Source organism: Carassius gibelio, chromosome A7 (genome assembly GCF_023724105.1).
Source record: "Carassius gibelio isolate Cgi1373 ecotype wild population from Czech Republic chromosome A7, carGib1.2-hapl.c, whole genome shotgun sequence".
Classification (NCBI taxonomy): Eukaryota; Metazoa; Chordata; class Actinopteri; order Cypriniformes; family Cyprinidae; genus Carassius; species Carassius gibelio.
In genome coordinates this window covers 15505517-15619586 of record NC_068377.1, presented here as the reverse complement: position 1 = coordinate 15619586, position 114070 = coordinate 15505517, and the positions used below count along the sequence as shown (strand labels likewise).

Below are 114070 nucleotides of genomic sequence, written 5' to 3'. Positions count from 1 at the left end.
TATTTATATAGTGCTTTAAACAAAATACATTGCGCCAAAGCACTGAACAACATTCATTTGGAAAACAGTGTCTCAATAATGCAAAATGATAGTTAAAGGCAGTTCATCATTGAATTCATTGATGTCATCTCTGTTCAGTTGAAATAGTGTCTGTTTTAATTTGCAATCAAGTCAACGATATCGCTGTAGATGAAGTGACCCCAACTAAGCAAGCCAGAGGCGACAGCGGCAAGGAACCGAAACTCCATCGGTGACAGAATGGAGAAAAAAACCTTGGGAGAAACCAGGCTCAGTTGGGGGGCCAGTTCTCCTCTGACCAGACGAAACCAGTAGTTCAATTCCAGGCTGCAGCAAAGTCAGATTGTGCAGAAGAATCATCTGTTTCCTGTGGTCTTGTCCTGGTGCTCCTCTGAGACAAGGTCTTTACAGGGGATCTGTATCTGGGGCTCTAGTTGTCCTGGTCTCCGCTGTCTTTCAGGTCAGTAGAGGTCCTTTCTAGGTGCTGATCCACCATCTGGTCTGGATACGTACTGGATCCGGGTGACTGCAGTGACCCTCTGATCTGGACACAGACTGGATCTGGTGGCCACGGTGACCTCGGAACAAGAGAGAAACAGACAAATATTAGCGTAGATGCCATTCTTCTAATGATGTAGAAAGTACGGTGTTATGTGAAGTGTTCCGGTTCCAGTTTACCTAATTAATGCAGCCTAAAAATCCTTTAACGGATTTGGATATTAAAAGCATATTAGTATGTTATGTGTATGCCAGGTTAAAGAGATGGGTCTTTAATCTAGATTTAAACTGCAAGAGTGTGTCTGCCTCCCGAACAATGTTAGGTAGGTTATTCCAGAGTTTAGGCGCCAAATAGGAAAAGGATCTGCCGCCCGCAGTTGATTTTGATATTCTAGGTATTATCAAATTGCCTGAGTTTTGAGAACGTAGCGGACGTAGAGGAGTATAATGTAAAAGGAGCTCATTCAAATACTGAGGTGCTAAACCATTCAGGGCTTTATAAGTAATAAGCAATATTTTAAAATCTATACGATGTTTGATAGGGAGCCAGTGCAGTGTGGACAGGACCGGGCTAATATGGTCATACTTCCTGGTTCTAGTAAGAACTCTTGCTGCTGCATTTTGGACTAGCTGTAGTTTGTTTACCAAGCGTGCAGAACAACCACCCAATAAAGCATTACAGTAGTCTAACCTTGAAGTCATAAATGCATGGATTAACATTTCTGCATTTGACATTGAGAGCATAGGCCGTAATTTAGATATATTTTTGAGATGGAAAAATGCAGTTTTACAAATGCTAGAAACGTGGCTTTCTAAAGAAAGATTGCGATCAAGTAGCACACCTAGGTTCCTAACTGATGACGAAGAATTGACAGAGCAACCATCAAGTCTTAGACAGTGTTCTAGGTTATTACAAGTAGAGTTTTTAGGCCCTATGATTAACACCTCTGTTTTTTCTGAATTTAGCAGTAAGAAATTACTCGTCATCCAATTTTTTATATCGACTATGCATTCCATTAGTTTTTCAAATTGGTGTGTTTCACCGGGCTGCGAGGAAATATAGAGCTGCGTATCATCAGCATAACAGTGAAAGCTAACACCATGTTTCCTGATGATATCTCCCAAGGGTAACATATAAAGCGTGAAGAGTAGCGGCCCTAGAACTGAGCCTTGAGGTACTCCATACTGCACTTGTGATCGATATGATACATCTTCATTCACTGCTACGAACTGATGGCGGTCATATAAGTACGATTTAAACCATGCTAATGCACTTCCACTGATGCCAACAAAGTGTTCAAGTCTATGCAAAAGAATGTTGTGGTCAATTGTGTCAAACGCAGCACTAAGATCCAATAAAACTAATAGAGAGATACACCCACGATCAGATGATAAGAGCAGATCATTTGTAACTCTAAGGAGAGCAGTTTCAGTACTATGATACGGTCTAAATCCTGACTGGAAATCCTCACATATACCATTTTTCTCTAAAAAGGAATATAATTGTGAGGATACCACCTTTTCTAGTATCTTGGACAGAAAAGGGAGATTCGAGATTGGTCTATAATTAACTAGTTCTCTGGGGTCAAGTTGTGGCTTTTTTATGAGAGGCTTAATAACAGCCAGTTTGAAGGTTTTGGGGACATGTCCTAATAACAATGAGGAATTAATAATAGTCAGAAGAGGACCTATGACTTCTGGAAGCACCTCTTTTAAGAACTTAGATGGTATAGGGTCTAACATACATGTTGTAAGTTTAGATGATTTAACAAGTTTATACAATTCTTCCTCTCCTATAGTAGAGAATGAGTGGAACTGTTCCTCAGGGGGTCTATAGTGCACTGTCTGATGCGAAACTGTAGCTGACGGCTGAATGGTTGCAATTTTATCTCTAATAGTATCGATTTTAGAAGTAAAGTAGTTCATAAAGTCATTACTGCTGTGGTGTTGGGAAATGTCAACACTTGTTGAGGCTTTATTTTTCGTTAATTTAGCCACTGTATTGAATAAATACCTGGGGTTATGTTTGTTTTCTTCTAAAAGAGAAGAAAAGTAATCAGATCTAGCAGTTTTTAATGCTTTTCGGTAGGATATGCTACTTTCCCGCCAAGCAATACGAAATACCTCTAGTTTTGTTTTCCTCCAGCTGCGCTCCATTTTTCGGGCTGCTCTCTTTAGGGTGCGAGTATGCTCATTATACCATGGTGTCAAACTGTTTTCCTTAACCTTTCTTAAGCGTAAAGGAGCAACTGTATTTAAAGTGCTAGAAAAGAGAGAGTCCATAGTTTCTGTTACATCATCAAGTTGTTCTGAGGTTTTGGATATGCTAAGGAATTCGGATACATCAGGAAGATAACTTAAAAAGCTGTCTTTTGTGGTAGAAGTGATGGTTCTTCGATACTTGTAACAAGAAGTAGAATTTACAATTTTGGCTATATGAAGTTTACACAGAACTAAATAATGATCTGAGATATCATCACTTGGCTGAATAATTTCAACACTATCAACATCAATTCCATGTGACAGTATTAAATCTAGAGTATGATTTCGACAATGAGTAGGTCCTGAAACGTGTTGTCTAACACCAATAGAGTTCAGAATGTCTATAAATGCTGATCCCAATACATCTTTTTCATTATCGACATGGATATTAAAATCACCAACTATTAAGACTTTATCTGCAGCCAGAACTAACTCGGATGTAAAATCACCAAACTCTTTAATAAAGTCTGTATGGTGCCCTGGTGGCCTGTATACAGTAGCCAGTACAAACATAACAGGGGATTTATCATTAACATTGGTTTCTCTGGATAATGTTATATGAAGCACCATTACTTCAAACGAGTTATACTTGAAGCCTGCCCTCTGAGAAATCCTGAAAACGTTATTATAAATTGAAGCAACACCTCCCCCTTTGCCTTTTAGACGCGGCTCGTGTTTATAACAATAATCTTGGGGGGTGGACTCATTTAAAATAATGTAATCATCAGGTTTTAGCCAGGTTTCTGTCAAGCAGAGCACATCTATATTATGATCAGTTATCATATTATTTACAAAAAGTGTTTTCGTAGAAATGGATCTGATATTCAATAAGCCAATCTTTATCATTTGTTTATCCATATTGCATTTGTTTTTTATTTGTTGAACCTCAATTAAATTGTTAACCTTAACTTGGTTTGGACGTTTTTTGTATTTTCTAGTTCGTGGAACAGACACAGTCTCTATAGTGTGATATCTAGGTGAAAGAGTCTCTATGTGCTGAGAATTAACTGACCTCTGTGACGGGAGGCAGCTAGCAGACGGTCGGTTTAGCCAGTCTGTCTGCTTCCTGACCTGGGCCCCAGTTAGTCAAGTATAAACACTAAGACTATTTGCCATATTTCTAGACAGAAGAGTGGCGCCACCCCAGGAGGGATGAAGACCATCTCTTTTAAACAGGTCAGGTCTGCCCCAAAAGCTCGTCCAATTGTCTATATAACCTATGTTATTCTGTGGGCACCACTTAGACATCCAGCCATTGAGTGATGACAATCTGCTATGATGCAGTTGATCAAATAATAATTGCCAAACCCACTGGAGTACCACCACAGACCCCTTATGGGTCACAAACCCCCTTAAGCCCGAATAAAAGGTATTTAATATTCAGTTCATGACACATTAATGATGTGAACAGTTTGCCCAATATATCATTCCATCCTGTCAACCAACTGCCCCGGGTCTCACCTGGTTGTCTGGTTTCCATGTTTCCCTTAATCTGCAGCTTCCCCGAGCAGTAGCTCTCTAGAAAAGTCAGGCCTCTCCATGTGGGTCGAGCAGTGAGCCAGAATGGGGCATTTCCGAGTCGATCTACAATCTACTGCAAAAACTGGCTTTCTACTCAGTATTTCTGTCTTGTTTTCCCAATACAAAACATTCTTAAATCGGGACAAATTTACTTGAAAAGAAAAATGACACAAATATTACTATTTGTTTTCTGAAAAAATTCATTAAAATGACATGAGTTTTAATTTGTCGTTATGCTTATGTTTGCAGATCAATCAATCACCTTTATTTATATAGTGCTTTAAACAAAATACATTGCGTCAAAGCACTGAACAGAATTCATTTGGAAAACAGTGTCTCAATAATGCAAAATGATAGTTAAAGGCAGTTCATCATTGAATTCAGTTATGTCATCTCTGTTCAGTTGAAATAGTGTCTGTTTTTATTTGCAATCAAGTCAATGATATCGCTGTAGATGAAGTGACCCCAACTAAGCAAGCCAGAGGCGACAGCGGCAAGGAACCAAAACTCCATCGGTGACAGAATGGAGAAAAAAACCTTGGGAGAAACCAGGCTCAGTTGGGGGGCCAGTTCTCCTCTGACCAGACGGAACCAGTAGTTCAATTCCAGGCTGCAGCAAAGTCAGATTGTGCAGAAGAATCATCTGTCTTCTGTGGTCTTGTCCTGGTGCTCCTCTGAGACAAGGTCTTTACAGGGGATCTGTATCTGGGGCTCTAGTTGTCCTGGTCTCCGCTGTCTTTCAGGGCAGTAGAGGTCCTTTCTAGGTGCTGATCCACCATCTGGTCTGGATACGTACTGGATCCGGGCGACTGCAGTGACCCTCTGATCTGGACACAGACTGGATCTCGTGGCCACGGTGACCTCGGAACAAGAGAGAAACAGACAAATATTAGCGTAGATGCCATTCTTCTAATGATGTAGAAAGTACGGTGTTATGTGAAGTGTTTCCGGTTCCGGTTTACCTAATTAATGCAGCCTAAAAATCCTTTAACGGATTTGGATATTAAAAGCATATTAGTATGTTATGTGTATGCCAGGTTAAAGAGATGGGTCTTTAATCTAGATTTAAACTGCAAGAGTGTGTCTGCCTCCCGAACAATGTTAGGTAGGTTATTCCAGAGTTTAGACGCCAAATAGGAAAAGGATCTGCCGCCCGCAGTTGATTTTGATATTCTAGGTATTATCAAATTGAGATTCAAGAGTTTTGAGAAAGTAGCGGACGTAGAGGAGTATAATGTAAAAGGAGCTCATTCAAATACTGAGGTGCTAAACCATTCAGGGCTTTATAAGTAATAACCAATATTTTAAAATCTATACGATGTTTGATAGGGAGCCAGTGCAGTGTGGACAGGACCGGGCTAATATGGTCATACTTCCTGGTTCTAGTAAGAACTCTTGCTGCTGCATTTTGGACTAGCTGTAGTTTGTTTACCAAGCGTGCAGAACAACCACCCAATAAAGCATTACAATAGTCTAACCTTGGAGTCATAAATGCATGGATTAACATTTCTGCATTTGACATTGAGAGCATAGGCCGTAATTTAGATATATTTTTGAGATGGAAAAATGCAGTTTTACAAATGCTAGAGACGTGGCTTTCTAAGGAAAGATTGCGATCAAGTAGCACACCTAGGTTCCTAACTGATGACGAAGAATTGACAGAGCAACCATCAAGTCTTAGACAGTGTTCTAGGTTATTACAAGCAGAGTTTTTAGGCCCTATGATTAACACCTCTGTTTTTTCTGAATTTAGCAGTAAGAAATTACTCGTCATCCAATTTTTTATATCGACTATGCATTCCATTAGTTTTTCAAATTGGTGTGTTTCACCAGGCTGCGAGGAAATATAGAGCTGCGTATCATCAGCATAACAGTGAAAGCTAACACCATGTTTCCTGATGATATCTCCCAAGGGTAACATATAAAGCGTGAAGAGTAGTGGCCCTAGTACTGAGCCTTGAGGTACTCCATACTGCACTTGTGATCGATATGATACATCTTCATTCACTGCTACGAACTGATGGCGGTCATATAAGTACGATTTAAACCATGCTAATGCACTTCCACTGATGCCAACAAAGTGTTCAAGTCTATGCAAAAGAATGTTGTGGTCAATTGTGTCAAACGCAGCACTAAGATCCAATAAAACTAATAGAGAGATACACCCACGATCAGATGATAAGAGCAGATCATTTGTAACTCTAAGGAGAGCAGTCTCAGTACTATGATACGGTCTAAATCCTGACTGGAAATCCTCACATATACCATTATTCTCTAAGAAGGAATATAATTGTGAGGATACCACCTTTTCTAGTATCTTGGACAGAAAAGGGAGATTCGAGATTGGTCTATAATTAACAAGTTCTCTGGGGTCAAGTTGTGGCTTTTTAATGAGAGGCTTAATAACAGCCAGTTTGAAGGTTTTGGGGACATATCCTAATGACAATGAGGAATTAATAATAGTCAGAAGAGGACCTATGACTTCTGGAAGCACCTCTTTTAAGAGCTTAGATGGTATAGGGTCTAACATACATGTTGTTGGTTTAGATGATTTAACAAGATTATACAATTCTTCCTCTCCTATAGTAGAGAATGAGTGGAACTGTTCCTCAGGGGGTCTCTGTCTGATGTGATACGGTAGCTGACGGCTGAATGGTTGCAATTTTATCTCTAATAGTATCGATTTTAGAAGTAAAGTAGTTCAGATATTTAGGGTCAAAGCACGCGGTGCGAGCACCCTACTAGAATTGCTCGGTTTATTATTATTATTATTATTATTAGGGCATAAGCCACTAGGGCACAGTGTTTTGAGGCACTTATGCTTAGAATTTCATGAAACTCGACACACACACATCAGAGTTATCGACTGTTAAAAATTGGCAAAAGCTCAGTAATGTGTGTGGATGGCATTTCACATATGGAAAACAAGTCATTCTGAGAAAATATGCTTAGTTTCATAAATATATAATGCTCTACGGTCTATCAGTAAAGTTTTTTTTTAAAATGCAAGTATAAACGAGAATAACTTCAACATTTCAATATAACAATGGAGGACATCATAATGAAGGAAGACAATAAGAAGTATAAGGGGAGGGAAAGCAACCATAAAACAAGAAAAAAAAAGAAAGGAAGAAAAAATACAGAGGTAATAAAGCAATTTACGTTACATGCATCAGATCATTATACAGATTCACAAATTTGACACTTTTGTCTGTTGTTAATCTTTTTTAGTGTCTTGATTAAATAGTTAAGGTCACAAAGAAAATGGTTTCATTTGGGTTATGTTGAGGAAATATATTTGAAATATAATATTTTGCCAATAAAATAACTGCATTTCCTATATATTCTAGATTTTATTGAGAAAAATAACAGAATATGTCACACATAGTTAATTAAATGAATGACCAAATTGGATTTCGAAAAAGAGATAAGAAATAATCTCATTAGTGGGGTATATTATGATTATTTATTTATTGTGATGGGTATTGAAGAGAGGGGACTCAAATGCGAGGGCAAAATGACAGTCTTTAATCCAACAAAGGAAAGCCACAGGAAAATCCAACAAAGGAGTACAAAGATGAAAACTAAGGAAGACCCGAAGGCTGGGTTAAACTAACACAGGAAACCTCCGTGGCTGGAACTACCAGAAGGCTGGCGAGGTGGAGGCTTTGACTGGGCTCAGGGGAGAGCCGGGGATCGGTGCTCGCAGTGCGGGGCGGTAGCGGCGTAGAACAGCAGGTAAGGTTCTGTGGGGTATAAAGGGTGAGCACAGAGAGGTACAGGTAGCGATAGTAGACAACTAACTTCACCCCGACTAGACAGGACAGGACAGGACCATGACAAACTGCTAACAAGGACGCCAAAGGCAACGGCTTCATTCGGAAGTAACAATCTGACAATGAGACACGGGAACGAGAGGGTAGAAGTAGCCCAAATAACAAGGCAAGATGAGAACCAGGTGGAGGGGGAATTATCTTAATGAGAAGTGAAGACAGCTGTGACACATAAGCGAAGAGCGAGGGAGACAGGAGGGGAAAAACCAGCAGGGGGAGACAGAGGGAGAAGAAGAGAGAGATAGAGACAGGATCATGACAAGACCATGACATTTATTTATTTATTTATATTTTTTACTTTAACTTTATCAGGGACACAACAATCATAAGGTAAGAACCAGGCTTTTTCCACTTAATCTAATCTATTAAAGGATCCCAGAATTCCCCTCAGAGTAATTCTTTTTATTTATTATATATATATATATATATATATATATATATATATATATATATATATATATATATATATATATATATATATATATATATATAACACATTTCTTTTAATTTTGTTACTACATTTTGGGTCATAAATACTTTTATCTTCAACCAAAAAAATTCTGTTCACTTTTTAAAATCTCTTTAAATAATGAGTGACATCTCATTAATTAAATGAACAAGACCATTAGCTATAGCTTTTACCATTGTAAGTAATTCCTCACGGACAACCGGGGAATTATGTTTAGACATGAAATCATAAAAAGAATAAAAATTTCCATGTGGATCTAGCATATCACAAAGGTAATAAATTCCTTTCTCATGCCAGATATTTCACATTATCTTTAACCAGGTATATTATTTACAGAAGTTTCAAGGCTATCATATAGACAAAGAATTTCACATTTGGGGATATTTAATTTTAGACCAGAAGCCTGTGAAAAGGTATTAATAGTTTCAAGGGCCTTTGCAACCTGATTTGTGTTTTCTAAAAACAGGGTTGTGTCATCAGTAAGTTGTAAAATTCTAATCTCACCGTCGAAAATTGACAACCCTTTAATATCAGGATTATTTAGAATATTCAAAGAAAGTAATTCCACAAGTAACAAGAACAAAAAAGGGGAAACTCCCCTGTAAATATGAAATCTCTTAGATGTACCGAACTGTAAGAGAACTGAACTATTAATATCTTTATATATCATTTTAACCATCTTTATAAATTACTCTCCAAAAACAAACAATTCTAGAGTTGTGAACATCAGTTTATGTTAATATGTTAATATGGAGTTAATATGGGGTGCATAATCTATAAGATCTAAAATGAACCTAATATTACAACTTATGCCATTTAGGCATAAAAACGGTTTGAGTTTCATTATGTCAGATAAACCAGGTTTGACTCTTTTTGCAAAAAAATAAGAGTTTTATCATCTAAATTTAGTAATTTTAAAGGGAGAGAAGATCTTTGCCTGGTTTTGGCATCGGGATAACAAGGCCTTGTTTCATAGATAGAGGTGCATACTTCTTCATTAATAAAGCAGTCATTATACATTCTAAGTAATGGTCTCTTGATTATAAGAAAAAAAGTCTCTTGGTATAAAATACAAAACGCAACAACTGAGCCATTTTTTGTGCAGTTTTTGCCACTTTCATATCTCGTACTTTAACAAACTCTTCCTACACTTTTAATCGGATCATCTTTAAATTTGGTGAGTGTTATTAAGGCCTTGGCATTGCTAAATAGGAAAGATCTTGAGTTTTTATTCCGTGGCAGCCTGACAAAGTATACACTGCCCAATCCACCAAAAATGTAACAAGTCTGAGGTCTGTTGGCAACTGGTAAATTGCATGTTTTACACAAACTCAAACGAACAATGTCAAACCTGCCCCAACTTTCACATATTTTATAACAGTTCATGCTAATAACGCCATGAAAAAAGTTGTAATTCAAACCTACAATGTTCATGCTGCCTCAAGCATCAAACAAAATGTTGATATTGTTCAGAAAACAAGACTAAATTAGTCATTTTGCTTCTCAAATAAATGTTTCTTGATTAATGAATTGCTTTACTATTTTCTATTTTCGCTTTCCTTGGGCACAGTGAGCAGCAGACAGGCTCTTCCAGCGGACAGTCCTCAGACCAGCTGACCTTTGTTGGCCATCAGTAAACTGATTACACCAGCGGTTCTCAATTCCAGTCCTTGTGACCCCCTGGTCTGCACATTTTGTATCTCTTTGTTAACATACCTGATTCAGATAATCAGCTAATTGTTAGAAGTGAGCTCCGTGCATGAGTTCCCACTGACATGGTCCCTTCCTACACGGTGTTCATTGCTCCCTACACCCTGAGCAGGGGAAATCTGCTGAAGTTTACTTCACTTCGGAACATTCACTCACGGATTTGTTCTGTGCATCGTCTTCACACATGGACAAGTGTGACAGCATATACCTCTGTAAATAAATGCAATTCATATTCACGTCTAGCACACTTCAATGCACTTTGAATGGAACAGATACGTTCGCTTCGAACTGGAATCATGGCGTAATATACCTTGATGTCCACTTTGCAGGGAACTTGTGTTTGAATAGCACAAACGACTGAAACAATAAGAGAGACATACAAAACGTGCAGAGCAGGGGGGAACTGGAATTGAGAACTGCTGGACGGATTACACACCTTTGTAGTAAAGAGAGCTGTAGTTGCCGAAGGAGTCTGGTTCCTTCTTTGGTTGTGGAATGTGATTATGTGTGAAATATGTTCATTAGCCTACCTGTGGTCTCTCCAACCATCACACAAAAACAATTACATGGTGGATAATACGATTCTAACACTTGATGTCCTATAAAGATCGAAAGAAACACATTATTTTATTAAGAAAGGATGCTTTAAATTGAGCAAATATGAAGGTAAGTATATAAAAAATGTTACAGAAGATTCCTATTTCAAATAAATGTGGTTCTTGTGAACTTTATATTCATCAAAGAATTATGAAAAAAAAGGTTTCCACAAAAATATAAAGCGGCAGATAATAATAAGCAGATAATAATTATTGATAATAATCAGAAATGTTTCTTGAGCACCAAATCAGCATATGAGAATGATTTGTGAAGCATCACCCAACACTGAAGACTGGAGTAGCTAATGCTGCTGAATTACAGCTTTGCCATCACAGCAATAAACACAATTTGAAAACATATTCAAATAGAAAACTGTTATATTATGCTGTAATAATATTTTACAATAATACAGTTTTTTATTTTTACTGTATTTTCGCCAAATTAATGCAGCCTTGCATTCAATAGCCACACATTTTAAATGGACAAAATGCTTATGTGATTAATAAAGGAAAGGGGAAAATAAGTGCCAAAGGTTGTTTAAATTTAAGGGCTGATGGACGGCTTTGGTAAAGTTAAGGGGTTGAGGGAAAACCAGCATGGTAGGAATCATTTTTGGAATCATACATTCTTTATTTAGGCATTTTATCGTGATGAATATGTTTGACTGTAGTTGCTTGCACAACCAGAAAGTTCTGAACTGCAAGAATCTTATGAAAATGGTAGAGAAAGTGAAAAGGTTTCATTGCAATACATTGCTAAATCTTAATATCCAGCAATCTCAGTGAGCACTTTATTCTTTTGGTAGAACAGTTCTGCTCAATTTGTAAAGAAATGAAGGATGTATGTGCTTCAAGCAGACAGAACACACAGACTCCTCCTCTTTATATCTCAAAACTAATATTTGTTTGAAAAATTGTTTTTTTGAAAATCAATTCAGATTTTTCTGATCTTAACTTGAGCGACAAGTGGTACGGCAAAGGATCCAGGCCATTAGTCCAGGCATATCCTGGAGTCCACACTGAGTTTAAGACTAAGGACTGTGAAACTCTCCATCCTCAAATGGGACAGAACTGCAAACACACCCAAAGAGTATCCCATCCACACCACTGCAAATGAACCCTGTGGAAAACACACAATAAAATACATAATTTTCAGCAGTTATTACTCCTAATCATTCACTGATTTGGTTGTGCTGCCAAAAAGTTTTTGTAGAAACCAAAGAAAAAAAATTTTCAGGATTTTTTTTGAAGATTTATTTATTTATTTATTTTTTACAAATTGTTTTAAAATAGAAATCTCTTGTAACAATGTAAAGGTATTTTGAACAATTTAATGCATCCTGCAGAATGTAATTCATTTCTTTAACAAGAATAAACACAAAACAACTTACTGATCCCAAACTTTTGACAGTTGTGTGTAAATTGTAAAGCTAGTAAATCAGAGCCCCTGTGATTTATTATTATTATTTTATTTTTACCTTTCAAATTTTTTTTATTTAGACTATTTTATACACGGCGTAAGTATATAATGCTTTGGCAGTACTCTGTCACAGTCATTCCAAACAAAGCTTTGAGACAAAGAAAGACACAAACACAGAGTTGAAAAAAAGTCTCCTCGACCTACACAGATCCCAAGCCTCTCATGTAGCACTTGGACACATCAGCTGTTCTCTGTTGAGACTCTTGAGTGGATGGGAGAGTTTTTGCCAAATTAGAGTACATCCTACCATCGGTGAGTTAGTTTGCTGCACCGCAAAGAACCTCTCTCAGCATGCAAGCTCACTAAATTTCCCGAGGACCTGGGAAACCTTGTGTGATGTCCAGTGAATCTCTGTGGTCATTAGAGGATTGCCCAGGTCCTGTTTCTTCTCTTCCTTATACTGGTTGTTAAACTCTCAGTTCCTCAGTGTTTTCTTGTAGATCATTCTCATGTGAGAGTATTAGCTGCCTGGCTGAATCTACCATACATTCAAGTGTATTCATTAAGAGCCTTGGAGCATAAACGGAGGATTTGATTATTAGAGAAACAGCAGGTGATACACAATAGCTTCTCTCTGTCTCTCCTTCTCTGCCTGATAAACCCAGTATTTACCAGTCCAGGCCAGTCAAATACAGTCGTCATGGCAACAGTTGTGTCTGGACACAAAAGTGTCCCCTAGAGATGAGCAATTCTACATCTGCGATTGTGTATTTAAAATGGAATTTATTCCTTGTGATAGCAAACCTGGATTTTAACCAAGCAATTATTAAGTCTTCAGTGTCACATAATCCTTCTTTTTTCTTCATGAAACTTTCACGACCTCACAGTTCAGAGCAGGCTTCAAACATTGATTAAAATCATTTTATGTTCTTGAAAACTACTGCAGCAAATTAAATAATGTAATTAAGACCCAATGCCAGTGTTAACAAAAATTAACAAAATAAAATGTTTTGCATATGATTTCTGAAAAGGCTTTAAATAAGCCAGCTGACATTTTAGATGACTAAATGCAATGAAAGCTCAGAATAGCTTTCTACTTTCTCTAGATTCTACATCTCTACTTCTGAGATTGAAAACACCGGGCATATTGGGCATTCCTGGAACTACTGCAGACAACCACTGTAAATATTCAGACAGCAGACGCGGACCATTAAGAATACTGCACACAAAAATGGCAAAGGCTAGTTTAGTCACTTTTTTTTTTTTTTTATAGTGCTTTATACAATACTGATTGTTTCAGTAATAACAAGAGGACAATAAAGAAATAGTAATTTTTTCAGCTAAAGTCAGTTCATTGATGATTCAGTGATGATCAGTCATCATCCAGTTCAGCTCTCTTTCATTAGTGTCTGTGCAATCAGTCAGACAGACTCTTGTAGGCCTAGTTTCAATTATGATCTAGAAGCTACATTTTTTTGGTGCTAAATATATGTTAATTATACAATTCTATATTGTTTGTATATTTAAGACTTCAAAACATAGGGGAAATAAATTGTTGGAATTTGGCGCCATCATGTGTTCAATGTATTGAATTACACATATAACAAGGATACTTTAGGTGGTGAGAAAGCTGCTTATGACAGAAATTATGAGTCAAGCTTGTTCTTTAATAGTTTTACATGACATCTTTTATATCTCAGCCATGCATGTACATGAATGTGTTTTTTTCAACTTAAGACACTTTTATATTTGAGTTGATGTTTATTAATGCAGAATAAACATAATTTTAATATTTTGTAATATATTAAACATAATTTTAAGATATTACAGCTATCCCTAAATTGCCTCAAGTTCTTTCCATTACAACCAACACATTTTTACTACAAAAGTTAGTACAGGCCTACTTTATTTTTCTTTTACCAAAGAGACAACAGTGAGATAAAATAAGATGGGATGTATGAAGAAAATAGATTTATAGAAGAACAAGTTTGGACAAAATATTTTGTGCATAATGTCAGATATTTAAAATGTAATTTACACCACTGTGATCTCAACCACAAAATACGGTTTAACACAATAAAAATTTGCATTTTGGTGGAAATGTTAATATTTGCCAAAAAAGTGTCAAAAGTATAGGAAAGCATACTGTGATGTATGTCCACTAGTTGTCAGAATAGCCCATGCCAACAGGGCCAAAACTGCCCATAGTTAAATAGACACACACACACACACACACACACACACACACACACACACACACACACAAAGAGTGCAAGCTCATCACGTAATATGACATAAAGATTCTGGTTTGACACATATCATACCCATTGCCGGACTTACCATTGGGCTTGAGTGGGCTGGAGCCCATGGGCCCCGTTTATGTTTGATTGTTTTGTTCGTTATATGCCAGTCAGAATTCAGAAATTATTAGCTGTATCACCACTGTACACGCAAGATCTAAAAGGGCTGGCCGGGGCTACAGCTTACAACTATGACCTTCGAGGCCACAATCAAACAGCATAAACTGGTATTTATGATTATATCACAGAAGAATGACACATGTATTGAATCGCATCACTGCTGATTGGCTTGTTATCACATGGCTACTTTAAACAGCTCCATTAAGCCTTTAGCCCCAAAGAGCGCACATTTAGAAAGATAATGATAAATTCTCAATTGTTCACAACTCATTTTTTTTTTTACAGAGGATGATTCTATATTACTATATTAATGTTCCACTAAATTATGCGATCATATGATGATTTTAATAAGTTTCTGTTTTTATAAAATAGCTATGCCTATGATATAGGACTTAGCCTATCAAACAAGAGTATAAACAAGAGTTTTTTTTTCTTTGAATATCTGTACGATCGCAAATATAAGATCTCTTCCATCTTTATTTGACCCTCTAACTTTAACACTCACTATTCTTCTATTCTTTAAAAAAAATCTTACTACCTTTCTAATCTTTTTGTATTCTATTTTCTTTTCATTTATTATGAAATTGTGTGTGTGTGTGTGCGTGCGTGTGTATGTGTAAAGACCTCTAACACTAGTTTGCTCTATTCTTTTTTTATTTATTATTATTATATCTGTTTTCTTTTTATTTATTATATTATTTAAAATCCCATGCCACGTGCACTGTGTTAACCTAACTGAGACTTGTTATAGCACTTATATATCATTGCTCTTTTTATTGTTTTTGATTGCTTTCACTGTCTTCATCTGTAAGTCACTTTGGATTAAAGCGTCTGCTAAATGAATAAATGTAATGTAAATGTAAATATACAATAAGCAACAACTTTGCAGAGAAACTTTCAGTCACAAAATTCTGTTTTGCTCCATCAGAAAGAAAATAGAACAAGCAGCAGAACCGCTGCGTCTCTGAACAACAGTGTTTTGTTCCTCAGCGTCACACCAGACCAGCAAATGATTCATTCAGTCTATAAGTAAAGTCATTTGCAAAGTTAAATGAATCATATTTTTTAGCGAATCGGTTGATTCAATCATATAATATTTCTACATTAAAATTTCATATTGAAACTTAACATTTATGCACAATCCATTTATGAATTTTGTTGACTGTGATTTCATTTTATTTTTTTTAATAGCCAGCATGTTTTTTTTTTTTTTTTTTTGCTCAAAGTTACTACAAGGTTTTATTATATTATATTTTATTTATATATATTTAAATCAGGTTTATTATATTATAATGAATATTTAATATTACACTTAAACTCTGACTTTAGCCGTTAGACATGTTGCATATTAATTACACTATTTATGAACATTTTGTGCTACTCCATGATGGGCATTAGTAGTGTAGGTATAGGGCCCAAACATAACCCAGAGCCCAAGGGCCCCAGTTCTCCAAAGTCCTGCCCTGTTACATACCACACAATTCTGAATCCTCTCTTCTCTTAGTATTCTCATATATTGCTCCCAGTTAGCCTATATAATCTATGCAAAGAAATGTCATGCTTAAGAAATTAGTTATCTGATAAACAGAATTGTACATGTATTTGAACATCCCAGCCGTTGTGTTTTTGTGAGCTGTGGTCGGGTTGACCTGACATGAATTCCTGCAGAATCCGTCGCTGGAGGCGCATCAAGCTGAAACATGCAGAAGAGAAAAGAGCAGAGAGACGGCGTTTAACTGATTCAAAGTGAGAAAGAGACATTTCTGCAGACTGATCTAATTAGCGACATTATTATATTGCCATGTTATCTGAATTGTATCTGAATCTATCTGATGTCTGGAGTCATGTTTTGAGCGGTATAGTAGCGAGGCGCGGTTGGTTGGCATGGCACGAGGTGCGTCAGCGTCGCCTGCGCGGCGCAAGGAGGCGTGGAGAGTCGCGCGCCTGGACTCGAAATCCGGAACGACATGATGAAGACAAGCATTTCAAAACTTAGCAGATAGTGACAACTTCTCATCAGAAAGTTACAGCGACAGTTTGACAGCAAGAACGGTTCGAGGTACGTTTCGAGAAAATACCTGCTTATATATTACCTAACAACGTGTTGCTGTGAGATTTCGCTTTGAGCGCGTCACTTTCGTTACTGGCTTTATGGAATTGTGTTATTTTACTTAAGTGGGCATACATCAGATTATTTAGACAAATTTACTAACTGGGATACAATATTTTGTTTTGTAGTCTGTTTTAATCAGCTTGCGCAATGTTGTGCTCATTGACCTGGGCCATCAAAACCAAAAGTGCCAATAGTTAAAGAAACACCCGCATACAATAAGTGCAAAGTTCTCACGGATCCTGTACAGAGTATTCATGCAAAATAAATGGTTTATATATATATATATATATATATATATATATATATATATATATATATATATATATATATATATATATAATATATAACAAATAATAAGCCGCTGTATGCTAATTCTTGTGTGCCATGCTGAACATTTGATTACACTGTGGTGGTATTGTCATGTATTTATGCTGTGAAACATTTCTAGCTGGACTTTGCTCTTTAGTGCTGGATTTTTATGGGAGAGAAATGTCTGGTATGCATAATTCGAGTAAAATAGGAACAGCAGAGTAGCCAAGTAGTCTTAAAGTTCTTAAAGTTATGTTCCTGTGGCTCAAGTGGTAGAGCACTGCGTTAGCAGGGCAAGGTTGTGGGTTTGATTCCCAGGGAACACGTTAGGTAAAAAATGTTAGCCTGAATGAACTGTAAGTCGCTTTAAAGCGTCTGCTAAATGCATACATTTATTTAATTTATTTAATTTTAATGTCCACCCGTAATGAAACTTCCATCATTATTTACTCCCTCACATTAATGAATTTCTTCTGAGGAACAGAAAAGGAGATGTTAGGCAGATTGACAGTCTCAGTCACCATTCACTTTCACAGACTGTCATTCGGCCTTACATCCCTATTTGGGTTTCACAGAATGACATGAGGGTGAGTAGATAACACTTTTTTTTTGTTGAACTGTTCCTTTAAGCACATTCTTTGTGTACATTCTTTACACTATAAGTGCTGTGGTTTACAGTGGAAGTCAGACACAGGCCTACATGCTTGTGCTTGTTATGAAGATGGGAAAATGGCATTGTAAACATTTTTTGCAGGTGAATGTGGGTCATATGTGTAGTGAAATATAACCACATCCAAATGAATCCAGTTTACAACAATGTTTACAAAAAGTCCATCTGACAGATTAGCTTCATGTTTTTTTTCCTACTGTGGAAGTCAATGGTGTCCATCAACTGTTCGCATACCAACATTTTTCAAAATACCTTATTTTGTGTTCAACAGAAGATAGAAACTTTTGTTTGGAACAAGTGGAGGATGAGTAAATGATGACGGAATTTTCATTCTGGAAATGAACTACTCCTTTATTATGAGCAGTTGATTAACCTGTTTGTACAGGTAGAATGAGGTTACAATGTGCAGTATTTTATTATTATTCTTTGAGCTTTTGAGAAAATACAACATACATTTTGTTGCATTTGTTATAAGTTGTCTCAGTTGGTTTGTTTGCTAACACAAACAAACACATTAATAGACCTGTTTATCAAGTAGACTGTAAAAAAAGAAAAAAAAGAAAACAAACACAGGCTTTTAAATGATTATGATCATTGAATTGCATGGGACCGGCAATATGCAAAATAAAATTCCTGATTAGAAATTGATCATTTGGTGAATGCATAAATAAGAGAAAGTGTGATTTATGGTATTGTGTTGATTTGCTGTGATGCTTTGAAACATTATTACTTTTTTTTTGTGGAAAAAGGTTTCTAAATGTCTCTTGAGAGTGGATGGATTCATGCTCTCATTGGACAATGATTCACTGGACTGAACATAAACATTTTATCCTTGCTGTAAGTGAAACCATATATAATGTTTCCAATGTTCTTTTATTTTGGATTGTTATTTTTTTCCCGTGGTTTTCAGGGATGAGAGCATGTCATGCAACCTGAATAATCTGAATAACTTGCCTGGTTCTACCAACTGACAGATGAATTTGCATCCAAAACAAATATTGAAAGTATTTTTCTCCTCCATTTAAGAAAAGTTTAGAAAGTTTTTACTGTGCAAACTTTTGCCAATTATATGGTTAGTTAGATTTTATTATTTGAATATAATTTTTTCCCCCCTGCTATCTGTGACTGTCATAATGGAACAGATCTGCAACTGATTTTAGGGAGGAAAGCAGTGAATTCCTGCATTGGCAGCATAAGCTGTGCTACTCTGTAAATCATGAAATGTACCGTACGTGCCCCTGTCCTAACTGGTAAAACTCTGCTGCATGTCTGTGCAAGTTAAGAGGTTGTGAAAGCATTGGTTTGTGGCAAAGCTGTGATGTTTTAGCCAGTTGCTCTGAGTTACTGTAAATGGTACGGAACAGATTAGCCTAGTTGTATTTAGTAAAACCTAACCTAATCTAATGAATTAGACTTCTGTTCTTTACTGACAAGATGCACATTAAATATTGGTTGATATTTATCATGCATCCCTAACAACAACAATAATAAAATTTATAAAACAATATAATTTTTTGTTTTAATTTAAACGGTAAATTTTTCTGTTGTACAGCACTTTGTTTGACAAAAAATACAATACAAGGCTTAACACAAAGATTTTTTTGTACAATAAATCCTCTATTGTGTGATGCCATTGTGATTATTTAACGTAACTGTAATGTGATACTTGCGATAGCCAATGTGTGCAGGTGTCACCTACTGGATGTTGCATGCTTTGATTCAGCTGAAACTTGGCAGTTGTAAACATGCCATGAAAGTGGAGGATTGAGAATAATCACTCATATTTTCTTATACTACTTGCGCTGACAAAATTGATTATTCTCCATAAATTTTTTTTTTCAAGCCACGTTTGATTTTTGCGAGTCTCCGTGAGGTCTCGTGTCACTGTGATCGTTTCAACCATAGATATGTATAGGTAGATTCTTCATTATTCCTGTTTCTATGGGCCGCTATACGTAAGCCATCTGCCATATTGAAATGTATGCATCTGCGCTGTGACTGTAGTTATACACATGTATGGATAATATCTATTTAGAGGACTTCAGAAGATGCTTATGCTAAAATAACACAATACAATGTGAGGGAAACAGGTCAGTTTAGCTCAAAGGGAACCATTTAAGATTTTATTGGGAATTTGGTCAGAATCACTGTTTTACGGCTGATCACTGAGACGGCCATTGGTTTACTGAAGCGAATAACATCAACTCTGTAATGGATATTAAAATCCAAAATATAGGGAAAACACTATTAATTAGCACAGTAATAAGATTGGCATTTTAAGACATTAACTTATAAGCACAAAACACAAGATACTTCTCTTTTCAAATATAAATAAGGCTTTATTGGATAAATCTAAGACATATATACTAATGTAACACATGAACACACGCATTCACACATTCATACAAGTTGCAGGGAGAAAGTGAGGAAAGAATGATTTTAAAGGGGGGGTGAAATGCTATTTCATGCATACTGAGTTTTTTACACTGTTAAAGAGTTGGATTCCCATGCTAAACAAGGACAAGGTTTCAAAAATTAAGTTGTACGTTTGAAGGAGTATTTCTGTTCCGAAATCACTCCTTCCGGTTTGTCACAAGTTTCGGAAAGTTTTTTTCGAGTATGGCTCTGTGTGACGTTAGATGGAGCGGAATTTCCTTATATGGGTCCTAGGGGCACGTCTGCCGGAAGAGCGCGCGCTCCCGTATAGCAGAGCAGAGAGAGGCTGAGCACAGCCTGATCAGAGCGAGAGCGTCGCGAAATGTCACAAAAGGAGTGGGTTTTTGGTTGCCAGGGCAAGACAACCCTGCACAGATTACCAAAAGAGAAACAGCATTAAGGGACCAGTGGATGGAGTTTATTTTTACAGAGCATCAACGGAGTTGTGCAAGTGTTTGTGTTTGTTCCCTGCATTTCTAAAATGCTTGTTTTCCAAACAAGGTCCAGTTTGATGACGGATTTGCGTATCGTTTATTTCTTAAGGATGATGCAATCCCAACGAAAAAGGGTCACGATTGTGTGTTGGAACCGCATGCGGTGAGTAAAACTGCTTCAAATATCTCTGCCTTCTTGTTAGTGCGTCCGCCTCCCATCGGAGACCCGGGTTCGAGCCCCGCTCGGAGCGAGTCGTTGCTGCTGCTGCTCTCGTTCAGTTTCAGCCTTCACAGCTGTCACAGCTTTCAAACTCTCTCAACGCAACTGGCGCTCGTGATTCTTTAGCTCCGCCCACACGTCACGCCTCTAGGCGCTCGTGTTTTTCCGGGAAAAATCGGTACAGACTATCTTTCTCTTATAAATATAATAAAAATTAAGACTTTTTGGAGTTATGAAGGATGCAGTACTACTCTATAGGTACTCAAGATTAACAGGATATTGAGTGAAAACGAGCATTTCACCCCCCCCCCCTTTAAATGCTGTCCTTCTCTAAAAATAGTTCCTGACAGCAACAGTAAATGTTCCGAACATGTCTCATCTAATGGAGCTTAAATAAAAACAGATAATAGGTGCTCTTATCATCCGCTGTGTCATTCTTTTTAACACCATATATGATATTTTCTCACACACAAACATCTGCTTTTCTCTCAGCATGAGACAATGTCTGTTTTCCATCTTTTAGTTTTAAAACAGACCGATTTGCGGTACAGCATGAGTTTGCAAGCGTAATTACAGTGTAAACTGATGAACATACAGAATCATACCTGAAACAGAAAGCTACCGTTTTTTTTTCCGGACTATAAGTCACACTTTTTTCATAGTTTGGCTGGTCCTGCAACTTATTGTCAGGTGCGACTTATTTATCAAAATTAATTTGACATGAACCGAGAGAAATGAACCAAGAGAAATGAAATAATAGAAAACATTACCGTCTCCAGCCACGAGAGGGCGCTCTATGCTGCTCAGTGCTCCTGTAGTCTACACTGAAGACATAGAGCGCCCTCTTGCGGCTGAAGAGGTAATGTTTTCTCTTGATTCTTGGTTCTAAATAGATGCGACATATATATGTTTTTTTTTCCTCATCATGAGGTATTTTTGGACTGATGCGACAGTAATACATACAGTAATATTACCTCCTCACTTCGACGGAGAGGAGACGGAGTGACGAAGCCAATCAGCAGATTGCACGATGGTCAGAGGCCAATGGGTGAATTTAGCCAGGATTTGGGACTTTTAATGACCACAGAGAGTCAGGACCTCGGTTTAATATTTCATCCAAAGGACGGTGCTTTTTGACTGTCACTGGGGTGTTAGGACAGACTCAGACCACATGGTGAGCACCCCCTACTGTCCTCACTAGCACCTCTTCCAGCAGCAACCTAGTGTAGTTTTCCCAGGATGTCTCCCAAGTGGTGCTGATCAGGCTCAACCCTGCTTAGCTTCAGTGGGCAACCAGTCTTGGGCTGCAGGGCGATATGGCTGCTATTCATGTGAAAGTTGTAACATAACGCCAGCAGGGGTCACTTCTACTTCACTACATAAATAACAAACAGTTAATTATGCCGAAAATCATAATAAATGAAACAGTTTTGATGCTATATTATTGATTGCTTATGTTGCTAAGGGTGTTGCTCAGTGATACACAGAACTGTTGGGTGAACAGTCATAGCCACGCTTCATTGTGAATAAAACACTGCTGCTGACCAATCAGAATCCAGGAATGGAAATAACTGTTTTATAAGTGTTCACACATGTTATTGCCAATGATTATGAAAATGCAATAATCGAGATGAAACGATTATTACACCCAATTCTGCCCTCTTTCCAGCTATGCGCTTTTGTTCCTCCATAAAAGCCCAGTTTCCCGTGTAATAGGCTGTTGAATAATTTAGACTAACATAAAAAACTTTAAGGACAGTTTGTTCTATTTGCATCTTTTTTTTTTTCTATTGAATTTGTCCTTTGCCTTTTTATTACTGTGAATTTTTGAGGATTGTTTTTTTTTGGTGGTGGTTTTTTTATTCATTTTTTTACTAATATTAGTTACCCTAGTATTAGGGCTGCACGATGTGTAGTTTAAGCATCGATATCGCGATGTACGAATCCGCGATTGTCACATCGCAGTCGTAGTTGATCCGTTATGCTCCCCGGCCCTTGACGAATGTGATTCGCGGATTAATTGCACAGCTTAATCATCATAGATTGAAAGTTTATCATTTGCATGTGTTTTTAAGTCCTGTCAGTTTAACAGAGCGCATATAATAATGTGCAGAGAGAGAGAGCGAGAGCGAGAGAGAGAGAGCGAGCGAGCCCCGGCCACACCTTCACCGTCTTCAAACAACATGAGCGCTGTCTTGCTCTCTCTCCCTCACGCATATTAATCAAAATCAATTGAAAAAAAACAAAAACAAAACTATCCAGTGATGAAATGTTTTCTGTGTTTGTCAAATCTTGTGCGATATCCTAAACTACAGAGATATTTACACAAGGCGTGCCGTACACGTCTGATTCGCGAACTAATGAATCTTTTGAACTGATTCAATTTAATGAATGGTTTAAACAACTGACCTGTCCAACACTGAACTCACGAGACGTCTGAATTGGTGTAAAAATAATCTGTAACCCTTTACAATAATGTTCTATTTATTAAACTATTTAACTACATTATTTAACATTTACTATTACTAAACTGCAATTCTACAACATTGTTCATTTCAACATTTAGGCTATAGTCTTCATTGTTGAAATCAAAAGTTGTACAGTATTTGTTAAAATAGTTAATGCACTGTGAAGTAACATTACCAAACAATAAACAGCTGTTTTTTTATAAACTAAGATGAACAAAGATTAATAAATATAGTAACAAAAGTATTGCTCGTGGTAAGTTCATGTTAGTTAATATGTTAACAATTCAAACCATATCCTAAAGTTACAAACAAATAATTTACTCTAATTTAAATAATACTCTGATGTTTAAATAATTTAAAATGAGAATGTAAGTGTGCTCACCCCATTTTTGTTTGTAAGAAAAAATTTTGATTAGATTTCATATCGCAATATATATCGCAGAAAAATAAAATATTGCAATGTCATTTTTTCGCAATATTGTGCAGCCCTATCTAGTATTCTGCTGTCGTATCGTGGATTGTGAACTTTCTCTAAAATGTAGATGTCATTTAGCAACCTTATTTACAGAAAATATGTATTTGATATAAATCACTGTTTTAACATAAATCACTTTAACATTTAATCATTTTAAATAATCGTGATCACAATATTGACCAAAATAATAGTGATTATGATTTTTGCCATAATCGAGTAACCCTAGTTTTTATTCTTTCATATGTATAATTTTTTTATCTGTCAAGATGATTCATACTTAAAGTGGACAAGGCATTTGGTTGTTCAACTCCTAAACACCAACTTGTTTGTTTGTTTGATTATTGCAAAGAAAATGATCCACAATCAGGTTTCTTCTTCCTAGGTTGGATTCCTTGCCTTAGAGTAACCTCGTCATCCAATGGCATATGGTAGACTTCATGACCACTGAAGACCCTTGTGTCTAGTCTTCTATGGAGCCTGACCAGGAAATTACTCGGTGGCTGACCAGTCTGCACCTGCCCCAATATGCCTCCAGCTTCGCCAGGGCTGGCTACCATTGCTTTAAAGACCTTATAAACCTAACAGAGGAGAAACTCCTTGAAGTGGACAATGTTCCCACAGGACACCGGCGGAGGATCCTAAGCAGCCTGGAGACCCTAATGGTGGAAGTTGATGGAGGTAAAGGTGCCATTAAAGTACCCGTGAGGAGAAAGCCAATCCCAAGACCTAGACAAGTGTTTCCCAAGGCTAAGAAGAAAGGCATACCTTGTCAGCATTCTCAGAGCAGTACCATCCAGACGACAAGGCAAACTCCTCTTTCAGGGACAAGTGTTACATGTTACACTGTTTCCTCCAGCTCTAGCTCCACCTCTGAGCATGACAGCACGGAATCACTGGAGAACTTTTCAGCAGAACCTATTCCAAAAGAGAATCATGCCTTTCCCTCAGAAGGAGCTTCTGTAGGGTTTCGGGGAGAAATGGTTGAAAATGAAATATATGAGCAGTGCACCTTCATTAAAGAACCCTCTGAGCAGAAGTCTACCCTCTCCTATAAGCTACGACACAGGCCCGTTCCAGAGATCCCTGAGCATCCCTTCAAACCTCCTTATGACTGGTGAGATTTTTTTAAAGTCTATGTTGAATATTTTTGGTTGCTGAGTGCTGACACAACAACGTACAGGCATGGTTTCATGATCACGAGTTCACGCTTAACTATAATTAGCTGAGATATGGTATGCGTATTTGGCGTGCTGTCCAGGGAAGGGCTCCAAGCTCGGGGATGGCCCAAACCTAGAGTACCCCCCCTTCCCTGTCTAATTATAAAGTGAACTCGAAGTGAGGAGATGGGGTGGAGGAGGGATGCTGATTAACTGTTGATGGATAGAGGTAAGTCAGCGATATTTATACTGTGGGATTGATTACTAGATTGTGGTCCACCTGTGTTGATTAGGCTAAGTATCTGACGCGCTCCTCCCGAACCTTGTTACGAGAACATCATTTAACAATGCCAGCATATGTAATAAGTAGAAGTGTGACAAGACACTTAACTCACAAAATCCGATAATAAATGATATTGGGTTCATGAGAACAAGGTGAGACAACATTTTAAGACTATTGTTCATGTCTCAACATCTTTTGATGATCCCGGATCAAAATTATTGTCTAAAAATATAGACTTAATCCAATCCAATCCCTACCCCTAAACCTAACCCTACTCATAATTTATTCCTAAAATCAGTGGGAAATGATAGATGATAAACAAGGGTGTAGAAGCATCTAACCCTGAATGTAAGCCTAAAACAGATATTTCCTGAAAAGTAATATCTTAATTCTGATTGGCTGATTGGACCGTTGTTCAGGAACAACACGGATTTTGATTCAGGAACATTTTGTACTTGGTGAAAACATGCTCACCGAGGAGAATTTCTGAAAGTAATTTTCAGATGCAATGAAAAAAAAAAGTGGAATAAACACAAAAATTCAACTTGTTAATGAAATAATTTGATATACATGTGCAATTTAATAACATATAGTCTAGTTTGATATATTAATTAGGTGTTCGTCAAATGATTCCAGTGTTTACAGCTTTGTAAAATTACCTACTGAAAGCTATGTATGTTTGCTGTATAGTCCTATAGCTAAAAATATTAAAATTACAGACACACAGTAACATTTTAAGTTACAGAAAGGAATGTAGGCCTAGTAATTGATGTCATAAATACACAAGGTGTATTTTTGTTTCAACTATCCATCGTACATCCAACATCCCAACCGGCACATGACCGACCTTCAATGTTGAAATATGGTTGAAATAAGGTCAGTTGTGATTTCAGCTTTGAAACAACGTTGATACAATGTTTAAAGCTGAACGTTGAAAAACCGGCACATGACCAACTTTCATATATATATATATATATATATATATATTTTATGTAAAAGTTTTGTGTAAGTCACATTTTCAGAAATAATAACGACAGGCCTAATAATGTTATAATGTACCAACATTATGAACTCTATAGGATATTTTCAATATTCAATATCGCTACTAAGTACTACATAAGTACTTGGTACATAATCAGCGCAGCGGGAGACATTCAAACTAATATCAAAATGATTTACGTCTCTACAATGTTTGGTTGATACATCAGAAGGGAGGCTAGACTTACCTACGAGGTTTCTTTATCTCAACATTCCTCAGCGCTGAAAGTGAACACTCAGTGCTGTTTGGCTAATTAATAAAAAAAATTTACCATTGGGGAGACGAGTGCTCAGCTCTACCCCGGCTTCCCCCTCCCCTTCTTTATCATTTAGCGATTGTAATTACATCAGCAGATTTCACACTTTTCTCCTTACAAATGTGTGTGCAGGAATGTGGCAGCAAACAACAACAATGACCATCTCTCAAGGTCTGAGGGACACGTCTGCCCCACAGGCAGTAAGAAAGGTACACTACTTTTCACTTTATTTCAACTCAAGGTTTATTTATTTTGTTGTGATTTGTGATCCTGTTCAAATAAATGGGATCCAGTCTCTCAATGGTATTTGCTTTTATCTTCTCATTCATGCTTGAGGACAAGCCTATTTTGACAAACTTGCATCAACTTGCTTATGTGTGTGTCTTTGAATCTACTTTTTGTTTTGAAATGTTCCATTGTGTCCCTGTTCTGAACATGTTGCAGTATTCATGATGCATCCATGTGGTACTGCTGTGCTGCATACAAAAAGTATCCTTATAAATTCATAAAATTACGGTTGAACCACTGATGTGGTTCTATTGGACATTCTATTGGACATGGACTATTGGACTATATGAAATATATGACTATGGATATTGCTGTCTATGCAGGGTTATTTTTTTCAAATATATGTTCATTTGTGTTCTGAAGGGTGAGTAAGAATTAATGACAGAATTTCAGTATTTGGGTGAACTATTCTTTGAAATCAGAAACCAGGCTTGGGTGTAAAAGTGGTTTAATAATGCCTATACCTACTAGCGTAGATCTACAAGCAAATTCTAACTCTCTGAAGACTAAAATGTAATAGAAAGCTACACGGTAGATTAAGTTTTGGAGGAAGAGTTTTAACTGTAGAGCGAGAACAGATAATTTGTTTGCAACAGAGAATGTATGATCAGAGATTTACACAATTGTCCTGAAACAAGTTCTTGCGGACGAAGAAAACAGGGCAAAGAGAGAGAAAAATAGAGCGAGCTTATCATCTGTAGTTAGAAGGTCAACTCTCGATAATGATAAATGATGACACTGATCTGAAATGACACCTTTGCTATTGGGTTAAGATGCGATACAATACAGTACAGTTCTATCATAGAAAACATAGTGGCATCTAGATCAAACACCCTACAGTAGGGTTTTATCTAGTGGGGGGCCCTGTCTATTAGCTGTATATCTATGTGTGTGTCTGTCCGGAGGGAACAGTCTGGAAGTCACGCTGCCCTTACTGTCTCTGCAGAGATATGGTGGTCATTTGTCACCTTGACAGCCAGTCACCCAAGCTGCTCCCTCTTTGGTACATTTTCCAAGCTGGCTACGCTAAAGGACAATGTGTGGGATCTCATTTTATGCTTGTTCTTTTCTCTCTCTTGCCTCGTTCTTTGTCTTATACTTTCTCCTTTGCCCTCCTCCCACGATCAAACCACAAAACCACAACCTGCATTGTCATAATGATTCATTCATGTTGTGTTAATTACAGCACCACTGGAAAGGACCTTGTCCCCCATTGCCCCATATGGAGAGCTTTTTCTGTTCGATTCAGCAGAAATAGAAACGGTGAGTGTATACATAAGCTGCCTGTGCTGTAATTTGTTATGTAAAATCTAAAGTAACATATAAAGTAACATGATTTACAATGACCTCACATGTAGAGCACGAGTTCCAGTTTCAGTAAGGCCATTTTCAAACCTGGAACATTTGCTTTTAGAACCTGTCACACTTTCTCCCCTACTTCGGTTTATTTAGCCATATATGAACATGGCAATTGTGCTGGGATCCGCACCAAAATAATTGGTCTGAGGTCGCCGTAACAAGGTGGTCTCGGCCCAGTTGAAAGCAAACTCTGGAGTGCTTTGCTTGTGATAAAAGAGCAGTCTGACCCAACATACCAGTGAACCAAACTGGGTCATCTGTGTCATAATTCATAATTGAAAATATGTTAAGTGAAAAGCAGCAGTGTCTAGATCTTTAGGTGAGCACATTACTTATTGTCAAAACCAAAGAAAAGTGTTAATGTAATTTTGTTAAAGTGTCACTTTTGTTAAAATGGCCCAACAAAGCTTTGATTCCTACTCTTACTAAGAAATGATGTATATGTAACATTAAGGTTCCCTTTGAAATGTTGCCTTGTGAAAGCTAAACAAACCGAGAAGATACGGCACTTTTCAACAGTGCATTAAGACACTCATAGGGTGAATGGTATTTGAAAACATATTTTGGAAAATAGGCTTGCTTATAGTTTCATCTTGATTTGTTGGTTTGTTTTTCAGGATATGTCCAGTCATGGAGTAAGAGAGAACCTGGAACAACACAAGTTAAGGTGAACAGTTTGCTGAACTTCAGTGTCCTTTGGCCTGTTTTTTTAAGTAAAAGTGAAGTGACGTGTGGCCAAGTATGGTGTCCCTTTCTCGGAATTTGTGCTCTGCATTTAAACCATCCAAGTGCAGACACACCTGGAGCAGTGGGCAGCCAACCAGGGAGCAGTTGGGGGTTCAGAGCCTTGCTCAAGGGCACCTCCATCCTGGTACTGAGGGTAGAAGAGAGCACTGGTTATTTACTCCCCACACCTACAATCCCTGCCAACCTAATTCTAAAATCATAAACTTATATCTGAAGTCCCCTAATTCTTGTTACTTTCTGTGATTTTAACATGGTTTGTGGATTTTCATATGCCCACTGTGTTACTCTGTGAACAGCATTGTGGTGTGTAGGATACGATGACCAGGTGTAATCAGCACCTTTGGTGTGAATTAATTTTAAATAATGAAAATGTTCGTTATCAAACATTCGTACCTTTTGGGTAAACTATCCGTTTAATGTTCTTCAGGAACAGTGTGCCTCTCACTAAATATGGTCATCATTTCAAAGAACGTAAAGCAATGAAAATGAATTGGCTATTCACCTAATCATTGTAAATGTTATTATTTTGCCCTTTCCTTATGCCATCTTAACAAATTAATTAATTTAATTTTTTTTTTTTTTTTTAGAAACAAGCAGACACAAATAACAAGAAGCAAGACAATAACTCAAAATAACAAGAAGCAAGACCTTTCCAAGCAACATTATGTCGATGATGATGATGATGATTACTCCACTGTACAAGAATCCACACTGAGTCATCGCTTGGCTAATGAATGCTCTTTTAAACATCCTACACCGTCTCCTCTTCTCTCGAGCACTGGACCATCAGCTTTGGCCCAGCCACATTTAGTTGTGAATGACATATACAGTATTCCACAAGAAGACCTACCAGGCCTAATGAGAGCAAACCTTCTTTCTCAAACAGAAGTTTCCATTTCTCCTTACGCCTGCTTCTATGGGACCCGCACTGCAGCTACCAAAGCAGGCTGGCTAGACAAACTCTCCCCTCAAGGGTAAGGACCATGCAGAACATTCATTTTTTTAAGGAATCTTGAGGATGCTGTAAGTCAAGTACTAAAGCACATATTAACGTATCAGTGGTACCCCAATGTTCACCCCAAAATGTTATTCTCTATACACTGTTATTTTATATATGTAGCACAGAAAGTGGATGTCATGCAGCTCTTTGCCATTGTTCATATGATCTTGTGACCATGAACGTAGTCTGCATGACTCTGCATTCTTCTGAAGCCACACAACATACTTTAGTGAGCATACCGCAGTGAGCTGACTGTGAAGTGTCCAAACCTTTGGCTTGAATCCACTGTAATGATCATGACACAATATATATTTTACATTTATCAGCAATGATTTAGCAACAATGATCACATGCTGAGTCCGTTAACACGTTAAGTCTTTAATTGCAAATGATTGAAAATGTGTCATTTAAAATATACTTGTCATTAAAATGCATGACCGCATTGATATGAAGGTACCACAGCAGTTGCTGTTTTTTTTTTCTTTTTCTTTTTTTTTTACTTTTCATTTCCATTTAGATGTTACAGCTTATATTTCAAGTAAAAAAAATCCTCCTTGTTATAAAGGGTCAGTGAGATTTTTTCTTATTAATTTTTTTTAAAAGAAAGACACTGAAAAAAGAAATTAATACCTTTTTATACATCAAAGAATCTTGAAAAAATGTATGATGGTTTCTAGAAAAATATTATGCAAAACAGTTGTCTTCAACATTGATAATAATAGGAAATGTTTCTTGAGCACCAACTGACACTGAAGACTGTAGTAAAGCCTGCTGAAAATTCAGCTTTGCATCATAGGAAAACATTTCATTTTTAAATATATAGCAAACAATGCTTTGTTTTTACTGTATTTTTGATCAAATAAGTAGTCTTGATGGGCATAAGAGACTTCTGTCAAAAACACACTAATCTTGCTGACCCTTATGAATCATTTTTGAAAGCAAGTGTACAATGCATCAGCAGAGACGGGCAAAAAAACTTAACAGGGTTTTTCACACTTTATTTTGGTGTTCATTTCCACACATGCTTAAACTAAAGCTAAAAACGGCCGTCTGTTTTATTATATGTTTCTCTTCCTCTTTGCACTTGATGGTTTATTTTGCTTGTTGACAAACCACAATTTCAGTTGCATGGTAGCACTGGCTAAAATTCTTCATTTTGTTTCAAATGGCCCTGATAATAAACCCTCAATGATAATTATTTTATTGTTTTGACATGAATGGTGATGTGTTTTGACTTTTTGTCAATATGAGACTTTGCTTTGTACTTGTAGGAACTGTGTCTTTCAGAGAAGATGGGTGAAGCTTGAAGGAGGAAATCTCACTTACTACAACAGCGATAAGGTGTGACACACACACATTTGCAGATTCTCACACACAACAGGGCTCTGCCATGTCATGTTCTTGTTTCAGCTTGAATGGGGAGAGATAAGACAAAAAATGGTCAGCTTTAAACTCAGCATGTACAATCAGTTTAAAGTATCTCAGAGCATCCAAACTGCTGCAAATCCCTCTCTTAATTTCCTCTTCCAGTGGGATAAACTTCCAGAGCTGTCGAAAGTCACTCAGTCTTTTTGCAGATGTAGTATTATCGCAGTAGGACAGAAAAGGAACTGGATGCAGGAACGGGGTGATATCATCAGTGTAAAACAGTGGGGGCAGAGGACGCTCTAAAAGAGATGGAGGAGGGAGTATTAGGTGAACCTGCGTGTACCGTGCTGTTGTCTTTCTTTTAGTCCTTCAAGCCTGATCAAAAGAGGAGCATCAGCGGAGCGGCCTGTTCTAGCGTTCAAACACACCAGTTTCTCTCTCTCCTTCTCTTTAAAGTGTAGTTGATCCTTCAGAAATCAGTCTAATATGCTGATTGCTTCTTGAGTAACATTTCTTATTATTAGGGCCGGGACTCGATTAAAAAAATTAATCTAATTAATTTGAGGCTTTGTAATTAATTAATCGAAATTAATCGCATTTTAATCGCAGATAAATATTTGACCTGAGAACAGTGAGAAGTAATTTTTTTTCACATGGATTTATAGTATACCATTGAATAATGACTGAATACATAAGCTTAAGCAACAAAATATTGTTTATTTTTGTTCAACCAAGTCTAGCAGACCAGTGCAATTTTTGCCATGAAGTGTAGCAATAGCATATTTAGAAACAATTTAGAGATAGTACATTTCAGAAATTCAGGAAGCTTATAGGTGCTGGAACCTTCTGTGAAGTGTTTTTTTTTTTTTAAGTAAAACACAATACTGTCAATTACATTAAGAACATTGGAAACACTGAGTATTAGAAAACATCTCTCTGTTGCTTCAGAGGCCATAACATACTAAGTCCAACTCTCAATAACCTTGGCCAAAACAATAAAGAGTTCAACATAAACTGTTGCACGAACAAAATAATACATAGTTCAACATAAAGTGTAAAGTCCACGCTAGCTGCTATATGTTTTGCGTTGAGGTGATCCTTCAGGCTCGATGTGCTGCTGCGGTGATATGCGAACGCTAGTTGGTGCTTCAGTATAATCGGTCCCGCCGAAACTCATCCAGTGACAAACGTTCCGCGGTGCAAAAATAAGTTATAAAAAATGCGGGAATTTTTTTTCTGTAATTAATTAATCTTAGTTAACGTGTTATTTTTTGTGTAATTAATTAATCTCAATTAACGCGTTAAAGTCCCGGCCCTACTTATTATCAATGTACATTTTTGTGTAAACCGGGACTTTTTTTGTCAAGATTCTTTGTTAAATATGAAGTGCCAAAGAACAGCATTTATGTCTTTATATATGTTTTTACTGCCACTTGATCAATTGAGTGCCTCCTTGCTGATTCAAAATAAATAAATAAATAATTTATTAAAAAAATTGTATTGCCCCGGCCTAAACTTTTGAACAGTAATGCATATGTAAATGATCTTGCCTAGAGATTCGAGTGAGTCAGAACTTTCTAGTGCATGGGTGGCTGGGTGTTTGGTTGGTGGTTAAAGTAGTGCCCAATGTAGCGCTTAAAGTATCGGAATGACTGCATCCAAAATATCAAAACTAAAAAAATAAGTCATTTCCATCCCTAAAATACATTTTTTACAGTAATAGTTATGCATATTGATCATAAACACAGCTAAAAGGCTTCCTGCTTAATTTACTTAATTCACGGCAAATGCAATTGCAAATATAAGACACTGATATTTTTCATTAATCAGGCTCTTATCGAAGCAGTTATAATTAATTAGAGCTAAACATTTAAAGCGAAAGAAGCTACTAACGCTATTCTGTTAAATTATCTTTACCCTTTACTACTAGTTTAGTAAGATAGTGGTCACAACAACCATGCTCCTCATCACCATGGTTATATGGTTTTTAAAATGAATAATAAGTAATAATAAACTATGGAATTTAATTTTTTTTTATTTTTTTTTATTAAATGTCTAGAATCTACAAAAGTAACTTCTAAAAATAATATATTCCCCATTATTTAATGTATATAGGCCATAATAAATACATTTTTGCTAAAACAACATAGGCTATTTGTACAGTGTTATTAACTGCAAGCTACTTGTTACTGGTGCTGAATTGATAGGTAATACCTCATCATGCAGTTCACATTGTCGTGGCTGTTTTCAGCTGTTTTCATTACAGAACCTTTAATGTTCTCATATTACATGGCTGTATAACACAATTATGTGTCGCATGAATGAATCAAGCAACTTGTTGATCACTTTACATTGTGGCAGAAGCGCAGTACACATTCATCAGTCCTATGCGGATGACTGATCCTGCTCTGCTTTTGCTCGCAGTTGGCAGATGCAGTGGGTAGCACTGCTTCACACTTTTGGAGTAGCTATGTTTGCTTTTTGCAGTTTCACATGTATTGTAATGCAAAAGCAGCGCCTAATATGTAGGAGGTCTCACAGATCCTGAGCTCATTGACAAATATCTGATCTTCCTTTACATAGAGCACGCCTGATCTTGAAATAGAAAATTAAAGTGAACAGTGAGCACGCATTCAAAAGAGGTTTCAACACCTGCTTATTAAATTAATATATATATATATATATATATATATATATATATATATATATATATATATATATATATATATATATATATATATTAGTGGTGGGCATAGATTTGTTTTTTTAATCTAGATTAATCTCCCTGTGATCTTGAAATTAATCTAGATTCAAATGGCTCATTCGAATTCTGCCGAAGGCATTCAGAATATGTGTGTTACCCAAATAAAATTGACAAACAATAAGACTTTGAGAAGGGGTTTATCAAGCCAGGTGGTGTATTATAAAAGGGGCTCATCTCCTGTTTCCAAAATGCATCACAAAGTGCTTGAAAAATCTGTAAACTAATTCCACATTCCACAAAGTGCAGACAACCTTATGCCTGTTTCACACATACTCCGTCTGCAGTGTATGCGTTGCATATTTTTTTACGCACTCATGTTAACGGATTCCAGTTGCGTTCCAGGAGCGTTGCATCTGCAGCAGTGCAGCGATCGTTTACGTACCGACTGCAAACACGTCCTGTGTGAAAGCACATCGAGTCCGTGCTGCACCACACAAGTAACGCTTTATTCAGACACCTTCAACATTTCTCACATTATTACAGTTTTGCTATATATATCAAAAATTATATCTGGTGTCTAAATAATTTTTGGTTTGACTGTTAAAACTACAAAGTAGTCAAGAACAGTGAGTGATTTTCATTTTCTTGGATTAACATTACAGCAGCCAGTAGCTAAATTAGGCGCGGTCACTTTAAGAGACGATGAACGCATCCAATATAATACACACCCCATTTTTTTCCTCAACTGTTAACTTTCACTTAAGAAATAACTGACAGTTTTTTCGGCAAAATTTCCAAGGTGGATATTTTGACATATTTTGTATGTATTTGTCGGCACAAGAGCAAAAACAAGCAAATTCGATGTTCAAGTGTTTTGAGATGCCTTTCTCTGCGTGAGCCCTGAACACCAGAACACCGCGAGTACTGAATTGTGCTCTTTCACATATTTGTTTGTTCAAACTGCGATTTGTATTTGTTCGTTCAGGTGCAGGAGGGACTTCGGCGAGAACTTCGCAGAAGAGAGCTCGGTTTAGGGTCGCTGTCTGTGATACGCGGCTCTCTCTCTCTCTCGTGCGCACCGAATACAGCGCGCGAGTAACCAGCTACTCTGTTCATCTTTTCCGCAATCTTGTGTTTCGATGCTTTAATGTTTAAATCGACAAGCGGTAAGGCTTAAAAACACATGAAAAAGATTTTTGTCAGGTGTCAACAGCTTTCACACACTTCTTTCAAAATAAAAGTCTTGTATTAGAAAAACATTTCTAATTATGTTTTTTGTGTTGATGTTTTTATCTTTGTAAGGCAATATAGCACATTTCATACACAATGGTAATTCAAAGTGCTTTACTCAAAATCAAATGAAATAATCATAATCAAAAAATAATCACACATTGAAACAAAATGATTTCAAAATTGACTGAATTTAAAACTGATGTAAAAAATAATTATACATGAAATATGATGCAATCCGTTTGGACATTGCACAGTGCTCATTCAATAAATGCACAGCTAAACAGATGAGTTTTAAGTCTGCATTTAAATGTGACTAATGTTTTAGCACATCTGCTCTCTTCTGGAAGCTGATTCCAACTGCGGGCGACATAACCACTAAAAGCAGATTCCCCTTGTTTTGTGTGAACCCTTGGTATTTCTAACTGACTCGATCCTAATGATCAGAGTGGTCTGTTAGGTTTATGTTAGGTCCAAGGACATTGAGTGATTTTTAAAAGAGTACAAGTATTTTAAAATCATTCCTAAATATAACTGGATCCAGTGCAAGGACCTGATGACTGGTGTGATATGCTCAGACACTCAGCGACCCACTCAGAACTGTCTTGTGTCCCACATGTTGAGAAACACTATCATAAAATGTTTGCGGGAGCGGGCAGGACACAAAAATCAGTAACGGTCAGACATTAAGCGGGAGTGGGATCAAGAAAACAGTCCCGCGCAGGGGTCTAATACAAATATATACACAATGGCGACTGTAGAAAGCAAAGGCCGATACCCGGACATTTTGGGCCATTTAGAAATCCTGTCAGGACACATTTTGTTTTAGTCCTAAAAAAGAAAAGAGTAGACATGTCAAGGAAAAAGAGGATGTATGGTCACCATATCTTGATTTAGGAATTTAGGAGTAATATTGTTCATTGTCACTCTCCACTACCATCACACTTAAGAGGCTGCTTGCAAATTGGGATCTTGGGATTTAGACTATTTGTCATTCAGCATTTAGTGGTAAGTGTTTTTAGCCAGCACTAGGACCAGCTCCCTGGATTCTCTCTTCTTCTAAATAAAGGCATGCTCCTCTGTGATGGTATCATCCATTAGGAATTAATGGTGAATTTTGCATTTGTAAATCAATGTTCTGTTTGAGTGCTGCCCACCATGAAGCTCTGCCATGGTGTTTTGAGCGGTTGCCAGGACATTGAAAAGTTGGTCCTCTGAGCAGCTTTTAATGCATTTATGTTTGTTTGCTTGGTGTTTGCTTACTGGTTCCTTCTATACATTAAAAATAACTGAATTTCCTTTTACAAGCATCAATAATCAAGAATACTAGGGAGAGTTTCAAAGAAAGTCTCCTTAAATGTATAGTCCTCAGCGGGCACATTCTCTCAGTCTCTTTTCTCTGATTGAAATGGTTAATCTCAATCACTGCTCGCTTCTTGTCATCCAATAATGATGTCATTAATCAGAGACCTTCTTAAGCGTGGGAGAGAAGCAAGCACCATGCTCCCACTGGTTTTCTGTAGGACCCTCGGGAACGGAAAGGCATGGTCTCTCCCCAAACTTACCTGATGTTTCATCAACCCTGCGACCATGTCTGTAATGTCTGGGGACACAACTAACACTTTCATGAGTTTTAACTTGTATGTGTGAGTGAGAGAGCTTTAGAGTGTCACCTGTAGGTTGGCAGAGTGTGTGGAGATGTTTGGGTTGGGATCAGTTACCTCGTTTCTGAAGTACATCTGTGTGGAAAATCCAGAAAAGCTCAAAAGTCCTCTGGGAGCATAAGTGGAAAGCTTTCTCACCACCCACTCGTGGGTTTTGATGATTGCAGTCCATCCAACTTAAGGCAGAAGTGAGCTTCCCATGATCTGCAACTTATAGAGTACTGGTCGAATAGTCAGAATAATTAATTCTTTTTTTAAACAGTTTTTAAAAGCAGTCTCTTATGCTCACCAAGGCTCTTTATTTCATTTAAAATACAGTTAAACAGTAACAGTGTGAAATATTACAATTTAAATGAACAGTTTTTTACTTTGATAAAGTCTAAATGTAACTGCATTTCAACAGCCATTGCTCCAATCTTCAGTATCACAGTTAAAAAATGAATAATTATATATTTTTTTTCAGCAAGGACAAAATAAATTTATCAAAAATGACAGCAAGGACTTCAATCCTATGCTGTTCTTTTAAACTTTCTATTGATCAAAGAATACTGCATCATGTTTTCCATAAAAATATTGAGCAGCAAATATGGTTTTCAGCTTTAGTGACCATAAGAACCAGTATTAAAAATTTAACTGAGAATCAAATCAGCATATCAGAATATATCTAGGATCATGTGACAATGAAGACTGGAATATTACATCACAGTAATATATATATATTTTTTTATATTAAAATAGAAAACGGCTTTTAATCCTTCTTGCAAAAACATTAAGAAAATCTTTTTTTTTTCTTTTTCTCAGAGTTTGATGGTAGTGTATTGCAGCAGATCTTCTAGAATACTACATTCAGCTGTGTGCTTTGGGCTAGTGTAGGATGTTCTACAAAAATCATTTTGAAGTTTACTGCACGCAGTACATTTGCAAGTTATTTTCCACACTCAAGTGCACTAGCGGCCCTTGGCCAGCTGGAGTCCCCATGGCTCCACTGCAGAACTAACTCAGTGCTGGTAAAAACAAAAGCAAATGGCATTTGTGGGTCTCTCTGAGCGAATTAAGACTTTATCAGTCAGTGCCCTAAACTTTGTAGCACATTTGGATGTATGTGGTTATGAACATTAAAGTGCATAAGCTCATATACAACAACTGCTGTGAGAGTGACACATCATCACAGATTTGCACAAGCCATACAAATAAACCCTGCTATACATTTATTGTATCTTTTTTGTGTGTGCAGCGTACATCTTTGTTATGTGTGTGTGTATAAGCACACACCAAAATACTTAAACCATCTCTAAACTCTTAATGGATGCGCTTGCACGTGTACTCTATAAGCCCCCTTCATCATTCCGACCCTGAAAATTGTAATTATAATGAATAATTAACGTCAGCTTAGAGAGCACCTCATTATTGCAACTTAGCTTCCTATAAACATGCACACCTCTTCACTTTTATCCCCCTTTCCTCTCTTCTGCTGCTGTCCAGATTTTAGACGGAGGAAGTCTCATTAAATATGCCTGTGAGTTCAGCAGTGGGAAGGATGCAAAATAAGAGATAGTGAGCAATGAGTGAATTCTCGGAGAGAGGCGATGGCTGCCCCTGCCATAATTAGGGTTAGCTCCAGCCATCGTTGTTAACATGCTGCCTTAATTTGAGGAGATGATGCTCTCTCTGACCCCACTTTCTCTCTCTTTCTTGTTCGCAGTCGTAAGCTCCCTCCGTTTGTGAGCATCTCTTCCATGATCCCTTGGTTCTTCACTCATTCTCTCTCTATCAAGCAATCGCCAAGCTATCAGATTCCTCTCTCTTTCTCATTGTCTCTGCTTTCTCACTTTCTGTACTTCATCCGTTCTCTTACTGTCTATCATTGGCATTACCTCTTCCATTTGTGCCAGCTGAGGAGGGGGTCTCTCACTAAATCTTCTCTTCTATTTCTTTATGGACGAGTTCTAGAAATAGTGCAAGGTCATCATAATAATTAACAGCCAACTGAAATGGACAAATTAATCTTTCTCTTTTTCCCTCTCTTTCCCTCTTTTCCCTTGTATTTTCCCTGGCTATGTCACCCACTAGCTCTTCCTAAACCTAATGAACTACATCACTTCCCACTGTCTACATAGGCAGCTCTGTATCCTAAATGTATTAAACCTCACAATCAAGTATTTTGGAATGACCTACACAGGCGTAACTTGTGTGTTATATAAATTGCACTTTATAAGACTCAAATTACAAAACCCTAACTTGGTGTGCCTTGCATTTATCACTTTGCTTTGTGAAGGCAATTTCAAAATGAACTGCAATGTATGCAGCCCTACCTTAATATTCAACTAAAACAGTCTTGTCCCCTATGTTGCCTAAAATGTTACCTTCGTAGGCAGCAAACTAGGATTTGGAACAGAGCTCCCATCGCCCTTTCCTCCTCTTTCTTCATTTTCAGTTCTCAACAGTATTTGCCCTTTTCTATCCATCACATTCTGCCATTTCAGAGCGGCTGGAGTGCTGTGTATGAATTTTGTAAACTAAAGGAGGTCTCTCAGAGCTCTGTTGCTGCTTTGGAGGCTTATGTTGGTTTGAAGCACACAGAGAAATCAAACACTCTTTTCTAGCTCTGTTTCCCTCATCTCTCCCTACAAAACATCAGACTATAAATACTGGAGGGCCGAGCTTGTTAGCTGGGGACTGGAATTAGGAACCAGGCCTGCTTGAGTGTGTGAGTGTGTGCTTGACTCAATCCCTCTTTTCTTCCCTCTTTACTGTGTGTGTGTGTGTGTGTGTGTATGTATATATTAATTATATATATATTGGAAACAATGTATGACAGCGATGTTCAATATGTTTGTACATCATCAATAGATATAATATCAGTAATATCAATATATATCCAAAATGGGTATTATGTTTTGTAAGCACTTTGGTTTAGTGTTTTTGTTTGCTTTTTGTTTCTTTTTCTTTTGTGTTTTATGTTTAGTTTGCCTTCTATTTGGTTTTGTTTTATGTTTTTGTTTGGAGCTGTGCATCTAAAATGGGTATTTTTTGTTTGTTCAGTTTTTAGTTTGCTTTTATCTGGTTTGGTTTTGTGTCTTTTGTTTGATTTTTGCTTTTGTTTATTTTTATTTTTTCGTAAGTCTTTAGAAAGGAGTTCCTGAGAATATGAGAGAAAGATTCAGTCTCTCTGTGTCCAAACTTGTGACTAATGATTTGTAATCTGTGCATATGCACTTTGCACTATAAGTAATTTTTCTGTCTCCCTCATTTGTTGCAGGAGATGTACTCGAAGGGCCTGATACCTGTTTCAGCAGTTAAACAAGTTTGCGCTCTGGGTGAAAATAAGTTTGAGGTGGTCACCTTTGTAAGAACCTTTGTGTTTCGGGCAGAGAAAGAAGGTGAGCCTCTTTGCTTTTCTGTCTATCTCCCCATTTGCTAATCTTTTATAAACTAATTCACTCCCACTCTCACTCTTCTATCATCTTTTCACTCATATTTTTATCACCTTACCATCTCTGCTATAAGATAAGATGTTCGGAGTAGATCTTTCACTGCACACCAAATCAGAGACAGAGTAAAAGAGAGATGAAAAGCCAGCCAGACTCAAATAGATCACAATATTATGACACGGAACTGAAATACCCAAGATGATGATGATGATGATAACTTTAGATTTAAAATGTACAGTAAACACCCTGTTGGTGCATATAGTTTCCACACCATTGCCTGTGCATTTTTATGGGATATTTTTCTCAATATTCATTACATAAACTGCAATGAAGCTGGATTAAAAGACAGTTTTGATCATGGTTTAAATAGAGAGACTCGTGGTGTTTAAGGAGTAGCTTGTTACTGCAATTCAGGATCAATTAGCAGTGTCACCTTAGCAGTGTCATGTTGAGTGTCTGTATACCTAAGCATGCCGTGTATATTATCTCTCATTATTTGTAAATTAAGCAAAAAGTGAAGATCGGTGAGATTATTTAGCTTTTTCAGACACGTTGCAGTAAAAGGAAAAGGGTATAGGTGAGGAGTTCACCAAGAGCCAATCAGTTACAATGTTATTCAAATGGCCTGTGCTTTCCCCGCTGCAATGACTGTGGTACATCTGAGGTTGATAGCACTACTGTTTACCTTAATGTCTTAGAATATCAGCAAATAATGGCCTCCTCAGTACTTACTTTATCCCCAGTTCTTGTTTAATGGCCTCTGACCCATGGTAAGTGAATTAATTTGAGGGAAGTCAGTTTAAGCATGCATTTAACAGTACTTTCCACCATCCAAAAAAAAAAAAAAAAAAAAAATCAGAGACAGAGAGAGCACTGGTCCAATCAACTCATGCATCTTTAAACAGCCTCATAGCAGTCTGAAGGATTCATCAATCTTAAGATAAACACAAGAGAGGAGGAGAGAGAGAATAAATGAGTGAAAGAGCTGGAAATGGGTGGTCATGGGATGAGCACAAAAGATAAGAATGAGAATAGTGTTAGAGATTGAGCACACTGGGAATCATTTAGATGCGTGCACTCGTGTGTGTGTGTGTGTGTGAGAGCGTGAGCAAACCTTCATGGCTGTGTGCTATTTCTGGGGCAGTCCTTGGCTGTGCAGGTCTCTTCCTTCAGATAGAGTGTCATATTGTGGGAATAACAGTGTTTTCATGGATAAGGGGGATTTTTTCTTTTTTTGGCAGCCACCAATTTTGGAGGTTTGGGACTTTGAAAGTAATTGTTTGTAACTGTCTCTGAGGGTTTATTGGAAGCCTGTATAACCTGAATAATCTTTGCTCATGGCGATTCATGGGTGTTTAGATCTGCTGTCAGGTTGCTTTGAATGAGTAATCTGAACCAAACATGATTTTCACACAACTGGTCAAACTTGTGAAGTCAGTAAGAATTCCTGCTAAGAATTCCAAGGCTGCATTTATTGATCAAAAATACAGGATTGTTTGATGAATTGAGAGTTGGAAATAAATGGATTTATTTGAAATAGATAGTTTGTAATATTACATAAATTTTTTGTATCACTTTTGATCAGTTTAATGCATTCTTGCAAATTAAAGTATCAATTTCTTAATGATCCCAAACTATAATGCTTAAAAATGGAATCATTCTAATAAGCCAATGTTTGTCCATTTGACCCTGGTAACTGATATTAATCAATAAATAGTTATTTACACTTTTTTATGGTGTTATTTAATTATCACCTACAAGTGAAACTCGCAGGTAGCAGTCTTGGAATACAGCTTTAAACATGTCCATAAAGTGTTAGCAAAGTCATATTATCTCATCACTGCAGGGCTTTTTCAGTCTTTACATTTCCCTGGGCAGTGTGAGGAATACAGAATGAGATGTGAGAGTGAGACCATTAAAAAGAGTACCTTTGCCAAAATCTACCTCTTTCAGGTGTCTTTAGATTATACATATGAAGAGATCTCATTTAAACACGCCCCCACGTGTCTACGTGAAAATACTTTGTTTGGCCTTCCAAAAGATGAGACAACTAGAAATCAGTGGTTAAGTTGTATTTACAACACTGTTCCAGAACAGTTCAACCCAAATATTCAAGTGTGTGCAGCACATTTTATGGTGGACTGTTTCCTGAACCTGCAGCTTAGCCTACAATGTGTCAGTGATCAAAGACTCTTCTGAAAAGACTGTATAAAGTGGGGCAGTTCCAACTTTGCAAGGACAGTGGCGCTTCTGACTCACAGCCTTAAATGTCTTTAAATATGTTTTCATATTTAAAGACATTTCCACTGATGATTCAAACGTGAGTTTTGAGCAATGTAGAGTAGCTTGTCTGTCATTTCTCTGATCACAAATGAAGACATGGTTTTATGTTTACGCGGTTGATGCAAAATGTAAAAAGTAAAAGTATATATATATATATATATATAAGTATAAATCATTATAATCTGTTACTGTAATCTGTCCCCACTGGATGCAACAAATGGTAATACATGGCATCACAGTATGGTAAAGGGCATAACATTTTTGTAACATGCTTTGAGGTATTCGGCCAATCACAAGGCACTGGATAGCTGTCCAATCAGATATATTAAATATATCTGATGGACCAACACTTACATGGGTCCAAAAGACTCTATACAAAAAAACACTCACCTGTAATTAAATGAAATTTCACTCTCTCTGTTTCTACTACCCCCTTCTCTCTCTCTCTAGATGTGGCAGGTGCTGCAGACCTGCAGAGGATAAGAGTATCCAGCTGTTAATGTTTTTTGGCTAGTGTGTGTGCTCACAATACTTTTGTGCAAGCTCCTGTAGCACTATTTAAACACAGCACAAGAGAACCCTCTCAGGCTTCCTTCCCTCATCTCATACGCACACACAAACATAGAGGCAGACAGACACAATGCAATGAGACACAGGGGCTTTTGCGTACCTGCTTTGTTTGCAGATTTGAAAGTTTATAAAGTATAACAATAATATATTAGACACTTTTTCTTTCCCTTTTATTCCCATGGCATAGCGTCTCTCCACACTCGCACACTCGTACCTGCGCATTCGCTAACACACATCAAACAGAATGCAGCTTTCCTCCACAGGCACACATGCTTCTTCTTCTTACCTCTCCATCCTCTGTCTTCCCTCTAAGGAGAGCGTCAGGATTGGCTAGATGTTCTCCAGTCTGCTGTGAGCTCCCAGTCCTCCATTTCCCATCAGCCTCGCAAAAATAACACAAACAAGAGTGGCTATGTCGAGCTGCGTGGCCTCAAAGGAAGAGTCTACCTCAGCCTCATGAGAACCAGCTTCATACTCTGTAAAACAGACCAGGTAGATCTATATCAGTTTTTTCTTTTCTTTTAGACACTGTTAAATGTTGGTCTAGATTTATACTCCTGCTGCCTGCATGAGTTCAAAATAAGTACCACAGCTCAACAACCATGTGAAGGTTCTGTCTATCTATTTCTTGGCTGTCTGTATGTCTCTTTATCTGTCAGTTTCTACTGTATCTCTCTTATTTCAATAGCTAAGCCATTGCTTCTACTAGTCTGTATGACCTATGTATGCCTATATCTCTCTGTAAACTCGATTACTTTATTACTCTATAAATTAATATTTTTTTTCCTATTCTTCCTTAGTTTTTGTATATATAATTGTCTGTCCTTTCATCTATCAATCTGCCTGTCTGTCTGTCTACCTTCAGACTAGGGCTGCACGATTACCATATTTTCAGGACTATAAATCACACTTTTTTTCATAGTTTGGCTGGTCCTGACATGACATCCATAGACATGAATCAAGAGAAATGAACCAAGAGAAAACATTACCGTGTACAGCCAAGAGAGGGCGCTCTATGCTGCTCAGTGCTCCTGTAGTCTACACTGAAACATAGAGCGCCCTCTCGCGGCTGTAGACGGTAATGTTTTCTCTTGGTTCTTGGTTCTAAATAAATGCGACTTATATATGTTTTTTTCCTCATCATGACGTAATTTTGGACTGATGCGACTTATACTCAGGTGCGACTTATAGTCCGAAAAATACGGTAATCGCATGCGATTGTCATAGACAGAGCCGTAGTTCGCTGACAAACTACGCAATATCGCGTTCATAATCAAATGCGATTCATCTGCGATTATGAACGTGATATTGGGTAGCTTGTCAGCGAACTATGGCTCTGTCTATTAAGTGCTGCTCCATTTGAAAGCAGGTGATGGACATTTATCGTTAATCACAGAACCGGCTTTACTAACGAGACACGCATGACAATCACATGCGATGATTCGTGCAGCCCTACTTCAGACTTTACTCTGCTAAGCCATGGCTTTGACCAGTCTGTGTGTCTATTTATCTGTTGTCTGTCTGTTGCTCTCTATCTGTCTGTCTAGGGTGCCTATCTGTCTACTTTCAAGCTACATGTATCTATCTGTTTGCCTGTCTACCTTCAGACTACACTGTGCTAAAGCAGGGCACACATTACAAGATAATTAGGCCGACTTCGGGCTGAGTTCTCCCCTGTCCTTAGGTAAAGTCCCAATTGTCTTGATAGTTCAGCAGAATATCTTATAAGATATTTCTGTGGTGTGGGCAGTGTTAAGACCAATCTTTATGTCTGTCCATCCTTTGATCTTGTGTCGTGCCCTGGAGGGTCACTATCCTGCAGAGTTTAGCTTCAGCCCTCATAAAATCTCACCTGCCTGTATCTATCTAGTAATCCCGAAAGCACTGATTGCCTTGTTCAGGTGTGTTTAATTAGGGTTGGAGCTAAACTCTGCAGGATAGTTGCCCTCCAGGACCGGAGTTACCTATCCCTGATGTAAACTATTTATCTACTTAAACTTTATTACTCTGTTTAATTACTTAATTTTTTTTCTTATTCCCCCTTTGTCTTTGTGCAGATAATTAGGCACTGTTTTCTCAAGTAACTTAAACTAACTTAAACTTTAACATTTCATTTTTAAGAGTCTGTTTTTTTCTTCCTTTTCTTTGGGACTGAGCCCATATGCTGAGAGTGTAGTTATTACAATGCACACACAAGCCCTGACATTTTGCATGCATATGTATGTGATCTATGCCCAATTTGACTCAGTTTTAAATGAGATTAAGCTGAGAATGTTATTCTGTATGAATCGGCGGCATACACGCTCCCACACACTTTATTATCTCTGTTTGTCTTTCATTATTTTCCTTATTAGCACAAGCAAACATCTTTGTCTTCATTCTGCAAGGAAATTGTTTTTCGTCAGCCGATTTAACATGTGGGTGAGGGAAAGAGAAAGAGAGCAGTGATAATGGAAATTGATTGTATTGTTTTTGCATTAAATCCTGTCTGTGGCAATCACTCCGACAAGTGGTGAGAGAAATGGGAGGAAATGGAGGAAAAGAGAGTATGGGGGAAAGAAAAGGAATGAGGGAAAGAGTGAGTGAAAGAGGAACTGGGCAGAGAGAAAAGAATGGAGGGATAACGAGGAGGTGTAGAAAGCAGTGGCTGTTGAGGGATGAAGAAAACATAAAAGAGCAGAAAACTGGTGAGAAGGAGATGGAGAGAGAGGAAAAAGGTGTGGTGGTGGGTAGCTCAGGTCATGTTCAGTGAAGTGGAGTATTTAATTTAACAAGATGAACGAGCTGCCCATGATGCTTTTTTCCCTCCTTTCCATCTTGGAGAGGATGAAGTGTGCTGCCCTTCTCTTCTCTGAGGTCAGGCCATGAAGTTTTCCCAAGGTAATGAAAGTCAACCTAACAGGCAAGCCCAAGTCACGTGACACCGCAACAGTTTAGTGCTACATTAATTTTTGATTTCTGTACTTAGACTATTTACTCCAAAGAAAAACACCAAAATATCAAGCACATGGGCACTGGAATGTCACATTACAGAGTCTCTGATAACTAATGTTTAAAGTCTAAAAGGAAAATTAGAAGATGTCAGTGGCAATTCTACAATTTCCGCCTTGAGGCCTTAACACATTGTAATGGAGTATAGGCTGTATGTGTTGCAATTTTAAATATACCATGTCAAGTTCAAACTAGTTCAAAAGAAAAAAAAAAACATCTCAAAACCCCTGTTCTGTCCCTGTACTGGGACAAACAACAGTTGAAGCACATACGCGCATAATGGATTGACCAACAAACTGTCAATAATTTTTTCTTTTTCAAAGGGGAAAAACATACACAGTTTCACCTAATCTCATGTGAATCTTGAGTACCTATAAAGTAGTACTGCTTCCTTTATATATCCAAAAAGTCTTTAGTTTTATCATATTTATAAAAGAAAAATACAGCTTTCCGATTCTTTCCGGAAGAAGCAGAGCTTCTGGAGGCGTGCCGTGAGCTGAGCTATAATACTGATGTTTTGTGTTGTTTCCATTAACATATATTCACTTATGTGCTGATTTCCAACAAATCCTATGCAGCGCTGCCGACGATTTCGAAGGGCGTTGATGTCACTTATATCGTTCTGTTTTATTTAAAATGTTTGATGGGGAGGCAGCTGCTTTTGTTGTAATGTGCAAAACATTCCACTCTGCTTGTAACGGATCCTTAGGGTTTTCAAATAAAAGACTGGTTGCTGTTTTTATGTTGCGTTCAAGAAAAAGTAAGAAATGTTGAAGAAACAATAAGTTTTCATGTAAAACAAGTATAGAAACTGAAACGAATGACCTTGTCTTGGGCTGGTCATGACCTCACAGCGGTTGTGAGCACTTCTGAGTCTCAGTTTCTCACCCTCTCTCTTTACCTCTAACTATTATCTCACCTCCTTTTCTCACCTGACTCTATCTTGTTAGATTAGGTATGTGAACCCTATACACTTGTCTCTCTGAGGGAGTTTTCATTTTAATTAATGTAACCGAGATGGTTGACTCATAGATGTTAATGGACTTATGATACACGCAGATTTTCATTTATTTCCATCCATAAGACATTTTTCAGAAATATTGTGAATTATTTTTAAAAGACAAGTCTTGAGGCTAATGATAATAACTGTAATTATAGCTATAAATATAAATTGTTAACAGTTATTCTAATTCTATGAGATTATCAAAGTTCACACTATTACTAGGGGTGGGCGATATGACCAAAATCACGATATTAAAATTTTTATATCACGATAACGATATATATCTTGATATGTTTATTTTCAATACGTTTTTTATGATATTAAGATCTTTGATACCATAGAATTTTCATAAGCTTTGTCACCAATGTTGATATCAAACTAGTACAAGAACATAGTAATAATAATGAAACTCAAAGCTCACTGGAGATAAATAAACAGTCAGTGATGAAATAAGAACAAGTCACTAATTACAAGCAATAGGACAAAAACTACATTAAATAAGAAATACATTGTGTGAATGAATTAATCTTCACTGTGTAAGTTATATCTATCTATATCTATATATTGTGGTGGGAGGAGCAAACGACAGACATAGTGGACTATGTCTGTCGTCAGGCCTCGGAGAGGCTTTTATTAACAGAAAATAGTAAAACGGGATAAAAGTGGCCAAAGGGGGAGAGTGTCCAAAACAAACAGGGGATCTGGTGTGCTCGTCGTGCTGTGGGGTTCGTGTGGGTCGGGCAGTGTTCATGGAGGAAGGGTCCAGGTAAGGGGCGGAGTCCGGTGGCTTCTTCTAGCATCCGGTGATGAGGCTCCATTTCCATCAGGTGTGCCCCATCACACGCCGCCAGCCCTGGCTCATCCAGCGGCCCTCCTCTCTCACGCACCCACTCCTGTCGGGAGCCTGGTGAAGGGCGGCGATTTAGGACGGGGTGCCGATGATAATCAGGGAGGAAGCAGCTGACTCAATTATTTATTTATTTATTTTCTTCTTATTCTAGGACAAAACTTTATTGGCATAATTGTCAGATAAATGATAAACAAGCATGTTGTGTTTTCATTTAGAAATGTTTGAGTGTGATTGATTAATTCATCAACTAAACACTATAATATTTATAATTATGGTCTATTAATTAGCCGAAATAAAATGAAATATATGTACAGTTTAAACTGCATTGCAGCAAAAATTCCAGTCAGCATAATCAAAGCTTTATTGGCTTGTCGAGCATTTACAGCAGACTATTGTTTACAAAAGTATTCAGAACGTTAAGTAAAATGGAGACCAAAATGATGGGAAAAATGAATATAAATGAATAAATGAATATAAAATATAACCAATAATAATAGTCTAATAATAATAATAATATACAAATATTACGGGGAAAAGACGATCAGTAATGGACTTACAAGACTCTAGGATGAATACAAATGTTTTCTTAAAGGCCTATTTTATATTATGCACTTTATGTAACATTTATTCTTGATAAACTATATTAGAATGCTGACTATAGCATGTAATACAGTCTGGTAACCAATGGCAAATGGTTCATATAATAATTTAATAATGAAATATTTTCTATAATAAATAATATAATAATTTATTAATTTAAAATTAAATATTAATGTATAAATCTCTGATAATCCCGGGTTGCTATGGTCACACAGATTTTTTTACATGGCCACGAGAAAAATATGTAGTTCCTTCAACATAAGAAGTCATGGCCACGAGAAATGGATGTCATTCCCTTAACACAGCATCTCAAGGCCATGACATAAGGATGTTGTTACCTCAACAAAATGATTTCGTGGCCACGGCATAATATGAAATTCTCACTGGTTAATATGATGTTCCCACAAATTAATATCTTATGGCCATGACGTATTATCACATTCCTACGAATTATTATGGCCACGGTAAAACAAAGTGAACCGATAATGTCATCCCCCGGCACCCTAGGCAGAGGATTAAAGAAACATAACATTTTAATGGCTACCTACACTTTCACAACATACTTATATAAGGGGTGTAATGGTACACAAACATGACCGTTCAGTAGACACCTCAGTTTTAACATCATTGATGGTATGGTTTTGGTACATCAGGGGGAAAATAAAATGGCTTCTTTTTTAATTAAACAGTGGTTTACTGAAAAACTTGCTCTTTCTTCACATGGATTTAATGTTTATTATGTTTATATGTTTATTCTTGGAATTATTATAAGGTTACAATTAACAGAGCCCAAAATTTTATTTAATTACTATTTATTTTTAAACATAATAATCAACACTGCAGTTTTTAAATTAACTTATTTTTTGTTGAAATATAATCATTTACACTACCGAAGTTCTAAGCGGCCATGCATTATATATTTTTTTCCTTTTTGTTTTCTCGTTATAACGACTTAATTTTCTCGTTATCTCGACATAACGAAGTTCGTTTTCTCGTTATAACGACTTATTTTTCTCGTTATCTCGACATAACGAAGTTCGTTTTCTCGTTATAACGACATGACAGTTTTACTGTTGCTATAGTAACGAACTCAACTTTGACAGGCATCTGATGGACAGCCATGCAGGCGCTCTTACTGTAGCCTATATTTCAGCAAATTTAGCTTCGCCTAGGTAATAATGTCTACAATACTGTATATAAATAAAGGCTGATCAATCACTGTTGATTTTTCCAGAGACAGTACAACGAACATTTTGTTTTTTGTAATTAACATGTTTAAATGGCAACACCGCGAAATTAGAGCGGCTTGGATTAAACTCACTTTTCATTTTCCCTTTATTTGAAATAAAATTATATATAATTTGTAATTTGTAGTAGTCATTATATGATGTAGCAGATATCATGTGTGTTACAAGCTTCTGTTTGAAAAGAGCGTCCATATGTACGTGTAGTGTGTGTGTGTGTGTGTGTGTGTAGAAAAAAACGATTACATTATAGAACAAAACTGAATTAAATTAGCCTATGGATTTTACATATACACCACATCTCTCATCAATATGGTTAACAATAAAGATTAGTAATAAGGAAAAGAAGCACATCAGCCTACATCGTTAAATCCCATCCTACTGTAGATAAACAGAATACAGTGATGTCAACCTTGGTTTTGATAAGCAGTTATTTTATGACACAGAACGCGTTGGTGAAACTCATGCATCTAGCAGGAACTTAATACACAAAATATTCATATTGATTCAAGCATTTAACATTTATGAATTAATTAAATGTCAGTAATGAAGACTGCACAAATTATAGCGATCACGAGGAAGGTCCGCGTACAGTAAAGTGGATAGTGTACAACACCCCATCAGTTATATTCAGGTCTATAGTGCCACCTGCTGGCGCAGTTTTGTAACTTCTTAGAGAAATTTAAGTCGTTATAACGAGAAAACGAACTTTGTTGTGTCGAGAAAACGAGAAAATGAAGTCATTATAACGAGAAAACGAACTTCGTTATGTCGAGATAACGAGAAAATTAAGTCGTTATAACGAGAAAACAACAAGAAAAAATATTATAATGCATGGCCGCTTAGAACTTCCGTATTTACACAGTGGCTCTCATAACTTGTTTCATGACAGATTTAAGCATATATTAAATATTTAAGGCATCACTTACAGGTAAGTAAAATCGAATTATTATAAAATCTAATATTTCGCAAAATGCTGTTTTCTAGACTTAATTTCTCTTGTGAATTAATGAGCTGTGAAAATTGATTACTTGCACTGAGGTAAAGAAAAAAAGAATGAAAATAATGGAATAAATAAGTTTCTTATCAAAAGAAACAATATATAAAACTGGAAGTTTCCAATGAATGTGTACTCATGGTTTAAAACAATGCTGTATTTGTTCAGTACACAGGCACACTGAACCGAAAGACCCCTACCAAAAATGTTTCGATATGAATACATGTACCATTACATCCCTAATAAATAATGTCTTGAAAGGGACGGTACAGTAGCCACGTCCTTTTTTCTTTACTCTATAATTTCCTCTCAGAATCATCCCTTCTGAGAGGTTTTCATATTGCCATTACCCTTGAAGTATATGGTAAAGTCTGTAAATAAATGTTGCTGTGTGTTTCCTGATTGTTCTTGTGTGGAATAAACTTAATTTATTGAGACTCTGATCTATGGATCAGCAGGTATCCACCCTCTATTAAGCTCAGTGTCTGTCCTGTGTGCCCCTTTGACCCTTCTAACACTATAGTTTCCTTGCATTTGTAAGATTTTTGTAGTTGGCATATTTTTTCCCTTATTCACTTGATTTACTCCAGCTATGATGTTCTAAACAGACACACACAATGTTTGACTGTGAATGTTTTGGTCCACTGACATAGCAGTAACTGATCTGCTTCATTTACTCTACTCATTTCAGTTCCTGATTTTGGAATTTTAAAAAGTGGATATGAAAAACCACTGAGTGTTTTGATGTTTATGCTGGTTCTTCACAGGACTTTAATGCTGGGCTGGCCATTACTGTGGTGGACCTGACGGCTGCGTGTGTGAAACAAGTTGAGAGGAAAGGATTTGAGATCACTACACCTTTCAAATCCTTCTGGTAAACTGCTTATATTATATATTATATACTGTATATTAGCATAAAGCCAGGAAAAACAAGAAAGAAAAAGAAAAGAAAATCTCTTATCAGATTAAAATATTACCATAAATTGACTGTTAGATGTTGTTTTAAACTTTAATCTTGTATCCTTAAAAGAGATTTAAGCTTCTTACCTGGACTTTCTTAAGACAATTTATGCTTTACTTAATTATTTTAAGTTTCATTCGAGGTCATACTGTGAACAATCATTTATTTACACAAATGCCTCCAGATTATGAGTTCAGAGATGCTCAAAATTTCAACTACAGATTATGATTAAATAAACATTTATTTATTTCAAATAACGTCATTTGCATAATAGTTATTGAGGAAAATTTACTTCTAATGAAAGTAGCATTTTTGCTTGCATAATATCGTATAGACTAGCGTGCAGCCTACCTTGACAGCATTTTATCCCCTAGCCAAATGATATGTTAATTATAAATGTATTTTATTTCATTCTTTTTCTATTAAAAAACATCTGTCTAATATGAGGGACATTTCAATCCCATTTGTGTGTACTGTGATGAATTAGTTAAGTCCCTTTAGGACACAAAATAGGACAGGTTTATATGATAACTTTTTTAATTCTTATTTGGGTTTTTTTTTTCGATTGCCTGTGTTTCATGTCATAGCTATGCAAAGATTTGATTTCAAAAACAGTATCATAACTATTAAACTATTTCTTATGGTTTTAAATCTGTATTTAACCTCAGAACGATCTCAAAGTAAAAAGAGTTGATTTTGTGGTGGATGTGCTTTACAAATAAATTATTATCTTAATTCAAATAATCAATGAGTGTTGAGTAATATAAAGTAAATCCTGCCTGCTTAAAATGTTTTAAAATGTTTAACATTTGTAAGAAATTTTGAAAAGTAATCAAATGAAATCAGTTACATTAATTATTTGAAATAGTTACATACTTATTACATTTTAAATAAGTTAATTTGTAATCTGTAACCTATAAAATTTCCAAAGTAACCTTCCCAACACTGCTGATAATATGCAAACCTCAAAGATCAGTGAGTTCTGAAAAGAAGGTAATTGCTGTTCCAGTGTTGGATTGACCTATAATGTCATTTTAAAAACTTTTATTGATCTCCTCTTCACAACTGCACTGTATTCAAGTGCAAAGGGAATTTCAGAGATAGTTTTAAGTCTATGAAGAATTATGTAAGGATGGACACAAATCTGCACAATTTCTACATTCCCTAGGAGAGGGCGTCCTTTAATAATAAGTTCAAGAATGTGCTGAAGAGTCCTTAAACAAAATACAAAGAATATAAAATGTGTTGGTTGTAAAAAAAACAAGTGGTTGTATTTCCTCCAAAACCTCATTCTAAAGTTAAACTATGCTGGAGGGTGTATAATATTATGAGGCTTTTCTACTTCGGGTCCTGAAACATAGTTAGGCACCAGTGAGTTCCTAGTGACCTACAAAGTAAAGCAATGTGTTGTATGGATATTTATTTACTTTTTAAAACACAAGTGAGAGATGTCTATTAGTTAAAACATTCTGAATGCCTTCAGAACTGCCTTAATTCTTCGTGGCATAGATTGACCAAAGTGCTAGAAAAATTCCTCTGAGATTTTGGTCCGTATTGACAACGATTGCTTCACACAGATTTGTTAGCTGAACATCCATGATGTGTTTCTCCCTAAAAGTGTTCTGTTGGATTGTGTGACTACATAGACAGTTTGAGTAAACTCATTGCCATGTTTAAGAAACTTGTTTGAGCACCCAATGTGGTCTTCTGCTTGTGTAGTCTGTCTGCTACAATGTTTTTTGTGTGTTTTTCTGCATACTTTGGTTGTAACGAGTGGTTCTTGGCGCTACTGTTGCCCTTCTATCAGCTTGAACCAGTCTGGTCATTCTCTTTGATATCAACAAGGCATTTCACTCCCAGAGCTGCCTCTCACTTGATATTCTTTCTTTTTCAGATTATTCTCTGTAAACTCTAGAGATGGTTGTGTGTGAAAATCCCAGCAGATCAGCAGCTTCTGAAATACAGTGCTTGCATGGCACCAACAACCATTGTGATGGTCAAAGTCACTTAAATCAGCTTTCATCCTCATTCTGATGCTCGGTTTGAAACTTAGGTGATCGTCTTGATTATGTCTTCATCCCTAAATGCATCGAGTTGCATAAAAACTAGACATGCTGCGGTTGTCAGTGTTACATGGTTTGGTCGTACACCGATGACATTACTTGCCCACTGTGGCACCACCCCACTGTTGTTCACTACAGTCTGCTCTGCTTCATACTGACAGGGTTGGAAGGGCTGCCTGATGAAATTAACCCATACCAGTTAAAAACAGCCCAAAGTAGCTCAATTACCATATCTCAAATATCAAAACTCAAAATAGATAATTCCCATACCTGTACACATTTAAATTCAATGTTATGACCTTTGATCCATAAACACAGCTCAAAGGTTTTCTACAACAAGCTACAGGAGTCAGATTTCACTGATCATTGGTCGAGTTGGTGACTGACAAAACCATGGTGGAGGATTTACTGCTTAACAGATCCTGACCTCATTGACAAATACATTTTAAGATGCGGTTCAAACAGAGCACGTGTGATCACAGAATCGAAAGTTACAGTGAATAGCGAGAGCTATTTCAATACCCTGTATATTGATAACAGCTACCTGATGCCTGAAAATTATATATTAGAATGTTTGTAGGAACAGGTGGACACACAAATTGTGTGAGCAGGCTGGAGTGGAACACACACATTGTGGGAACAGACAATAATGGTCAGAACAGTCCCATGCAGGGCTCTAATGTATGTTTGCATCTGCACCATTATAGAAATAACTGTTTCTGAACCATTCCTACAAAATTCCAGATTTAAAGAATATAAAGTATTCACAACTTTTCTCGCATCTGTATCTGGAATTGTACATGAATTGTTTTAACCAAACCAGAAGTTAATAAACAAAAACATTTCTACATTTACATCCAATACTTAGTTTAACATTTCAGGAAAGGTGAAACTTTTGTCTTGGTTTTGATGTTCTTACTAAGTGATCGCACCAGCTATAATAAAATATGGATTAAATGGCTGAACTTTGTGAAAAGATTAGCATCATACAGTTGGTACTTTTACCTGTGTATAATGAAATTGAGTGCTTGCATAGCTGGATTATGTGAGATTTATCAAAAGACATAGGAAACTCCATCAATTTCTCCCTTTTGAGCCTTTTTAGTATCATTTTTTCAGAGTTTGTTGCCTGCTGTGTTATTTTCTAGCAGCCACTCTCTCATTATGACTGTCCTGCCGCTCTGATACTATCCATCTGAAGCACACTCATTATTGATCTTTTTTCTCTTTCTTTTTTTTTCTTTTTAAATATCAGCTTTGTTATAATGGCTGTACAATACAGGCATCGCTCACCTGTGACCCACCACAAGCTGATGTTTCCAACAAAGCAGCCATTTGCGGAGGCCTAATCGATGAGATGTTTTCGTGTTTGTTTTTTAATGATCCTTTTATGACTGATGTAGTTCCCCTGAAAAAAGAAAGAAAGACACAACAACAAACAATGAAAAGCTATCGCTTTCTTTTCTTGGCTGGTGCGCATTGTTAAAGATTTTTCCTCTTTATCTCTTAGCTTTGTTTTTGTGCACAGGACAGAATATTGATCTGTTTGTAGTTGCGTTCTGAACATTGAGCGATATGATGCTGGCCGACTATTTAGTATTAGCTGTTGGCAAAATAATTGGAATTTTTCAAAGAAATTATGTATCAAGGTCTCTGTGCTCAATTAAAATAATGGGCACAGAGGGGGTTATGATGGAAATGAAAGGCAGATTCAGAGCTGTTACTGGTTTTACATTTAAACTGCACTGGTGTTTGCCATTGTTATTTGTCTGCTACTTGACCTGGGCGCAGTGAGACGCAAACTGTTGTGTTTTAGGTCAGGATGTACCGGATTAACACACACAGACTCCTTATATTTGAGTCAGTGCTTAGAGAACTGATGGTGAAGAATTTCTGGCCCTGTCTTGAAATTTGACAATACCCGATTTACTATAGGCTTCAACTTAAAGAGCCAGTAAGATGAAAATTCTAAGCTTCCTATCACTGTTTTTAAGTCCTGTACATTAGGTTTAAATCCATTCAAGATTAAAAAACATTGTCATTTTGTCAAAATATCATTTTAAAATTACTTCAATTCTCAGAGATCCCCAAACGGTTCGCGCGAAGCTGTTCAAAAGATTCAGTTTCCTTAAACCCCACCTTTCGGCAGCATACTGTGTTCTGAATGGTCAACTAACGTAGTTTTGATTGATTGTTCCGCACACAACCTCACGTTAAACAATGCGTTAGCATCTGTTTGGGGAGAATTATGTCTTATTCCTCTCACCACGAAGCAAATAGTAAAATAAAAAACTTGAACAGTCTCGCTGCTTTTTCTTCTGTGTGGGTTTATTCAAGCCGCACGCTTCAGTTTGAATCTGAATAGCGTGTTCAACGCGTGGGTTTGGTCACATTAGATATAACGAAGAGAGACATGAAAAACAGACATCGCGTTGTTTTCATATGGATTACTTTATCACAGAATATCTGTTTTCAGCAGCACTTGTTTAGTTTTAAAGTAGACATGTCAAGCTTTCTATAGATATCTCTCTCATGTCTCTTCGTTGAGAATTCACGGAGTTACACTTCATTTTAATTACGTTTGTAAATGAAGATCAGCAGCGCAGACAGGCTGCAGACAGCACACATACTGATAAGAAGCTCGGGAGAAAACAAACACATAACTTCATAATCATACTTCGCGTTGTGATCTGGAGATGCTTGTTGGTAGAGCTGTAGTCAAGTCCGGCCTTGTCGAGTCCAAGTCAAGTCCAAGTCCAGGACTAGTCGAGACCGAGTCAAGACCGAGTCCAAAGAGGTTCGAGTCCAAGTCAAGTCCAAGTCCAAAAGTTTCGAGTCCAAGTCCAAGACCGAGTCCAAATGAAAGAAAAAAGGGTCCTCTTCAAGACCACATACTTAACTACTGATAATGTTTGTGATGCGAGAGAAAGCATATCTCCTATTCTAAGAAAATCATTTTACATTATTATTTGTTATGATCAAAAAGCATGTGCAAAGTAACAACTCTGTAGGACAGGGGTCTCCAAACTACATCCTGGATGGCCATTGTCCTGAAAAGTTTAGCTCCAACTGGCCTTAAAACACCTGGAAGATTAGTGTGTCTAGTAAGAGCTTGATTAGGTTCAAGTGTGTATAATTAGGGTTAAAGCTAATAGGGGCGTTAAACAAGATCCTGGGCCCTATGCATAGGCAGTCCTGATGGGCCCCCATGGCCCCCACCCATGAAAATATCCAGGTAAAAAATATATATTTCAGATTCATACTTTTCAAGGGCCCTCTCTTCCTTTGGGGCCTTGCTACTGGTTTTACCCCCAGTCAGACCCTGGGAGCTAAACTTGGATAAACAAACAAAGTTTGGAACTGTAAGGTCAAATTATTTTTATGTACTTTAGTTTTTGTTGACATTATATCTGTGGTCAAAAATGTATATGACTATGCCTAATTGGCACAGTGCACAGACATACGCAAAGCTCGGGATATGACAAATGCGCGCAGCAAGGCTAGAATGGATACGTTTGGCTCTACTGGACATGCGCACATAAATACAGCGAAATTTTTGTCATACTGCTCTAGGGCTTGCATAGACTAGTCGAGCTCTGTCGGAAACAATCGACTACTCCAGCATGCATTAACCATAATGCATACAAAGTGTTTGCAAGTGCGACGTGAATTTTAGAATTACAATATTGCGTGGAGCTGTTACTATATGACCTTACCTATGTTGCATGTAAAAATAAAATATGTAATGTAATAATTAGGGTTGTGCCTGAAGCCGAATACCTTATTCGGAATGGCACGAATAATGGCTTAAAAAACGAATAACGCTCAAGGAATAATTCTGCCTGAATACTCGGCTAAAGCTGACAGAGTCTGGTGTTTGCTAGATAACAGGTGAGCCAGGGGATCAGCGCCAGAAGTGAATGAATGTAAACTTTATGAGTGAAAAGAGAGCAAATCAAACACCGCATTGTTGTCGCCTCTCTGTTTATCTCTCAGAAATCAGAGCGTTGCAAGAGGAATTTTACCTATAATAATACATCATAGCTACACGTTATATTATTTGTATATATTTAAAAGGCAAATATTGAAAGCTTAGGCTACCATGATACGAATGAATGGAATAAGCACAGCGCGCTCACCAATCAAACAGCCGCGCTGCGCATCTCAGTCTCTCAAAAACCAAATCAGTTCTCTCTCAAGAGTAGGGTAATAATCAGCTTCGATTCGGATACATTGTCTACTTGTCCTACATGTTTGCATCTTTAGGGGAAGTTGTGGCCTAATGGTTAGAGGGTTGTGGGTTCTAGTCTCGGGCTGGATGGAATTGTGGGTGGGGGGAGTGCATGTACAGTTCTCTCTTCACCTTCAATACCATGACTTAGGTGCCCTTGAGCAAGGCATCGAACCCCCCAACTGCTCCCCGGGCGCCGCAGCATAAATGGCTGCCCACTGCTCCGGGTGTGTGCTCACAGTGTGTGTGTGTGTGTGTTCACTGCTCTGTGTGTGTGCATTTCGGATGGGTTAAATGCAGAGCACAAATTCTGAGTATGGGTCACCATACTTGGCTGAATGTCACTTCACTTTCACTTTTTTCACTTTTACCTTTTGCTGGTTTGCGCGGCACACACACATTTGTTTAGTGAAGTTCATTAACATTAAGACTCGCTCAAAGTGTTCTGCGTAATGAGACTGTGTGCATTGAATAGATTCAGTCATGTTCAAATGATCACTAAACGTTTGTCATGACATCTCTCTGCTTGCATGATAAATATTATTTTAGAAATTAATAATTATTTCAGTTTAACACGACATACTTGTTCAGTGATAGCTACGAAAAAATATATAAAAAGTCATAACAGTCTTATCAAGTAACTGTACGATGTTGTATCCGAATGCAGATAGGAAAAATTTTGTGATTGTTACAGATACAAATACTGGCTGTTACATGAAAATGTAAATATGTAATGTCATATATAAAGTTTTTTAAAATTTACATATGTAATTGTTGCATAAGGCTATACATTAATACGCGTTTATTGATAAAAAAAGAGGCTATCTAGGTGTAGACGTAAATAAAACACAATCTAACAGGTAGAAAATTAAATTAGAAACATCTAAACTTTTCAGGTCGCAGTAAGTGCACCACTGGTCATGCACATCCTTTCCCGGAACAATACTGAAAGCTAAGGCAAGATGGAGAAACAGATGATCATAGTTGTACAAGGATAGCCATTTTTTTAATGAATCTATTAGCAGAGCTACTGCAAGTGATTTTAAGTGCTGGAATTCCATTTATTCTTTGCTGAAACTTCTGCGTCATCATGGAGAGCGGGTCATGGTTGCCCAGCAACAGCAGACGCCACTGGAGCGCACTGGAGTGCTTTGGAAATAAGGAGAGCGGCGCGCCTAGCGTTTTCCACACGTTTTCAGTCGCGACATCATGCAAATGTGGTTTTGTTTTGAAGGAGAATTTTTTTTATTTTATTTTTTTGCTGGACTCGGTCGAGACCAACTAGAAGACTTGGGGGGGGGTTCCGTTTCTCAGGTCAGAGTTCCGTTTCTCCCAACACGGTAGGCGGAGATTATTATGCAAAGTGTTCCTAGTGACGTACATAGAGATGGGCAAAAGATTTGAAATCTATAACGACTCGTTTCAGCGATTCAGAGTCGACTACTTTTTAGTTTAATTACTTTGCACATTGTTTACACTGATGGACAGCTACATCATACACTGTAATACAGGTAATTTCTGATTTCCCATCTGTGAGGCTCTTTAAAGGGATAGTTTACCCAGAAATGTGGATTCTGTCAATCATTTACTCATCCTCATATCATTCCTAACCTTTATGACTTTCTTGCTGTCATGGAAGACAAAAGAAGAAATCCTGAAAAATTGCTTCTGAAGTAATGCAATTTCCCTTCAGTGAGCTGTAATAATTGCAGAACTTGTGAACAAAATATAATGATTATTTAAAAAAAAAAAAAAAAAAAAACTTTTCTAAAATCTTTAGTCTCTATTCATTGTAGTGCATGAGAGACCAAGAGTGACAGTCTTAAGCATTTCTATTTTTGTGATCCACTGAAGAAAGTCATGCAGGTAGATGTACCTTTAATGTCACTGCTTAAAAGATGCCGTAACATTAACAAAATCTCATACAGAAGCATGAGTTTTTCAAACCAAGCAGTGAAATGTGTAAAATCTGTGTGTGTCAAATCTTTCGCCTTCATATGAAATTCTTGATTTGGATTTTAGCCTTGAAAATTTGCCAAACAATGATAAATATGACCACCCCTTAAGGCCCATTCACAATGATAAAAAATATATATAATAATTCTAAATTTAAAGTAATAGCAGAGACCACACCACCGCTATAACAACAAAGGCAGAGAGGAATTATATTATTGGAATCATTTTCAGAACAATTTCTTTAGCTGATGAAGGGTGAAAACATTTCACAGCTAGTCAATGATGCTTTAAAGAGCCGAGCAAGTGCCTTTATTTAAATCACCTACTGTAATACTTAACGTGAAATCAGTCTGATAAAATGTATGAGTTTTGTGTTATTTGTGTCAGTTTCACAGTGGAGTCGGAGCATGAGAGAGAGCAATGGATAGAGGCAGTTCAAGAGTCCATCGTAGAGACATTATGCAATTACGAGGTGCTTGAGAAGGTTTGGTTCAACAAGTCCAACAGGAAGTGCGCTGATTGTCAGGCTCCGGAGCCAGAATGGGCCTCCATCAACCTGTGTGTGGTCATCTGCAAGAATTGTGCTGGTAAGAAACAATTACAAACCGAAAGAGCAGATCAAGAACGAACACAACATAAACGAAAAAAACCACACACCCAATTAGATTTATATTTGTTCCTTATTTGTACTTTAGAGGGACAGAGTAAATGCCATCTCTTTTATTTCTTCTCTTTCTCTCCCCTTCCTCTATTTCACTCAGTATAGTGTCCCGTACACACACACACACACACACACACACACTTCTTACTCCATCATTCCCCAGGTCCTCAGCTCTTTTTCCCAATATTGTCGCTGCTTAGATTATTCTGACCCCCCTCTGACACCATAAATTAACTCATTATTTGAGTTATGCAGCCATTTAATGTTACATAAGGTCATAATACAGGAGGAACCACTTGCTGAGTGTGTGCAGATGGCTGCCGAGCGAGCCATCGAGTGGGGAGACACTTTCTCTAAATGTGCACCGCAGCCTTCATGGAATCGGTGTCACAGACTCTTTAATTATCTGCACTTCTGCAGCTGACAATTAGGAGAGCGAGAGCGAAATACTGGGAATATAACGAACACCTAACGATTAAATGAGAGCAAATTGTCTTCAGTGGGAGATGGAGAGAGACGGGTGAAGTGATTTTCCTCTTTCTCACGATCCATCTTCACATCTATAATACTTATCTAAAGTTCCCACTTGTTTTTTCCCCCCTCATTCACTTCTGTCGCTTTCTACCACAACTCTCATCTTCTAACACACTGTGATGTAAATCAGCATCCCTGGCTGTGTGACACATATTCGGGTTAGTCTGCTTCTTTATGCATGTAATTGCAATAAGCTCTTTAAATCGAACTCTGTGATTAGAGACATTCCTCAAGTGAGGCTGCGGTTGCCATAGAAACAACCGGTACTCCCATATTTTTCACTCTTTCTTTTAATAGTTTCAAATAAGGTATCAAAGAGAAGTTTCTCCACCTTTCTGATGGTTTCTGTTCCCTTTTGATGCTTTAAATCAGTTTTCAATGAAGCAAACGCTGTGTTTAAGGTACTTTCCTGTCTTAGAAGTTTTCTTAGATGGCACAACGAATCCCTTAACAGGTGCCCTTAATGCACACACACTAACACGTACACAAAGCAGCTTTAGTCCCGTCGGCTCTCAGCTGGCTCTATGATCTTTGATGGCAAACTGGTACTCTAAAGTGCTGCTAATTATGCCGGAAAATCACACACTCCATATTCAAATATGTGTTTCTTCCTGCCATGTTTAATTCATCTGTTTCCCGCATAGACAACAAGTACCACGGTGCCTGGAGATCAGCGAAATAAATGTGCCGACCAACAAACACAATTAATTACTTATGATTCATTAGCAATTAATGGCTTTTTCTTGCCTTTCATTTGCAATCATAGCTGTGGCAGGCTGGAGAAACGAGTGACTGGAAAGAATATGATGAAATGAATAATGTGTGTGACTCTGTCTGTATATGTGCCATACGAGTTGTTACTTTATACCATTTAGTGTGAAGTTGTGCTTAGTTTTGAGGTTAGTTTTGAGGTTAGTTTAGTTTTAGATTTTTGTGAATATGACATACTGTAATTGACCGTTAAATGAACACTGTCTGTTTTAGATGTGAATAGCTCAGGTCACTATCTGTTTCCAGGTCAGCATCGATTCCTGGGTCCTGGTATCTCGAAGGTCCGCAGCATGAAGCTAGACAGCAGCATTTGGACCAATGAGCTCATTGAGGTACTGATCTGTTTTGGGAGTCACTACTTACATATTGATTTTAAAGGGATGGTCAATCTATAGATTTATATTTACCCTCCCTGATGTCATTCTGAACCCTTACGTATCTTGCTTGTCTTTGAAACACAAGGAAAATATTTGTAATGAAAACTTCTTTCCCTTCATTGAAAGTCCACTCAATGGAGGCAATAGTGGGATGGAATGGTTTCATTAAAAAATATCAGATTTTTTTTTTTAATTTTTTTTTTTTAGAAGTTTAGAATGACATGAGGGCAGAATTTTTATTTTTGGGTGATCTTAGCTTTTAAATGAAATATATTTTCCTCACGTTCTGTCCCTACCTTTAGCTGTTTTTAGATGTTGGGAATAAAAACTCCAACAGCTTCTGGGAAGCAAATCTTCCCCCAGAGGACGAGCTTTGCAAGCAGCCATCGCCGGAGCAGCGTGCATCCTTTATCCGCAGGAAGTACAAAACGAGGAAGTACAAGAAAGTTCTAGAATGTCTAAACACTCAAGAGGAACTCAACAAGGTGTGTGTGTGTGTGTGTGTGTGTGTGAGAGAGACTATGTGTGCTAACGTTGGCCTTTGGATTAGTGCTATTTTTCTTCTACCTCATTAAAAGGCCCATTAGGCCTGGATATGTTGGTGGCTGTGTGTGTGTGTGTGTGTGTGTGTGTATACATCTGTTGTGCTGTGGCTCACCTGAAAGACCAGGTGTAAATTAGGGTTACCATGGTAACTGAATCTCTCCAAAATTCAGAGCAGGTTGCCAGGGTTATAAAACCATGCTAAGATTCCGCTTTCCTTTTGCATAGCATTAAATAAACTGCAATCAACTACAATCAAAGTGCTGTAAAGTTATACTTGAAAAATACCTTATTTTGACAATGTTTAATAAATTTAACAGATATAATTTGATGTTGATGTTGATTTTACAGGATTTCTTGTGCACGATTCCTAATTATTCAGTAGTGTGTGTGTGTGTGTGTGTGTGTGTTTTGATTGTTATTACTGAGTTTGTCCGCATTACACTTTTCTGTATGCATTTTTTCCTCCCATCAGCACTAACACCGATCAAGCCTGCTTTTGTTTTCTGGAGCGGGTGGCAAAAGAGAGGGAACAGAAGGAGAGAGAGGATTGGAACTGTGGATTTGGTGTATGTGAGATGAGAGCAGCAGTTATATAAAAAGTTATATGATTGTGTTTGTGTGTCAGAGAGAGACAGAGAGTGAGAGGAAGATAAAGAATACAGTGCAGGTACATATAGAGGGGAGATTAGATTATAAATGGAAAGGTACGTCTGGGACAGACACAAACAAAATGTTCTGGAAAAATCCTCCCTTTTTCTTAAAAGTTTTTGTTTAAGCCTTGATGTAATATGTTTCTTTAAGTTTTCATTTGAGCTCTTTTCTGATACTTTCGTTCAGCCTGAAGTTTCAAGTAGTAGTCAGCCTGGCAGGCAGTGGTTTTGAGTTTAGAAGAAGTTCTTTTAAAGTTAAACCTGAAAGTGCCGGCAGTCGTGATCTAATGGATAGAGAGTCGGACTTGTAACCTGAAGGTTGTGGGTTCGAGTCTCAGGTCAGTAGATCGGTGGAGTGAATATCCAGCTCTCTCTCTCCACCTCAATTCCACAACTGAGGAGAGACCCTTGAGCAAGACACACTGCTCACGGTGTGTGTGTGCATTTGTTCACTACTGACTGCCGTGTGTGTGCATTTGGATGGGGTAAATGCAGAGAACAAATTCCAAGTATGGGACATCACACTTGGCCACACATCCACGTCATTTTCTGTTCCTTTCCTTGTCGGGACAAGCCAAAGTTAACTGCTTAATAAGCATGCAAATGCCTGTGAAAATGAACGTTAAAATGCAGAAAGGTTTGAAATTTGCTCAATGTGATAAATGTCCACCATGATAGAAAACAAATGGATGTTTATGAGTGTCCATTCAACTGTGAGCTTTTGTAGATCTTAATGGCATCACACACACATATGATCAAAAGTAATGACAGTAAAGACATTTATAATGTTAAAGAGAAAAGAGAAGAATGCCAAATAAATGCTGTTCTTTTGTTACTTTTAAGCAGCACAGCTGTTTTTCAATAATAATAATAAAACATTTTTTTAATGATGTGTAAAGGACCATGTGAAACTGAAGACTAGAATAATGGCTGATGAAATAGATTTCAGTCTTTGCCATCAGTGGCATAATTTATCATTATGTTGTATTTCTTTGATTTATATTTAGAGTATGCATGTACTGTATGCGTGTATGTGTGTCTTTATCTGGATTATAGTCCACAACTCCAATTAGAATCAGTGACCTACAGGAAGTCTCTTCAGCAAATGTGACCTAGAGAACATGTACACACACACACACACACACACACACACACACACACACACACACACACACACACACACACACACACACACACACACACACACACACACACACACACATTAAGGGATGCCCTTGGGGTTTATGTCATTGGAAGAACTTTTTCCAGACACTGAATGAAAGTGAAATGCTTTTATATACCTTTTAATCTTGTATAGCACACAAAAGTTATGCATACAAATATAAAATTATCTTTGTCTAAATGTATTATTGTCATAAAGTAAATAAAAAGAGACCTTAATCATATGACTGTTTGTACATACATCTCATATAGGCCTAATGCTGGAGAACATGATTATCAGGTTGTGCTATTTTTGTGGAAACCATGATACATATTTGTCAGTATTCAACGAATCATTCAAAAGAACAGCATTTATATGTAATAGATTTTATAAAAATAACTTTGCTTAATAAAAATATTTTCTTAAAAAAGCAAAAAGCTTTTGAATGGTATTTAAAAAAAAATAAAAATAAGAAAATATTTTGAAATTATAAAAAAAAGAAAAAAAGAAAAGAAAATGGAGAAGTTTTGATTATTTTGTAATTGGTAGTGGCAGGTATGTATGGGAGTACGTATATGTGTGTGGTTTACGGTGTCCGTGTCCTTGTTCTCCAGCGGATCGAGCTTGTTTGAGGGGGATCGATAGCTTGGCTGGCTGTTTTAGATGAAAGCAGTGTTCGACTGAATCATTCCTGCCAACACACTCTCTCTCTCGCTCTCTCAGAGACACACACTATTGTATTTATTGACTCTTTCCCCCTCCATCTCTTTTTAATTGGACTGACTGGATTCTTTTTGTGGATGCCCCGCTTCCTGTCATTCTGTACCAAGATTCCAAGTAAAGCTGCATACCACAAATGTTTGTTTTCCATATAGCTGCAAAAGGAGTGGTGCTTTGACCATGTTATTAGTTAATTCATCATGTGCTGTCAGATTCAGCCCAAAAGTGCTGCTGTGCTCTTTCCATCACTGATGCTCACTTTTGTTCATACTACATGTTTTGTGTGCATGTGTGTGTGTGTGTGTGTGTGTGTGTCCGAAGGCCCTGTGTGCTGCAGTGGTTCTCCCTGATATCCTGCAAACCATGGCCCTGGTTTTCAGTGGGGCGGATGTGATGTGTGCGACAGGTGACCCCGAGTACTCCACCCCCTATCTAATGGCACAGAAAGCAGGCCAGAGGCTGCAGATGGAGTTTCTCCACCACAACAAGCTCTCAGGTGTGTGTGCTTAAGAAACTCACTTCATCATGATGCGTACAGTGTGCCATAGTTTGCAATATCTTGTGAAATATATGCCACCACATAAACAATACTGTTGAGTTTTTTGAGAGAAATTATTACTTTTATTGATCAAGGACACAGTAAATTGAGCAAAAGTAACAGTGACAGTAATATATATATATATATATATATATATATATATATATATATATATATATATATAGAGATAGATAGATAGATAGATAGATAGATAGATATAGAACCTTTCTATTCATCAAAGAATCCACATTTTTTTTATCACTGTTTCCACAAATATTAAGCAGCATTACAGAATGATTTCTGAAGGATCTTGTGACACTGAAGACTGGAGTAATGGATGTTTAAAATTCAGCTTTGCCACCACAGAATTAAGTTACATTTAAAAATATATATAAATACTAAAAGTTATTTTAAATTGTAATTGTATTTAACAATAGTACTTTTTTCAGTATTTTTGATCAAATCTATGCAGGCTTGGTGAACGTAAGAGACTTCTTTCAACCTGCATTGGCAGCTTTTTGGAGGAATACGGGATGAAGTTGTACCAGAAGTGAACATATCAAATATACATAAAAGCTGTGTGTAAAACCTATAGACAATGCAGATATGGAGAAGACATAAACTACTCTATAAACCATCTGATTTGTTTTGCTTTTAAAGAGTCTTATGCTCACCAAGGCAGTTTATTTGATGAAAAATACAATAAAAACAGTAATACTGTGAAACATTATTACAATTTCAAATAACAGTTTGTTAATGTATTTTAAATTGTCATTTATTTCAGTGATAGCAAAACTGAATTTTCAGTCGCAATGTTAGAAAAAAAACAGTTGTGCGGAATGTGTATGGAATTTTTTTATGAATATTCTTTGATGAACAAAAAGTTCAAAAACAGCATTTATTCACAATAGATATTCTTTGCTGAATAAAATTATTAATTTAAGAAAAAAAAAAAACTTACTGACCCCAAATTTTAAACAGCATTGTAGATCATAAATACATAGTAGATCATTTAAATACATTCTGTCTGTATTGACTGGTGAAGTCTAACTGGTCCTCACAGTCAGATCTTCATCACAACTGTGATTTCTCACAGGCTAATGCAGGACTTAATACACACACAAATCCTTACTTCAAGAAGGCATTGCCTCTGAAAGTGTCTGTAATTAGCTGTGCTGTAGATTGTGTATGTGTCATTACATTGCTCAGTTGGGGCCTTTACTGAAAGTGTGCCAATGATCCTAATTAAGCTATCCTCCAGTCAGCACAGCCACAAATGTTTTACGGTGTTCTGCCAATGTTTTGTTAAACCTACTTACATCGTAACAACAGCAGGACGACATTTGTGTAACCTCTAAATCTGTGTGGAGCTATGGCCTCATTAACTTAATAGCTTGTAAATGTGATTCGAAGTCAGATAATTCAGTCATCATCTTACACACACACACACACACACACACATTCAACTTGCAACAAGTTCCATTGTTTCTTTTGGACTATTACAGTCTAATGGAAAATTTCACATATGCATACATTTGAATATATTATTTATACAGGCTTTCAATTTGTATGTTTGCAACACGTGTGCAGAAATCATAAAATTGGACTTCCCTTCGGCCTCCATCTCATTATCACTTTTAATCCTTCTCGTTCGAACGGAGAAGTATCTGTAGCTGTAGGGAAGAGATGGATGGATGGAGAGATCCCTCAATTAAAAGGCTTTTCAATTAAAGTTATTTGAACCTTTTCCATGCTGCCAACTGGAAGTGTGTGATAAAATCTCATTGGTACTGCTGGCCTTCCAGAAGAAAATTGAACCTGAGCATAGCGGCTAATTGAATCAGAATGAGATAAGGTAGTAGGCAGAAAAAGGAGTTAAAGTGAAGGAGGCAAATACGGAGAGCAGATGAAGAGGTAGAGTGGAACGAGGGGAGCAGAATTAAGCCTCGTTTTACAAGCCATCTAAACAAATAACCTTGGAAAATGAGAAATGGATGAAATTTAGGTGTTAGAAGCTGATTAACACCTTGCATGGAGACCTACTGGTTATCAAAAAAGCTTCTGAGGTAAATAGTTTTTAAAAACGTTGGATTTCACTTGAAAGCAGCAAGAACAGTGAGCTGGGTTTGCGACTAAACAACATTTCTCATCCTCGCCTTGTTATAGGATTATTCCTAATCAGCCGTTCTTCTTTTTCTTTTTAATCTCTCTGCCCCCCCCCCCCCCCCCCTCTCTTTTCTCTCTCTCTATAGATTTTCCTAAGCTGGAAGCAGTATGTGACAGCAGTTTTTCGGCTGATGTTCCTTCTTTTAGGGACGGATTTCTCTTTTGCTCTGTGAATGCCAGCAAGGCCACTCTGGACCGGAAAGGAAGACCCGGTGAGTCTGTCTGTCCTTGCATTCATCCGTCCAAACACCCACCTTTTCAGTTATCCATTCATCCACATAATTACCTATGAATATTCATCTGTGCTTCCTGTTTATCCTCACCCATGACTGGAAATGGTTGCACAGTACTTGTGCAATATTATTATGCCCAGCTTACATTTGAGTACCCCATCCTTCTTACACTAAATCCCCCCAAAGATGTTATTCTTTCAAGTGTGTTTCCCCATCGTCTCTCTGGCACCCACTGTACTTATGTTGTTCACTACCAAGCATCTGGAGAGGGCCCTTTGGGGGTTAGACAGAAGTTCTCTCTAGAGACAGGGCCAGGAAAGGGCCCTACATTAAGCTGGACTCTTGATGGAGTAGCACAAGCATCTGGAGGACATGTTCCACTGTATGAGCTCTTTTTTCAGCTCGTCTCTATCTTGTATCCCTAGGGATATTTGTCTCAAGCTGTGGTAGCCCGCATTGGTCCTCTGCCAGTTTTTCCCGGTACCACTGCGTGTGTGTGTGTGTATGTATAAGAGCAAATAAGCAAGCTGTGTTTTAGAATTAGGCTCAGATAGTTGAAAATGCTTTAATGCAGTCCTAAGTATCTTAAAAGTAAATATGGTGAATGTTGAAAGTTTAAAGAACATCTGTTACGATAATAAACAGATGCCTCTTTATTCTTTGCACAAAACGAAACTTCAACAAAGTGGATGAGAGTCTGACAACTTTCCTGAACTGTGATCAATGTAGTGATATAACGTTGGAGTATTTTTTAGAAAAACCACGGTAGCATAAAATGTATGGGAAAAAAATGCATCTCTTTGTGAAAAAAGAAGTGCATTTAATTGCATTGAATGTGTACCTGTAGGGTCCTGTTCTTCAAATCTTGAAAGAATTTTAAGAAGGAGAAAGAAAAAAAGCTCTACTTACTGATAGTATGATATTTATTAAATACCGTATTTTCCGGACTATAAGTCGCACTTTTTTTCATAGTTTGGCTGGTCCTGCGACTTATAGTCAGGTGCGACTTATTAATCAAAATTAATTTGACATGAACCGAGAGAAATGAACCAAGAGAAATGAACCAATAGAAAAGGTTCTTGGTTCTAAATAAATGCGACTTACAGTCCAGTGAGACTTTTATGTGTTTTTTCCTCATCATGATGTATTTTTGGACTGATGCGACTTATACTCAGGTGCGACTTATAGTACGAAAAATACGGTAAAGGGTCACTTAAATGAACTTAAGAGAGTACACTTTCATGACTATGTTTTATAACTAAGCAAATACACTTTTAAAAAGTGCACATTGAAAGAACATAAAATAAAATGCATTAATATCCATTTAACAGAATAATCTGTTAGTAATCCTTTGTCATACTTTAAAGATGCACACTTATTTTCATGTGTCGGCTAATATTCAGTTTGCTTTTTCAAAATTCAGAAATCCAATTTGTATATTCTTTATTCTTTTTAAAAGTAGGCATTTTCACGAGTGTAAATTTAGACAAAAACTTTGAATTTTGTCTTGGGTAATGTCAAAGCAGTGAAAAATCCCATCGACTTGCATAGGAGGAGGGATGTGAGCCAAATCAGAGACCAGAATACCATCGAGATGTGGGACTTTTCTTTTAACTTGGGCCAATAATCAACCACCTAGTAACAACCCTAGCAACCACATTGCACCATTCTAGAAAACACTCAGAACACCTTAGTAACCGCATAACAATGTTCTGGCAGCCACCCATAACACACTAGCATAGTGACGGTGACTCTTTAGAAAGCTTTTATTGAGACTGCCTTGATGGTCTACATCGTTCTATATAAAACCTTATGTCAATAATTTATGGTTTCATCCTGGGGATTTTAATAAAAGCACAGTCTGCTGGATTTGAGGCTGTCCGGTTATTGCACTGACTTTTAAGTTGTAACAACATTTTTATGCTACATGCAGCAAACAACACACTCTACTATCAAAAAAGTAGCCAACCACACTGAATATGTTTAAGGGGCAATATATTTTTTTACATTGATAACTATCCAATGATTTGGGTTGGGATCTAAGCTGAGCCATATTTTCCTGCCACACTGAGACAGTGACTATACTAAAAAAAGAAGTTTAGTGAGTGTCGCTGCATTTAGTTGTTCCCTAACACTCAATGTTACACATGATCAGAAAACACTTTTTGTGTTGTGTTACAGTGTTGCTTCAGTGTTTCAGTACTTCAGTGTTTCAAACATTCAAGTTTCACAGTGTGCGGTGTTCATCTCTCTCCTCTGTTTCTGTTCCTTCCGTTCTCTTCTTTCAGTCATGTTTCTTTGCTCTTCCTTTCTGTCATCCACTTAAAGGGGGGGTGAAATGCTATTTCATGCATACTGAGTTTTTTACACTGTTAAAGAGTTGGATTCCCATGCTAAACATGGACAAAGTTTCAAAAATTAAGTTGTACGTTTGAAGGAGTATTTCTGTTCCAAAAATACTGCTTCCGGTTTGTCACAAGTTTCGGAAAGTTTTTTTCGAGTATGGCTCTGTGTGACGTTAGATGGAGCGGAATTTCCTTATATGGGTCCTGAGGGCACGTCTGCTGGAAGAGCACGCACTCTTTACTAGAGAAGAAGAAGAGCGCGCGCTCCCGTATAGCACAGCACTGAGATCACAACAGACTTCACTGATCAGAGCGAGAGCGTCGCGAAATGTCACAAAAGGAGTGTGTTTTTGGTTGCCAGGGCAAGACAACCCTGCACAGATTACCAAAAGAGAAACAGCATTAAGGGACCAGTGGATGGAGTTTATTTTTACAGAGCATCAACGGAGTTGTGCAAGTGTTTGTGTTTGTTCCCTGCATTTCGAAGATGCTTGTTTTACAAACAAGGTCCAGTTTGACGCCAGATTTGCATATCGTTTATTTCTTAAGGATAATGCAGTCCCAACGAAAAAGGGTCACGATCGTGTGTTGGAACCGCAGGCGGTGAGTAAAACTGCTTAAAATATCTCTGTGTTATTAACTTAGCTATCGGCGCGTAAGCACATCAAGTAAACAACATGCGATGTTGTCATCAAACTGCACTTTCCACATGTACAGCTTAAAAGAAAAAAAAAGACGACAAATAAAGTGGAACTTAGTCATTTTCCAAAACCGCTAAGCAAATATATACAGTTTCAGTACATACCACATAGAGACTGATTGCTGCTGCTGCTCTTGTTCAATTTCAGCCTCTGGATCTGATTCTGGATCATAAATATACGCTGAATCTGACTGTTAGCCGTGGTTTGTTTTGGTTGGTTTTGTCCTCACGTGCTTCCAGACGTGCTCAACACAAAAGCCTACTGGCGCTTGTGATTTTTTAGCTCCGCCCACACGTCACGCCTCCAGGCACTCGTGTTTTTTTCCGGGGAAAATCGGTACAGACTATCTTTCTCTTATGAATATAATAAAACTAAAGACTTTTTGGAGTTATGAAGGATGCAGTACTACTCTATAGGTACTCAAGATTAACAGGATATTGAGTGAAAACGAGCATTTCACCCCCCCTTTAATCTCTCTTAATTATTCTCAAATCTAACAATGCAAAAGCAAAGGCACATGTTTTCCATTTAAAAAATGGCCTTGATATTCTAAAAAAAACAAGGGTCATACAATTAATTCACAGCAGTATTCAGCAGCATTAATGGATTACTATCATAATGATTATCACTGTGAATGATATTTTGATGTATATTTTGTATATTTATGGTTGTGCACCATTCAGAATTGAATTGACCCTTTGTCGGGAGTTTGACTTGCAGAAAATGCATTTCAGACCTATTTCTTTCTGAACAATCTTTGTTATATACAGTAGCTATATTTAAAGCAATATAAACTACTTTACTAAACTACAGTACTCTCCTGTTGTTTAAAGACATTTGTTGTGCTCCATGCACACATAGTGACTGCACTGTTCTGTAAGTCTGACAGAATCCAGCTGGTTCAATTAGGTTATAGCTCCATTTTGGGGTTTAGTGTCATTGTGTGTAGATTAATTACCATCTGGAGGTAAATTCTCATGTTACAGATCTCCTCGTAAATTACATTTCATGACCATCAAGTTTGTAATAGTTCTCAATGGACTACTCCTGATTGTGATTTATAGTTGTTATTAATGTAAATTTAAATACATTTATTAGATAAATAAATAAAAACGCTGCATTTATTTGATCAAAAATATAGTAAAACAGTAATATTCTGAAATATAATTAATATTTAAAATACTTTTTAGTTACTTTTTAAATACTTAGTTTATTTAAAATAATATTTTGTTATCATTTAAAATGCAGTTTATTCCTTTGGAAAAGCGTGTGTGTGTGTGTGTGTGTGTGTGTGTTTTTCAAGATTCTTTGATTAAAAGAATTTCAAAAGAACAGCATTTATTAGAAAAATATGTATTTTTGTAAAAATGTAAAAGTGCGGAAAAAATGCAATTTACAAACGTTTGAATGGTAGGGTTAATATTAGTTTCTTGTGCACAGACAACACTAAACGCGATGTACATGGAATGTAATTATAACTCTGATATGGCATGTAAAACATGTTGCCCGTTTTTTAATTCTTTGTTTCTCTGTTTCTTTCCACTTTTAACAGCTAGTAGTTTATCTAACTGAATGATTCTTTCAACAGCACCGCCATTTCTTAGGCCTGTCTTCACATAAAACCTTAAATTATTACAGGTAAAGACAGCCATGGCTTTTGGGTGTATACAAATAAGCTTGGCATAACAGAAATAAAGGAGATTTACACATCTTTCAGGGATGCTCCAACCTCTTAAAGTTTCAAGCACATGTTAGATTTGTGTCTAAATGTGCAGCTTTGCTTGTGAAAAACCTGAAAAATGTTTGTTTTAAGAGGCTTGATCCCAGCAACCCAGCCTTTACTGAGAAGTTGATGTGTTTTTTTTTAAAACTGTTTCAGTTCACATAAAGACACAGATGAAGTTGGAAATAGACAAAAACCCCTTGCACACATGCTGTGCCAAATCCAAATATACTAATGAAAAGGACACCTCCTCATGTTCCATGAGAAGCACTGGTTCATAGATTATATATCCATATCCTTTGTAAATAAGAAAATGAAAAGAGGGAACAAGAGGGTTTTCGTGCACTTACTGTGTTGGCATTTGAGCTTGAGAGGTTCAGACAGAGGAGGTGAAGAGGTGTGATGGAAATAAATACCAGCAATTTATTGTATTACACCACACTCGATACTGAGAGACAGCCACATTGGATAGTAAATGCCAGCTGCCTGTGGACTTGTGTGCATGTGTAAATATACACGACATATTAGTGTGTTGTGATATTGCCAAACGGTCACCAAATACCAACTCTGTCACTGATCAAGATGTTGTTTCATACCATCATTTTAAAAGTTGGATATCGCTCTGTGATAACCTCTCCTTGCCCATAAATTAGTGTCTCTTTACTCTCGTTTTGACATTGCCGACAGAACAGTTTGTTCCCCGACAAAACCCAGCAAACTGGAGTAATGAAGCGCCAGTGTTGTAGATGAATCTGGTGGAGCACTGTCAGGAACAAGACATTGTGTCACTAATAGCTCCCCCGTTGTCTAATAGCTCCCCTCTGGAAACATCACACTGAAAAAGAGCCCATCAGCATTTTCACAAGACAAATGATAGTTGTATGATATGAAAATGACTTGTGTTATGAATATTTTAGTGTGTTGAACAATGCTAGCATTGCTTAACCAACATAATAACTAGAAAAAGAGTGTAACATCTCATTTAAATATTTATGATGAACAGAAGCCTTCTCAGATTGGGGAGAATATCTTGGATTTTAGTAGTTAACATGCCTTGATGTATCTTTTATATACTTAAACTGCACTTTTATGTGACGTCAAACAGGGTTTAAAAAGCTTTTGGTAGAATTCATATTTTTGTTGAATCTTTTAAAACCTCTTTAAAGACATTCAGTGTTTTGATATTTTATCATACTGAAATATCAGTTTGTTTTATTAATTCCTTTTTATTTATGTGTGCTTTGGGAAGATGCTGTTACTTTTTGCTTTGTTGCTTTTATTAAAACATGTTCTCATCAGATTTACTCATGCTTTGTGACTCAACACACTCTCAATTTTGAGTAGAGCACTTGTAAAAATATATTTTTGTCCTGAGATGTGCATTCCTTGCACATGCACCAAGCGAGTGGCTTTGTAATCTAAAAGTGGTAATACTTGTGGCTCATAATCAAAAAAAAACTGCTGACTGAAAGACTAAGCCAGCAAGTGAACTGTACAGATAAGACACTGGGGATATAAGTGTCTGATAAATTATTTATTGCTTGAACGCACACATAATAAGTTAGATAAACTTGAATTCATTGAGTACATTTGAAGAATGTATGGTTAAACCACTTTTTTTTTAGTAGATCATTTACAGTTGATCATTTACAAAAAATTTTCTACTTCTGGTTGCTCTTTGTGGACCACAGATGAATTCTTTAAGGATATTTTAAACATTTTTAAATGTTTTAAAAATTGTAGTAGATAAAGAATGCATGCAGTGCAAAAAGCACTAATAAGTGTGGGATAATCGACCATGTAAGTGGCTGTGAATCTGCTCTGAATTCTTAACAGTAATACAGTATAAACACTTAAAAGGGGGGGTGAAATGCTCGTTTTCTCTCAATATCCTGTTAATCTTGAGTACCTATAGAGTAGTATTGCATCCTTCATAACTCCAAAAAGTCTTTATTTTTATTATATTCATAAGAGAAAGATAGTCTGTACCGATTTTTCCCGGAAAAACACGACCGGCTGGAGGCGTGACGTGTGGGCGGAGCTAAAGAATCACGAGCGCCAGTACGCTTTTGAGTTGAGAGCTGGAAGCTGTGACATTACCGTGAAGAAAAAACCATCCAAAACAAACCATGGCTTACAGTCAGATTCAGTCGTTTATTTATGATCCAGAATCAGATCCAGAGGCTGAAACTGAACGAAAGCAGCAGCAGCAACGACTCGCAACGAGTGGGGCTCGAACCCGGGTCTCCAGCATGGGAGGCGGACGCACTAACAAGGAGGCAGAGATATTTTAACCAGTTTTACTCACCGCCTGCGGTTCCAACACACGATCGTGATCCTTTTTCATTGGGATTGCATCATCCTTAAGAAATAAACGATACGCAAATCTGTCGTCAAACTGGGCCTTGTTTGTAAAACAAGCATCTTCGAAATGCAGGGAACAAACACAAACACTTGCACAACTCCGTTGATGCTCTGTAAAAATAAACTCCATCCACTGGTCCCTTAATGCTGTTTCTCTTTTTTGGTAATCTGTGCAGGGTTGTCTTGCCCTGGCAACCAAAAACACATTTCTTTTGTGACTTTTCGCGACGCTCTCGCTCTGATCAGTGAATGAATGTCTGTGCTCAGCCTCTCAGTGCTCTGAAGAGCGCGCGCTCTTCCGGCAGAAGTGCCTTAGGACCCATATAAGGAAATTCTGCTGGAGAGCTTTTCCGCCTTCACGTGAAACTCCCAAATCTTGTGGATTCCCACTGGAAGACTGGATTTTGCTTGTGAAATTTCACAGAGCAACGGTAAACGTGCCCCCACACCTTAAGGGAGGATTTTTATCTTTTTTTAACACAAACTAAAGAAACGTAGCTAAATTTATGTTGAATCTATTAATTAATAATACAACAAGTGAAATTATACCAAATATCCGAATGCAAAATGTATGCACCGAGGTTTGTTTAAATCCCTCAGTATGAGCAACAACTTCAAATACCGCTGCGTGATGAAGAATATGCCATCTAGTTAATCTCATTTTTGTATTTTTGAATGTGTTTCAGACATGGTCCGTCGTTGGTGTACGTTGGAAGGTGGTTTTCTTAGTTACTATGACACTGAGAAGAATGCTACACCCATAGGCCGAGTTGACATTAGTGACGTGGTGAGCCTGGCCATCAACAACACTGAGAACATCACCGAAACAGGGTACACGTTTCCCGCTCCATCCTTTTTTTTTTTCTCTCATGGCCTCTTGTAATGTACTTATTCATTTGACCACCTTTTAAGGTTAAGAGGTTATGGAAAGTGTTTTAGATGTGACCCCACCTCAGAGTTTCCATACACTAACAAATGAAATCCCCCTTTTTCTTGAATACTTTTGCTCTCGCTTGCTGTAACGAAAATATCCCCCTGTCCAAAAATCTGGGCCACAAGTCAGAGCTGTTAAAGCCATTAAGAGAGTGACCTTTCCCTTTGGATTAATCTCCAGCGTTCAGCTGTTTATTGTAAGAGCAAAAGACTAACAGAGATTAATCACTATCCTTTCTGTTTCACAGCTGTGAGCATGTGGGCATGTGTGTGTTTCAGTCACTTTGTGTGTGCTAATTGTACTGTTTCCACACCTCCCTCAGGCCAGTGTTCACCTTTGAGTTGTACCTGCGCTCTCAGAGAGTGCTGGTGTTCGGAGCGGAGACCTCAGACGCACAGCAGGATTGGACACTCGCCATCGCCAAGGTTATACGCACTCAAACACATAACATAAGTCTAAAAAGATTTATAAGCGTTGCACTGATTTAGCATGTGTGTGCTTCAGTGTTTAATTATGAATTGCAGCGTTTGCCGCACTGTGCTGTATGCGTCGACTCTTAAAGGTCATTTATTGTGTCTTTGTCCCTGTTGTGTCGGTGGGCGTTAGTGTTTTTCTTGTGTGAGTGGGTGTATGCTATTACTCCTTCAAACAATTCCATCTTACTTGCCTCTCATCCCTCACTCACACACACACACACACACACACACACACACACACACACACACACACAAACACACACACTCCCATGCATTCCCATTTAAGTGAAGTGTGGAGGTGCTAGTGTCTAGGCTGAAATGTTTGCGTAACTCTGAGAGCTCAGCTAGGGAATGTTCAAAGGGTATCTGTGTTTGTTCTTCTATCTGTATATGCTGGTTTAATGCAACTCCAGGGTTAGCTGTAGTTTCTGTTTGGCATACAACACTAGAAACTTATTTCTGATCTGCACAAGCCCCTGACTTTTAAATGTTTTCTCTCTGCCTCTCACACGGCTCCTCGGTCTAATGTTTTTCTCTTTCGTTCCAGTGTTTTGTCCCTGCAAGGGCTGATGCTCTGCTGAGGCAGGACAGTGAGCTTATTGGCCGACTGCACTATAAAGAGGGTCATGACCTTTATCATTGGCGAATGGGATGGTTTGCTCTGGTGGCCTCAGAACTCTACTTCTGTTCTGGAGATGAAGATGAAGAGGAGGGAGTTCTTCAACTCAAACGCCTACAGGAGCTTAGTGAGAACAAATATGCATGCACACCAGTAGAATGAAAGATATTATTGGAATAGTTCATCCATTTTTTTCCAAACTCATATGACTCTTTCTTTTATTTAGTTTTTTAAAAATGATCATGGCTATTCTTTTTGATATAATGAGACTGGGGCTGCCAAGCTCTAAAATGACTAAAAAAACTGTTAAAAAGCATCACAGAAGTGGTACAGTAAATACAACGTGTGTGTGTGTGTGTGTGTGTTCTATAGTCTTTTAGACCAGTTTGATAGCTTTGAGTGAGGAAAAGTGCTATTTTATTGTTAAATATATACTATTATAATATTTATTAATATTTTGAATTAGCTTTTTATATTTTCCGTTTTCTTTAATTTTTAGTCATTTTGATATCTGCTTTTGTCATGTTTGTATGTTTTTATATTTATATATACCTTTAATTTGTTTTTATTTCTGTTTTAGTTTAGTAGTTTTAGTTCTTTATCCTAAAAGAAAATGAGAAATGCTGAAAACGAATGTCCTTTTTTCAGCTTAATTTCAATTCCAAAACTTTCAGTAGCATAACACACATAATGAACAGATAGAAATGTAATTTTATAAATCTTGTCATCTGTTCTTGTTCCTTTTGCGCTCTTCAGAGTCCATTAGAGAATTTGCATAGTCTGACTTACAAACAAACTGTTTTGAGGAGTCAGACCATGAATCAATAGCAGTTTCAATGGTTTGTTCTCAAATCAATTAGTTTACTGATTCAGTGATTTGTAACAGGTAACTCGAGGAAAATATTAGCTGTAAATAATGACTAACATAATATTTATGATACATTTATTGTGTTATTGCATTCTTTTTGGAGCTTGAAAGTGATAGTCTCTAATGGATGTAACTGCATCCAGCACATTATTCTCTCTGTGTTCTACAGAAGAAAGAAAGACATTCAAGTTTATATGTTTTGGGTGAACTAATCCTGAAATTGATCACTGAATGTGTTTATATGTGCGGTTTTAATTCTAGCCATTTTTTCACTTGATTAGATGCTGTCAGTAAGCATTTTTAATATTATCAGTTTAAAAAGATTGGCCATATTGTCTTTTCTTTTAATGAATTACATTAGTGATGTCTGAGGTAAAGTGTCTCAGTATTAGTATGTGACACCTTGAGCCTCATGATCATTTTCTTGAAATCTCATCTGAAATATTAGCCCTAATCTTCTATGCCGCCTTCTCTATCTCTTGCTAATATTTCCTCGTTGGCATTGAGTGTACTAATGTTTGACTCCATTCCCACGTCTCTAAAAGACTTGTCTGGTCACACTCCTCGTCTGTCTCCAAGGGAGACCACGGTCGTGTTTGGGCGGGATGTAGTTGACATGAGCTTGGCACCCATGGACCAGATTTGCAACATTTTCAATCAATTGCGCTAGAACGAGGCGGGAAAAATCAATGAATCTCTTTTTTTCCCCCTAATCCGTTCAAGGCCAAAAAAAGGATCAAATCCAGAAAGCCAACATACTCGGGGCAGGATTAAGAGGGTGATGCCTCAACAATTCGGAGAGCCTTGAAATGTAGCGTGGCGCGCTAACGAAGCGTCTCCAGTGGTTTAAGATCTCTATAGTGACAGAACATATGGGCCTCAAAGGGCTTCAACTCTGTGAAATTAGATTAGGACACAGACATAGGCAGACCAACAGTTCACAGCTTGCCCAAGCTCACCCTCTTTTACTTGCTCCTGCTGTAAACAGGAGAGCAATGTCAAATTCATCCATTTAGCAATGGAAATGATTTGTGTAGAAATTACATCTGAAAGTCAGACATTATATTTTTTCTGCAAAGAGGCTTTTGAAAGAAATTCTCATAGTCTTTTGCAAGCTAATTGCTTCAAAGCACCAAAAATAGTTCCTTTAAACGTCCTAGATGATAATGTTAAAAATAATTTTCTGTCCATGGTCCTGAAATCTGTCACGCAAGTACATAAAGGTCTTCTGATATAAGGATCTGTTTGTTCTTGAAGATATTAAAAGGTGCCCCATGTACAGTTGGGTCCAATAATCTGATAAAAAAAAAATCTGTCTGTATCCTTATGCCTTTTGTTTTGTATATTTAGATTTAGTGTTCAAATTATAGCATGAACTTAGTGTGAATTAACGCAAAACAAACCAGGACTAAATGTATCTTCTTTTTTTTTTTTGGCCCAGACCAAAAGAATGAACTACAAATGTAAACACAAACACATTTGAGACATGTAATAATCAAATATTTGACCCAAATTGTTTGTATGTGAACAAGAAAAAGAGATTCAAGAGAGATGTTATTGGAATCTCAGTGCCAACCTCAGCACTCAACAAGGCTGCTTGGTTTAATTTAGTTTTTTAATTTCTTAATAGAAGGTAAGGGTGTTAATTTTTAAGTGAGTGTGAGTGAGTTTGTTTTTAGCAAACTGTGATAGTGAATGTTTGCCTCTTTTCAGTAATGGCTTTTAATAAACCTTGTGTGCCTGATAGCGCTCCTTAAAAAAAAAAATCAATAACATTGGTAAACAAAATGTGGCAGTCTTGAAAATAGCTAAAGTGCAACAATTAAAGTGCTTGTTGTTGCTACTGAAGTTCACATGTTTCAGTTGATTTTAGTTGAGTATGGAGTTTCAAAAATAATTGAGCAATTTTGTTCTCACTTGACCTGCTTTGTTTTGTTTTTGTTTGTATTACTATGAAATAGATTAATCTCAGAATTTATGCACAAGTGATTGAGTCTATGAATTTGATTAATTAATTAAACATAATACGAGGATTGATCGAGAGTTTCGGTCATTGAATATGATTTGCAATATTGGTCTGACACTTGAAGGAAAGAGAGAGACAAGAGGGAGTGGGAAAGTGACAGATGTGAATAAAACATGTTAAATAATCAGTGACTCAATGAATGTGTATGTACAACTGTGCATGTATCTGCTGGGTTCAGTGAGGCAGTTTTCTCATGTACTGCACTAGAAACTAATGACCAGCAGCACTCAGCTTTCTGCTGCACTTACTCCAGCTGTTTTGTTTCACTCTTAATCATTTTTATTTTAGTTTGTCTAAGAGTGCTTTTATCATTATGTCAAGGTAATAGATTTATGAACTGCTTCAGAAATGTTTTTCTAATATTTTTTCCTCAGCTGTGTCCACTCATATGGAGGGTGACGAGAAGATTCAGGTGTTACTCATGGTCGAGAGTGGGAGGTACAGTACACTGCCTTACACCATAATGCAACATAAAAGACTGTGCTGATATTAAGTTTTATTAAACATACACTATCATTCAAAAGTTTGGGATTTTATTTATTTATGGAAATTAAGAAAGAAAGAAATTTGTACTCACTTTTTGTGTATTCAGACACATTAAATTGATCTAAAGTGACAGTAATGTTAACAAATGTTTATGTTTCAAAATATTTGTGTTTCAAGTTTCAAGAAATGCAGTTTTTAATTATATATTCATCAGAGAATCCTGTGCGATATCACATTTTTGAAGAAATCTTTGACGAAATACTGTAGTATCGCGCTACAGCGCATATTCTATCAGCTGCAGTTCTGGCTCTTCCGTCTCAGTATAGGCTACTGTACAATGCCACATACATTCAAAACAAACTCAGTGGTAGAATTACACTCATGGGACACTGATTTGCAATCACAAAATTAGATTGTTTACTTGTGTTTCAAAGCCTTGTTTAAACGTTTCATTCTCATGCTGCTCTGACATCTTCTTTTTGCGAGTACACTTAAGCACGCACACACTAAAAAGTCTAGCAAACGGCACCTGTTTACTGGACTAAGTTATTATTATTTTTTTGTCTGATTTCACTAATACTGTCACACACAAGGTTTACATGTAAACACAAGCTAAAGCGCGATCGCTTGCATTTTTTTCTTAATAACAGCAGAAACAAATTGAAATGCGCCGTCATTTTTGCTCATAGAGATAAGAATAATAGTACATTATTATACACTGTAAAGTATCTTATTTAATTTGTGTGTACTCACAACAAAAGATTGTGTTTTTGAAAAATAAAGAAAACAAACAGGATGTGATTTCTGCCGTCTCGTCTTGAACAGGAGCGCTTCACAAAAATGAACCGAAACTCAGCAAATATTTGCCTCACATGCATGATAAATATATCTATTGAAAGCTTCAAATTACTTTAAAACAAAATAATTCAAATCAAAAACAAAAACGGTAGAGATGCATTTCTCTCTAAAGGTGCTTCCAGTGAGGACATGGCGAGTCTAGTCAACTTCATCTTTGAGACACTGTCTCAGAAAACACTAGTTTATTAAAAAAATATAAAATATCTATTTAAAATATAAAATATCTATTTATTTAAATTCAAGGTTATTATACTTTTTTAGCTAATTATAATAATAATAAAAAAAAATCTCTGGTCAGGGAAGCCCTAGTTTTAATCCAGTCCTCCTTTTTATTAAGTTTATAACTCAAAATTTATAGCTGACAAAACACTGTCTACTTGCGTAGTAACCCAAATAAATGAGGTTTGTTTCCCTTGTTTAAAACAAATGGTTATTTTGTACTACATTGTACTAAAATTCTGTCATTATTTACTCACTCTCATGTTGTCCCAAACCTTTTTTGGTTTAAAATAACTTGAGAGTGAGTTAATGATAACAGAATCGTCATTTTTGGGTGAACTACTATCCTATGTTCATTTGACATAGGACTGAAGTAATGGCTACTGAAAAAACGTCTTTACCATCACAGGAATAAATATTTTAAAATATATTAAAATCGTAAACAGTTATTATAAATTGTAATAATATTTCCCAATATTTCACTTTTTATATTACTTTTTTTATTTTTATCAATGCCTTAGTAAGCATAAGAGACTTTTTAACTGTAGTGTACTGTCACCATGCTGTAACGGCTCATATAATTTTTAATTATAATTACATATGTAAATGTGCTTGTGCATGTGTATGCTTTTCCTTTTAATACAGAACTGTGTACATACATGGCATAACCAAGCAGGACTTTGCATTGTGGCATTCTTCCATCCAATTGGCAGCTGGGACAGATGGCATGGCACTGGGCAACCAGCAAATGAATAAAAATGATGTTCCTATCATTGTGGATAGCTGCATTTCTTTTGTTACCCAGTATGGTAAGTTTTTTTTAAATATATATATTCTTATGCGATTGAAACATTTATATTTCATTTTGAAGTATTTAACATATCAAATTTTGTAGACATCATTATTATAATTATTATATTGTAAAGACACTTTAAGGCCATCTCACAAAGCTCTTACCATTGACCTTTCCAAACAGGTTTGTGTTATGAGGGAATCTACCAGAAAACCGGTGACCCTGGCCGTGTTGCCCAGCTCCTGAAGGAGTTTGCCAAGAACGCCCGGGTTGTTAAACTACGGGCTCAAGACCACCGGCTAGAGGACGTCACAGACACTCTCAAGAGCTTCCTGTCTCACAGTGAAGATGCTGTTTTGGCTAAAGAGCTGTACCCTTTTTGGATCTCTGCCCTTGGTTAGTGCTGCCAACCATTTAATCTGTTCCTGTGAATGAGCATTAATTTGTGTTCAGTTTTAGATCAAACTACTCTGAAGTCCGGTTGGCTGTTATTAAAAATGTGCTTAATAGTTCTTTATCTAGTGTTTGCATTGACAGTCTTTGCTTTTTACAATAACCACAATAGTGTGAAACCCGCACTGCCATCTGTTGACATGGATCAGCATGATATTTATTTTCTTGTCTTTGGTCTTTGTCTGCCTTTTCTGCTTCTTCAGCTATAGATGTACTGATTCTCCCATTTCTTCCCCTGGTAAAGCACAATAAAAGCACAAAAGAATTGTCCTGTTTTCAGATTTTTGCTCTTAATTAGCCAATGAGAATGTGTATTATGTTAGTCATTTCAACAAGGCAAAATACACTATTTGAAATATAATTATTGAAAATTAAGAGTACAGACTTCTTCTTGTGTGAGTATAAACCAGCACCAAATTACTGAATTCACCTTCAGGGGGTTCGTCTAGCACTTTTTCAGCTTCTATCTTGTAATGTGTGTAAAATGCAAACAGAACTCTCTATGTGGATGTGCAGTACATTTCTACTTTTAATAGTGTCTGTTGTCCATACCTGCAGATGAACAGGATGAGAAGGTCAGAGTGCAAAAATATTCATCCTACATTCAGAGTTTACCCAAGGTCAACAGGTCAACTCTTGGTGCTCTCCTGCAGCATTTGTACAGGTAATTTCCCCTTTTTACAACAACAGTATTCTGCAATAATAACATCCTCTGGAGCCAGTAACATTAGTCTGAAGTCTGGTTAAATAATTCATAGTGAACATGGGCACTCCAAACCCTCACTTAGAATGTCAGATTGTTCAAAATATTCTCGTAATGACCATAATAGTTTGAAGAAGGCTTAATTGGCCCCTTTGGCATGTTTGGAATGTAGCCTAACATTTCCCCCATGATGTACAATAATTGTTTTGTTGTCTTCTGGTCAACATTTGCACCTGCCTGCTTTGTTTTTGTTGCTTATATGTGCTGTTATTTAAATCTAATCTCTTCCTGTCGTAGCTTTCTTGATAAAACCATTTTAAAGTTCTGCAAACAATAACACAGTGCCAACAAAAGATTTTCAGATCAAATATGTTTTTCCAGTACAATAAATGCTGTGTTTGTTTGACTACATACAATACTGTAAAAAAAAAATCAAAAATGTCATCAGTAAGAATTTGTTTAAAAATGTAAAAAAATAAATACTTTTAATTTAAGAACAGTAAAAACGTATACATAAAAAAAAAAAATCAATTTCAAATAAATGTGGTTCTTTTGAACTCTGTTCATAAAAGAGCCCTTAAAAATGTATTGACTGTTTCCACAAAAATATTACGCAGCACAACTGTTTTCAACATTGACAATAATAATAACATTCCTTGAGCAGCCGATCAGAATGCTATATTGATTTCTGAAGGATCACCTGGCTCTAAAGAATGGAAGAATGGCTTCTAAAAAAAATCTGATTTGCGTCACATGAATCAATTAAAAATGTAAAAATAGAAAAGAGTTATGTTGAATTATGTTGTATTTTTAATCAGACTAATGCAGGCTTGATGAAAGTGAAAAGTGAAAGTGACGTGACATTCAGCTAAGTATGGTGACCCATACTTAGAATTCATGCTCTGCATTTAACCCATCCGAAGTGCACACACACAGAGTAGTGAACACACACACACACACTGTGAGCACACACCCTGAGCAGTGGGCAGCCATTTATGCTGCTGCACCCGGGGAGCAGTTGAGGGCACCTAAGTCATGGTATTGAAGGTGGAGAGAGAACTGTACATGCACTCCCCCCACCTACAATTCCTGCCGGCCCGGGACTCGAACTCACAACCTTTCGATTGCAAGTCCGACTCTCTAACCATTAGGCCACGACTTCCCCCACTGAGCATTAGAGACATAAAAAACCTACAGAGTGCAAACTTTTCAAAAAGGTTTACCTTGTGATGAATGTAGCAGTTCTTACATATTACACACATTATTCAGTGAATTCAGAAGTATGTGAACATAAATAAATAAATAAATAAATATATATGTGTGTGTGTGTGTGCATTTGTATGGACAGTATATTACTAATAAGTATATTACTTATTTATATAGGTCTTTTTTCCAGCAGTATTCATATATTTATGCACATATATTGCATCTGCACAGGATCCAGAGGTGCTCACATATCAACCAGATGAGCACGGAGAGGCTGGCATGTGTTTTTTCCTCGTGCCTGTTTCAGACGGAGGGACACACGGCTCAGGAGACCCGCGTGGTGGAAGACCTCATCAACAATTACATCCAGCTCTTCTCTGTGAGTTAAACGTGTGTCCTCTCTCAGGATTCAGACCTTGCTGATCTCTGTCACTTAGAGTCCAGAGGGCCTGCCGAACATAAGGCTGCTCCGATATTCACTCCCCTCATAGTCATAGAGTCATAATCACGGTTTGAGAGCCAAAGTACATTTCACGGTGTTGTTCTTATAATTTCACAGGTGCGTGGTGTTAATTAATCATTTATACCATTATATATACCTTTTTATTAGCACATGAAAGAGAGAGACCTTGATTTAGTCATAGTTCTACTTCATTGGTTCTGTCTTCTTGTTTATTCTAATTATTGCTCATGAAAATAGACGCCTGTATGTGCTGAACTTGTTGTTTGAAGAGGACTATAACAAACTGGCAAGCTGTGGTTGTGCACTCATTACGAAGTATATGACAAACTCAATGGTGCTATGAACAGTGAAAAGCATTTCCATTCAACACGGTAAAATGCGCAGCTTTAGTGTAAGTGTGTGAAGAAGGGGATGGTGTTTGTGTTGCACTTGGACGCATGCCTCTGTAATGGGATTTACAGTGCTGCGCTGTGCTAATTCCCCCTCGGCCCACTCGTACATCCATAGGCCCCCTGGCTTCACACATACATGCGCTTGTACTTTTGGAGAGAGGGAGAATGTGTGAAACATGAAGTTTAGTGTTGTCGCCAGCTATAATCTAGAGAAAATAAAGGGAAATTTCACTAAAGTAATATGTAGTAGCATAACACCGAGGCATGCAGGTGTAAATTTAACGTTTACTATATACACTACATTTTTGTTTTGCTTACAAATGAGCCAGCTTCTCAGTTTTCTTTGTTAAACTGTTAAGAAAATATATCAAATGTATATAAGGTAGGTTAAGTTAGTGTAATAAAAATAAAACGTTTAAAAAATCAATCACTTTATATTTTATAAATACATTTAAGCGTCACATGTGATTTTTAAGATCACATTCATCAGTGTTAAAAGTCCTTTGAAAAATTAGCTTAGCATTAGGCTTAACTCTTTTCCAGCATGTTTATATTTAGTATCTAAATGCAAAAATAGGGGAATGTGCCAGCACAATGAGATATCAATTATCAGCATTATATATTCAAAATCACCTGATGACTCGTATTCCAGTTGCGTATGTTATTGACCATTCAGAGGCTTCAACAAGTTTTCTGACATGTCTTTTCAAACGGGTTTAGTGATGGGATGCTTTTTGAAGGGTTTAATTGCCCTGCCTTTGCTATTGGGGATGTGAACAGGTCTGTTTACTGTGCACAAGGGCTTTAATCTCTGTTTATCTGTGCGGGTTCATTAAAACAGGTCAATGAAGAGCAGGAAAGGCAAATGGAGAAAGAAAACAGCTTTATCACCAGGTGGAAGGACACCACAGTAAGTCACCCCTGTTAACCTTCCTGTTAAATAGGTGTGTGTGTGTGTGTGTGTGTGTGTGTTCAGGCGTGAGACAGAAGTTTTATATAAAGCATGATGTTACAGGCCATAAATGTGTGTGTTTACTTTTAACCCACTTATGTTGGCATATATGTGCGTACATTTTCACAGGTCACATAATCACTTTGACCAGTATTGGTATTGCTTTGAGAGCAATACAGAGCAGCAAGCTCTTTGTGCTACCTAAACTTTCTGTCTCCTGCTTTATACCTCACTGCCAGTATAAGGAACAATTTGTTCAGATAAGCTGAAAAACAAATTAATCTTGCTTTGCTTTGTTTGTTGCTGTGCAAGTAAAAAGTTTCTGTGTATGTGTTCAAGTTGGGGCAAGGACAATGCTGGAACTGACCCGTGAAAACAACTTGAAGCTTTTGAATGCTTAAACACATTCACATTCATACCCTGAAACACAATACAGTACAAAAGTCGCTTTTAATTCATGAATTGAAAGCATGGTCACCACAGAAGTGATGAATGTAGGTCATATTTTCATTTCATTTTTTATGTATTTTTCACACACTTCAGACATGACCATCATGTAACCGGCACATTTATGTATGGAAAAACTAATTTCAAGCCTTTAGATAAGTGGTTTTCAACATTTTTGACTTAATGACCACCCATTGTGCAACACACAATTAAGTAAATAATTTTTTAATGCAGTTATATAATTTTAAGGCAACCTGTTTGCTCAGGCCTCCAAATAGGTCCAAGTAGGTGATCACCACTGCTTTAAATCAGAAAGTCTATAAGAAACATGTATTCTGATAGTTGTGTCCAGACTTTTGACTAGTACAACTATCCACGTTTCATTGTACAAGACACAGAATATCTGAATAAGAGTGTTTACACACTGTTCTTATGGAAAGTTACAGTAGCATATGTGTCATTTACGCTACATTTAAATACATTTAGCCAAAGCAGTTTGATTCGTTTAGGAGAGGAGCTTTAATCTGCGGTTTACATGAGCCAAGATGTTTGGCAGCTTTTGTTGTGTAATGCAGCTAAATGATGTGTGGGACTCCAGCTGTGTGCCATTTAGTCAGACACACACAGACGCCGGTCTGAACTGAATGGGCTGCTGATTGCTTTTGTATTACATCCACAAAGACTGCTGTATTGTTGGGTGCTTAGTTTCTTAGAAAAGTTGTTCAAACTTTCTTTCTTTCATTCTTTAGTGCTATACAGTACATTTATATGAATTAAGTATGTATTTAAAGTCCTGTGTGTGTTTTGTCTCTCTGTATGCACCTGTGTTCACAGTTCTCTCCTGCTGGTGACCTGATATTTGAAGTCTACTTAGAAAAAAAGCAGCCTGAGAAGTGCTGTTTAATCAAGGTTTGTTTCCCTCGCTCTCGCTCTCCGTGGTGTGTGTGAACCTAGAGGGTATTCTGCCACAGACTAAATCAAACTGCAGTTAATCAAAGGCATGTTTGATTTAATTGTGAGAGTAATTGTGTTTTATCAGTAGTCAGGGTAAACCTCAGTTAATAGAGGTTGCTTCAGAGTGTTTTATTTTTTCCTCTTGACACTTCTTTGATACCTTTTTTCTCTTTTTCCCCTCTCATTTCTCCTCCAGCAAAAGTAGATAAATCCTTATGCGCAAGGGAATTAAGTCTTGATCATTTGAAACACTGCAAACAGAATGATACTGATGTCTGTGTCTATAAGGTGTCTCCTAACATGAGGTCGGACGAGCTTGCTGTCAGCACTCTGGAGATGAAGGGGATGGAGGTCAAAGCTCAAGATCTCTGGACCACTTTTGAGGTCATTGAGAATGGAGAGATGGGTAAGGGTCCTGCTGCTGTTTAATCTTACAGTAACACTGAAAACAATTGAAATCAATATTTAAATGTAACTTACGACTGAATTCTACATAAAATGTCTTTTTATAAGTGTATGCAAAATTAATAGAGCGTTTAATGATGCTCCTCTAAGGCTTACTTCAATAGTGCTGTGAATGCACGATCAGTACTATTATTATTTCAGTGAGGGTTATGATAAACGATTAACAGATTGTGATGCATTGGTGGGAGGGGGAGACAGGTGGTGTAAGAGTGGTTTTTGCCAATAGAGAGCATTGTGTTTTCCTTTTTACAAATTACAACTTGATAATGGATCTATTTTGCACTTGAGTGTGTTTTCTAATCATAGTCATATTGACATAATTATGTTTGTGTGGAGGACAAACCTCAAGCACAAGCAGGGTTTTTTTTTTTTTTTTCATGTAATCTTTGATATTTTTGAGTGAGCTGATCTAAGAATATACATTTACACAAACGTCCGCTCACCACATTGCAACATGCAGTCCATCAAACGTACTTACCTGAATTGCGTTCTGACACATTTTGGAACACAATGATGTGTGAAAATGATGAGCTTGCATTGTTAGAAGCTAGAACTATTATCATATTTGTATAGCATACTGTATGTTTCTGGGCTTTCTGTTCTGTGTAATAGCGATCAGTTGAGAAACAAGTCAGATGGAGATTTGCTTTCACTGATCCTACGTATCATTTATCTCTGTGCTCAGAGCGGCCCTTACATTACAAAGAGAAGATTCTGGAGCAAGTATTGGACTGGAGCTCTCTGGAGGATCCCAGCTCGGCCTTCCTGCTCATTAAGAAATATTCTGGTTCTAAAATGACAGATTCCAACTCAGGTACCACCAATAAAACACCCCGGCAGATTACTCTAAACTATAATTCACAGATCAAACAACCTTCAGTCAGTCTTTCATTGGAGCCACATTCAAACTTTAGCTTGTGGTTATACTTAGAGCTTCGCTCAATGTTTTTTTTTTCGCTCTCATTATTCAGTGTATACTAAATAAACACAAAGGAAAAATTATACTTTTAATTTAATAATTCTTATTTTCTTTACGTTTACATATTTTTACTAAAACTTTAAATCGCTAATGCCAACACTTTCAGGTAAGGACCAAAATAAAACAACAAAAAAGTCGAGTTTGAACTGATTACCAGAAATGAATAAGACTTGAAATATTTTATAACGCCGTTCTTGCTATTGAGGTTTAAGTAAGAGATGCTAATAAAACTGTACACATATGTCTCAATTCTCTCATGTTTATTTTATCCTATAAAACATCCCATATTGAAACTCATGTGTATATTGTCTGGTGATGACACCAATAAATCATTAAATTTGAGTTTTTAATCCATTAACTGAATTAACTCTATGACCAAAAAAACTCAACGATATATCACCTGATACTGTATATCACCTAGACCTAGTTACTATCAGACAGAAAGTTTTCTGATTTTGGCCTAATTTCATAACTTTTTAGAGTCTCCATACCAATTTCCAGATCAATTTTCACTCTTGATGATAAATGGAGTGGTTGCAGAAAAGCATAGCAGGGTTTTTTTTTTTATTTTTAAAAAGGGCATTTTCACTCTTTTTGGTTTCCTATTGAAACCATCAGTAACGGCAGCCAGAAATCATAATTTTGTACCTGCGCTGAGTAATAGCCTCTCTGCATGCCTCACTAAAGATATTAATATATATTAAGCAGCACTGTGATGCAAAGGTTTATTGATGTGGCAGGATCTGTATGTGCTAGACTCTCAAATGTGCAGATGAGATTTCAGTTGCTTTTCAGTGCAACTTCACACATTTTAAAAATGTATGACACCTTGCTACAGTTTGAAGTTGACGAAGTGCTACAGTATATGTATGGTTTATATGTTCTATCTCATAAATACTTAATGGTATGACTCAATATGTTTTCTGTGGTGTTGTGTGTTTGTGACAGATAAACTCAAAGATTTCATTAAAGGAGAGCAACTCAAGTTCAAAGACGGTTCTTCCAAACTGCTGTTGGGAAAGAAGTTTCAGGACCGCTACCTGGTACTCCAAGACAAAAAACTGCTGTTATACAAAGATATAAAAGTATGTCTCCTATATTTTCACTCTTAATTCCAAGTCTCCCCCTTTTTTAACAAATCAAAATGGCTTGCAAGATCTTCAGGTATCTTTGCCTATGGTAATATGTACGTATCTCCATCCCTGCTGTTCATCGGGATAGACCTTTGCACAGTATCTCTGTTTTCCAGCGGCCCTGCAGCAGTCGCCGGTTTACCAATTTTGATTTCCCAGCATGGCATTTCATTTTAGCTTTGTGGTTTTTTTAGCATGCGTTTACAGATGAAATAGTAATTAAAAAACACAGCGGATGTCAAATTACCTGCTTTGGGGCAATCGCAGGGGCCCGCTTGTAATATGCATGGCAGAAAAAAAAACAAAACATATTGGCTAGTATCTTTTTGAATTAAAGTAATGTGGGACTTCTCATACCCCCCTGAAATAGGTACAGTGATTTAAATGACTGCAGTCTGTTAGGTTCTCTCTCTATAATATCTCCTCATACTTGCTTTATTCACTCTGTGCACACGCCGATCTGCTCTTCCTCAAGGGCACATGCTCCGTGAGCTAAGACACAGTCTTTTAAAGAGTGCAGGATGTGTTAATAACTGAAATTTGAGCAAAGTGTGTGTGTGTGTGTGTGAGAGAGAGAGAGAGAGAGAGAGAGAGAGAGAGAGAGAGAGATGGAGGGAAGGCAGAGAGGCGAAGGCACTCTCAATGAAGGCTGTTCTTTCCTTAATTAGTCTAATTTCTGGCTGCTGCAGAATATTCCGCTAATTATCAGGCGAAGAAGGTGGGAATTGGCTGTGAAGCAGAAATTTAATTGCAATTCTGATGCCTTTGTTTTCTGTTTCTCGCTTTTTTGTAAGTTAGGATTCTCGGTTAGATCTCATTTTGCCATCGTTGATGTGTTTGCTTGAGCCGCTCGTGTTTTGCAGTGCATTACGTACCAAGAACATCCCTTCCAGGCAACAACACAGTGTTGTCGGCACAGTCTTGTTTACACAATGCCCTTGGGCTCCCAACAGCTGTAAACAGGAAATTGCCTTTCCCCCCACTTTTGATTCAAGTGGATGAGATGGGGGAAATAAATCAAACGACTTTTCTGCATACAGTATGTGAACCAGTTTTGGTGGTGCTGATTGTTCAGAAAGGATTTTATTTGATACATAGCATTATTACCTAAATATATAAAGCAGCATTAAGAATCAGCTAGGTTGTATTTACTGTAAAATATGAACAGATACAGAATTATTGTGTTGATTTTGAAACATGTGCTATTGTTTCCACAGAGTACCAAACCAGAAAGAGAGGCTCCATTAAAGTCGGTTAAATGTTACTTAGGGCTGCGAAGGAAGTTGAAACCAACAAGCAGGTAATGGTTTTTATCTGGTGCTCTACCACTAAAAGACCTTTAAAGCAATTATTTATCATTCATATTTAGAAAAAGTGCTACCTAATCATGTCTTCCTCAAGTTCTTCAACAAATTGGTGCTTTTTGTAACACTTTCCCCGAACTCTCATTATAATCCTTATTTCAATCCAGAGCACGTAGACCCCGCGAACCATGATGCAAAACAAATTATTCTAAATTAGTGTGGCCACACTGAAAGACTTATTAATAATCCTAAATGTGTTATTAAGATCGATTCATAAATGTTCTGACATTAACTCTAGGTTCATGTTCAAATGAGCTCCGAGTTCAGTCTTTATCTCTTATTCCAAACATGCAGAGCTGCTCGGTTTAGTGCCAGACGTCCCCTCAGAAAGAAGACTATCACAGTCAATCTGAAAGCACATTTATATCTCACAATTATAAAATTCATTAAATGTCATTTAGCAAATACACTGTACTACTGTATGGTTTTCTCTCTCCTGCTGTGAAAATTGTTAACTGGATTTGTTTCATTTCAGTAATGCTGAGTTTTTGTAATTTATGGCTGCTGTGTAATTTATGAGTGCGCTGGAGTTTTTTTTTTTTTTTTTTTTTTTTTTTGTGCTTATGATAATTTATTCACAGTTTTCTTTGTGAATGTATCCACAGCATAATTCTTGTGATAGCATTTACCCTTAAATGGCTTTCAATCCATTTTAACATTATTTTATTTTAACATTAATTGATATTGACATGCATTTTGCTTTTGTTCATTTTAGGGTGTTTGTTCAACTATAGGCACTTCTCCCTGGTCTAGAAAATGAACTTTCTCAAATGACATTTTCACACTCTAATATTTACTTTGTTTACTAACAAATCCCTACAGTGGACATACAGTGCATGCATCACATAAACAGTCACATGAACATTTCTACCACATCTACCACATTTCTACTACGTCATTTTCACCACACTTCAAATAGAGTTTTTTTTAACATTCTGTGGTGGAAATGACATTTTACACAGTTTTGGAGCCTGCACATATTGCAACATGCAGGGAAAAGGCCTAAGATAATGTGGTCATTTAATTAAGAAATTTCTTTCCACGAAAACATGTGTGGCCATTATTTAACTGAATTAAAACAAGAAAACAAAATAATTAATACAACGTGGCCATGTTTTTCCTAAAACAAGGGAATTAATTGATCAAAGGTGGCTATTATTTAAATGAAATAAATTCATAATTGGCCACGAATTAACAATAAATAGTGGAATTTATTTGTTGTTTAGAATCCAGTATTGCCGTAAATCTTTTCTGTCTCATCTTCTTTCCAAACAAACGGCACCCTTTTTAAAAAATGATCATGTGATTTATACATACATCAGGTGACCTGTAAATGTGAAAAAAATGCAATTTTGTGAAACTCCTTTTTCCAATTGCCTGAAAATAAACCTCATGTGAGCGATATAATTTTTTTCAATTCTGCATAATTTAACTCGCAAATTTAGTTTACACAGTTTGAAGGGTAATGGAAACAGCTATTGTTGTCTCCTTGATACACAGGTACACTAACTTTTGATGAAACTTATATAAGCAAAAGTATTTGTTGTGTTGTAAGTAATGTCAAAAGTGGGAGACAGTTGTAATAATTTATATAAATAATTTGCACATACTAAATGGTTTATTTAATTGTTACATGAGTTTTAAAATCATATTTTGTATTGGGCTTTCAGAGTGAAGGCATAACATTTATATACAAAAGGCAATACATAAAATAAAAATAATAATAAAAAAAAACACCAGGGACAAAGTGCCAGAGGTTAAAGAAACACATTTTGATGCTCATTACGTGAGCAGTTGTGTGGAAATAACAGCTGTTTGTCAGCCACAGTGATTAAAGTGCTGTGTTCAAGGTTTAGAGTATGAACCATGAATTCAATAAATTAACAAGAACTAGGTTAGCAAAAAAGTTACATCTCTAAGAGTGTAAAGTATAGTGGGCCATGTAAAGATGATACAATTCTATTACACACAATAAAAACTTTTTGTATTATGCTTGTCAGCTAGCTATGAATGTAAAGCTGAATTTAGCACTTAAAAGGTTCTCAAGGGTCAGACTGCGGCGTCATCAGGAAAAGCTGAATATAGCTGTAAATTGATGTGGAGAACCTGAATGAAATGCTGTGAAACTAATAGAATACTTTCTGACTCATTTTCAACAGTTGGGGATTTACTGTTTATACTGAAAAGCAGCAGTGGTAAGTGCAATTAACTCTGTTCATAATTGCACAGTCAATCACACTTAAGCACGTAAAAAAAAAAAAACATTTATCATGAACTGAATAATCAAGAAAGATGCTTCGAGTTGCTAAGAGACTTGCTAAGGTTTTGCACATCGTAGTACTTGAACTACAGAACTGCATGACTGAATTTCAAGAGGACACTTGAGTGCTTCAGTGTTCTGAATATGTGCCTTTGCATCCTCCCTGAAAAAGGTATTTCTGCTGTAAAGGGAATGATTCTCAGCAGGACTGGGTCACCTCCATTATCAGAGTGAAGGTGAGCTTTCTTCGTTTTCTAAGTGCTCATAATGTGCAGTTAACATTATAAAAAAACCTCTTTACATGCCCATTTGTAACAATGTCATTTTTAAATGGGTACTTGTTCCACATCTGGCACTTAGTTGCTACTTATTTCAAAATTAAGCAACCAAATTTTTTTCAGAAATTTTTCAGAAGTTTCATGATATTACTTTGCTTTTTTTTCTTTCTTCTTTTTGGGGTAGAAAGTACCTTGGAGTACCTTGTGAATACCATAGTACGTGAATAGGGATAACAATGTATAACCATTTAATACCATTGCAGTACTTCATTATGAAAAAGAAGTGTACTTCAAATTTAAAAAAAAAACATTTCTTTTTAAAAATGCACTTGCAGATAATGTTAATAAAGCAGAGGCCACTTATGTGTTACATTACATTTAAATCATGGTTTTAATAAACTTTTGTCAGGCTTTAATTTAATAAGTTGACTAACTTTCTAAAGAATATGTAAAGTCTTGATTATATCTTAACTGTAGTGTGTTATTCAGTATTACATTGAAAGGTAACATTTTTCAGATGAACTAAATTGAAGCTTTATTATTACAAATATAACCAAATACAACACAGACATATTTCAATAGAAGTGTATTTAGTGTTATATTAGTTTTCCATCAATGACTGCATGTACAGTTGGCATTAAAACCATATTTCGAAAACAACAGAGAAAATTATGAAAATGATATATAAAGTTGTCCATAACTGCGTCAAAATAGCACTCTAAAGTTCAGCTGCATTTCATGTATTACATTTTCAACTAATTGCAATTAACAATGCTGTTAAATATCCAAAAACATCCCATTCTCTTCACACGTACTTTAAGTCTCTCATTGTTATATTATTTCCATCATTGCTATTATAAGTATTTTCATATTGTCCATTATCATAACGCTGCAATTCCTTTTCCCAGAGTAAGTTAGATGAAAACTAGCCCTGAGAATTGAGGGAATGCTTTCAAGGTCATTCTCCATGAGTATAAATCACATTATCCGGAAAGGTCTTTTAGCTGAAGTAAGGTGATGACGACTGTCTAAATAACAGTAGTTCCAGCAGACTCTTCTTTAGACAAGCCGGGCGCTACTACACACCCAGGGCCTGACTCAGCTGATTCACTGCTAATAACTTAAACCAGAGGAGTACTGTAGTAGATGATTTAGCCATTGTTTAGATCGCTCCTCCAATCCTCTAACCCTCTCCGATTTTTTCCTTCCCCTCTCTACGGTCCTAGTGCCTCATCCTTATCTGCTTCCCACAGGTTCACTATTTTCATTGTCGGGGGTTACTCTTGCTTTTGAGGCTTTAAACTGATACGAGGAAGAAAAATAAAGCACTTCGTTTTTTTGTTTTGTTTTTTTTTTCATTCTGGAGAGGTGGGCATAGAGGGGTGCTGCAGGATTTTTTCGAGCAGCAGAGTAAACGAGGAGCGGAGGGCATGTACCATAATTCAGTGTACGGTACATATTGCTGAGACTCATTATCACATATACTAAAAGTAATAATCCATGCAGTTGGATTAATTGATCCTCTGTGCACTGAGACTCTTTGAACCTTTCACTGCTTCCATTTCACCCAGTATTCTGCTTGGCATGGTTTCCATAGAAACTGGCGAGCAGTGCTGGGTAGGTAAAGGAACAAGCATAGGGGAGTTTCTGCTGCTAAAATGAGGATGTAGACGTGAAGAACAACTTAAAGGCCGTAAAGTCACAGTGGAAAGTATGAGCTGTCTAAGTGAGTGTTCAGCTCAGGAATAGGTCCAAATTGTTCCAGTACATTTGTTCCTACATCAAGGTCAAAAAAGTTAGGGTTAGTTAGAGCTGCTCGAGAATATATGGAAGTTTTAAGTATTTCACTTCCCCGAGACTTAAAGCTTAAAAAGTAAGGAACATTTTTGTATGAAACTATTTTTACTATAGTTTTGCATGAAACTATTTCTTCCTAAATTACAACTAAAATATAAAAATGTCAGTCAAGATTCTGACTTCTAGGCCTTGAAATTTCATGAAAATTCATAAAATCCTAGTCAATATAATATGGCAGTGCTTAATAGGCAAGTACTGTAAAGATATTCCTCAAACATTATTACAAGGGAGTTTTACTAAATAATTTCAGCATTTAATGTGTGGTTTTTGTAAACTTGTAACTTTTATGAGTTTGAAAATCTAGAATGCTTAGCACACAAATCTTTTGTAACATTATAAATGTCTTTAGTGTGACTTTTGATGAATGATTATTGTAACGACCTTAATAAAAGTTTACATTTCTTTAAAGGAGCTGTATGTAGGATTGACACCGGGTGGTTGAACTAGGTATTGCAGTCCAAATTTTAAATATTGGAGAGGGTTTTTTTTCACACGACCCTCCTCCTCAGATGCACACGCAGGTTGCCAGAGTGATGACACCAACAGAATCGCTGTGTTTTCCACTGCGGAGCTGAAATACAGTTGGGTAAACTCAGTGGGCAGGTTTCACAAACCAAAAAAAAAGACCGACATTCCGGCCCGGAACACACATTTTTAAAGGAGAATAACTGACTGTAGCATTGTTTTTCAGATAAACACGTACGTCAATTTAGCATGTTTCTTAAATATCTGCAAACATGTTATAGTATGTTTATGCTTTAGTAGGGTCAAAAACTTACTGTACCTTTAAATAAAATCAACCCAAACTAAAACCAGTAGTGTAGGTATTATGACAAGTTTTTATATTTTTGCTGTCTTGCAAACATTGGTATGTCCTTTAGGTTTTCTATAGTAACGTTCACCTGTAAAATATTTGATTGGCTAGAAATTGCCGTCTCTGTTCCTTGTAGCTCAAACAGTTAAGCATGGCTCTAGCATCAACAAGATCATGGGAATGATTTCTGCATAGACTGATCAAATAAACCTTCAATGCGATGGAAGCTGATTAAGATAAAAGCATCTTACAAAAGCTTCAACGTAAATGTGTTTGCAGCATGACGGCGACTTATGGCCTAGAGACCTAAAGCAGAGTGCTTCGTTACCTTATAACCTGAACAGAAGAAGAACATCCACTTATAGCACTGCAAAGACCAGCACAGCCCAACAACAGAGAGAGGTCAGCACTAAACCTGCTTTACACTCACATAAATGTCACTAATACTCAACAAGCCTTTTTATTTAACGCTGCTTAAAGAATGTTTTACTTCATTGAACACCTCTAAAGGCCAGCAGAGAGTGCAGTAGATCAGCCCTGATCTCCATCTTTGTTGTCAGTTGAACCATATATATGTCCATCTTGTCCAGATAAAATCATCAAGCATCAAGTTTATTAACTGCATACAAAACTTTGAAAAAAAAAAAAGACTTTGAGTCATTTATCCATGACTTATCCATGTACTTTTCCCCTGTCCTGCAGGCTAAAGGGAAGTCAGTCGTCAGTACAGGTTCAAATAGACAAAACCAAATGACCACAGATGAGGTCAAACAACAGGACCCGATGCAGAAATTGGCTAGCGGTGAAGGAACTCTGTGTGTCTCCAGGCTTGAAATGATGACTGATGAGACTCTCCAGTCTTCCCGTAGACCATCAATTCAACAAGACCCCAGCGCTCTCACCCTGCTTTCACAAAAGAAGCCCAGAAAAAGTGTGCAGTTGCCACAAAACCTCATTAGTGAACTAAATATTGTTCTCAACAAATCAGGACGCTCTCCGAAAGAAGGCAATTAAGAGAGAGGGAGACAGAAAGACATGAGTCTTGTCTGTTGCACTTCCATTGTGCATGAGGAAAAAGAAAGACCCACAAAGCACTGCTGCCTCCCATTAAAGTCAGACATACTGGAGAGAGTGGAAAATACATGGAGAGTTGGTACAGTCTCAAGAAAAATGGTTCTCCAGCCAGAACCCTTTTTATATGGCTCCTTAAAGAACTATGCTTTGAAAGAACTATATGACCTTAATGGTGTTAGAAATAACCCTTTTCAGTGATGGTTTATATTAGTTAATATTAATATATTTACATAATATCAGTATTAATAATTGTATTTTTATATATTTATTGAAACTTTTTTTTCTTTCTTTTTTTTCCGCATTTATGAACCTGGTCTTATAATTTCTTATTGCCTCTATTAGTGTTTTACATTAAAACAACAACAGCATGTTGTGTGAGTAATTCCAAAATTGTAACAATATGGATTATAAATTCAATATCTCTTTTAATTACTTGGTGGAGAAGAGGAGAGAATTTCATCAACTTATTTTATGTGACCAAAAAACAAATAAAGAGAAAAGCATGTTACTAGAATATGAACTAGTTTGATTTTAAAGTGAAATTTTTATTCAAATTTACAATTGAAATCATTTACTTGTTGAATGTAGATCACGGTTGTCAAACTCAGTTCCTGGAGGGCCAGAGCCCTGCAGAGTTTAGATTCAACCCTAATTAAACAAGCTTGATCCAGTTAATCAAGTCCTTCAGGCTTATTCCAAAACTACATGGTATGTGTGTTTGGGAAGCATTGGAACAAAACTCTGCAGGGCTCTGGCCCTCCAGGAATTGAGTTTGACACCACTGGTGTAGACTAGACAGTCTGTTTAGATGAAATCTTGAGCTCCCGAAAGTCAATAATGAGGTGACTTTGACAGTTTCAGATTTAAAAAAAACAAAAAGGTGGGAATAAAGAACCTTAAACTCTATAACAAAGAACTATTTCAGCATAAAAGGGTTCTTCAGGATTAAATAGAACCATTACCTACGTTTAAAGAACCTTAAAAGAACCATCTTTTTTAGAGTATAGATAAATGTTTAGGCTGAGGTACACTGGTGGTCAAACATGGATGTAAATGCATTTTTTGTGCACACTTACAACTTTTTGCCATAGGTTTCATTAAGCCATTATCCTTTAATTTAGAATAATATAATTCAGTCTTGAACATTATTGATTGTTTTAGGCTTGGTAACATGCATTTCCCCTCTTTATTCTCACATCTGTTTTTATTCTAGATGAGGCTGAAAAAGACACTACTAGACAGTGATGTTCCGATATCATCTTAAAACTTCATATTTTGAAACTGGTTGTTCTGAGATGAGTGGAATGGTGACAGTTTGCACAAAGGTTCAGTTGAAAATGAGCATGAAATGAAATGTTACCCTATTTTTTCAATGCTTACTGTTGATCTTATTGTGATTGATTCATCCATGTTCAAGGTTTTTTTGTGTGTGTGTGTTTTTTGACCATATACTTTTAAATTAAAATATAATAAATTCATCTTCCAGTGAAGCAAAAGTTGCCTGTACATTCATAGTTGGATGTAAATCACAATATGAAAGACAGGATCTAGTGCTACTTCTGTTACATCATAACATTTATCTATTAGGTAACATGATAAGTGACCAGTACTTTTACTGCATTGGCTACTCTACTGTAGGTTAATGCTGATTTTTACATATTTTAACACATTCGTAACATTTCAATCTACTTTCACTAACATGAATGTATTATTAACAAACATGATAACTATAAAACAGTTGTTTGTTTATAACTCAACACTAAAAGGCTGAAATGTTATTTCATGGTAACCAATGCATTGGCTAATGTTAACAAATTGAACCTTATTGCAAAGTAATCTTACAAGAAGAATTGTTAGTTCAGTTAAACTTTTTTTTGTTTCTATTTTGATCATTTTAATAGTAATGTGCTTCAAAATCTACCAAGCATCTTTTTGACTTAAAGAATTTTTGTCCTTTTATAGTTGGGTACAAAAATAGCCCTGCTGTTTCCCCTCATTCTAGTTCCTCTTTTTTTCAAGCCAGCAAAGGTTGAAGACATGACTAGACAATGGTGCTCCAAATGCATTGATCTGTTTAGAACTTATCAAACCTCCATGTAATGAAAGTGGTTGTTCAGAAGTGAGCTGAATTAGTCATTACAGTCCTAATGGTCTACCACATGTTTTTTCAAGAGAATCTTTTGCCTATTTATAGTTGGATACAAAACTTACCCACCATTCCAGACTCTCCAGCTGTTGAATAATGCATAATAGAATGAGTACAAGTATACACATTGAATATTGTCACCCAGTTTGATATTAAATATTTATAGTGGAAACTTGACGTAGATTATGAATCACGTAACAGCCATCTGCATCTCATGGTTATTTTTAAAATGGTAATCATGCACTCGGTCATCAAAACATGTAACATACTAAAGTGTGTGTGACATGTCAGTAAAGTTAAACGGTTCATATAGTACACTACTATTCAAAAGTCAGTGGTTGGTAAGATTATTTCATTTTTAAATAAGTCTATATGCTCAACAATGCTGCATATATTTGATAAAAAAGTAAAAACAGTTATATTGTAATGTATTAACTAAAACTAAAACACAAAAACATTATTTAAAATTAAATAAATGTTAACTAAAATAAAATGAAATTATGATTTTATTTGATCTCATTTACAAGGCAACATTTCTCATGTGCATACAGCTTAATGAACTGAAATAACTAAAACTAATATAAAAATTATTAAAAACTATAAAGAAAAAGTAATAAAAATGACATAAAACATGACCAAATGATTATTTAAACTTTAAAATTAGCATGAACTAATTTAAATTTATTTTAGAAAAATATTGTAACATTATAAAAGCCTAATCTGGAACTTTTGATCAATTTAATGCATCTTTGCTATGTAAAAACAAGTTAAACTAAATAAATCTTAGCCCAAACTTTGGAAAAGTAGTATATACAGTATATTGTATATCCACTGTATGTTGTGTCTGCTTAATTGCGGTCACTTTACAAGTGCTCTCTCAACTCATCCACATCTGTGTAAATAAACTGGAGAATTAACAGAGGTTTATGGTCTCCTTGTTAAAGTATGCTACTGCCATTTTTATTTTGAAGTGTTTCTGTTACCCTTAAAGTGTTAATCAGGTTCTATTCCTTGTGTTTTATTGTCTTCGTCTCATTTACTGTCTGTAATCAGGTTTAAGCGACACACCTGCACCATCTCCCTCATTGAAGTTTTTATGCTTGAATGAATTAACGTGTTTAGAAATGACGACTGTCAGATGCTGAAAGCTTGAGCATCCCCACATGTTATGGTTTTGATTGAAACGTGTCACTTCTGTGCTCCTGTCACTCAAAGTGCACGTGTGTGTTTGTTCTCACCTGTTTTCGTTGTGCTTCCCACCTAAGCGTTACTGCTACGAGCATGCTGGCGCTTTTCTCTCATCTGAAGGTCACCATATGGTAGGAGTGTTGGGAATGAAGGACCTCAAATAATGGAAAACATTATGGGTGACTTTGACTCACAAAGGAAGGTCGCTGTGTAGTGGTGAAATCCAGGCATGTTGAATCAATTAGTTGGGCTGCATCTGTTACCTGGCAGTTAAATTGGCTACTTTTTTCTGAAAGTTTTATTGAAGGTTTTGTTTTGCTTGCATTTTAATGGAGCACATTAACAGCCCTATAGCAAATTAATTCACATTCGTCCGACTAACTTTGGACCAACCAAACAACAATAAGAGTCACGCCAGGCAAAAGCTCGCAAATAACCTCCCCAAAATCCATTAAAAAATATATATTAAGCTAATATGACACAAACGTTTGATCATAAGAGATGATCAAGTAGCATGTCCATATAGTCTGTTATTTCTATCTGGCTTTTGTTTTATCAGTACAAAGTCTGTTCTGTTAAGACTGAAAAGCAAGCATCGCTGAAGACTCTCAACCACCGAGCTTTCAGATTTCATCATTAATGCATAACCTTCCCCTCATGCTATTAGTCAGTAAACACGGAGCAGTCCAGAGAGATTACAACAGTCAATAAAGCAAGTTAGGTTTTTAATTTGCGCAACAAAATAGGAAAGGTGGGACAGTGAGGCACACCGCAGGCACCTAGTGGCTCATGTAGGACAATTATTGTTAAACTATTCAAATGATGGACTTGGAGCTTAATTAAATATATGATAGTGTGCGTTTTGTAGTAAAAATGTTAAATAACCAGTAAGGCGTTTGTGTTTCTCCAGAAGAAATGTTTCTTGAGCAATACATTTGCATATGATGATGCGACACTGAAGTAATGGCTGATAATAGTCAGCTTTGACATTTCAGGAATCATTTATTTTTTGAGACATATTTAAAAAGAAAACAGTTTTATATTGCAATATTATTTCACAGTATTACTGTTTTAACTGTGTTATGATGAGCATAAGAGACAAGAGGGCTTTCAAACATTTTTAACAATCTTAGACTTTTAGTGTATAGTACATCCCAGTTCTGACTTCTTTCCTTATAAAGTTTCTTACTTCAAAGTTTATCTTACAATTACAGGCTTCCATAGAATTGATGACAAGCACAGGTTAGATTTATTCTTCATTTCTGTGAATGTAGGCCCTAACTTTTTCCTGATTTTTCAACAGTGTGCTTATGAGTCCGCAGTTGATCCACTTACGCACGTACACTCCGATGAAATCAAACTGAGACAGCTGTGCCCACAGCATAAACAAAGACAGATCTTCATGTGGATATTGGCCATTCCAATTGGACACAAAGCCATATTGCTGCCTGCTAGCTAACAGAAGATGGGGCAAAATTACCATGAGGACTGGAAAAGCAGAAGAGCTCTGTAGACATTGTTTTTAGCGATACGGAGTGCCTGACAAACAAAAGACCGCACTCTTATCTGAAAATTATGAAAATTGTATTCATCACACCCTGCTTGTTTGTGCACTTCGATTACAGAGCATTGCGGCAATTTACCGTATTATTCACACTTGGGTGCTTCGACTGCCTGTGTTCTCCAGAGCCTTCTGCAGGCCTCAGAGGTTAAACACCCATTGTTACATTATACACTACGCCTAATCGACAGAGTCAGAGCATAATGAAAGCCAGCAAACATATGTGTACTACTAACAGATAATAAACCGATATTCCCTCTAAGTCATTCATGGATGAGATTAGATTTGGGGGGTTATCATATCAAGATTAATAACACTAATGGTATTGCACCAGTTGTTCAGTTGGCACAGGAGCTCAGATTTTGGATCATAATGTGCATCGCCACAATCCATCCCATCCCATTATGCCTTTTATCTGATGTAAATAAAGCAACTCTCGTCGGACGGCAACATCTCTGATTGGCCACAAAACTACAATGATGGCTAATTAGCAGCTGAAAGACAATGAAGGGCTGATGGGAGATAATATCAGCACCCACATGCTGAAAACCCTCGAAATAGCAGATGCCTTCAACACTACAAGTGAAAAAATCAGAGTGAAAAAGAGGTAATCAAATACAAGAGGCTTATTTAGAGATAAAAAATAATTGTATCATTAAAGGGGGAAAGTGTTTAAATTAGCGCATGTATAATTTATACATTTTAACATCGAAACATGAATATTGTCCAAAATATATAGGTTTAATCTACAAAAACCAATGCATGTGCATGCACATCTGACTATATAACTTTGCCATTCAGTTATTAGTGATATTGTAGCATGCATCACTGAGGGTTGGGTACCTACGGTAATGGTAAATGATTATCGTGCTAGTCTCTGACATCAATTTGTTACTGACTGCATCACCGATGCCCTGTACTTGCATTTCAATAACACGCTTTGGCTGCGTTCATTCTGTCATATTTATGCTGCCAGTGCTACATCCAGCACAAGCCAGACTAATAATTTAACCTTACTGGTCAGAGCATTTATCATCTCTTTATTCCTTCATGCACACGCTCTCTCTCTCTCTCTCTCAGTCACGCTCCTTGTCCACCCAGTTCCACTCAAGACTGAGTCACAGTAGTTTTTTGTTTTTGTTTTGGTCATTCAAAACAACTCAGAAACATTGCTATTTTTAAGATTAATTTTATTTCAGGTCGTAGCAACCAAAACCTGTTTGTTCATTGAAAACCCAAAGCTGCTTTTGGCTGGCAACTTAAACATCCCCATTTTATGAAGAAAAAAATAAATACATAATTCATCGTAGCTGTTGACTGGATGGTGAAATCCTTGAAGATGGTAAACAATTGATGGTGTGGTCCGGTCATGAGGTTGTCAGGTGATATCTTTAAAGTCCTATGATTTCTGCCTGATATCTATGTCTTAATTTCCTGTATGGACATGACATTAATGTCCACTAGAATGAGCTCTTAATAATAAATGAACAGAGGAAACCAACCCAGTAAGGGTCAACACACTGTTAGTCTACATTACAACTGTCAGAGATGCGAAAACATGACATTAGTTGTGATGGCAAAAGGAAAACCGGTTCCAGAAGAAGTATTTTTTGGTAAACTATTCATTTACAGATTAAATATGTTTCAATTGAAGAAGGCAGATGAAAACATTAAAAAAAAAATAAACTCCAGAAAAAGGAGTCAGGAAAGATACACAGAAAAGAAAAAGAGCAAGACTTAGAAACCAGCAAGTGCTACCATCATGAAACCTCGCTCTCCAAGGCCAAGACAAATATCCACAGCCATTTATCTGCTGCATTTATCAGACCTGCCTCTTGCATTTTAACCTAATGAAGGATTCTGTTTACACATGGCTGCCCATGTCAGTCCAGACCTCACCACAGCCCTCGTTTCGTCAGATAGTAAATACTCTGAATAAATGAAACAAGACGAAAGCTGAAGCAAACAGATACCCGCTACTGAAAGAGATGTGGTACAACCATTTCTCATATCTGGAAGGCCTTGAGAATGGAAGGCATTGTGAGAATGCTTCTGTAATTTGTCACATCAGCTTTAAGTCTGCTGCTTTCGTGGAGCTGAAAAACGGAGAGCAGTCCACACCACAAAGAGCAATCAACCAGGCTTTGTCCTCTATGTTGCACGTCCTCATTGTTTGGTGAAAGAGTGTGTCATGTATCAGTCAGGGCAGACACACACTTCATCTCCTTCCATTCCCTAATTCCCTATAACATGATGCAATATATTTTGAAGAAAAATTCTACTAAGGGTCTTTTTTTTTATCATGCATCTTTGCTGTTAAAAACCATTATGGAAATCCGTTCATTTTGGATTAAATAGCAAAACTCTGCAGGACAGTGGCCCTCCAGAAACAGGTTTGGACAACCTTGGTATAAACTGAAATATTTCATTTCGTCTTAATTTTCATATTACACGCTTTTTACGTGCTTTTCTCCTTAGCTAGAGACTCTGGATCTAATGCATTTGTCTCCTTTTTATATAGCAATATTTTTTTTTTCAGTGGGTTGGGTTTTTTGTTTTATTCAGCTGTATTTACTCAGTGCAACTTACTGTATAACTTATAACCATTTTTGAACCTAATCATGCAGTCGCGACTTGAAGATTCTGAGACAAATTAGACTAAAACTGAATTACTTGGCCTCAACACCAAACAATATGTCTGGCAGAAATCCAATAAAACTCACCATCCAAATAACAGCCGAAGTTCTATTTACAGAAAATGTAAAAGCCCTTTCACACCAAAAAGTGTAATAAATCAACCTCAGGCTGGTAACGTTAATTCATGTCTGTACACTAGAACACAGGACAGGTAGATTCAACACGCTTCAGGAATAATAATAAAAAAAAAATAAGCACAAGTCATTTTTGCTTATTAGCATAGTCGAACTGGATCATCAAAGGTCAGCAGCAAAGACATTAGTTAAAATGGGATTAGATACATTTGTCTTAACATATTTAATTATTTCAAGTTTGTGTCATCACTTCTGAGTTTGCAATTTACCATTCTAATTCATTTTGATGAATACTGAATCAGTTTTTTTTTTTTTTTTTTTTTTTTTTTTTTGCAAGTGGGTTGAATTAATGCACATTCACATTTAGTTTAGAACTACATCATGTTCACACAGTGCACAAAACGCCTTTGTACTTCCGATTTCTCCAAATAGGGACAGGAGACTTGACAGTGAATAAATGGGAAAACAAAGTAACTGGCGTTCTTTCTCAAATTCTTGTAAATTAAAAAGTAATGTGTTGCTTTAATAGTTACTTGAAAAAAGTAATCTGATTACCTAACTCAAGTTACTTATAATGCATTACCCCCAACACTGCTGGTAATATCCTGTTATGGGGCTGTTTCTCTGCAGCAGGGACTGGAGCAATTGTTAGGATAGAAGGAAAAATGGATAGGTCAAAATACTGTCAGATTCTTGTGGAAAATCTGCTCCCCTCTGCCAGAAAGATGTCAATGGGAAGAAGTTTTACCTTCCAACATGACAATGACCCAAAGCACACAGCAAAACTGAGCACACAGTGGTTGAAGGAGAAAAAGGTAAGTGTCCTTGAATGGCCTAGTTAGAGCCCAGAATTAAACCCCACTGAAAATCTGTAGAATGACTTAAAGACAGCTGTCAACAAATGCTCACTATCAAATTGAACCAAACTTGAGCAGATCTGCAAAGAGTTGGCAAATATCTCAAAGTTTACCAACTGAGGTCTGAGGAGAGACAAAAAAGAAACCACCGAGGGCAAAGAAGGTTATCCATCTGGTCCAAGCCAACTGTGGCACAAAATTTAAATGATGGTTATGGCAGTGCATCGTACTCCACTGCATATGGGACTGTGTAGTGAAGTGATGTGTGGTTTCCCATACTTTGAATTTGTACTTCGCATTTAACCCATCCAAGTGCGTGTGCACACAGCAGTGAGTAGTGAACAAACACACAAACAAACACAGCCTCTTTCAGCAGGATAATGCATCCAGTCACACTGCACACATGATTTGAGAAACATGCAGAGTTTAAAACGTGTCCGTGATCAGATCTCAGTCCACCTGGAGATCTGTGGGATGTGCTGGACCAAAAATGTTGATCCATGACTGCTCCACCTTGCAACCTACAGGGCTTTGAAGGATCTTCTGCTAACTTTTTGGTGCCTAATACCATAGGACACCTTCAGGGGTGTTGTAAAGTTCATGTCCTGTCAGGTCAGCAGTTTTTGGCAGTACACAGAGGACAAAAAGCATATTAGGCAAACATACATAAAATATGAAAATATTTAGTAAGTGAACGTTTCAGTAAAATGTAATTATTTTGACAATGAGACACTCATTGGACAATGCATTTACCACTAAACAAGGAAGTGAAAATGAGTTACTCTTGTCCGATTAAAATATGATTACAATGATAAATTGGAGAGATTATGCAGAAAGCAGAGGTAAATGAGGATTCATTACTGACATTATCTCACACTTGTGTGCAGGGCAAATCTGAGCTAACATATTGCTGTCTAAATACAATACAAAATCAATTTCTATATGCAGTAGGGGAAGAAGGGATGTTTGGAGGTTATAGATGAATAACATTGAACAGGGTGAGTTGGACGAATAGCTGGAAATGAACAAATGCACAACATGCTTCTACTGAAACCATTAAGCACAATGTTACTTCAGATACAAGCCTCAATTTGTGAGTCTCACTCCGTTTTTTTTTTTTTTTTTGTCAAAAAGCTACACAAAGGAAACAAGAGGATTCAATTGTGCCAAATTTTGTGTTCAAAATTACTGTAAGAGTCCTCAATTGTATTGAACAATAAAAGATAACAAAGAAACAAGTACCATATTGTTATAATCCAAGATATTCTGCAAATCCAACAGCTCAGTGCATTAAACAAATAACAAATAAACCAAGTAAAACCCTACACAATAAAGTGTTGCAACATTAAGATGATTGTTGGATGGTATATCGAATACAAATGCCTATCAAATAAATACCTGTGTTAATGAAACAATTTCTTTATCCTTGCAGCACAAATAAACACAAACATGAGAGATGGAATATTAGTTTTTTTTTTTCTTTACCAAATAGTCCAGAAAGGAACAGGAGAAATAAATATATAATTCACCACAAATACTGTAAGTCTTACTTCAGAGTAGTATATGAGCAACCAGTCCTAGAAATGTCCAAGCAGTCATTGAAAAGACAACAAATGAAAGATGAAATGAATCCCACATCTGGCACAATCCAGAACAGTCAATAATGCAGTAGGTAACCCTCTTTTTGTCCTTTTAAAGCTGCATCTGAGAGCTTCTCTGAAAACTTATAAACAATATTAATTACCATTTCATCAGAGGTACCTTACATTTGCATTTGAACATGAGATTACCATTTAAAATAAAATGGACTTGATTCCATGAATACAGCAAGATCTCTGGATTCAATCACCCATGCTGAAAAAACTCCATCACCTTTAGAGACCGTCCCCTTGGAATTATAAGGTTCTATCTGACATTTTTGTCAAAATTGATTTATTTCCATATTGTTATTCTGTGACAATTTATTTGCATTATTTTTTTTATTTTTTTTTGTATACATTATGGGATTTTTATTTAAAAAAACAATAAGGTTCTATCTGCACAGTCAAATGGAATGCAAAAACTTTGAAGCGCAATATCTCAAAACTACTCAGAATGCAGATACAACTTTTTAATTCCAAAGGAGTGAGATGTTCGATTGTTGAATGACTCATTGGATGCAATTTCATGTTTTCCTTTGTCTTCAGAGGGTTAAAAGCTGTTCGTGCATACAGAAGATCCGTAAAATCACAAAGATTAAAGTCTCAAACCCTAAGAGAGATTCTTTATAAAAGTGAATGTTCAGCCACGTCTTCCTAAAATGCCTCGTTCAAACTCGCTCCAACATATCTACGTCACTGTGTGGGAATATTTGCATAACACTGCCCAAATGTTTATGCAATATTTATTCTCGCTGTAGTATTCGCATGTTCGAGATGCACTGGCGCTGCGCAATGCGATTGACATATGACATCAAAGACCTGTTAGAGCAATTCAAAAGCATAAAAAGTCGTCTCCTATTGCTTTCACAGGACACTGATGTCGTATGTCATATTGTGTTCCTGTGGCTCAAGTGGTAGATGATTGCGTTAGCAGCGTTAGGTTGTGGGTTAGAATAAAAATGTTAGCCTGAATGCACTGTAAGTTGATAAAAGCATCTACTAAATGCATAAATGTAATTTAATATGGCGATGCATCTAAGACAAGCCTATGGTTGCCGCCGCCATGTCGTTGAGACGTAGTTTGTTTATTTGTGAAAGCCAAACTACTTTGTTTGGTCTTCCAAAATGGGACACAAATAGAAATCAGTAGTTAAGTTTTATTTACAACACTGTTCCAGAACAGTAGAGCCCAAATATTTGTTTGTGCAGCGCATTTTATGGAGGAAAGTTTCCTGAACCTGGTAAGGGGTGTAACATTTCCAACACAGGCTTGAGGAATTCAGCCAATCACCACACACTAGGTAGCCGGCCAATCAGAGCCCACTATGCTTTTCAGAATGAAGAGGTTTGTAAAAATGGATGCGTTTCAGGAGAAACAATAATGTACAGTATGTGGAAAATAATGTGTGTTTGAACCTAAAACCATGTAAACACTTTGAATTACAGCAAATACATAAAATAATATTCTTTTTTTTTAGCAACATCATATGACCCCTTTAAGGCAAGTCATGTCATCATTGAAATGCCTCTCGGCAAGCAAGTGCAGCTTCTATATCTTTGAATGGGAAAACAACAAATTCTCCAAAACTGTTAGCCAAGTTTAGGATTAAATTTTATATTTGAAATCACCAATTAATTTAGACAACATTTGTCTCATAGATGTTGTTTCTTTTGCTCAAATAGTGTTAGATTATTTTTTAGGCTAGACCAGCCAGTGCGCCTGCACAGTCCTGAAATGCACATATCAGAATGCTGACTGTTTCTATCCACCTGATTCCAGGGGGCGCTACCGTAACAAAGAATATGGGTACAACCTTTGGTGAGGCGGCAAATTCGGACACCGAAAATGGCATTTTCAGTGTAACGGAAACAGGTCAATTTAGCTCAAAGGGAATCATTTAATAGTTTAAAGGGAATTTGAACAGAATCACTGTTTCACGGCTGATCACTGAGACGCCCTGCGATTTACTGAACAAGCCATTTAACATCAAATCTGCGCTGGATATTAATATCCAAAGTATAGTGAAAACACTATGAATTAGCACAGTAACAAGATCGGCAGTTTAAGACATTAACTTGTAAGCACAAAACACAAAATACTTCTCTTTTCAATATGAATAAGGCTTTATTAGATAAATCTAAGACATATAAACTAATCTAACACATAAACGCCCGCACTCACACATTCACACAAGTTGCAGGAAGATCGAAAGTTAGGGAAAGATGAGTTTAAGAGAATGGAAATATGGAATTCCAAGTTTACAGCAATACGTTAAATTGCATAGACATGAACAACCATCAATCACTTAATTAACGCTCGCATTGAGTTCCTCAATGGGGTTAAAATTATATTAGATACACCAGCACAAATGTCTGAGGGTACATTGCCTTGGTTTCCTGTGAAAGGGAGTCCCGTTGAAAGGGGTATCCCGAGGTCGTTGATTGGCTGGAAGTTCAGTCTCTGAAGTGACGTCTTGGGAAGCCCGTGGTTGTTGGGCGTTGGCTGAAGGTGCAGAGTCGTGTGCACTGGTTGAAGTTGAACGGGCACCCGAGGTCAGGCGTCGCAGACTCGACGTTACAAAACTTAACTCAGAAAACGAAACTCTCAAACGGAAAAGAAAATAAATAAGGTTTGACGAGACAAGGTTCTGTTCCTTCTCATCGTGGCTAAGTAGCAGCAGGCGTGCAGGCTGAAGCACGCTGGAACCGCGCTCATTAATCATATGTTTATCTTACCAAGCATGTGGTCCAAATTTTCCTGCTCTGGCAGGGTCTAATTTTGGACATGATTCCTTTAACACGAATATGATACATTTGATCACTACATGATTATCTGTGCTAATTCAAGCAAGCAAATTTGATCACACACATACCAAACATAATTATGAATCCTTAAGCTATGCCATAGTTATTAAAAAAAAAAAAACATACACAATAAGTGATTATAACATGATAAATGTGTGGGTTACACATAAATGAATATGTAGTGAATCGATGGACTGATTCATTTATAAGTCGTTTTGGTCCATATATATGTACAAAAGACAGTTTCTTTGTCATTCTCTGACATAGGGATGTTCTGTGAAGACAGAGGTTTAAAAAGCCCTTCCCTCTTAGGAATTTCAGTCTGGTTCTGCTAGGTGGGGGGAAGTCAATGGAAGTGTTTACCTCATGGGTTTCCATGTGATGTCCAGCGTTGCATTTCAATTAAGAACAACAAATTTGACAATCTTTTCTGCGAATTAAAATTGTCAATAATTGTTGTAGTGGTGTTAATGTTGAAAGCTGTTGTGTGAACAAGTTGGTTGGTTGGTTATCTTCCTTGGGACTTGTGGCACAGAATGTTTTATGACTTCCTGAGGAATTCGGCTCGTGTTCCAACACAGCTTTGATAGACTCTTTAATTTGCCTGGTTCGACTCATTTCTGTTACATCAGTTTTTATAGAGAAAAATGGCCAAAAATATGAGTCCAGCATGTAGGTTTCACTCACCCTCTCCCACAGTCACTGTGATGCTCCACTCAATATTCCGCTCAGTGAATGTTTTTTCCGCTCATGTAATGCTCATGCTCAGTGGAAAAACAAAGTCTGCTCAACACACCAACAGGAATTTTCTATTTAGTAATCTTGTTCCTTTTTGCAATAGCGCAACTGTGCTGTAACATAGTGTAGTACAGCTGTACTGGGCAACACATGTAAAATGACTCTACCCTCTCATTCACTGATGGTAAACATTTCAGTTAAATGAAATAAACGATTTTCTTGCCCTTATTTGTCCTTACTTTACTGGCCTTCCACAAAAGTGCTTAGTTTGAAAGAGTGGCCTAATATTTCAGGTCGATTTTTTAAGTGTGGATGCATGAACACTCATTACACTATTTATTTATTTAATGTTATCTGTGTTAGATTTCATCTGAAACAGCAATGTAAACTTTTATATCCAACCATTTGGTCATTAACTTTTGAATGCATCATATGCAGAATAAAATAGCAGGGTTCTCTGCATGAAGACCCGTGGCTTGCAGATCAACATGCTACATCTTTATTTTTCACTATGGTAGGACGTTGAAATGAAATGTGGAGGATATAAACTGTGACAAGATGATTGACAGGCCAGTTTACAGTGACAGAGCGGTCCGTTAAAGACGCAATTGTATGACGTGATAATATGTCCCAAAGCTTGCCTACTCTTCTACTTTACCTTCAACAAAAAAGTACATACTTTAAGGTCATAGTATAAGTAGCACATTGGGATGCAGCAAAGGCTTCCCCCCTTACTTCCTCTATACCACAGGACTCTTTTTAAAAGTAATTTCTCTCTGGCTGAAATTTGATGAAAATTGTACCCCGTAAGAGGGTAACTGTTACAACTTTATCTCTCATTTGTCCTGTTTGTCAAGAATGAACCACATGCTTGTTTTTCATGGACAAAAACAGATTTAATAAAAAGAAGCTTATAAAACCTAATGGTCTCACTACGATGCTAGTCACAGTTTATCATCTCCATGCACCACGTAGCATCTTTTGCTACATGCTCAAATAAGCAGACAGGCTTTCCATATTCACCACAATTATATTACATTAGATACAATTGCACATCCTGCCTGACTCTCTTTAATTCAGGGAAATGCTGTATGTAGCATCACGCTAACAGGAAATTGAGTTAGTACTGCAGTATTATTTTTGTATTTACTCTAAAGCATCACTCCACGGACTCACTCAGACAGACTTCTTTTAGCTTCCTAATTCTTCAATATAAGGCAAAAAAGAATGACTGAGGATGTTAACGGAGAGATTTGTGGTAACATGCATGCATTTGAAAACAAGAGTCAGGTAGAAACGGTTATAAAGAAATGAATACTTGTTGCTGGAAAAAAAAACAAAAAACAGATGTGGTAACATTTTATTTGTATTATTTTTTGTGCATTTGTCCACTCTAGATTAACTTGGCAGCTACATGTGAACTACCAGTCATTAGAGAATTAGTAGGCTGTCTGGTTAATATCTGCTAACACTTTAATTAATGGTGCCCCAACAGACGTTCTTCTGACTATATGATGTTTTATTAACAAAGTTCGGGAGAAGCGTGTTCAGATAATCAACCACTTACCACCACATGGAAACGTTAAGATAATCAACTTTATTAGCATGACAGGAGGTATATATATCTACAGCCGAATAACCGTTTTGATTTAT

At 36.9% G+C, this 114070-nt stretch overlaps 1 protein-coding gene across 2 annotated transcripts; it reads left to right on the top strand.

Annotated features, from left to right (window-relative positions):
* Positions 1 to 16524: 16524 nt before the first annotated feature.
* Positions 16525 to 100187, top strand: LOC128016657 (arf-GAP with Rho-GAP domain, ANK repeat and PH domain-containing protein 2). Of its 2 annotated transcripts, XM_052601334.1 has the most exons (34): positions 16525 to 16806; positions 18589 to 18676; positions 24255 to 24986; positions 26740 to 26816; positions 28082 to 28158; positions 28872 to 28921; positions 29589 to 29975; positions 31273 to 31342; positions 40227 to 40347; positions 43565 to 43743; positions 51704 to 51810; positions 60535 to 60734; positions 62360 to 62445; positions 62793 to 62975; positions 65890 to 66064; positions 68359 to 68484; positions 76325 to 76469; positions 76895 to 76997; positions 77596 to 77794; positions 80936 to 80999; positions 82770 to 82933; positions 83101 to 83313; positions 83929 to 84034; positions 85511 to 85658; positions 86976 to 87044; positions 88368 to 88442; positions 88776 to 88893; positions 89638 to 89766; positions 90880 to 91016; positions 92282 to 92364; positions 94588 to 94623; positions 94861 to 94924; positions 97917 to 98039; positions 98340 to 100187. In XM_052601334.1, exons 3-34 carry the CDS (start codon positions 24343 to 24345, stop codon positions 98649 to 98651), a joined length of 4770 nt encoding a protein of 1589 aa, XP_052457294.1. In that variant the 5' UTR covers positions 16525 to 16806; positions 18589 to 18676; positions 24255 to 24342; the 3' UTR covers positions 98652 to 100187. The 2 variants fall into 2 exon arrangements, with proteins under 2 accessions (XP_052457294.1, XP_052457293.1); XM_052601333.1 differs by lacking the exon at positions 18589 to 18676 and having other exon boundaries at positions 16526 to 16806.
* Positions 100188 to 114070: the final 13883 nt, after the last annotated feature.

Coding starts and splice junctions, on each gene's coding strand:
- LOC128016657 (XM_052601334.1), top strand. CDS start 24,343: ATGGAGCCTGACCAGGAAATTACTCGGTGGCTGACCAGTCTGCACCTG. Junction 76,470..76,894: donor GAGAACATCACCGAAACAGG/GTACACGTTTCC, acceptor CACCTCCCTCAG/GCCAGTGTTCACCTTTGAGT. Junction 88,894..89,637: donor CATTGAGAATGGAGAGATGG/GTAAGGGTCCTG, acceptor CTCTGTGCTCAG/AGCGGCCCTTACATTACAAA.